A 144,179-nucleotide genomic window follows, 5' to 3' on the forward strand; every position below is an offset into this window, starting at 1 on the left:
CTGGTTCAGATCTGTAGTGGAAGGCGTCTTGACAAAAAAGAAAATAACCATAGTCCCACATTCAGTTCAACCCGGACACGGATCAGTGGACAAAACTGTTATGCGCTGTTGGTTTAGGTCGTTTCGGTTTCGCATAACCCTCCAACGTGCATTTATTATCTATTGATTGTTTTCTGAGCCACTGTATGTCATGGCATGTATGTCCTTAATTAATGATAAATGATGAAATGGTAGATAATAAGATGGTGTAAGATTTCCTTTAAAAAGAATGCCAAAGGCTTGTGTTGGAAAAATTAAAAATCAATACTTCGAACAAATTATGACGGTTCCGAGTGCCATCTCCAATGGCAAACAAACGAAAATAAAAGTCTAATATAAAAATGAAATTTAAACGAAGACCTTTTAGCCTCAGGGGAAATTAAATTTTCAAGTTAGTACCAACTTTAAACTCATTTCTGTTGTCTTTTAGGTCGAAGTTGAGACAACAATAACGATTGTAAGATTTCTGAAAGAAAATTTAATTTAAATATTTTCGAAATAAATAATCGCAGTCAAATAAATGACTACTGCAATGCCTGCACATTCGGTCACCCGTATTGTCTTCCTCGTTTAGTTAGTCACCCTTTGATTCGTTTGCACACACACACAACAAAACGCATTCTTATCACATTGATTTTTTGACCAGTCCATCAATTAAAAGCCAAAGACGTAGCGTATTCACATTTTCATAAATCACAACTGATTTACCATATTTAGTGACATCTTCGAATGGCTGGTAAATTCAGGTATGGCCAGACTTTAGAAGAAAGTTGGGCGAACCGTAGAACACAGACACAGAAATAAGGGATTTAAAATGTAGTCTTCAAAATATCTTTCTATTATCTATTGCTTCAAACCACTTGAATTAAATTTTCCAGCTATGGTTCTGGAGTATTTGGGCCAAAAGTTGTCAATAATGTCGTATCTGTATTGTTTCACCACTCATTTTCAGGCTTCTAGAATGACGTGGTGGTAAAAAATGGGTCCGCCACAATGAGTGACTCAGCGCTTCGGATGGCATTTTTCTCTCACTATCATAAACTGTAATGGTACCTTCTCGGTGAAGACAGATCTCTATGCTCATCGCTCACAGAGTAGTAAGACGGGGATTCTACCATTTACGAGGGTTCAATATAGGTTTAACCGTGGCCCACAATTTACTATTACGTTATGCAATGCCAATAAAAATGATTACAGGATAACATTAGTAGATCATTAAAGTAGATCTATATTGCAAAGGCCTAGCCATCGGTTACCGAACCTATCCTCAACGAGAACCCGAACGAGTCCCTATTCCTATACAAGGCCTAGCCCGGACGAATATCAATCCGTCTACCAAGACCTGGGCAGCTGCTCCCAAGTGTCTCCACAGTGAATTGCTAACGTTTCTACCACAGGTCCCCCAAATCCGCCTCCGAAGACCTGCACATCAACATCCCAACCACCTACATCGTATACCCCGATTTTTCACCGCTCGTCAACCCAATGAAGCTCCCGATTACCTTCAATCATCAACGTTCTAGAACGCCAACATCACCCGAACACAAACATCGTAATTCCTGATAACAGTCAAACCGACGACCACAAGTTCCCGATTACCTTCAAATTGCCAACATCCCGCAACACCCGTCGACAACCGAGGACCACAAGTTCAAATAGTCAACACCAGCGTCACCCGAACGAAACATATTAATTCCCGATCTTCATCACCAATCAACATCCGACAGTCAACCACTAGTACCCGATCAACTCCGAGTTGTCAGCTAATCACAATTCCCATCGAACAACCCGACATCATCGTTCCCGAGTCGTTGACCTTCTTGCCTACGAGGCGAGTAAACGTCGAATTCCCGATTATCAATTAAACAACGCTACTTTGAATTCCTGAAAATCTCCGAAGCCCATTCGACATCCTGTATTCCATATTTATCTTATCATATTTTAACCAGAGTAGATTGTAATTATACCATCCACCATAGTATGGAGGGTATATTAAGTTTGTCATTCCGTTTGTAACACCTCGAAATACATATTTTAGACCCCACAAAGTATATATATTCTTGATCAGCGATGTCCGTCCATCTATCCGTCTGTGGAAATCCCTCTAGCTTCCGAACGAAATGAAGTTGATCGACAAAATTTTACTCAAATGTATACTATGTCTGAAGGACTTTTGGTATTGAAAATGGGCCATGTATGTCCACTTTTTGGTATAGCCCCCATATAACGGTACCTCCCGATATTCGTTATTTTGATGGTTTTACCACCATTATTCACCGGAATTGTTCCAAATTTGGTGTTTGGTGTTCGCAATGGATTATACAACCTAAGACAGAAAATTGTCTGTCCACGTCTTCGTTTAGCGCACATATAACATAATACCAGATATTCGGTATTTTGATGATTTTAGCTACATTGTTCACCGATTTTTTTAAGTTTCGCATTTGAATATTGTAATGGATTATGACAAAATATATCTATGCAGGTCCATGTCGTCGTATAGATCCTAATATAAAAGCTACATTCGGTATCTTTAAGATTTTAACAGAATTTTTAACTGATTTTATTTATTTTTTTTTTTTTTGAGAATTGCTAAATTCGTCCCAAATGGTGGAGGGTATTCAAAGTTCGGCCCGGCCGAACTTACAGCTTTTTTACTTGTTCACTATTAAAACCAATAAAACACCCGACTTTGACCCCCAGGAAAGGGAGGAAAGTACTCTTATTATTTCACAAGGTTTAGTGGGTCCTTATGGAGAACCGGGGTACAGCTGTTGTTCACGAGACTGCTGCGGATTTATATACTCCAAAGACTCACACATTGATGAATTCCCTCTTATGCCTCACTATAATCATCAATTGGATTAAGAAAAACCATTATTTTAGCTAGGACATGTCACACGAAATATGTGGTAACTTGAAATCTACGAATGAGGAAAAACATCCTGCATTTGGTGCCCAAAATATAATAAGTAACTTCATGTCGCACGCCCTTGATTAAGGTAGAAAATGAAAAAATTAGTATAGAGAGGCGACTAATTTGTATTAATTTCCCTCCTTAATGATATTTCTAACCTTTAGGTTGGACATATCTGTTTTTAATGGGTAGTACCATTTTTCTTAGGCATTTCTGAGTCATCCCAAGACCAGAAAAAAAACAACCTTTACGACTGTTTTTTCGAATGACATTGTTCTCCACGATAAAAACGAACAACAAATGCAAAGAAAAACTAGCAACAACAAAGGGATGCAAGTTCATTTCATTTTTTGGCTGCCAAGAGGCCGCTGGCCCGTAGCTGAGGACCAACCAACATGGCTAAGACTTTGGTGTATGTGCCTGTGTGTGTGTGTGGTTTGCTGGTTCGCTTTGCTTTCGTTTGGGTGTGCAATGTTGTTGGTTGTTTTCTTGGTGTTATCAGTGCAGGTTTAACCGAAACTATAAACAACCGCGTGGAATGTCATGCATAATGTCCCCAAATTAGATAAAGATGGCGCCAGAGCAATCGTGCAATATGCTCACGTTTATATATCATTATGGTAAAACATACAGACAGACGCATGGCTACATTCGTACACACATGCAGGCTTATGCGTTTCAAATAAACTTACAATAGTTGGCCGTTGAAATAAACCAGACTCTTTAACACGGCGACACAAAATTAACTATTCAAAGACAGTAAAATTTCTGGAGTATATCTCGCCAATGAAACAGTGTTCAATTGCTAAATAAGAACGTATTTTATGATGGAAATTGGGATGCTGGTTATTTTTCACCAAAACATTAGCAATTAGAACCAAAATGACAATACACTAAATTTCTTTAAAAAATTGAGCCAAAACTTCAATGAATTTTTAATAACGTAAGTAGGGCATGGAAAACATATAAAAAGTTTGGTTTGCGCCTTACGTGCGTACCCATTCAAATCTCTTTTGGTTTCTGTCGATATAACTCCAAATAATATGGATTATCTATTTTTTATACCCTACACTACAAAGTGGTCAGGGTATTATGTCTTTGTGCATTTGTTTGTAACAGGCAAAGCAAACGAGATAGACCAATAGTTCCTTTTGATGATCTGCATAGAATCACATTCTGAGTCGATTTATGCATGACCGTCCATCTGTCTGTCTATCCATCCGTCCGTCTGTCCATGTATTTTTGTAAACAAAGTACAGGTCGCATTTATTGCCCGATTCAGATGAAATATTGCGCAAAAAACAAGGACGAAGCCTATTGAGATAATCGCTCAAAATTTAGGTATAGCTCCCATATATATTTTCGTCCAATTTGCCTTATATTGTGCACCAAACTTGTAATACCAGCCAAAATAGTATGGAATTTGCACATACGACCAGATTGGATCTAAAAATAAGTATGCCAAATTTGATCGAAATCGGCTCAGATATAGATATAGCTCCCATATATGCTGTTTATCCGATTTGTTATTTTTGTCCTCCGCAGCCGTAATATGCACCTTGTAACAACGGTATTTGGGGAAATATATCAAATATAACTCAGAAATGCCCTTGCTAAATTTTATCGAGATCGGTTAATATTTGGATATAGCTCCTATATATGTATATCTTCGTCCATTTGTCCTTTTATTGTGCACCAAACATGTAATATTGTCCCATAAGGAATGGAATTTGGTACCACATTGAGTCTAGAATACAGTATGTCAAATTCGGTGGAAATCGGTTTAGATATACCTATACCTCCCATACATATTGTTCATCCGATTTGTTGAATTTGCCCTGCATAGCCGTAATATGGACCCCGTAGTAACGATATTCGGGGAAATATATCAAATATCTATCCGATTTCAAGTTAATTGTGCACCAAATGGATAATACAAGCCCGAATTGAAAAGTCGCAAATGCTTCGACAAATTTAGTAAAAATCGATTCAGGGGAGGATATTCCTCCCATATATTAGTTCCTTTGGACTTTTAATTATTACTATAGTCATAATTGGTATGATTTAATTCTCACAAATTATTTGTTATGTGAAGATCTACTAAATGTGCAAAGTGGTGTAGAGAATCATAAAGTCGGCCCCGTCCGACTTTAAGACTCTCTTTACTGTTTTTTTTATTTTTATTAACGCCAATAAGTAATATATATTATGGGAAGAAATACTTTTTATACAAAGGATATAACGAACGTTGGATTATATTAGTTCATAGTACAATTAATACAAAGTAGGCTACCGACCAATTCTATATTCATACCATCCACTAAAAAAACTGCAACAAAGTCTAACACCATAATTTTTACATTTTTTTTAATTTTTCTTGAAGAAAGCAAAAAATGTCGGGAATAGCATCAAATTTTAGAATAAGTTTAGATTTGTTCGAATCGGTCAACTTTGGCACGAATTATTATGCTGCCCGAATGTTGCTCGGCGGTATTTTGGCCCATTCCCGGCAAAGCGCTTGGGGAAGGTGATCGACACTTTGGTATTTTTTAGTTCCAACCTTGCTTTCCAAATTACTCCAGGCACAATAGTCTGGATATGATTGGTATCCGGAGATTATGGTGGCCATTGTGCGCTGGAAATGAAGCGAGGAACCTCATTTTGCAACCATTTTGTGGCGCATGCTGAGTGAGATGGTCCTGTTGGAATGTCAAAGGTTTGCGGCCAAAATGTTTGCATGCCCAAGGCTTTAATGCACCCTCCAGAATATTTTCGAATGTTTTCTCATCGGAGAAAACCAAATTCAGCAGTTCATCACTTTCGGCCAAGCGAAGCAACTATTTAGTTCTTTTGAGTCTATTTTATTTCTGTTGCGATGTAGGTTCTTCCAATTTTTGGAATTTCAATGGCTTTGCCCTGAGCTCATTTTTCAATATTTCCCAATGGAATATTGCGGTATGTTCAGCTCACGAGCCATTTTTCGGCCACTGCGACGCGGGTTTCGATCAAATCGCTTCTTTACTTTTCGAACCTTCGCTGCTGATGTTGCTGTTTTCTTCTGTCCACTTCCTAAACGTTGGGCTACGCTACCAGTATCACGGTAACGAGCGATGGTACGAGGCACAAAAGATTTATTCACATTTAAATGCTGGAGTGTCCTAACGATAGCCACTTGTGGTTTTCCAGTCAAATATAAGGAAATCACACTATCGCTCTTGAATTCCATCACAAATAACTTTTTTCTGGAAAATTCTCACCAAAATGCTTTTGCACGCTCGTAAACAATATAATGTGCTGTCACTGGAATAATTTTAATAGCTGTCGGACGAGTGGCTTAGAAATGACAGCATTCTGAAATTGGTTGCAGTTTTTTCATCTCACCCTGTATAGGGTATATTAATTTGGTCACACAAAGTGGACAGCATAAAATTCTCTGACCGTCTGACAATCTCTCTGTTCATCAGTGCAAATCACTCTGGCTTCCGAACAAAATGATGTAGGTTTCTAAAATATATTGTTTGGGTCTGAAAATTTTTTGGTATTGAAAATTTAAGATAACGACCTGTAGATACCATCAACTGTTGCAAACAATTGTTTTCATAGATTCTATAGCCGTCATATACCTCACATATAGGTTCACGTTTTAGTATAGCCTACTTTATGGTATTTTGAAGATTTTAACAACCAATTTCACTGGTATATTTAAAATTGTTTTCTTTAACTCGTGACAGAGGCTACTAAAATATGCCTCGACCGAACCTATCCTCATAGTCACTTTTTCATTTTTATACCCTTAGCTATATGGCTACAAAGGGTATATATATCACTTATTAATTAAAACGTTCCTCATCAAAAAAAAAATGGGTTTAGACTCTAGTTCACTTCCGACAAAATCCGTTTCAGGTCGTTTGGAGCCGATCTAGGCGTTGTTGGATGGGCCATCTGTCCGTCACAAAGGGAGGTCCGAACTTGGTACATCGTAATATCATTGTTTGACTTAGATCGAGCTCGGAGATTGGCAGTATCGGTTCAGTCTTACTGATACCTCCCCTACAAATGTACATAGATTTTAGAAAATAATTTACCATATGGAAAAAGAATTGACCATCCAATTCTGTGCAAACTTTGGAAATCCTAATATTTGTATCAGTGTAAGATGCGAAAATTGTCTGTTAAATCCATTCTGAAACCTCCCAGACAACGGGTCAAAACTATGAAATGCGCATGCCATTTGGTGTGAAGATAGGATATTTTGGCCCATTTCTCCTGGTACCTCCCCAAAAAATGTAAGTAATAACACTCATAAAATGCGAATTGAGCACACGATTCCTTTTAAACTAATATTTTTACTAAAATAAGTTCTGGTGTGAATATGAGATATAATGAACCACTCCTTCTAGGAACAACACTCCAATAAAAGGTTAACATTTTGCCAAACACGCATCAGATTATTTTCCAATTGCATATATGCCAACCTTTTACTAACGCAAGATCTGGTGTAAATATGATAGATATCTGTCTACTCCTTCTGGTACCTCCACAAAAGTTATCACATATTTCATATAAAGTGAAGGAAGTAGTCGATATCAAAAATAAATAACTTATATATTCGAATTACTTAAAAGAACGGAAAACGTAGTGATAAAAATTCATGTTCGGAATTTTTTTGATCGCTCATAACGGGACCATCAAAGTGAGTGATTACAACAAAGCACCGACCAGAGGGAGTGGGCCAATATATCATATTATGGCACCTGATCTAAGCCTGTTCCTATGTGTAAAGTTTGAATCAAATCGTATACTCCCATTCGGATGTAACGAAAGTTAAAATTCCCGCATCTTATATAAGATTGATCCATATGTTGCTATGAGCGAAGTTTTAACCAAGTCGAATACTCCTTGCTCTTTCCTTGAGGTCAACGTTTAGTTATAGCCCCCATATACAGGGTGAGATGAAAAAACTGCAACCAACTTCAGACTGCTGTCGTTTCAAAGCCACTCGTCCGACAGCTGTTAAAATTATTCCAGTGACAGCTTATTATATTGTTTACAAGCGTACAAAAGCATTTTGTGAATGCAGTGAATAAATCTTTTGTGTCCCGTACCATCGCTCGTTATCGTGATACTGGTAGCGTAGCCCGACGTCATGGAAGTGGATGGAAAAAACCAGCAACATCAGCAGAAACGGTTCTAAAAGTAAATAAGCGACTTAATCGAAACCCGCGTCGCAGTGACCGAAAAATGGCTCGTGCTCTGAACATGTCGCAATATTCCATTCGGCAAATATTAAAAAATGAGCTGAGATGAAATGAACCATTGAAATTCCAAAAAGTACAAGAACTTACACCGCAACAGAAAGAAAATAGACTCAAAAGAGCTAAATAGTCGCTTCGCTTGGTCGGAAGTGGGGAACTGTCGAATTTTCTGATGAGAAAACATTCGTTGTCCAGCAGTTTGTAAACAAACAAAATGATCGTGTTTACTTGCCGAAGAGGACAGCTGAAAATGTGCACCTTCGGTTGGCAACCAGAACTCAAGCGCCGGCCATGGTGATGGTGTGGGCCGCCATAATAGCCGATGGTTGTTTTACGCTCATATTAATCGACCGTAGCATCAGATTATATGCCGAATATTATCGCCAAAATATTCTAGAGGGTGTATTAAAGCCTTGAGCACGCAAACCTTGGACATTCCAACAGGACTCAGCACCATCGCACTCAGCATGCGCCACCCAAGAATGGTTACAAAATGAGGTTTCTCGCTTCTTTTCCAGCCTACAATGGCCACCAAAATCTCCGGATACCAATCCTTTGGACTATTGTGTCTGGAGTATTTTGGAAAGCATATCGATCGCCTCAAGCAAACGCTTCGTCGGGAATGGGCCAAAATACCGCCGAGCAACATTCGGGCAGCGTGTAACGGTTTCATTGGCCGTTTGAAGGCCATAATTCGAGCCAAAGGTGACCAATTCGAATAAATCTAAACTTATTCTAAAATTTGATGATATTACCGACATTTTTGCTTTCTTTCAATAAAATTAAAAAAAATGCAAAAATTTTAGCGTTTGACTTTGTAGCAGTTTTTTTAGCTCACCCTGTATATGTGATGAAAATCGCAGACTTGTTTCGAATGTTATAAGATATGTTATTATTCTAAATTGTAACCCTTTGTGAGGAGGGCACCATCTTTATCCCAGATATTCTTTTTGTGGAAAAATTGGGATGTGTGAAATACATTTTTGCAGTTTTTGATCGGGTTGATTGTTTAAAATGTTGACATTTATGGGGGAGGTACTTGCTGGAGTGTTCCGATTTTGTCTATTTTCACACAAGACCTAGCACTGTCAAAGATATTGAGATTTTTAAGGTTTGAACAAAATGATGATTCTTTCTCGTCCTTGCGGTAAATTATTTTCTATGACAATTTTACACCACTTTGACTATTTTGTAGAGCTTCACATAACAAATAAAAGTTTTTATGGGGAATTTGTACCAACTATGATAACAGTTATAATTTAAAGTCCGAAGGAATTAATATATGTAAAGAATCGATTTCTACTAAATCTGCCGAGACATTTGTGCCTTTCCAATTCGGGCTTGTATTACCCATTTGGTGCACAATTAACTTGAAATCGGATAGATATATATGAGAGCTTTATCTAAATCTGAACCGATCTCGATAAGTTTCAGCAAAGGTATTTCTGATTTGTATTTGATATATTTCCCAAAATATCGTTGTTACACAGTGCATATTACGGCTGCGGATGACCAGTATATATGGGAGTTATAGGTATATCTGAACCGATCAAATTTAGCATCATTTGGTCGCATGTGAAAAATTCCATATTATTTGGGCTGATATTACACGTATAAAAAGCAAATCGGACGAAGATATATATGGGAGCTATATCTAAAGTTTATCTCCAATTTCCATAGAGTTCGAAGAGAAGGCGGAATTCACACCAAAATCTATTTTAAATTATGACTAAGACACCTAAACTTAAATACGTCTGAGTAATATTTTATCAACGTGTTTTATTTCGTTGGGAAGTTAGAGTGATTTAAACAGACGGACGGACAATAAATCCACATAAAATCTTATGCTGATCAAGAATGTGTATACTTTGTGGGGTCTAAAATGATTTTACAAACGAAATGATGATCTTAATATACCCTCCATATTATTACAGTTTTAAGAACTTTGGTATAAATCATTTTCATATGTATTCCCTCCGATGCTAAAAGTCCTTCAACCCTTTGAGGTTGTAGTGGTGAGTTAGACCTTTCATCTCCAAAAATAGTTTTTAGTCAGTAAAAAGTCCGTTCAACATGTTATTGGTACTTCGAAGGCTCTAGCCAGATTTTTGGACACAATGGGCAATAGAGTTTTATCCGAAATTATAAGGATTTTGCAACCAAGCTATTTGGCTATACTTTTTGTTTTTTTTTTTTTCTAGTTTTTACGTTTCATATGTCCTGGATCAAAACATTTGTAACAAAATAACAATCATTATTAAATAAAACAACGATTAAACATTTATGACTTAGACATGTAGTACAGAACATAAGCCATCATGATTATTAGATTTTCTATTCCATAATGCAAAACTATCACTTAATGAATTCTATTACCATAACTGCCAATAACTTAACTCAACAACAAACAGCTGCATTAGTTTAGTTATTGATTTGATGTTTTTGCATCTGTAAATTCTAGCATTCTATTAAACCCAATTTCAAAACTTTTTTATTCTATTCCTGCCAAAAGGATGTGAGCTCCATATTATCATAAACGTATGCAAGCCATTGGTTTTGGGGGTTTATTAGAAACTTTTTATCTTAAAATGTTCCTAATTTCTTGTGTGATAAACAAAAAAAAACACACATCCCTTCCTGTTCGTCCCTCTACCGTTGGCATACTCTACTGGCACCATCGTCATCCTCATTTAAATTCGTAACTACATTTTCGCTTGTATTCTTCTTTTTATTTTCTTGAATAGAATTCAGGTTTTAGGTTTTCATTGGCGAAGCTATCGCCAACGGTGTCATTACAATAAAAAACAAATTTGTAACTTTTCTAAGGACAGACTGATAATCGTAGCCATCTCGTCTTATGAAACCGAACCGTACCGAAACAGACAAACAAACAAACGAATAAATAAAAGCATGAAAGTACCACACCAAACGCTGAAAATGAATTGTCAAACCTATAACGTGTTCGGCTCCCTAAAAGTGGGCTATCCTAATCCTCCACATACCACAGACTCACACACATGGACGGTCAAACGGATCCATGGAAAGCTGTTATCGGTTACAGTGTTTTCTTGGCTGATAAGCACACATCATAAAGTGGAGGGCATCGAAATAGTCTCATCTGTTCATACCGATCGACCGACCTACCTTCCATCGGTAATGGTGGTGTTGGTGGCACTGGCATTTATTTCCGACCGCTGGTTGGTGCCATCTTTATCGTTATTACGATTATTTTCAGTTTTTATTACAAAATTTTTATAGACTTTTGTGTTGTTGTTATTCCATTCTCCACATTTTTTATTATTATTCTCAAAGAGTTCTTCGTCGTCTTCTCCGCCAGTCATTTCCATTTGCGATGGCTGAGCGAGCTGCTCTTCGAATTGACATTTCATATAAAAAATGTGTTTTCCTCCGCATATATGCCACAACAATAATCGTAAAAAAATATTAAACGTATCCTTTGAAATGACAAAAGTTGAGAAAGAAGCAAACCATATTTTCCCTACCAGCTACAGCAACAACAACTATGGCAGAACAAAAAACAAAACTTATTGAAAAGATGTGAAGCTGCTTTAACTCTTTGGCTTTTAAGATTTTATTCTAAATGGATATTATTTTGACTTTTAATCCTAAATGGAGAATTTATGAGTGGGGATGCATACATACATGTGTGGGTAACCGTTTGTGCATACAATACCATTTAAGGGATCTGTAGTGCCGAGAAAATGTGAAATATTTTCATTGCACAAAAATAATTTACCAGCAGTGGTGGCCAGCCTCACTTGCCTTGACATTAATGTCAAATGTAGTTCACCTTATATACTTAGTCCTGCAGAATGTAATAGGCTGTTAGTATCTTACTTTTACTCATTGTTACATGTATGCCAGATGGAATCATTGTAACTCTCCTCATAGTATCTTTGACACGTTACATGTTAGAATTAGTACTTTTCGTACTTTTTTATAGCCTTCACCATAATATGGAGTTTTTCATTCCGTTCGCAACACCTCCATATACAAATTTTAGACGCCACAAGTTTATATATACTTGGTCAGAATAAAATTTTATGTCAATCTGGTCATGCCCGTCCGTCCGTCTGCCTGCCTTTCCTTCTGTGGAAATCACTCCAGTTCCCGAACGAAATGAAGTAAGTTGATGAACTTTTAATCAGATGTATTTTCGGGCTGTAAACTTTTTATATTGAAAATGGAATATTGGTCCACGTTTTCATATAGACACCATATAACTGTACCGAAATTTTCTGTAAATTGACTGTTGTTGCCCAGGCTTGTACAAAACAGCCTTGCAGAGATCTGTTCATATAGATCCAATTTTTGGTATAGTTCCCATATAACTTTACCTCCCATTACTCGATGTTTTGATGATTTGTGACACACATTTCAGGTTTCAAATTTGGCATTTGAAGTTCACAATAGATACAACTTGCTATGACAGAATATTCGTACGCGAACGGCACGAAAAGCGCTGAACATGACACCCTTTGAATAAATGAATAATGTAAGAAATTCGTACTTATTGTAGGAAATTCGTACTTATTTGTACAAATTGGATTTAGGTGAAGCAATAGAACTGGTATCCTGAAGTTCGGAAATAAGATCACTGTCGGAGTATAGGATGGAAAATGGAGGAACTTTTGAAATTTGTATTTATCTGTACTAAATTTGGTACAAATTGGATGTGGGTGAACCTATTAAGTTGTGGTCTTGAAATTTGTAATTATTTTTGGAAATAAGTATTGCAAGATTGTCAGTCAGTTATTTCACCACTCTTTTGTGTGTGTGTTTGTTTGTGAGTGTATGTGTAAAAGAGTGGTGAAATAACTGACCGACAAAGAGATGGTTTTGGAGATGAGTACTACAAGTTCACGAAATGTGCTAAATAGTTCTATATTTGGTATTGGCTGAACAGATAGTTCCGTTAGTACCGTTTGTACTGAACAAAATGTGTATTTTAACTACCAAAAAGGAGGTGGACTTTTCGCTGACAAACTGGCGGATTCTTGCTAGGTTTTAATATAAATATGTTGAAAATTGCTTGGATACTAGTCAGAGTGAATTTTAATAATACGACTAAACCGAACCAAAACCACGGTTCGAGCCATCTGAGAAACTATTTCAAAAACCAAACCATTGTTGAAAAGTAGTGTGAGCCAGTGAACCGAACCAACAGAAATCGATAAGTGGTGTGCAGCCCTGGTTTTAGGTACACTTTTGGTACCAATGTTCATAAACCCTTTCGTCTTCAACCCCTTTTCACTAAAAGTTCAAAGGTGAGAACATACAGAACAAGTTTTTTGCTGACCATAGGCTGTGCTTTGTGAAGAAGAAGCCAGTCGATAATTTAAGCCAGTTAGAAAAGCCCTCTAAGTAGTTGCATGTTAATCTGAAAATATCTAAAATATAGCTTTACTGCTTCATATTTATTACTCTTAGTAAATCCTTCAATCCAACAAGTACAATTTCCGAAATCGAACATTGTAGAAGTACATTTAGATGAATTCACATATCAGTATCAGAATTCTAGCTCTATCGGAAAATATTAAGCTTTGCATAGTACTTTTTCAGGTTCAGGTTTCCAATAACTCCACTATAGCTTATGTCCCCGCCAATAGAGGAAATTTAAAGATTAACCACAAAAAACCATTTTTGTACTTTGAGTAAGAAATCTTGCTCGCATCAATGGTCAGCCTTATGAAAATATATAAAAAATTGAAATATACCAGTTTTTACCGTTCGTTCAATAACAATGTTGTATTGTTTTGTATGCTTTTGTGCCTTCCTTACGTACGAAATTCTTATAATATCTCCTGATTTCAACCAAGACTGACCTTCTTGCTAAATATTTGGTTTAATCGATTACTTAATAATATATCGAGCGAAGTGACACAATCCCGACTTACTTTGCACCTGTATACAAAGATTGACCACACATGTAAACACGTGTATTATCCCACCCCTGTACACCAATATTAAAGCTCATACTATGTTTGATTATGCAAAAAATTCAGTAAAAATGTCGCACCATTTTGGACCATTCATATAATTTGTAACTTTAAGGTAGAATTCTCCAAAAATTATTCTACACCTCCCCCAAGAATGACCCTCCTGCAAAATTTCAAAGCCCTAGCTATTATCGATCGCTTAGGAATACTCTGTACTCTATTGAACCTTTAAAGTACACATTTTCGAAAATTCCATATTAGTCCACAGCTTTAAAGTTGTAACTCTTGACGATCGTTTTATAACAAAGTTATACAATTTTTATTATACCCTCAGCCACGTGGCTAGTTACACCCTCAGCCATAAGCCTAGAAAGGGTATATATCATTTGCGCCGGCCAAAACGTGTCTCATCGAAATAACGGTTTTAGACCCTAGGTCCAAACCCGTTTCAAATTTTCAAAAAAAAAAAATATTTCCTCACAGAAATAGAAAGGATAACCCGATTTTGCTCCAACTTTGCAGGGTCAAAATTTTGAATATTTCAAACTCCTACAAAATGTGATATAAGAGTCCGATTTTCTTCAAATTACCCACAACATAATATTTTTATTAACCCTGGTGTGAAGATGGAATATATCGGCCCACTCCTCCTGGTACTTCCCCACGAAGGGTCAAAATTTTTAATATCCATGAAGCTCATAACTATCAACACAAGATCTGTTATAAAGATGGTAGAAATCGGACCATTCTTTCTGGTACCTATGCCACATAGGGTTCATGAGTTTGGAACACAAAACACTCAAAGCAAGCGAAATAAGCATCCAACTCTCTTCAAATTTCACATATACAAACATTTTTGCCAACACAAGATATGTTTGAAAATGATCTCTGCGAACCTCTTTTCGATACAATACTTTTGTCTGTCATAATTTACGAAACAAGTCTGCGATTCTTAACAACTTGCTGTATCTAAATATTTCTTTCAACCAGAAACCTGAGATAAATATAGAGTTTATTATTTTCCGATTTTCTTCTTTAAATTTTGCCCTTACTAATATTTTTATCTCTATTAGATGAAATATGAAAATGGAATACTTTGAGCGGCTATATGTGGTACCTCATACACAATCCAAGATTTTCTAAAAGTTATCATTATCTCATACAAACTGAAGGTAGTAAAAAACCTGGTACGTCGCAATATTTATATCATATTTATTTAGGTCCGATACAAAATTGAAAATATTGGTCCATTCCTTCGGAACCTACTCGAAAGAGGGTCAACAATTTTAATAATCATCACAAAAGTCAAAATATATTTCAATAATCGAGTATTGGCTGAGTGTATTCATCTGTTGGCAAAACCAACTGATACTTTTTAACTCGTTTGTTTTTTCATTGATTTCTAAATTATTGATAATGCATATATAGAGATTATCTATGTTGGAAAACTGATGTGTATGAGGCTAAAAAAAAAACTTTACAAAAACAAATGCTTAAAATGTACACATTTGCCAATGCTCACATCCTTTGCTGTAATATGGATGGCCTAATACTCGGCTATTTGGATTTTATCATAATTCACCATGTGTGCGATCAAAAGTCCACAGATTTTACACTGTCACATGCAATTGTAATTTATTCATAATCTCTTTACACAATCTAATGTACAATATGTTGCTATTGAGTCCTAATGTCACTTGCCGCTGTGTTTAGGACAGCATAAATCTAAACACGCTTACGCACACATACACACACACACACACTCCGTCAACACCCCCAAATTAATTTCATGCCATGGTTTTATCAATCATCCTCATCGTTGTCATAATCACCATCATCATCATCATGATGTTTATGGAAGTAATAAGCATCAGCAACAGAGCAGCCAACCAACCACATTGCTTCCATCCCACCCGGGAATGGAGTGACACAAAAGAGTGAGGTCTGAGTGCGAGTTGTAATGGCAATAAATATTCATTATGATCGTGTAAATGCAACATCATCGGTTGACCACGAACTAAAGCGGTCATAGCTGGCGCGCAGTGAATGTTGTCGCATCGGCGGATAACACCCCCGATATTGACTGATGCACATGTTACTGAATTTGCAATAGAAGAGGTCTGGACTGAGCGTAGGCGATTACATGGCTAGTAGCTGAGACAAGCATAATGGCAAATGAAACGCCTTATACATTTGTCTCAAACATCTTTGCCTTAACGTCATACGGCTGGTCGGATTAAAACCCTGAATACATATAACCCGGGATATATATTCGTGGCAAACTGTGACTGCTTGAATAAAATACTATACGAAATCTGTTTACCTTTAGTGTTCAGTGCTGCGGTAAAGGCTTTTTTTTTGGAAACTCAACATATGAAAAGTACTTAGTAAAGGGTGTTTTTCTAAGAGCTTGCTGATTTGAAATTTTAATAAAATACGTGGCAAATCATGAAATTACCAAAACATTTTTTGTTTGGCGGATAATTTTTAATTTAACGTTTAAAAACTAGGTAAAAAGTATCAGTCGGTTTTGCCGACAGATGTATACCCTCAGTCGATATTCGATTCTTTAAATATATCTTGACTTCTGTTATGATTATTCAAATTGTTGACCCTCTATGGAACAGGTTCCGAAGGAATGGTCTAATATTGTCAATTTCGTATAGGATCTAAATAAAAATGTGGTATAAATATTGCGACATGCCAGGTTTGGACTATATTGGTTACTTCATTCACTTTATGTGAGAAATTTAATAACTTTTAGAAAATGTAAAAAGAGGTACCGATATAGTTGACCGAAGAATTCCATTTTCATGTTGCATCTAATACAGATAAAAATATTGGTATAGGCAAAAATGCAAGAAAATCGAACATTTATACCCAATTTTATGGTTGAGAGAAATATTTTCTTAAGTTACAACAGATAAAAGTATTGAAAATTGTGACCCTTCGTGGATGAGGTGTCAGAGGTGGTTCCCAGATATATACATATCATCTTGTGTTAGCAAAAACAGATCTTGGATTAGCAAAAATATTTGTATGTGTGAAATTTGAAGAGAGTTGGATGCTTTTTTCGCTTTGTTTGAGCGTTTTGTTTTTCAAAATTTTGAACCCTATGTAGGGGAGGTACCAGAAAAATGGTCCGATTTCTACGATCTTTATAACAGATCTTGTGTTGATGGAAATATTGAGATGTACCAAGTCTGAATGGAATCGGATGTCAATTTTGCGTTTCCCTCAGAGGTACCAGCAGGAGAGGACCGATATATCCCATCTTCTCAACAGATCTTGTGTCAGTAAAAATAATGTAATGTGTGAAATGTAAAGAGAACCTGAAGCTTATTTCGGATTTTATAAACGTTTTGGTTATTCAAAAAATTGACCCTTTTGTGAGGTACCAGAGGGAGTGGACCGATATATCCCATCTTCACATGAGATCTCGTGTTAGAATAAATAATGGAATGGAATAATATGAAAAGAGAACCGGATGTTTATTTCGGATTTTATAATCGTTTTGGTTATTCAAAACTTTGACCCCTTGTGGAGGAGGTACAAGAAGGAGTGGACCGATATATCCCATCTTCATAACAGATCATGTGTTGATAGAAATATTGAGATGTACCAAGTCTGAATGAAATCGGATATTAAGTTCACGTTTTATGAGCTTCATGGAGATTGGAAATTTTGACCTTTTGTGATGTACCAGAGGGAGTGGACCGATATATCCCATCTTCACATAAGATCTCGTGTTAGAATAAATAATGGAATGGAATAATATGAAAAGAGAACCGGATGTTTGTTTCGGATTTTATAATCGTTTTGGTTATTCAAAACTTTAACCCCTTGTGGGGGAGGTACAGGAAGGAGTGGACCGATATATCCCATCTTCATAACAGATTTTGTGCACTTAGAAATGTTGAGATGTACCACGTCTGAATGGAAGTGTATGTTAATTTCGCGTTTAATTAGCTTCATGTATATACAAAATTTTGACCCTTTGTGGGGAGGTACCATAAGGAGTGGACCGATATATCCCATTTTTGCACCAGATCTTGGGTTAATGAAAATATTGTGATATGTGTAATTTGGAGACAATCGGACACTTACATCACATTTTATAATAGTTATAATTATTCAAAATATTGACCCTTTTGAGGGGGAGGTATTTCATGGAGTAGACCGATATTGTCCATTTTCGCACCAGACGTAGCACTGATGGAAATACTAAGACTTGCAAAGTTGGAGCATAATTGGATTATAGTTTCTATCTATTCTTTCGATTTCGACCTTGGGGAGGTACCAGATGAAGTGGACCGATATTGCCCATCTCAGAACTTGATCTATGTTTGATAATAATACTAGGTGGCGCAAAAGTAATACTCTATCGGAAAATGCTATAAATTTTACGAAGAGCCTTCATTCCACTGTATGAGTGCAGTTTTCGCTGGAGGAGTCATGGGACCTTTTTTCTACGAAGACGTCGCGGCCCAAACGGTTACTGTGAATGTTAAGCGGTACAAAGACATGATGTACAACTTCTTTTTGCCGCAACTTGATGAATTGGGATTGGAAAACATGTGGTTCCAACAGGATGGTGCAATGGCACATACTGCACTTCCACAATCGATATTCTGAAGAATGCATTTGCCGGGTGTAAAATCTCCCGTTTTGGCGATTTGCACTGACCAGCGATTTGCATTCACCGCTCCAGACTTTTTTTGTAGGGCTTTTTGGAGTCACGATTTTATACCAACAAGCCTCAGACTCGAGACTTCGAGATGAAGTAGCATCCTACATTGCTTAGCATAGCAAATTTGGCCATTCTGGCTCTTCCGATACAACCACAACCAATAATTTTGAATTTAGAACGTAGCATGATAATTTCTGTTTGAAAATTCAAGAAACATCCCCACTTATGTGTACTCATACACTCACACTACTCATCATGCCGAATATCTTAATTACAGCTCCGCCACTACGCTCTATTAGGTACAAAATTCTACAAAACCATTCGAAAATCTACAAAACCATATTGACCCTTATACCAAAATTCACAATTCCACCGCTATTCCTACACTCTTTACTAAATTTAGTAGCATTTTATACCTTTCGTACACGTTTTAGTACGCATTTTCAAACTCATCTCCTAGTTAAACACCGAACACTGACTGTGATGCCAATACAAAAGTGCACAATTCTAGCTGTTTCCCTATACTATAGACCAAATTTTGTATTATTTAGTACTTTTCGGATTTTTTTTTGGTATGTATTTTTTTAAATCCATCTCCATATATCAGAAGGACACTATAAAAAATGTGATCCCAATGCCAAATTTAAGATTTCAAACGCTATTCCTTCCCCTAATATCTAACTGAGTAGCATTTAGTATTTTTCGAACTTTTTTGTACGAATATTAAATACGGTCCCAAATCTCAAATTTTAGCTAATAACAAATTTAGTACCATTTAGTACTTTTCGTATACTTGTAGTTCGCATTTCCAAAAACCTGTTCTTTATATGAAGGCTACTCTCCAGCAGGGACCTTAATACCAACATTTTAAATTACCAGAACCATCCGTTTTCCCAAAACCGAATTGTACCAAATATAATACCATTTTGTACAGTTTTTACACATTTTCAAAACCATCCTATTTCCCAAAATTTAATTTTTATAACAAATGTCACGATTTTACCCCTAGCGTTCACATAATACCAAATTTAGTACCTTGTAGTACTTTTATTAATCTAATAGATCGAGTTTCTAAAGAAACGTGTACACATCTATCCTACACCGCATCAACGACCCTAATTCAAAATTTGAAAATTCCAGTACTATCCTCAATAAAATGCATTTAACTTGTAGTCCTTTCAGCACTTTTAGTATACTTGTAGTTAGAACAAAAACTCAGCCTAATCTAACCCCGACACTTCCACATTGACCCATATGCAAATTTCAAGATTATACTTTCAGCTCAAACCCGATCCATTTATAACTAGATCTACATTTTTTGTCGAATTCTAGAGTCAAAAGTCAAAATATCGCCGCAAGATAATAGCTAATAAAATCTGAGCTATTAAGATTTATGGTAAGGCAAATATTATAGGAGTGTTCTAATAATTTCATAGTTTAAGCTTGGCCAGTAACCATATTTTTTAACTCTATGCCCATTTTAGGTTATCATTCAATTGAACCACTTGAATAAAAGGGTATACATTTGAAGTTTTCTGTTTCCCAAAACTTAGTTTGGCATGACTAGGCATATTTCCGTCTAACTTATCTCCGTCATAAATTTCCATTACAACCCAATGTTTATGCCATCTTTTAAAATCAAATGTCTCCCAAATGATATCCCACAAATCATATTGGGAAAACCAATGATAATGATGATGATTTCCTTTCCTTTCTTTGTTTCTTCTTCGTCCACTCTCTCTCTCTCCCTTTCGTACATATCCTCTGTGACGAATTATGACTTAAATTCAATCACATCCTTAAGCTTCTTAACCGATATACTCTGACACGCATATATACTCCAAGTTGTTAGCCTCGTAACCTTTGCTTGGTAGTCGCTGCTCATTTAATAGCAACAGGACGTGTGGGACAACGACTGGATGCCTCTTAGCCAACACAACGCAACATAAGCCATTAATCAAACTATTAGCGCTTGGCAAGAAAGAAGCAAAGATGGGTGGATAGGATTTCTTACAATTTATATTTGTCAGCTTTGTCAGCATGACACACCCCCCCGAACAACCACATCCTCCTAATGCTAGATGTTGTTTTCTTTTTCTCTCTCCATTTGCCACTGTAACCATTGTCACCATTTAGAACTCCCCTCAGCCGAAGGGTCATAATAAAATGCATTTCAATTTTGTTGTTTTTATTGTCGAACAGTGTAATTATCATCATTGCTACTTTCGTTTTTTGCTTTGTTTCGCTACTCGGCCAAAGTGGTGTCTATGATTATATGGCTATGGTCGTGTTGATATGGAGGGTTATTTTATGATTGTTGTTATTTTTTCGGTTTTTTGTTTCTCTGAGTACGCATTTATTGAACTTTACGGCCCCTCTGGAATATATAAACATAATGTTTGCCGCTGCTGCTGCAAGTCTCGCATTTATGGGCCTAAAACCACTCACTCTTGCAGAGCTCATCCATAATGTACTTGTCCAAAAGACCGCTAAAATTGAATTCATGAACATATTTATGAGTTGACAAACGGCCTAGAGTACATCACGCACAGTGGGGTGAAAGTGACTAAATGGTAAGTAAAAAAATGGTTTTAATCTGAGCCAAGCTTCGGTAAAGTAAAAAAGTAAATATCAGCAAACTGATGACAGATTTCTCAATCCCTGGTATGCTCTTGACACAAATCTCCCTGCAATTTTCAAAAAAAAATTTTTTTATCATTGGTTGTAGCTACGATTCCGAACTTCAAAATACCAAATAAAGGGAGGTACCGTATGGGGGCTATACAAAGACGTGGACTTGCATAGACAAAATTCCGTCATAAGTTGTAGTACCCATTACGAACTTTAAATACGAAATTCCGGTGAATAATGTCTCTAAAATCACGGAAATACCGAATATCTGGGAGTACTGTAAAAAATATGGCTAAAACCAACAAAATATCGAATATTAGGAGGTACCGTTATATGGGGGCTATACGATATCGTGGACCGATATAGCCCATTTCAAACTTGATCTGCCTGCAGACAAAAGCTTCTATTCGTTTCGACTTTAGCGTGATTACAACAGACGGACGGACGGTCACAGATAAATCGTCTAAGAATTCTACGCTGATCAAGAATATATATACTTTGTTGGGTCTAAAATTATCATTTCGATCAGTTACAAACGGAATGACGAACTTAATATACCCTCCATACTATGTATGGTGGTGGGTGTAAAAAGGCAATTACCCTATTTAAAATATGTCCATACAAAAATAAAAACGAATAATTTGATATACATGGCTAATGTCATGAAAATACATATATGCCTGGGACCGTATTAATAAATTTGTTCCAGAGGAAATTATAACCTTTAGGAAGTTCAAATACCTAACCCTCAACTAATTCTATAAAAATGTAGATAAATTATATCATATCTCAATTCCAGATACCAACAGAAACCTCAATATCAAATTTCAGGATTTCAGCTCTATTTCTTCACCAAATACAAAATATAGTAAAATTTAGTACATTTCGTACAATTATAGTACACATTTCCAAAACCACCTCCATTTCGCCATTCCAGATATCAACAGAGACCTAAATATCAAATTGAGGATTCCACCCCTATTGCTTCACCCAATATTAAATTTAGTACAATTTAGTACAATTCATACAAATATAGTACCATTTAATTCTTTTCGTACAATTACAGCACACATTTCCGAAAAATGTCATGCCCAGGCTACACATGAACAGCGATCCCAATACCAATATCAGATTTCAAGCACTATCTGCATAAATGAATTATATGGATTTTAAAAAAGGCATCCTTATAAACCCCTACGCACCAAGACTGACACTCGTACAATATGTTAAGATTCTAGCTTCAACCTATATACCGACTATCGGATGGTACAGTTATATACATGTTAGGTACTTAATAGATCTTTGCAGGGAGGTTTTTGTGCGCCGCGAATACAAAGTAATTCATACCGATATATATAGATAATTCGGTTGAAAACTATGCTTAACACCCCAATTAATTCGGATTGTACCGTTTCTTGGAGGCTCTAGTCAGCCATTGTCCCATTTTCTATGGAGCTAAAAGTTACATTTCAACTACTTCATTTCGCTCGGCAGATAAATGGATTTTCATAAACGGACAGACATGGCAAAATCGACATAGAATTTTATGCTTATTTTGAGTAGTTATAAACGAAATGACAAATTAATTATATCCTCCATAATATGATGCCGGGTAGGAAAATATGCATAATAGAGAGAGATCCATATATATATATAGTGGATATACAATTTCCCAATTTTGACAGTTTTCGTTCAGAGTAGAACTCAATAGAAACTTGAAAAATAAAATTACTTACAATTCCGCTGAAATATGTGGCACAACCCTTTTAAATACTACATGTCGGGATATATACAACAACTTATTCGAAGTTGATTTGATGAATATCAGAAAGAACTAATTTCAGAGTATGGAGAAATAATTCTCATTCATTCTACATTGACTTGATTTTGCAATACCTTGGCTTGGAATATTCGTACCCTTCGCTAATACATTCAGTTTCCACTATTCCTCCCTTTTTGGTCCTGTTTGTGTTTGATGTGGTTTGGTTCACTTTTGTACTGCAATGTTATTTTAGGTCTGTGGTTCCATATCCTTACTTTATTGTAAAAATATTTAACAATTTTTCTAACCACCTGATTTATTTTCTATACCACGACACACTGTGCCAACTCAACCACTTGTCACTGTTGCTATTTTGCACAACCAACCACTTTTCAATGGCGCGCTGCTTTTTCTCTACTGTCGGATATGGTTGACTTTGTGTATTCAGATTTTTATAGCCTCTGTCACATAGCCGATAATCATGATAATGTCTCCTGTAATCAACTAATAAGGCTCATGTTATGTTTTTTTCTGTTCCAAAACAACAGGGATTGTCACTTCTGTTGCACACCACAGCGAACATCGCAGCATCCCTTATTCCATGGAAAACCATTCCGCCTGCCTCCCTCTCCCTCTTTATAAATTGCTGTAGCAGATTTGCACATATTTTTCCAATTTTGGTATGTTTCCTTTGGGGGGAAGGAACTTTTACTCGCTGGCGAACATTGTTATTCGGGTGTAATCTATTTTATGGCCCAGAAATTGAATTTAACGCGTAATATTTTGTGCATTTTTCGTTTCCAGCTTTTTCCCCCGCATTCCGTTCCATGTCGTTATGTGTTGGTTGGCCTTTTTGTTGGTTTTATGGCTAAATGCATTGCAGGAATCTGTTACGGCTCTGACTCAGACTCTCTGGAGTGTGGGTGAAATTATTTTAAATCTGACATCTAAACATTTTGGAAAAAGTGTGGTGGGGTGTGGGTTGGATTGGGGTGTTTTGAGTCCTCATCAGCGTAACACATAGAAATCGCCGAGCACAGCCTCATCGTGTCATTATGTTTATTACAGGTTCAATAATCCACTTTGCCTCGACTAAATTTACTTTGAAGATTTTTCCATTCGATATGGGCTCTGGTATTAGTGACTGGATATCTCTGGCGGGGCTAAGATTTCATTGATGTTATCGTTGTCCGTAACACATGGCACAAAATATCGTATTTTTCTGTAGAAGAACAAGCAAACAAAAAATTAAGTGAAAAGTGTACATTCGTATTAGAATCTAATAAAGGACAGTGGCAGTTGGTAAATGCAAGTGTGGTAAGGGGGTGTATCCTTTTCTTGTTTCTCTAAACATATAATAAATGTTAATAGATTTATGAGAGTTGTATTTAGCCAAGAGAATTATTGCAACAATATTAATGTTGGACATTGCAAATCTTCATAGCCGTATACATATTCTGAAAATTTCAAAATACCATATTTGGGAAACACAAAACCAATGAAGTAAGGTATACAAAATAATGTGGTTGGTATTAATCTCTTATTGCCAAAAGGTGTACAAAATCGAATTCATGTTAGTGATTGCTTATTCCATTCTTTGGTCATTCTAGAAATTTTAAAATAAGGTCAGCAATTTTAAAGTCTTTTCAACCGGAAAAGATAAATTTGGAATTTTCTGAATTGGATGAAGTCGACAAGCAAAATGTTCTTATGGTCCTCCATACTCTATACCTTCAAACAGCAACTGTCGATGAAACCCTGTGTGTGGCTGTGATTGTATAATGTGTGCCAATAGCCAAAAAAAAATAACGTTTCGGATTTAAAACATTTTTGGCTAACTAAATTTGACTAACTGAAGGCTAACTAAAATTTGACGTTGCGTACCATGAACTTTAACTTCCATCTATGGGAAAATGATTTATACGGCCGTATTGTTCAACGATTCCTTGTACATATCTTACGACCTACCGATAAATAATATTGAAAAATTTAATATTTTATAGATTTCCCCAATTGTGTGAATGTAATATTCTTGAAAATTTTGACTGCTTGTAAGAGAAGTGATTAGTTACGACGTGAATTCTAGTGTTGGTAAAAATATTCGGTTCAAAATTATACATTTTTATACCCTACACCACATAGTGGTAGGGTAGGGTGCATCCAATGGCCAATATCAGTCCAAATTATCTGAATTTTGACACATCCTACCGAATGATATTGGGTACCAGATAACAGATACAGCCCAGAAACACCTCTGTCAAAATTTATCGAGATTGGATCAGATTTGGATATGTACAGGGTAAAATAAAAAAAATGCAACAAAGTCAAACGCCATAATTTTTACATTTAACCAGTAAGGAAAGCTCAAAAGTCGGGCGGGGCCGACTATATGATACCCTACACCACTATGAATATTTAGTGGTGTAGGTTTATACAGGGCATTTCAGGTAAAAAGGTTTATACAGGGCATTTCAGAGCTCTATGAGATATTTGGTACAAAATCAAAATCTATCTAATTCTATCGTGCATTTTACGAACTATAGCTATCTCTGAACCGGGTTTCTCCAAATTTGACGTATTAGCTTCTAGACTGAATTCGGTCTTATGTACGAAAATTCAGGTGATTTGGACTGGCCATTTGTTGCACAATTAACACGAAATCGGATGAAGATATACATTGGAGGCATATCCAAATCGGAACAGATTTTAATAAAATTAAAATCAACTATTTTTGGGCTTAATCTGATATCTGGTACCAAATATATTTTTCCTGTGGAGTGCATATTACGAATGTGAGGGACTTAAAGTCCAAATCGGATGAAAGATATATATGGGAGCTATAGCTATATCTGAACCGATTTTTACTAAAATTGGTGTACTTGCTTCTAAGCTGGTTTCGGTCGGATTTACCAAAATTGATGCTATTGCGGCCATTTGGTGGTCAAACACCCGAAATCGGATGAAGATATATATGGGAGCCATATCCAAATCTGAACCGATTTCGATAAAATTACAAACAGCTATTTCTGGGCTGTATCTTATATCTGGTACCAAATATCATTCTTGTGGAGTGCATATTACGAATGTGAGAGGCTTAAACACCAAATCGGATAAAACATATATATGGGAGCTATAGCTGTTTCTGAACCGATTTTCTCCAAATTTGTTAGATTTGCTTTAAGGCTAATCTCGGTCACATGTGCCAAAATTCGGGCCATTTGGGCTGATATTGGCCATTTGGTGGTCAATTAACCCGAAATCGGATGAAGATATATATGGGAGCTATAGCTATATCTGAACCGATTTTTACTAAAATTGGTGTACTTGCTTATATGCTGGTTTCGGTTGAATTTGCCAAACACCCGAAATCGGATGAAGATATATATGGGAGCTATATCCAAATCTGAGCCGATTTTGATAAAATTTAAAACAGCTATTTCTGTGCTCCATCTAATACCTGGTACCAAATATCACGGTTGTGAAGTGCATGAAAGATATATATGGGAGCTATAGCTATATCTGAATCGATTTTCTCCAAATTTGATATACTTGCTTCTAGGCCGAACTCGGTTGGGTGTGCCAAAATTCAGGTAATTTGGACTAATAGTGGACATTTGGTGCACATTTAACCCGAAATCGGATGAAGATATATATGGGAGCTATATCTAAATTTGATCCGATTCTCACCAATTTCAATAGGGTTCGTCATTGGGCCAAACAAATATTGTTTGGAAAATTTCATCTCAATCGGATAATAAATGCGACCTGCATTTTGTTCACAAGAATACATGGACAGACGGACGGACGGACGGACAGACGGACTGACATGCATAAATCGACTCAGAAAGTGATTCTATGAAGGTTCTCAAAAGTAACTATGGGTCTATCTCGTTTCCTTCTCCATGTTACAAACAAATGCACAAAGACATAATACCCTTACCACTATGTGGTGTAGGGTATAAAAAAAAATAATATATGAAAACAAAAAAGGTCGGAAATAGCATCAAAATTGAGAATAAGCTTAGATTTGTTCAAATTGGTCACCTCTGGCATGAATTATGGCCTTCAAACGGCCAATGAAATGTTGGCACATGCTGCCCGAATGTTGCTCTGCGGTATTTTGGCCCATTCCCGGCGAAGCGCTTGCTTGAGGTAATCGATACTTTGGTATTTTTTGGTGCCAACCTTGCTTTCCAAAATACTCCAGACACAATAATCCAACGGATTGGTATCCGGAGATTTTGGTGGCCACTGTGCGCTGCTAATGAAGCTCATTTTTTAACCATTCTTGGATGGTGCTGTGTCCTGTTGGAATGTCCAAGGTCTGCGGCCAAAATGTTTGCCCAAGGCTTTAATACACCCTCCAGAATATTTTCGCGATAATATTCGGCATTTATTCTGATGCCACGGTCAACTAATACGAGCGGAGAGCGACCATCGGCTGTTATGGCAGCCCACACCATCACCATGGCCGACGCTTGAGTTCTGGTGGCCAACCAGATGTGCACATTTTCTGATGACCTCTTTGGCAAGTAAACACGATCATTTTGTTTGTACACTGGACAACGATTGTTTTCTCATCGGAGAAAAACAAATTCGGCAGTTCCCACTTTCGACCAAGCGAAACAACTCTTTAGTTCTTTTGAGTCTATTTTCTTTCTGTTGCGTTATGAATTCTTGCACTTTTTGAAATTTCAATGGCTTTACCCCGAGCTCATTTTTCAATCTTTGCCGTATGGCATATTGTGATATATTCAGCTCACGAGCCATTTTTCGACCACTGCGACGCGGGTTTCGATGAAGTCACTTCTTTACTGTTCGAACCATTTCTGCTGATCTTGCTGTTTTCTTCCGTCCACTTCCTTGACGTCGGGCTGACACAAGTAAGAGACACAAAAGATTTATTCACATTTAAATGCTGGAATGCTCTAACGATAGCCACTCGTGGTTTTCCAGCCAAATATAAAGAAATCACACTATCAAGCTTAAATTCCATCACGAATAACTTTTTTTCTGAAAAATTCTCACCAAAATGCTTTTGTACGCTTATACACAATATAATGGGCTACCACTGGAATAATTTTAACAGCAATCAGACGCGTTGCTTAGAAATGACAGCAGTCTGAAGTTGGTTGCAGTTTTTTTTATCTCACCCTGTATATAACTCCCATAAATATCTTCGACCGATTTCAAGTTTACTGTGCAGCAATATCAGCCCATATTGAGTAAACTTTGGCACTCCCGACCGAATTCAGTCTAAAAGCAAAATATTAAATATCGGGGGGGTTCAGTCTAAAAGCACTGAATGTGTTATATTGGTCTAATAACATATTTTTGGCACATCCGACCCTAATCAGCCTAGAAAAGATATAGCTTTGGCTCCCATATATATGTATGTTTTACCCGATTGGGTGTTAATGTGACAACATAAAACAATGATTTTTTGGTTATGGAAGCTCTACTAAACATGCATAGTGGTGAAGGGTGTCATATATTCGGTCCCGCCCGAATTTTAAACTTTCCTTACTGCTTTTCATATGGCACTTAACACATGTCAAATTTGGATATGTAAGTCGAGTTCTCCTCTTGTGATATATACATTTTTACATCCTACAATATATTATAAGTTTGATTGAGTCAAAAACACCTCGAAAAATTAGGCCTAGACCCACCATGTTATATATCGTTTTTCCTATCTCGCCGAGCTGAGTCAATGTAGCTATGTGTGTTTGTCCTTCTATGGATAGACAATGTAAATTTGTAATCACGCTGTAGATCGCAATTGTGAAGTTGGGCTTGGGGTCAGAATAGGAACCTATTATTGGAGAAGATGATCGCAAATGTCAAGGTAATGAAATGGAACAAAAACTGAACATTTTGTTAATTTTGCAGCCGCTCCATAGGTCACAAAATATAGGTCGATCGACGCTGAATATTCCGTAGAGTTATAGTTCAGGGCAGAGTAAAAGCGTAGACAGACAGTTAGATATCATTATTTCCACTTAGAATTTTACGCTGGTCATGAATACGGGTTCTACGACGCATATTTCAAGGTGTTACAAGCAGACTGACAAAAAATCCATGTTTTTGCCGAGCAATTTATTTTTAGGAAGCATGGCACGCCTTATTTTGACGTAATTGGTTGGATCCCTTTGTTTTAGTATCGATTTGGGTGAGGACAAAAATAAAAGATTTGGTCAGGAACTCAAAATTCTGAACAATCGTGCTACTTACTCATGGATCCCGCCCCTCCGAAATCTTAATTTTTTAGATACTTTGGCATATTTTATATGAAAATTCTATAATGTGTCGGTTAGGTCCATCGAAGTGTTTCATACCCTCCACTATACGTCGTATGGAGGGTATATTAAGTTCGTCATTCCATCTCTAACTCCGTCTGTTATTATCTAGAGTCAAAACGAATAAAGATAGCAAGCTAAAATTTTCCACTGAACAGTCTTTTCTGCAGGCAGGTCAAGTTCGAAGATGGGCTATATCGGTCCACAAAAGTGACAATTTCCCAGAAATAAAGTTAAAAGCGTTATAATGTGATTTCTTTATATTTGGCTGGAAAACAACAAGTGGCTATCGTTAGAGCACTGCAGCATTTAAATGTGAATAAATCTTTTGTGTCTCGTACCATCGCTCGTTACCGTAATACTAGTAGCCCGAAGTGGACGGAAGAAAACAGCAACATCAGCAGAAATGGTTCGAAAAGGAAAGAAGCGACTTGATCGAAACCTGCGTCGAAGTGGAAAAAATGGCTCGTGAGCTGAACACTTCGTAATATTCCATTCGGCAAATATTGAAAAATGAGCTCGGGGCAAGCCATTGAAATTCCAAAAAGTTCAAGAACTTACACCGCAAAAGAAAGAAAATAGACTCGAAAGTGGTGAACTGCCGAATTTGGTTTTCTCCGTTGTCCAGCAGTTTGTAAACAAACAAAATGATCGTGTTTACTTGCCAAAGAGGTCAGTTGAAAATGTGCACCTTCGGCTGGGCACCAGAACTCAAGCGCCGGCCATGGTGATGGTGCGGGCCGCCAAAACAATCGATGGTCGATCTCCGCTCGTATTAATAGATCGTGGCATCAGAATAAATGCTGAATATTATCGCGAAAATATTCTGAAGGGTATATTGAAGCCTTGGGCACTCACAAATTTTGGCCGCAGACCTTGGACATTCCAACAGGACTCAGCACCATCGCACTCACCCCGCGCAACCCAAGAATGGTTACAAAATGAGGTTCCTCGCTTCATTTCCAACGCACAATGGCCACCAAATCTCCGGATACAAATCCGTTGGAAAGCAAGGTTGGCACTAAAAAATACCGAAGTGTCGATCACCTCAAGCAAGCGCTTCGCCGGCAATGGGCCAAAATACCGCAGAGCAACATTAGGGCAGCGTGTGACATTGGCCGTTTGAAGGCATGTAAAAGTGCCCTTTAAATATGTTAGGAAATTTAAGCTTATTTTCTATGCAGACATTTATCTTCAACACTTCAAAATTTAACATTTATGGATTTATCAAAGGACCTACCACACACCTTCCCACAATCGTACACACACACACACCCACCCACACACTCGTAACGTAATAAATAAATGCATAAATACATAGGAAAAATATGGAAAACCAACATTTCAAGTCGCACATAAAATATGGAGATGAAAATACACGAATGGAAACTAGGAATAAATATGAGCTTAATACCTTCCTTCACCAGCATGGAGGACCACAAGCCGCTGGCAAACACCACCACCACTGCCATCACCTAGCATCTTGGCCACAACTACTACGGCTACTCCTCTAGGAACTGCTAGAGCAGTTGAAACTGAAATGAATACAAATGTCTGCCATTGCTATGTGCGATGAAAAGGCGAACTTGCACCCTAACATCCTCCACCCCACGTACCCATCATCTGTAGTCAAGAACCCACAGAGCTGTTTTCAGTTTTCTGTTTTTCTATCACATTTCGAATTCACTTGAGCATAATTTTTGCGGTCCCTTTTAAGTTTGCATATCAATTGAAAAGTTATGTGTGGCTTACACTCACACTCACACACACCGCCACTCAAATGGTGGGGTATGGGGGGCAACTGGATTTTTTTACCCTCATCACTGGCAACTCACAGAGCTGGAAAGAAAGTGGTTGGTATATTTGCATATACATACAGACATACGTAAATATCCTTATCCTATGTGGAAGGCTCGAGCGATGTGGGTGTACGAGTATGTGCCTGTGTATGTGTTTCATTCAATTCTCCCATTTTTCCTTTACTTTTTTACTATGTTAATGTATGCGTATGTTTGTGTGTGTGAGTTTATGCCTTGGCTATATTTGTGCAAAAGGCGAAGCCATTTGTCAGTGGCAAAGTGTGTTTTTATAACAGTAAAAAAATATAAATGAATATCAGCCCTGTGTGCGTGTGTGAGTGAGTGTGTATGTGTGCATATTTATGCCGGTGCACGCTTTTGTGGGTATGTATTTGCATGTGTGTGTGTGTTATGAGTAGGACTTTCACCTATACACACATTTACGAACCTGGCCTTTTACAATTTTTATGTAAATGTGCACATAAGAAGGTGCATGTGCGGCAGGGAAAACAAGACGAACAGAAAACAACGACAACAACAACAAAAAGCCCCATTCGCAACGACTCCACAATACAAAAGTTCGGGTTAAAAAACACAAAGCATTTTATATAACACAGTCAACAGCTATTATATACGAGGGGATTATGCAAAGTTGGGAATGTTACAGGTTGAGAAATCTTTTTGAAGATATGTCTTTAGAACAAAGATGGATTCCTTAGGGAAGCAGGTCTATGCTTGAAAAATTTATGCTTCGAGCTATCTCAAATCTCTCTAAAGTGAAGGGGTTAGATTAAATTGGGTTCGTGGAAATTTGAACTGAAGTATTACTAGCTATTTTCGTACTACTTTAATTCGAATTTCCACCAATCCAATTTTATCTAACCATGCGATGGGAACAGATGACGTTAGACTGTTGAAATTTTGAATGTCTTCTCTGGCAGTTTAGTTACTGTTAGTTTATAAAAAAAATTGCATTCTTATGCCCTCCCGATTTTGCCTTGTATTCAGCGGATTTATTTAAAAGTTGGCATTTGGTCTTAACCATTGCTACTACATCCTCTGGCAGAAAATTATCTATATGAGCCTACATTTTCATATAGCCCCATATAACTGTTCCTACAGATATATGGCCAGATATATATGCCAAATTTTTCGACGGAAATGTTTCAAATTTAGTGTTACGAGTTTGGAATGGACAGAAAATTACCTTTGAGGGCCCACATCTTTGTATATCCTCTATATAAATAGCGATCCTCCCGATTTTCGGTATTCCGATAGTTTTAGTAATTTTTCTAAATTGATATTATTTCAAAATTTATATTTGGAGTTTATACAAGGCAACAACAACACTAGTACATAACGTGTCCTTCAAATATTTAGGGTATTTGTATATGTCGCCCTCATACAATGGCACCTCCCGGTATTAAGCATTTTGTTGATTTTATTCATATTTTCAACGAAATTTTTCGAAATGTAGTTTCGTTCGAATATTGATCTTTGACACTTGTACACATATTTACCTTGGCTGGTCAGTTTTTTACCCTCCACCATAGTATGGAGGGTATATTAAGTTTGTCATTCCGTTTGTAACACCTCGAAATACACATTTTAAACCCCACAAAGTATATATATTCCTGATAAGCATAAAATTCGATCGATTTAGCGATGTCCGTCCGTCTATCTGTCTGTCCGTCTGTGGAAATCACTCTAGCTTCCGAACAAATTGAAGTAGATTGATAAAATTCTACTCAAATTTATGTTTTGTCTGCAGAACTTTTGGTATTGAAAATGGGTCATGTAGGTCCACGTTTTGGTATAGCCCCCATATAACGGTACCCCGATATTCGGTATTTTGATAATTTTAGCGACATCATTCGCCGGAATTGTTTCAAATTTGGTATTTGAAGTTCGTAATGGATACTACAGCCTAAGACAGAAAATTGTCTTTGCAGGTCCACGTCTTCGTAGAGCCCCCATATAACGGTACCTCCCGATATTCGGTACTTTAATGATTTTAGGGACATTTTCACCAGAATTGTCTCAAATTTGGTGTTTGAAGTTCGTAATGGATACTACAGCCTAAGGCAGAAAATTGTCTGTTCAGGTCCACGTCTTCGTATAGCCACTATATAACGGTACCTCCCTACATTCGGTATTTTGATGATTTTAGCGACATTATTTACCGGAATTGTTTCAAATATGGTATTTGAGATTCGTAATAGATATTTCAGCCTATGACAGAAAATTGTCTGTGCAGGTCCACGTCTTCGTATAGCCCCCATATAACGGTCCCTCCAAAAATTCGGTATTTTGATGATTTTAGCGTCACTATTCACCGGAAATGTTTCAAATTACGTATTTAGAGTTCCTAATGGGAACTACAGTCTGTGACAGAAAATTGTCTGTGCAGGTCCAGGTCTTCGTATAGGCCCCATATATCAGTACCTCCCTATATTCGGTATTGTTTGAGATGTAGTATTTGAAGTTCGTAATGGATGGTCCTGTGACAGAAAATTGTCTATGCTGGTTTAGGTCTTTGCACAGCTCCGATATAACGGTATCTCCCTATATACGATATTTTGATGATTTTAGCTAAATTATTCACCGTTTATTTCAAGTTTCGAATTTGAATATGGTAATGGCTTATGACAAACACTGCCTATGTAGGTCCACGTCCTATAGACGCCAATATAACAGCTATATTCGGTATTTTTAAAATTTTAACAAAATTTTTTAAGCATTTGATTTTTTTAAAAATTTCCAAATTCGTTCCAAATGGTGGAGGGTATTCAAAGTTCGGCTCGGGCGAACTTACTGCTTTTTAACATGTTAGAATTTGAATTTCCGAACACCTTGTTGTACATCTATCCTGCACTCCATCATTGACTGTTATCCCAAATTTCTAGCGTATTCCGTTTCGCCCAATACAAAGTATTAAATTGTTAGTCATTTTAATACATAATACCTTTTAGTATGAATTTCCAAAATCCAGCCACTATCACACCAAGACTGACCCTCGGACAAAATTTCAAATTCTAGCTTCAGCCGCTTCGTCTTGTATATGTATAGATCTATCTTCTGCGTGCCTTCACTAATAGTAAAAAATTAGATATAATTTTGAAAATTCATATGACGATGACAAATCATACCAAAACCTATCATATTGCCCTCGCATCATACTAGCATAAATACAACAACAACAAAAACAAGTAACACTTTGCATAAACAAAAAGAACCAAGAAACACCAACAATATGAAGAACAATAATAATAGCTGCAGAGCAATGGAAAAGAAAACCTTAAAAACAGGACAGACTTTTTTCTATTATGTATTTTGCATTTTATGCCTTTGTAACGGTACAACTCATACTCACACAAACGCCTGTTCAATATAGAAAAGCATATAACACTCACCCATACAAACACGACGCGAAGAAATAAAACAAGGGAGTGAGGGAGGGAACTTTATGCTGACAACAACAAAGGGTTGCCATGTAAAACATGGCGAACTAAAAAGGGTTTCAATTTGAAAAAAAAAGGATGTCATGTGGTTGATTTTAGTGGTCCCCAGGATCTTTCACAGCCTCACACCACCCACTCGCCAGCCAGGATGAATATAACAATACCAGTCGCCCCAGTCATCTATGTTATATTTCACGTTATGGTGGGTGTGTATTCACATGCTTACCTTCCACACACACACACACAACATACATGAGAATATATTTAATTTTGAAACTTGTATTCTATGATTAAAAAGAATAATACTGAATTCAAGAATTTATTACAAATATAATGTTGAATATTTTGGTAAAGTGTATTAGGAATCCAAAAACAGATTCCAAATAAATATCTTTATTGGTCTGTTAATATTGGGTACAAAATTTTTTAGGCACAAATCGAAATATAAAGGTAATGATTGTCAGAAAAACTTTAGTGTCGAAATTACATTTTCAAAAAGAGATCCAAACGAACAACAAAAAACCATGGTTAAACCATGGCAATTTTTCGAAACAAATACTTTTGACAAGATCTTATCTTCTATATCTATAAAAGAGGAAAATGTTTGTATGTTTGTTTGTTTGTTTGTTTGTTTGTTTGTAATTTATGGACTCGAAAACCGCTGAATAGATTTTCCTGAAAATTTCCATATATACTGCAACATCGCCTGAAAGTAACATAGGCTATATACATTTTTGAATTTCCACTTGGAACTGGAGATATAGCATCAGAATCGGAGGTACCTCCCAAAACTTTAGATTTTATATGCACATATCTATTGATTGGTTGAAGATACAGTCTCCAAATTTGGAATACGTAACGGAATTTGGAACAAAAATAAGTTTGCCAAACTATATTGTAATCGGTTCAGATTTGGATATAGCTCCCATATATATTTTCGACCGATTTCGTTCATTTGATGCCTCAAACACAATATGAATGTTCGATTCCAATGAAATTTGGAATGTGTGACGGGATTTAATCCGAAAATAAATTTGTCAAATTATATTGAAATCGGTTCAGATTTGGATTTAGCTCCCATATATATTTTCGGCCGATTTCAAGCATTTGATGCACCAAACACGCTATGTATCCCCAATTTCCATGAAATTTGAAAAGTGTGATAGACTTTATTTAAAAAATGGATTTTCCAAATTATATTGAAATCGGTTCAGATTTGGATATAGCTCCCATATACATTTTCGGCCGATTTCATGTATTTGGTGGACCAAACACTATATGTATTTCCAATTGTAATGAAATTTAAAATAAGTAACGGAATTGGGAACCAAAATGAATTTGTCAAATTAAATTGAAATCGGTTCAGATTTGGATATAGCTCCCATATATATTTTCGACCGATTTCATGTATTTGATGCACCAAACACGCTATGTATCTCTAATTTCAATGAAATTTGGAATGTGTAGCGGAAATTAAAACAAATATACAATTGTCAAATTAAATTTAAATCGGTTCAGATTTGGATATAGCTCTCATATATATTTTCGACCGATTTCATGTATTTTAGGCACCATACACGATATGTATGTTCGATTCCAAAGAAATTTGGAATATGTAACGGGATTTTTATTACAAAATAAATTAGTCAAATTATATTAAAATCGGATCAGATTTGGATAGAGCTCCCATATATATTTTCCGCCGATTTCACATATTTGATGCACAAAACACGATACGTATTTCCGATTCCAATGAAATTCGACATGAGTGGCTAAATTTGGTACAAAAATAAATTTGACAAATTATATTGAAATACGCTCTGATTTGATTATAGCTCCCATATATATACTCAGCCGATTTCACATATTTGATGCACCCAAAGCGAGAGAGACGAAATCTGGCACCAGAAAAAATTGCCAAATTATATTGAAATCAGTTGAGGTTTGGGTATAGCTAAAATATATATTTCGGTCGATTTCTTACATGTTATCCACAAAACATGATGTATATGACCGATACCAATGAAATTCAGAATGTGTGGCGGAATTTGGTTAGAATAATAATTGTGACAAATTAACTTGAAATTAGTTAAGATTTGAATATAGCTCCCATATATATATTCTCGGCCGATTTCATATATTTGACGCACCAATTTCAATAAAATATGAAAGGTGTGGCGGAATTTGATGAAAAAGTATTTTTTTTTAAATTATATTTAAATCGAATCAGATTGGGATATGATTTTAATAAGAACCATTGACCCACAACGCTTTAGGCTAACACTAAAAAACAACACAACAATTAATTTGAAATACGCTTATTACGGCGAAGTATGTTACTATCTCGAATTCACTAATTGCAATAGAAATGTCACTCAACTTCAAAAGATTGCAGTTTACTGCGCGCTGGATATTTGCTATGAAATAAATAACTGATTACTGCTTTTCTAATGGTTTTGTTTATTTACGCATTAAAGTAGTGCAATAATTTTTTTTTAAATTTTTTAAATTTGTTTTTTTTAACCATAACATAAATTAAATTTTGAATGCAAATAAAATCAAAAGGGGTAGCGAAGCGCACCGGGTTCAGCTAGTTTATTATAAAGTACTTACCGTACATATTTATATTTATTATAAAGTACTTACCGTACCATACCTTCACCCAATACCTTCACCTAGCTTAATTTTTTTTTACTTTTCGAACAAATACGCATATCCATAGCCAGCTCCTTCTCTCAACCACAGACACCAACAGAGACTTTAATATCAAATTTCGGGATTCCAGCTCTATACATTCACTCAGTGCCAAATTTGTTACCACTAAGTACTTTTCAAACAATTATATTACACATTTTTGAAACCATCTACATATCCCAACCTAAGATACCAACAGTGACCTCAATATCAAATTTCAGGCTTTCGCCTCTTTAATTTTCCCCACTACTATATTTATTAAAATTATAGTACAAATTTCCAAAAACGCCACCATGTGTGCAGGCTACACATGAACACTCTAAGCCAAACTGCTTCAAATTTAGTACTACCTAGTACCGTTCACACACTCAGTAAACATTCCCAAACCACCTTCAAATATCAAACTTACCTTCCAATCTTGGTTCTCTTATCCGTTCATATGATTCCAAACGGTACTATTTTAGTAACATTTTAGAACTTTTCACAACCTTAAATACAATTTTGAAAAATCCTTTGGTACATTCAACCTGCATTCTATCACTCTTTTTTCAAATTTAATTCTAGCTCATTACGTTTGCCCAATACAATGTATTCAATTTTTAATGCATTTTAGTACCTTTCGTACTCTTTAGTACGAAAACCAAGCCATATCTCACACCTCCGCAATAATATTGACCATAGTGCAAAATTTCAAGATTCCAGCTTCAGCCGTTTCGTGTGGGCGTGGATTCTGTATCAGTCAATCACTCAGTTATTACACGACTGCAACAAAGTCAAACACCATATTTTTAACATTTTTTTTAAAATTTTATTGAATGAAAGCAAAAAATTTCGGAAATAGCATCAAATTTTAGAATAAGTTTAGATTTGTTCGAATTGGTCACCTTTGGTACGAATTATGGCCTTAAAACGGTCAATGAAGCGCTTGTTTGAGGTGATCGACACTTTGGAATTTTTTAATCCCAATCTTGCTTTCGAAAATACTCCACAATAATCCAACGGATTGGTGTCCGGAGATTTTGGTGGCCATTGTGCTCTGGAAATGAAGCGAGGATCCTCATTTTGTAACCATTCTTGGGTGGCGCGAGCTGAATGCGATTGTGCTGAGTCCTGTTGGAATGTCCAAGGACTGCGGCCAAAATGTTTGCGTGCCCAAGGATTTAAACCTTCCAGAATATTTTCGCGATAATATTCGGCATTTATTCTGATGCCACGGTCTATTAATAGAGCGCAGAGCGACCATCGGCTGTTATGGCGGCCCACACCATCACCATGGCCGGCGCTAGAGTTCTTGTGGCTAACCGAAGGTGCAAATTTTTAGCTGACCTTTTTGGCAAGTAAACACGATCACTTTGTTTGTTTACAAACTGCTGGACAACGAATGTTTTCTCATCGAAGAAAACCAAATTCGGCAGTTCACCACTTTCGACCAAGCGAAGCAACACTTTAGCTCGTTTGAGTCTATTTTCTTTCTGTTGCGATGTAAGTTCTTGCACTTTTTGGAATTTCAATGGCTCATTTTTCAATATTTGCCGAATGGAATATTGCGATATGTTCAGCTCACGAGCCATTTTTCGGCCACTGCGACGCGGGTTTCGATCAAGTCGCTTCTTTACTTTTCGAACCATTTCTGCTGATGTTGCTGTTTTTTTCGGCTACTTCCTTAACGTTGGGCTACGCTACCAGTATCACGGTAACGAGCGACGGTACGAGGCACAAAAGATTTATTCACATTTAAATGTTGGAGTGCTCTAACGATAACCACTAGTGGTTTTCCAGCCAAATATAAAGAAATCACACTATCACGCCTGAATTCCATTACGAATAACTTTTTTCTGGAAAATGCCCAACAAACGGCTTTTGTACGCTTGTAAATAATATAATGAGCTGTCACTGGAATAATTTTAACAGCTGTCGGACGGGTGGCTTAGAAATGACAGCAGTCTGAAGTTGGTTGCAGTTTTTTCATCTCACCCTGTAACTCAGCTACATTTTATAAAGATCGGTTCAGATTTGTATAATGCTCCCATATATATTCATTCGATTTCAAGTTTATTGTGCCTAAATAAGCTTAAGTAGAATGAATTTTGATTAATACCGGTTCAGATTCATCGATTCCAGAGGAGCCTATACCTCACATATTAGTTTCTTTCGACTTTGATTTATTACAGCTTTAATGCGCATTCTAAAACGATCATAGATTGTATGATTTAAATATCATAAATTCCAATGAAAACGTTTATTTATAATAGATAGCTCTACTATCCATGGGCAGCCCTGTCCAACTTTTGGCAGTACTTTGCGGTTTTTTTATAGCTCTTAAAAATTACCCTTTAGTATTAGAAGGAATGGACTGATCCATTGCCCACCTTCGAACACAAGCTATGTTTGATTTCAGAGGAGCTGTAATAGTACTTATCATGGTAAAATGATATCAAGGTAGGGCTATAATACCATATGATTTTAATTTTTTATTTTCTTGGCTTAATATGTCATCTTTATGTGTTTATGTATGTTTTTTCTTTTCAATAACAAAAAAAATTGTTCAGAAAACATTCAAATTCAGGTGATTCCAAAATGTTTATTTCAACATATGCATCGACAAAATCTAGAGTTTTTTTAGCGAAATAATCCTATATCCGGTATCATATAATACATGATTTTGAAAAGAAGTGTTGACCTTTCATTCAGTTATCGCGGTTTTCAATTATTTATTCAAAATAAATGCAACAAGTTGTTTGATTTTTTTATTGTTTTGATACTAATTCTGACATTACAAGCCAAACAGGTAGACTCTATACTTGCAATTTTTTCAAAGTTGGCCTACCTTCTCTTTATTGTACCATGGTACTTATTTACTCTGATAAAGTTCTATTTTACTTTCCGGGTCGTTTTTACAAAATATATATGGACATTTGCAAGCTCAGCAGCTTTGGAATATATGTCAATATTCAAAGATATGTACAAAAATATTTTTTTCGTTATTATTATTTTGTTAATAGTCTTCTTGTCGTTACATTGTATAAATATCAAAATATGTAAGTGCTCCAATATACATACATATCTCCCAGTGTTGCGGGTAATCCTCTTGCAGACCAACCCTTTTCATTCGATTCGATGTTTTCAAATACTACCAGGTGAGTGTTGCCCACCCAACCTAACACCTCAAGGAATACCTTATCCATGTTCTTCTTTTCGTGTACAGCATGTCAAAATTGTCACCAGTTTGGTGGACATATGTTTCCAAATGTGTTTGTGATTAAAAAAAGGGGTACATCGATGCGGAGGGACACGCTCGGCTCGTATTATTATTGGCATGGCGACAGCGACAGCACCTGTGAACAAAGGTGCTTAAAAATGGATTAAAAACAATGTCGAGCCAACAAAAAGCTGGAATTGCTGCAGGCCAACAACAAACAAAGCCCCCACACAACAAAGGGGCACTACCGCCGTCATTGTATGCGTAAGTATGCGTGTTCACGTTCCGTTGTTGTTTATGTAACACTGGTGGTGTCCTTTCGCTGTGACTCGGTCGATATCCTCCTTTTCGGATTGTAACCCTTCGACAGGAACGTCATCATTAAATGCCATCGTCATTGTAGAGGACAACGGCGTCCAATATCAACGTCAGTACTTAGTGACAATCATGATGATTATCATCAAAAAGGATAGTTGGATGTATGGATGGAATGAGAACGGATCCAAAACAGCAACAACAACAACAGTATCAAATGTAAATGCGGCATATACAAATCATTATTGTGGTGTTTGGCGATATCCTTACATCTCTACCATGTCTGACATTGCATGACATGAAAGCATGTGCTTGTGGATGTGCCTGTACCTGTGTGTCTGCGTTTTGGGGAACTTTCAATGTATTCAAGTGTGTCAGTCGTACAACATTTCCAACCCCTCCTCCCACTAGGAGTCAACAACAAAAACAACAAAAGGCAAAGGTAAGCCAAGCACAACAATGACAACCGAAAATGCGGACTGTAATCATTCTGGCGTAGCTTTGCCAAAAGAGACCCATAGACACGCGGCCATTCACAGACACTTGTTCACCCACACGTACAGGCACACACACACACACACACACACATACACACACCAACTCGGCATACAATACACACATGTGCATTTATCATCATACAAATTCGGTCGCGCACAAGTTGACTTTTATAGAGTCGCAATCACAATAAAAAGGAGTCTATTATCCTTTTGCATTATCCCCGTACATATCTTGCAGTTGTTGTTGTTGCTGCTGTTGTTATTGTTGTCGTTAGTACAATTTGTTCTTGTTGTCGTTTTTCGTTTATTTGTGTGAGTTTGTTCATTATTGTTGTCATTGCCTTTGTTGCCATACGAAGTTACCACTGCCGTTTTTTTTTTTGTCTGCCCCGACTGTTTTTGTAGTTCTTGTGCCGTGTATTTGTCCTCTTTCGTTTCATTCCTTTCTTTCTTTTTTTATTTTGTCGGAAGGATCGATATCCATTAGGAAAATTAAAATTGTGGCAGAGGCAATGAACGTAAAACGGAAACGTCCGCCATTGTATTGCTCAGTCGCACGAATCCACATGTATTCACATACACACACACACACACTAATACATACCTACCTATCTACGTACACCCCCTTCTTTTTGCTGTTCTCGCCAATAGATGTGAGCAACAATAACAAATGCCGACGACTCGTCAATAAACGAATGAATAGCAAGTGGCAACACGGCAACAAAACAATTCATCCGAATAAAAAAGAACACAAAAAGGAGACGACGTCGACGACGCAACATTGAATGACATACAGACCCATACACGTTCATTCATGGCAAGCACATAGTTCATCATACATATCATATACACACGTAGGTATGTACGCGTGTTGTGCACGGTCACATGCAGGTAATGTTTACCTTTTATTTTGGACAATTGTTATTTGACTTTAATGCCACATTTTTTTCTTATTCGAGGAGGAGGAGAACTTTGAAAATATATAAAAAATTGCCAGTGTCGTGGGTGAGTGCCTACTGGGGGGGTCTCTGGAGGCCGGCCCGAAATTGCTACCATTTTGACATTTTTTATACTTCTTTTTACCACCTGTAGTGCGATTCTGAAAATAGTTGACGACAGAGTTACCGACAATTATCTATAAAACATTTTTTTTTAATTTCAGCAATTAACGACATTTTTCGATAAACAAAAATAAAGTAGTCACTAAAACCTACCGATAGAAGCAACGCAGTCAATTTAAATTAACCTTCTAAAATCAAATTTTGCGTTTGAACGCTACCATTTTTGTCGATAACTTCCGAAAAAGTTATAGAAGTGGACACCCCGAATTATTTCGAAAGCATTTCTGCGTAGATCCCTAGACGACATAATTATATAGGTGGGGACCACCAATTCCGGCACCCTTTAAGTAGCAACTGATCTTGCTTAAGAGACTAAAAACTACAGATATCCGTAGCGACAAATCTTAGGACCTAGTCTAACAATTGGTGTCCATAGTGTCGTGGAGATAGCAAAATATTCGATGTCCAATATAGCTTGCCTTCAAAATGTCGATATTATCGAGAAGTAGAACAACCAAATAAAAGATACAAGAATATATTGGTTATTTTCGCACCTAACCAAAACGTAATCTAACTATTTTTTTACCCTCCGCCATTCCATGGAGGATATATAACTTTGTCATTCGGTTTGTAACTCCTGGAAATACTTATGTTAGACCCAACAAAGTATATATATTCTTGATCAGCGTTAAATTCTAAGTCGATTTAGCGATGTCCATCGATTTATTATTACCAGGCTATCCTTTGAACGAATAGCCCACAAATAACTGTACCTCCCAATATTCGGTATGTTTAGGGATATTTTCACCGAAATTGTTTCAAATTTCGTATTTGAAGATCGGAATCGGTACTACAGTCTATGACAAAATGTTACTTATGCAGGACCACGTCTTCGTATAGCCCCATGTAACGAGGCTTGCGAGAGTTATTTAAATATTACCATGTGCAAATCCGTTTCCGGACATTTGGAGTCGATCTAGGGTATTCGTCCGTTCGACAGTCCGTCTGTCTGGCTGCTCCGATTTGGTCCAAACTTGGTACATCGTAATATTATGAAACTTAAATGTAGTTCGGAGACCACAAAAAGAATATAGTTGGCTTCATAAAAATAGGATCATCCAACTTTATTAATTGCATCAACTAAATTTATAATATTCTAATAATTGTATCAGTGCTTGGTCAGGTGCGAAAATTTACGATATCGGGCCACCTCATCAAGTTCCTCCCACACGTACCCCATCTTCTGGTACCTTCCCCACAAAGAGGTCAACAATTTGAATAATAATAAAAATGCTCATAACATGTGAAAAAAGCTTCTGATTATTTCTAAACATTACACATTCCAATATTTCTACTAATACAGAATTTGATGTTAAGATGGAAGATATCGGCCCAGCCCTTATAGTACCTGCCCTACAAAGGGTGACAATTTTCAATACTTATATCTCTCATAACTTTCGAAACAAGTCAGCGATTCTTTGAAACTTGGTATATCTAAATATTTCTCTCAGCCAGAGATCTAATGAGAATATGGAATTTATCGACAAGCTCCTTCTCGTACCTACCCCACAAAAGGTTAAAATTATTGGCATAAAATGGAAGAAAATTTAAGTTTTTAGAATAGAGAATATTTCGGTGCACCTGATACCTCATGAGCATTTCAACATTTTTCAAAACTTATAATGTTATACTCTATTTATATCAAACTTAGGAGGTATACGAAATGGACAATATTCGTCCACTCCTTCGAAACTGCCCCCTCTATCAAGGAAGTATGTTTGCAATTCGTGGCAGAAATTTTTACAGAAACCGCTTCGGAAAGGGAATCCCATTTAAAATGCAAATTGAGAGCAGGGGGAAATTTGTACATTTTCTCTACGTAAATTTACGGATTTATAAGTTTTCTGTTATATTTAAGTAGTAATTCTTCAAATCGGTTCTTTGCGAAAACTCAAAATTGTTTGCAGCTATTTGGAAGAAAAAAGTTGGAGCATAAGTGTCGATAGATTGCCTTTAAAGATAATGTATGAGACAGTTTTACTTTGGACGGCCTATAGCGTCATTGTAAAAATGTATCCTTTGGGAGTATTTCCGAATATGAGTACTTAGAAGGCTCTAGCTGTATTTTTAGCAGAACACATGCAATGTGCATTCTTTGAACATTATTATCCTCTTGGCACGTTATCCATAAATATAACATTTGCACAATTTACTTATTTTATTAGTAAATCTTCTGAAATTTTACGGCCTTCAACCATTATTCATGTTACTATCTGTATATAATTCAGCAATATCCACTACTTTATTTTAATAAAAAGTCTCAGATTTAATTCTGCCACCACTCTAACTTCCTTCATTTTTTTTTTTTTTCAAAATATCCCTACCCAATAAAACACATATGTTTGTAGGTTTAAATCTATGATGCACAAAATGAACATTGCCAGTCCATTTATTTTAAATTCATGTTTTGCTGTAGATCTTATTAAAATATTGTTAACTGAAATCATTTTGATTTTACATTGTTGTATACTCCACTCAAATCATCACTACCTCTCTACCTTTGCCACAGAACGTAAGTCTGTTAGGTTTTTTGTTTGTTGTTTTTGCCAGACAATTTCATCGTTCATTTTGGTTTTGTTGATTGTTTTTTGTGTTTGTTTTCTCTTTTAATCTTCTATTGTTTTTTTTTTTCTCGTGTTTGCCTTGCAGCGGCTTTATCTTGTTCATTTCGCCGTCATCAGTTCACCTTCATACAATATCATACAAGTTGAGACCATCATTTTTATATCACTCAGTCTTAACCCCTTCTCGCTTTCTCTATCCATCATCCTGTGAACAACAATCATTTGTTGTAGTCACTGTTTGACGGCAAACAAATTTAAATCATTCGCCGTATTCATACTCGGCACATTCATCACCGTAACTCGCTCGTTTGGTATCCGCTGTTTCATGATTTCGAAGTCGACGTCAAGCCACCATTAAAATGCCAATGTTTCTCGGTGTAATGTGTCAGCCATTTTGATGAAACTTCAAAACTTCCACCAATAGTTTCTAATCCATCAATTGGAAAATTTGCATTGTTCGGATGATGGCCAACTAAATCTGGGCAATTATCATTTGATGGCGATGCAGAAGCAAAAACTACGGGGATCATAGTATCATATGAGTGTGTGCATATATATGTCTTTAAATCTTGTTAAACATAAACGGCTTTTTATAGCATCAATATTTGTTATTCAATTAAATATAAATGCCGTTGAAAATAAAACAAATGACAAGATTAAAAACATCAGAGCCCTTACTTGGCACAAAGAGCAAACATTGGAAATAATATATATTTTTTATTAAATTACAATTTTTTTATTGGGAATATTTCCATTATAGTACAAAAATTATACTTCTTTGAACTATTTCATTCATGGTTTTATATAATTCAACTCGTGCTTTTGGTTCCAAGGATTCAAGTTCAAGTAAGATGAGGTATGGTAAAAGATTTAAAAGGACCACCTAAAATCCTACAGGTTACAAAATTGAACAAGCTTTTAAAAATTGAAAATATCTGAAATGAGTAAAGACTTATTTAAACATGTTAGAAATTATTAGTAGGTGTGTCGAGAGATACATAGTCTCTGTCTATGTTCCGCCCAAACCGGTATGGTATAATAAACAAAGTCCAGTTCATTTTCCAAATACGTGTTTTTGGCAGAATTTTTAGAAGGAGTCATTGACAAAAATCCGTGATTTTTTGGAAAGGAATTCGATAAAAACAATAAAAATACAAAAAAAATATTGCAAAAGCTGTTTTAAACACTAGCAAATACCCGCTACTTCATATGCGGAAAATGGATTTATATTAAGTGAATTTATGTATAATCCAAAAACAAAAATTTGTCTCACCCCGACTAGTACGAGCATTTAGTGCACACTAGTATGAATTTCCAAATCTGCCTACATACCCCAATCCTACACTCCATCAAATACATATTGTAGCAAATATAGTACTATTTAGTACATAACAATTCCTAAACTTCAACAGTGACACTAATTCCAAATTTCAGGATTCCAGACCTATGGGTTTCAATAAATCCAAATTGTACAAAATCACACCAAATTGTACAATCTACACACAAAATCTCCAAAACAACATCCACACTTCAATCATACAATTCCATAGATATGTTACAATTCCATAGATATGTTACAATTCCAACTTGTACACATTTTAGTACCATTTAGTACACATTTCCATAACAAACTGCATCATACAATCCAATAGAAATCGTATTTTCCAATATCAGGATTCCAGCCCTATCGGTTCACCCACATCCTGATTGTTCCAAATGTAGTGCTTTTTGGTACACATAAGTACGCATTTCCAAAGCTTCCTACATACCACATTCCTACACTCCCACAGTAATCCCAAATTCCAAAGTTCAGCATTCCAACCTAATCGGTCCGCTCAAGTACAAATTGTACCAACTCTAGTACCATATAGGACAGATAAGTAGGAATATCCACTTCCTACATAACCCAAGCCTACATTCCAACAGTAATCTTAATTTGAAATTTAATAATTTGAAAACTACCTATATATCTTAATCCTAAACTCCGACAGTAATATTATTTCCAATTTTGAGGATACCAGCTCCATTGGTTCACCCAAATCCAAATTGTACCAAAATTACAAATGTTCATATCTACCTCAGTCATACAGTCCAATAGAAATCTAATTTTCAAATTTCGGGATTACAACTCTACCGATTCACCCAAAATTTAAGTTGTTCCAAATTAAGTACCATTTAGTACGCACAAGTACGAATTTCCAAAACTACCTACATTCCTCAGTTCTAACATGCAATAGTAGTAGTATTTCTAAATTTCAGCTCTAGCGGTTTACGCCAATCGAAATTGTATAAAATTTAGTACCATTTAGTACTTTTCGGCACTCAAGTACAAATTTGGAAAACTTCCTCCATATCACAATCCAAAACTCGCCAGTAATGTTAATTTCAAATTTCAGGACTCCAGCTCCTTTAATTATCCCAAATTCAAATTGTACGAAATTTAGTACCATTTAGTACTTTTCGCGTACATGAGTACACATTTCCAAAACTACCTACTGACATCGATCTCTACTTCTCAACTTTGATTTCCATTCCAAATTTCAAGTTTTTAGTCCGAACCGTTCACATGATACTAAATGGTACCAATTGTAGTCTATTTTAGTACTTTTCGTACACATCTACACATCAGTTACCCTCATTCTAGCTAGACTGCTTCCACAAATGTAAACGTACTATATTTAGTAGCTTTTAATACTTTTCGTACCGTTCTAGTACGAATTTCCAAAAACCCAGCCTTATCTGACCAGTTCGGACCAAAAGTGACCCTCACCTTAAAAATCCACGTTTCCGCATGGATATTCCTTTTTTTACCTAAAATTTCTAAATCCGATATTTTTGCTTTTTGATTCCACAACTTTGATCTGCAAATCATGAAGAATTTTTTAGTTTTTTTTTTTTGGAACCCACGGTATAGAAATCACTTAAATCAGAAAATCCTTTAAAATATATACATTTTAAATCCGCGACTTTTTCCACGGAATAAGAATTAAAAAAAAAATCATGCGCTTTGGCCTGAAAATCCTTTAAAGTTTTTTCTAATCCACCATTTTGGGTCTGAAAATCCCCAAAATATATATTTTATATTAAGACTGCCTAGAAATCCTAAATGTTTTCTTTTTTTTTTTTTGAGAAATTCGCGATTGTAGAACAAATGTTCATATATTTAATTTTTAAAAAAAATAATAAAAAAATCCATGGTATTTTCCTGGAGCAAATATTAAAAAAAACCCTAGTGTTTGGTATGGAAATTCGGAAAATAGTTTCTAATCTACGATTATGGATTTGGAAAAAGACTTTTCAATTAGAAGTATTTCAAATCATATACATCATCCATAGCCATAAGACCAAGAGTACAAAAATCAGAAGCGTTCGCATGTCTTACCATTTTTGATTAATGAAGGAATTTCGATTTCGTTAAAAATTATTTATATTTTTTTAAATAGTCTACTTTATGACTTCATCAAAACTTCCTTCTATCAAGATTTATCCATCAAAAAATAAATTACAATTAAATTTAAACTATAAAAAAATCTGTAGATTCTATCCATAACTCAAAATTACTTTTGTTCTGAATTCGAAAATTATGTTATTGCCGCAGGAACACGCTTAGATCTCAAATTTTATGAATACCTGCACAATTAGTCGAATAACTAAAATTCGTATTATTTTGCTCAGCAAATAGCGAAACGAGTGAACGTCCAATACACCGACCGGTCAAACGACCGACATTAACAAACAAACACAACAACACCGTCAGGACTCAATTAACCCAATTAATGAATGGCTTTGAATGAAAAACGTAACGTGAAAAGAAAATAGTAACGGTGTCATTGGCATACTGGCTGGTAGTACACACACAAACGTACCTTCCATGCCAAGATAATAGACATGACGAAAGAGAAAAGAAACAGGATAATGACGACGATGATGACAACAAAAAGCGACTGTGAAACTGAAGTCAAAGAGAAAGCTAATTACATTTTGTTTTGAAGCGCATGAACAGCAGCTGATTTTTCAAATATTTAAAATGTTTAAGGAAATGGTTGTTTGGAATTTTGAATGGCACGAGTAAATTGTTCATCGTTATCAACAATCGAGTTTTTAAATAAAATCAAAATGTTAAAGGAAGGAGAAGCTTCTAAAATGTTTGTGAGGATTACGGAAACTTAATGTAAATAGATAATATTTGAGAAAAGAGCTGAAAGTGTAATGTTGAAATGACCTTGAACATTTTGAACTACTGACTAAAACGACATGATATTAATAAAAAAAATATTGCAGCACCAATCATTGACATAAAAATAAATAATTAAGCTGACCATGTGATACCCTACAACACTACAATATGTTGGAAGCCCTCTTATTTCCAAATTCATTGGAAGATTTCGTTTTTGAAATGAGGTCATAGAGATCTGCCCAAATGTTGCCCTTAGTGTTTTATCGGGGCCATTTGCCCAATATTTACGCCCTCCGTCGTGTTGTTAGGTATTCAAAACAATTTCACACAAAAGTTGTTGTCCATTTTACAGTTAAATCCAATAGTCATCCAAAATGCTAGACTTTTTCCCTGTCTTGAACTCTCTTCTCATGCAAAATTCTGTGTCGATTAATTTTCAATAGTGACCTGTAGAGCGAATGCAAAACCAGGGAAATTTTATTTTTTTCGTTCATTTGAACCCCTAAATGAACATCTTCACCATCATTCCGAAAAAAAATTCGTAAGGATAGAACGATAATTGCCACCTGTAGCGTTGCAGGTTGTAGAAAAACTTTAGAAAATGTAAATTCAATATTTTAAGTCAAATTAAAAAATCGCATGCAAAAAAATTTAAAAAATTTAACAAAAAATATTCACCTTTTTTATCCTTTTCCGGAAAGATACCATTCCGAATTTATGAGAATTGTGAAAATTAGCCCTGCGGTTCTTGACTTATAAGCGGAATAACTAAAATCGATTACTTTTACATAGATAGATTGTACCTATTTTGCTATATATCCCACATTTTTGGCTATCTATCATCACGGTAATGGTCAGAAGTGAACTTTTTATGTATTACTGATTTGGCCGGTATTAAAAATGTTCGCGGTTTAGTGTAAATTTTCGTATTTTTTTTTACATAAAAGATATGGTTTATTTTATCCGCTTAATATCGTTCGATGACCTCCAAATTGGTAGGCTTCTGCCCAGCCCTAAACTTTAACTCCATGCAAAATTCCTAAGAGCAACAGCAAAATCAGGGACATTTTCTGTTTTTGGTCCATTTCAACTCCTAAATATGTTGTTATCACCTCCAAAAACAATAGTTTTTTTTGGTTTTGCACAGTGTTATTCTTAAAAAGGTTATCTTTGCAACACCCAAAACTTCGAGATAATTTTAAATGGCCGATGTGCTAATAAGCCTGTATAAACAGTTTCCACCTGGTTACAAACAAAGACCGCCATATGTTCCAAATATGAAGCAAATTCTAAATATTCCTGATATTCGAATTTTCATTCAATGAGTATCCAAATTATAGTGTAACAGCCAATTCTGGTAAAAATTGGAGCTGAATAGTTCGACATACCAGATATCAAGTGGTAACGCCATTTATAAGCTGTACCAAATTAAAAATCCACACTTAATATTTCCAGTTAAATTTTTAAAGCTTATAACTTTACCCGAACTTACCAAAAACAGACTCATTCTCAATCTTTTCGAAGTCGCTTTTTATATCTTGCGTTAAACTGTTACAACGGCAATTAATATTTTATAAAGAAAAAATAACGTTATTTGTTAAAATGGGTTAAACTATTTAGAAATTATTAACAATATTTTACACATAATATTTCTGAAAAATATTTTTTAATCACGAAACATTAAAATTAATGTAACAAATAAATACTCTACTTCCAGTATCCGCAAGAATCTGCTAGTTTTGCAATTTTCTTCGATATCATAGAGGGGAAATTCGGTTATCGTAGTAAAAACTTTTACATTCTTGCAGTTCTGGAATAGACAAAGTTTGGTTTCTGGAAAAAAATCACAGCGAACGTGAGTATAAACTTAAAAAAAATAATTTAAAAAAAAGCTTCAGAATCCAGACTATGTGTTTTTGGCTATGTTATTATGAATTCCAAACAATTAAGATTGGCCTTATAATTTGCATATGACAGCAACAAAACGAATATATTAAAAGAGAAAAATAATGTTTATTTAAAAAGGTAACGCCGGAGCCGAATTCAGTTAAACATCTAATAATATATGTATATAATGTATTTTGTTAGAAATTGGATTAGGATTTCGATTAGATTTTATGGTGCTTTCGATCTCAGACATTCCTGTTTTAAAATACGTAAAAGTACGTCTAATTTAACAAAACTCCGGATGTACTCCGACATTCTATTTAATATAAAACACGCAGTAATTTACCGATATCTATACATTATATGGATCAAATTGCGTTAAAAAAAAGTCCACGTAAATGCGTTTTATTATACGAAATTTTGGAAGTTGTGTTTTTTGCAAAATGTTCTTAGTCAATTTGAACCTCCCAATGATCTTGTCTTAGACGCGTAAAAATCTAAAAGCTTTCGGGGTTCAACGGGAGTTACAAGACATTCGTTAATTATAAATAAAAAAACACCAAGTTGTCGACACCCATGAAATATTCAACACGACTTCTATACTCGTGTAACTAACTGAAGTCATAATACAACTTAAACAGGTCGGTGGATACAGCGGATTCTTTTGAAAAACAAAATTTTGGTAGTTGTCGACAAAATTTAAGCATTCATAACATACTGCTATTGTGGTACAATTGCATTAAGAACGATAAATATGATTGTTTTGAAACCTTAATAATATAAAACAGCTTGCAGGCAAAGATGAACATTCTTTCAGAAATAATCGATAATCTATCATTTTTAAGAAACAACTTTGACACATATTTATGGGAGAGACATCTCGAAAAGTCAAATTAGATATGTGAATCATTTCAGGAACAACGACCAGTGGGGGAGGTACGTGAAGGAGTGAGCCGATAAATTCCATATTTACATCAGATCTTTGGTTTAAAGAAATGTATAGATACACCAACTTTGAAAATAATAATAAACTTGTTTCTTAAGTCACGAAAGATGTAATTATTCAAAATATTGAACCTTTGTGAGAAAGGTATCACAAGGAGCAACCCGATGTATTCGATTCTCACACCAGAACTTCTCTTAGTATAAATATTGGGATGAGACAATCGGACAATCAGACTCTTATTTCATATTTTATAAGAGCTATAATTATTCCAAATGTTGTTATCTGGAGGAGGTACTTTACGCACCAGACCTAACACTGACAAAATTATTGGGATTTGCAGACAATATTTCTATTATAAATTATTTTCTATGAAAATGTTGAACTTTTTTTGGCGAAGTACCAGTAGAAATAGACCGATGTAGCCCATCATGGTAAATCATTTGTTTTGAGACTGGAGCTTTGCACACCACGTGAAGAAGTGATAAAAAATACATTTTTCTTCGGTTAGGTTGGAACAAAGGTCAGTTATGATACGGCAGTTATGTGTAAATCTTGAAAAAATCCCCGGACACACTCGCTGACCACTGCTTGTAACCAAGAAATTCAAATTTAATTCAAGACTGTATTTTTTTATTTTAATTTATAGCAAAAAAGCTATGATTTTAAGAATCTTTCTGTATTTCAAAAATATTGGAGAATATATGGTGACGTCATACATTTTTCGCATTCGTTAAATTAATGATATAAATGTAACCGAATAAGAGATACCTATTTCTCTTAGTAAATTTTAAAAAATAGAATCATATTTTAACTACGAATGTGCAAAGTCGCCTAACAGCTAGCAACACGTTATTATGAATTTTAGATTTAATTATTGAAGAATTAATTAAGACATTGCATTGATAATGACATACAGATATCTCACATTTTATGACATTCACATCTTAAAGGATGTCCGGTTGATTTTCTTGAACAGAAGTGTAAAAAATGTTAAACAAATCGATTATTTTTAAAGGCCGGCTCTTTTTAACATATCAAATTCAGTTGGTAAGGCACTTAGATACTCAGAAAAATAACATATTTGCTTCGCAACTCTTACCAAGTATTGGTGCTCAGTCCAATAAAAATGATAATTTTGTATATTTTTGGTGAATCCATAGACTATTTTACTTTTGTCAAGTTTGTTAATAAAAGTAAAAAAAAAAACATTTGTATCCATCACGTTTCAATTCAGTCAAAGAAAACTCACAAGAAACGAAGCATGTGGGAAATAAGTTGCTCCCCACTAAGTAGGTATAACAAATTCCACAACATAGCTACCCATAATTTTTCGAAGGTATATAGCTATAATCTATAAAAAGAATTTCTTTAAAATAATTCAAAAACTGTTATTTTTTTGCAAAGTTTTTGGTATAAAACCAAATCACATATTGGTATGTAATATTGATAACTTTCAGCACGAAAAATCTCTTCAAATATGTTTTTTAAATAAATAATAAAAATAATCTATATATATAAATGTAAGTTGTGTTAGTTACTACGCTTATAACTTAAGAACCGCTGGATTAATTTTAACGATTCACACAAATTCGGAGTTGTCTACTCTCCGAAAAGGATAATATCCAAAAAAATCGCGTAAAATGTGATATATTAACATTTTCATTTTGACTTTTCAAATGTACAATAGTAATGTTTTATTTTGCATGATTTTTTTCCATTTTGACTTACTTTTTTCTAATGTACATTTGTAGTGTTTTTTTTATATTTTATTTTTGAATTCGAATATTTATACCAATTTATTTAATTGACTTGATTTCTTGAGAACTGAAATTGATGGCGGGTTACATGGAAGTGTAGTAGCGAATTATGTGGTGGCGAAACGGAATAGATGATATCGAAATAATTTAACGCGGTCACACCAAAGTTAAAAGATAATTACTTTTTCTAAATCGCTGAAAAATCATGAAAAGAGATCTCATTGCAAAAATCAAAAAAAAAACATTTTCAATGGAATCGAAATTTAAAGTAATAGTACATTCTATTGACAAACTTTGTAAGGAAGGATCTTAAAACATTTGCTGTAAAAAATCAGCGAAAAAGTTGAAGACTTTTTCAATTTGTTATTCTTTTTTTTTTGTCAATTTTTTTTTTCAATTTGTATTATCATATTGAATTCAGTGGATTTTTTGTGAACAAAATAAAGAATAATTTTTCACTAAAAAAATTAAATAAGTGCGAAATAGGATGTTAACTGACATCTACCATTCAACTCCAGGGCCTACATCGTGGGTTAGCTGAAAGATGCGAACACATTTAAACAAATAAAAATGACCGAAAAAGCTTAATGGGGCTCATTTCAAAGCGTGACAATGATCCGTCCAATGAGAGCTCAAAATGCAAAATTCTTTGGGAGAATAATCAGTAAAATACCACCATTGAAATAAAAGGTGCAAAATAGTAGAGCGAATGGGACTTTTAGTAAGAAAAGGTTTTATATCCTTCCAGAAATTCTTCCCAAACATTCAAAATACCTAAAATCACTTTTGCAGGTCTTTATATCGATCATAACTCATGGATAAGGGAACAACCCGAATTCATATTTATATACCATCTATGATTTAAGTTATTTTTGGGGTCTTGGCCGGCCACTTTTTTCATTTTTTGGCCCTTATTTGACATTTTTGTTTCTAAGGGGGTAGATAACCTCTTCGCATAAAATTTGAAATTTTCAGAGTAGGGCCCATATTGGTATTGACCAAATTCATCAATTGATTTGGCTAAAAAATTTTATTTATGCCACCCTGGGGTAGGGAACCATCATACAGATAATTGCCACATAGGAATTTATTTAAGTAAAGTCCCCACATTGGAGTATCCCCAAGTCCACTTTCACATCTAATGTGTGGTCAGAAAAGAAAATTTTGTATTCTATTGAATTTTTAACCCCCAAGAGAATATTGGTTGGGAACGTAGATTTGGGATGTGCATCCATATGAAATAAATTGTGGAAACATGAAGAAATTACAAATATAAGAAAGTAGCACGGGACCGAATATTTGTTTAATCATCATTGAATTATCCTATGATGAAAATATGGCAACGCGGACCGGGCCAGCTAGTAATAAATAAAAATAAAAATAAACTATTGGTGACTTTAATCTCCTATTCTCTTTTAATTTAAATTAAAGAAATTTCAAACTTCTAAAGCTACTACTTGCAAGGGACTTGGGACAAGTTGGCAACAACAATTTTGTTAGGCCCTACAACAACACTTTTCTGATTGTTTGACTTGTTCACTGTTTGATCGGATGGATGGCTGACTTGGCTGACTGTTGCATGTTTTGCAGAAAGAGAACAACCCACAATTTAGTGGCAAAGAAAAGTAATAGAAAACAAAAAACGCCAGACACCAGTATTCGCTATGGGTGTACCCGTGTGTGTGTGAGCGCGTTTGTGTTTGAGAGTAATTATGTTTGCAGCACCCAAATCCAAACAAGTGCAACCATTTTGTATGACATCCATATTTTTTGCATTCCCCTCCTCTTTTTGTTTTGTTACTCTTCTTCTTGCTGTTGCAGAAAATGGCAAATTGTGTTGGTAGGTTTGTTGTTGTTGTTGCTGTCGCCACTCAGCTCCCAAGTTGAGACAAATAAAAGAAGGCAAGCAAGCGAACAAGCAAAAATTGCATTCAAGTGAGAAAGAAAGGTGGGGCGCTCAACTAACTGCCATGGTCCCTCTCAACAAAGCCATGCCAACATAGCCACATACATACGAACAACAATTAATGCCACAAGTTTTGCTTCTTTCTTCTTCTTTTTGGTATTATCGTTTCTTTTTTTTTTTTTGTGTGTTTTGCTCGCCAAGAGATTCAGGGAGAATCCTCAAGTTAGTTGCTCCATGTTATTCTCCATAGCCGATTGCGTGTACTTTTGTGTTTCCGCAAATCCATAAGCGTTTAAAATCGTATTGAGCCTCTGTCTGCCATGCAGTAGGTAGGTATAGCTGGAGATACCTACCGACATGAATTTTTCAACTGGCATCAACCAGCCAAAAGTATTTAAATTCCACTTAAATGAGCGCGACGTTATTTAGGCAAGCTGGCTAACGGTGGTATTCCAAAAGAAAACTAAACAGAGCAGCCATACACGAACAAACGATGCAGATTAATGGGAAAAATTCGAAAAATTGCTGAGGCAAACCAACAGCCAAACGCAGGCCAGCAACAGCAACAACATCCACCACGAATATTTGCGGGTAATTGGAAGGTGGGGCAATTTGTTGGAGAAACTTGAATAATGAGCGCATGCTCCGACGATTGGTCCACAAAGACGCCATTTACAAGAAACGAAGCAAAGCAAAAAAAAAAAACGAAAACACAAATAAAAACCTCTCTGACAAATGTCTTGTTCTCTGCTTGGCTGAGCATAAGTATGTGGGGAGAATTCTTGTTGCTCTGACTCTCTGTGACAAGTGCATGAAGAAAAAATACCAATTGAATACATTGAAGAGAAAGAGATGGCTACAGAGAGAAAAGAGATGCATTTATATGTTTTACATTTTCGAACAACTGCTAATGACCCAACTTCCCCTGTTTACATTCGAACAACAAGTAAAGCAAATCTTCTCTATGGTAACATTTGCAAGAGAGCAACAAGGAGAGAGATAGAAATTTTCGAAAAAAGGTGTTAACCCACCGCCAATAAGAAGAAAAGCAATATGATTGTGGGTTGTATCTCTCCCTTTCTCTCTTAGGGCTTTGTGATGCGTTTGCCTTTCCGTTTCAGTAAGGTAGAGAAGACCAGCAAAATGTACGCCGAAACCAACAACAACTCGCACGGCCCAACAAACACCACCAATGTGTGGATACACACCGCGTACAATGTAACTTGCCAGTCCGGTTTAGTTGTACGTGAGACTTTGCTGCGCGCTAACGTTGCTCTGTGCTGGGCTGCAGACCGCTAAAAAAATTCGTCTTATGAACTACAGACACACACAAACACATTCGCATAACTTTGAATACCCATATCGATCGATCCTGCTGTAGTTGTGAATACCGCAAAAGAAATTCCGTGAACGCGCGTTTCATCGACATCACCACCTCTACATAGGTACATTCTCATGTGGATTAAAGAAAGAAATCGCAAAAGAAAAATAAATAACCCAACGACCAAAATAAATTTTCAAATTTATCATTTTCAGTTTTTATTTTAATTTTTCAAACACAAGAAAAAAAAACGCGACGACGTTAGCCAGGTATGCGAAATTTGGCAAACAAAAGTGACAGATGTGTCTGTGGAAGAAAATCGTTGAAAAATTAATGCAATCCGCAACTTGACAAAGCAAGAAAAATAAAAATTAATTAAAAATAAACAACAGCATCAACAAAAAGTTGGAAACAGCAAACACAAAACGAAAAGCCCCCCTTTATTTCTCCCCCTCTCAAAACCATTGTCGTCAGTGCCTTAAAACAAACAAAAATCTTGTAAAGGATAACAAAACAAACAACCCAAAAGCAAATAAAAATACTTAGCTCAAACCCAAATGAATTGAAACCAAAACAAAAAAATAATCATAAAAATCGTAAAAACGGAAATTTCCATTGAAACTTTTCGGTTTTGTTTTTCTGTGAATCTTGGAAGAAAAAGTGAAATATTTGCGAAAGCCTCGAAGAAAATTCCCAAATTTTCATTTGTCAACAAACGCTTGTCTTAAACATAATATATGGTAATGGCAGAGATTGGTGGCCATTTGGCTCACCAGCTTCCCCTGCACAATCACAATCAAACTGGATTACAACCATCGTTGGTGATGAATCATCACCTGGATTTGGATTGTCATGGACATGATGTGATAAGTAAGTATTATAACAAAGAATTAAGTTTTGCTAGGAAAAATTGATTATCAATATTCAATACTTTAATGTGGCTGAAGGGTCTGATTTGCCGTCGGCAATTTTTGCAGTGCCTGAATATCGTATAGCAAATATTGCAAAACTGGTAGTTCTGTTACGAAATCATTACTCTCTCGTTGGAAGTAATATAAAGTAGAGCCAATGGGGAAATGCTATCAATTTTTTAACTCTGATAAACACTGAAAATTTTCTTAATGGAAACAGAGTTGGCGGACGATTGGGTAGAGAATAGAGGTTGTTGATATCCACTTCCTCAAAAAAAAAATTAATAATAATTTCAGGAAAATTTAAACTACGTGGGTAGTTTCAACAAAGATTTTTAAATGAAAAATGTAAAGAAATTGTCAAATTAAAAAAATTTTATGAGGAAAATGTTTTTCATTTTTTTCCTCTATGAAATCGGTGTAAATAAACAAACGTGAAGATCGTAGCCCTCTTAAGAGTATTTCACATTCTTCTAGATTCTAAATTTCGTTCTGATTCCTTATTATATATTTTATTGACCTTCCCCCTTATTCCATTCTATATACATTTCGAGTATAGAGTGGAATAAGTCGAAATATTATTTCGCTGCATAACATGAGGGCGCTTCTAGTCGTGGTACCCAAGCCAGCCCCTCAATTTACTTGTGACATGACTATTCTTGTGACATGACAAATCATAAGGGCGCTCCTTTTCATTGGACCCAAACTAGTCCCTCAATTCACTTGTGGTGTGACATTATTTCAATTCGTTGGGAGCCATTCTTTCAAAACAAAATATTATTTTACGGCATACCTGTCACAGGCCAGTGAAACCTAGTCATACGGATGATCCTAGCAATAGCACCCAAACAGGTCCCACAGTCTACTTATGCCATGACCCTAGCCTAGTTCATTGGGCACCATTCTGGCAAATCGAAACTTCCTCTACCTATCGCTAAATCATGAAAGTACTTTCTGATCTTGGGAATCTGTCCATTAGGATGGTAATAGCGATCCCTCAGATCTCTCATTCCTCTTGTGTCATAACCCAAGTCCAGTTCTTTGGGGGCCATTCTGACATACTCGTGATTAAATCATGAATATACTTTCTGTTCTCAATCAAAGCTCCCAAACACATGTGTCGTGACCCTAGTCTAGTTCGTTGGTCGAAATATTATTTTACGAAATATTTTGGCTCTTTATGACCACATAAATATCCAAAGGACTCAAAGAAGTTCCTCATTCCATTCATTTTATAACAGTAATCTAGTTTGTTGGGCGCCATGCTGTCAAATCAAAACATTTTTTCACGGCATACCTATGACTTGATTCACGACTTGTCAAATTTTGGGATTCTCCTAGCGAAAGCAGTCCAGCAGGTCTCAATATTCCCTTATGTCACGAATTTCTTCCAATTCAATGGCGCCATTCTTGCCACTAACAAGCATTTTGCTTTTTGAAAGATCAACAAGGTTTCCTTATCACATTGGACCAAAAGTTTAGCTACAACTTAAAATATAGCTACATTGCCTTGAACCTATCAGCGTCCCAAGTGCAGCTGGTCACTGCCTAGAGGACCCTGTTCCTACTTCTGATCTGATGATTTAACTTAACTCTCAACATTTTGGGGTCGGAATCTGGCAGTATCTGTCAATTTGTCATAATAAAAGTCATGTACTGAAAGTGGCTCTGGAGTTTGTGGCGAATTATTTTTTCCTATTTATAAGGAGGAAGAAGAATCAGCTGTGTAGCTCTTCAAACCTTAAGAAATATATGACTTCCATACTTGGCTCTCTTGTGATTTAAAAATGTAAAAAATAAAGATTAAATAGTTTTGTGAAACTCTGTGTTTTACTCTACAAATCTATGATTTCTTGTTTTGGAATATCACATGCGCAGGTGGCTCTCTGGGACCGGCTCCCTCCGGAATACTTTCGTATCTGACTTTTTTATATTTTTTTTATTCAGCACATGGGAAAGTTAAGAAATGTTTCTTAAACATTGAGAAGGACCTAGGACTGCTCCTTTGAACCGCGCTAGATCATCAAGCAGTCTTTTAAGTTATTGATGCATTTTCTTTTACTGAATATTTCCTTTTACATTTCCGTGATGCAATTTGTCGAACATGAAAATCTCACAGACCTGCCTTCATTCCAATATTCACCTACAAATGTACATATTTATGGCTTCTCTGTCATTTCGCTGACTTCTGCCAGAGATTTCATATTGAAATTTTTAATTTGACTTCCTATATGTGAAAATATGCATAAAATTAAATACACACACAAACCTGCTGAACACATATACATACATCTTTTTACAATTTTAAAATATTTCGGTTATAAATATTTTGGCATATAACAAAACGTCTAGAAAATATTTCAATTTATTTCTATGGATCGTTTGTTGTAGTTTTCATTTGAATAATGAAGTGAATTTATGAATATTCAATTTCAAAACAAACAAACAAAAAAGTGTTTGAACAATGAACATCTGGAGACAAGGAAACAATACTGGACTGGGAGTGCATTTGGTACAAGTGATTCCCACTATTCCTTGGACACAAATTTTCCATTGGCAATAAATTCTCAAAAAAAAACAAATTGTCATATAAATTTAATGGGTTATTTTTAATTCAACCTCCTTCTCCATACCCTTCAACTGCATTACTTCTTGGATTTCGAAAGAAATCGTAAATTCGCAAATTGTGGCTAAATAAAATTTTGCGAAGTCATATCATGATTTGCTTGGTTACCTTGCTCCATCCATCCATGCAACGACCAACCGATCGCCACAGATTAACCTGATTGTAAATATAAAAATAAATAAACATAAATAATAATAAAAAAATATTTACCGGTTAATTTTCGTAGTTAATTGCAGCAAATGTTTTAAATGTTCAATGATAAATTCGTTTATTTTACATCTAACGTGTGTGCGTGTGTGTGTTCGTCCATATGTGCGTGTGTGCGAGTGAGTGAGTGAGTTTGTCCACAATGATGATCGCACAATCTTGATGATCATTTAAATTACTCTTGATTTGGTGACATTAAAAAATTGATACCCGACCACGGGTTGTCGTCGGCGGTAATCATTTGGAAAGTGTGCTGCTGTTGTTCTGTTTTTGGCCAGACATTGTTGCTCGGTTTTGTTGGCAAAATTTGTTGGTTTTTTTCATTGCGTCAAAAGTTGAATGACATTTTTATGCGAGTCGAGCCAAACTAATTAGTTAATAATTACAAAATAAAAACAAAATGCAAAACAACAACAACAATAATTAGAAATGCTAAAGATCACCTCTGACGTACATCGTTTAATAACATGAATAAATAATGAGTTTTGCGTTTGATTCATGCCTTGAAATGAAATATTCTTTTTTTGGTTGCTGGAACCAGTTGCAAAAAGAAAGAAGAAACAAAAGATTTGCTAATTTTGCTGTCAAATTTGTTAAAAAAAACTTTAATTTTGGTGTCATTATGCAAATAATCAGTTTAAAAATAGTTATTGAAATTCGACTCTGATGCAATTTTGGTAAGAGAAACCGAATAAGAAAAATTGTGTTTTTTATATTTTCTTCACACGAAGAGAACTTAAAAATTGAAAATTTGTGGCCTAGAATACGAGTCGCCAAAAGAAGGAATGAACACAGCAAAAAACTTCCATTCTAAAAATACAAAATATGGCACAAAGTGGGTAGCCAGGGAGGGCCTGGGCTCCCACCCTGAACACCAATCTGACCAGAAGTGTATAAAAAAATTTGCCAAAATTTGTCTATAATTACTAATTGAGTTTCTTCTCAAAAATGCCGTAAAATCTTCTAAATATTCCGAGCATCTAAATGCTATATGCAATAAAATTGCAAAAGTTATATGTAGAAAATATCGCTTTACATATGACATTAATGTAATGTGCAATCAAATTTTCAAAATACTTAATTTGAAAATGTTTGGAAAAAAAAATAAAAATTAAACCTCCAAGTCGTTTAATTTTCAAAATGTACAAACCAATATCAAGTTTGAATATCTCTTCAAAAATGCTTATAAATCTATAGTTATCTGGAGGCTCTTTTTTGAATGAATGAAACTTTAATAGTCATATGTAAGATTTTTGAAGGAAAAAGCTCGAACCAAACTCAGAAAATTGAATTTAAAAAGATCCCAGTCTTCCGGAAAACCATCTCTCAAAATATTTTTTTTTTCTCTGAAAATAAAAAAAATAAACAAATATCTTCCTATTCAACCTCAACTTAATTAAAACTGGTTTTACACAAACAAAAAATTCGTGCAACTTAAAACTACATTTTTTTCAACAAATATTTTAAAAATTCAATTGGTCTAAAAATCTCTTAAATGTCCTGCCTTTTTAATAATTTTTATAACACAAATAACTATGGATTTGGAAGTACTCTAGATACAAACTATGTCGGTACTCAAAAATCTAAAAATTTCATCGAACTCTTGCAAGATGACCGAACCTCACTTTTTAGAGGTAGATATTTTGTCTTCCTCGAAAAATAATAGTCTGATCAGTTTAGCTGCATTAACTGAAAAAAAATTTAAACAGCTCTTTTAGCTGTTTTTAGCCGACTTCAGACCTAAAATAATATTAAACAACAATGTTTAAAAGTCTTATTTTAATTTTTCACAGAAATTGCCACACGTCTACTTCAAACCTCTTACAAAACGTATTGAAAATCAACTAACCTAGCTATAATAATGAACCGAAAAAATTATCACAACATGGTTCTAAAGTTATTTTGACCTGATGGAGTAATGGTAGAATTAAGAAGACAACCTCGTGCCATCTTTACAATATACTCGTAATATTACAATATATTCATAATCCATTAGATATACCCAAAAATCTATAGTTAGTTAAATTTGAAAATTGACAACTAAATATATTTTCTAAAAAAAGGCTACACATGTCTCTTAAAAGCCTATTTTTTCATGGAATTTGTTTAAACACTTAATATCTCCCAATATTATTTTTAACACAATTTTCACCTGGCAACAATGATTATTCGTTTTAAGCATTTCCAAAAATATTGAAATTATCACAAAAATCAGTCTATTCAAACCCTCCGTTTTTCTGAATAATTGATAATTACATGCGTTTGAAAATTATGTAAATATTTAATAAATAATTAAAATTCTATTTAAACAATTTATAACAAAATACAAAGACAACAAAAACTCGGTTTTACACCTCCATTGTAACATTTGGCAGAAACAACCACCGAACAGTGGCAAATGATTTGTAAAAAAAAAAACTAAACACAATGGAATATTTTTACAAATTAAATGCTAATTGAATTGTAAGAGGTGTGAGTGTCTGTGTCACCCCGTGCATATAATCGATCCAATGTTGGCATCAAAATATCTAATTAATAAATCGTTTGACTAATTTTATTGACTTACAATGTAAATTACCATTAAATATGCCCGGTTGTACGTGGAACTAGTTGGAAAAACGGAAAACAAAATTACATTGGAAATGCCTTAGATAGCATACCTTAGAGATATTAGTTACATACTTACAAGAAAAAATTATTGAACAAATAATATAAAAATATTGATGTTTCACAATGAATTATATATGTGTTTTAAGAAAAGGCATTAGGGGCCGAGAATACAAAATTACTTTATACTTGCCGACTTTAGGATTTGCCAAAAAAATGTCTTTTCGAACAACCCAAATTGTCTGACCATCTAAGGAATGACTGTTTTTTTTTTAAATTTCATGTGAAACACATTTGGAACGGTGTTTTTTCTTCGCTTTCAATTTCGTATCGTTATAAATAATAGCGATTAGAAAATAAAAACATTGCATACTTTGTAGCTCCTATAAATCTTAAAAACTAACTAGTGTCAAAACTAGTAACATGTAGAATATGGTCACTTTCCACCTTTACATACCTAGCCATTGAAAAAATATGTTGCAAAAATTTATTTTAATTAGTACAATTTGACTTTTTGTTGTCAAACTATTTGTTTAAATATCCCACCTGGCCGTCTGTCCCATTCATTCACCGACGTTGGTTAAATGATTTTTAATGATTATGAGGTTGAATTAGAAAATAAAAATCAATTGTTACTGTTTTGTTCTGCCACCACATATAATTATTATTAAATAGTCATCGTATCGCCCCCCCCCCCAAAAAAAAAAAACCACCACCATTCGTTTTTGTTGGATTTAAATAAAATTGGCATTTTATTAGCAATTTAAACATATATGCAATTTATTTTTAAATAATTAGCTTCAATATCACACAAAAATTGCTGCAATCACAATTTGTAAAGTTTTAGGTTTTTTTGTTCGACGCTTCATTACTAATTTTACATATCGAATAATGGGAATTAAATGGGTTCTTTTTGTTTCGAAATAAAATACATTTTTTACGGTCTACTAGCAATTTCTATTCGTTTCTATTAATAGCATTTAATTCCATACATTTGTCGGGTCATCAGTGGAAAATAGACGAAAAAGATAAACCCAAAAAGGTCAAGGTAAATTTTAATTTTTTTGGTTAAAGCGTCAAAATATACAACATTTAACGGTGCTTTTTTTTTTTCGAATTAATAACAATTAATAAATTATAGTTTTTACTTTAGGGAGAATTGAACAATGTATATAAATATATAGAAAAATCTTCATTGGTTGTTTGCTCTAAAATATTCTTGTGATTCCCAAATTCAAAACTTTAAAAGAACCCTTAAATCAATTTTCACACTACAATGTTTCAATGAAAAATACAAGATTGTGGATTTTTATTGAAGAAATTTATACCATGATGGATAGAGAGGCCTTTCATTTTATTACTCGGATAAGCTTCTCCTAAAAGTATGCATCAAAAACTTGTTTTGTGTGTAGAATGGTATGGGCTAAAGGCTAGTCTAAACATTATGTTGGACTCAGATGTAAAGTGGCTTTGAATACATCTATATTTAGAATTGCTATAGCATACTTTTAGGCATTCCACTATCTAATATATTTACAGTACAAATATAATAAGGCTTTACAGTTTTCGGGAGCGTTAAAAACATGTTAACAAAGACAATAATGATCTTCGTCGCTAAACACAATTTTTCGTAAATAAAAAAAGTGGATCTTCGGTCAACTTTCCAAGAACCCATTTTACCAAAAATCCTGTGTTGCTATAGGTCTCTCGACTTCAATCCTTGCACCAGCTGTATTCAATGATTTGCAAGCGTTGTTCGTTTATAAGACGATCCGTAGTCAAATTTTGGACCACACTGAAGATGCTTGACAGTGCAAGAAACATGAAACGTGAGCGTTGTCAAAAAAATTACATCTAAAAAAATCACCCTTTATTAAATCTGTGTTCATTTTCTAACCAAATAAAGTTATTATTTAATTATGCACATTTAAATATCCCTCAATGTATGTATCAACAATATTTAAGAATATGGAACAGGTGATGGCTTTTTCAATGTAAACAAAATTGTATTATATTGAATAAAACATTGCATATTTTTAGGAACATAGGTTTGGATTTAAATTTTAAATCAAGAGTAATACCTTCAAAACGTTAAATAATCATTGCCTACTTTTAGGCTAAAACCTACAAAATGCAAATTCGGGAGTTAGACTCAGCAAAATTTATGAAGAAATTACTTCGATATAAATCTCAAAAAATCACAATTAAAATCCAGACCTAAGTTCTTAAAAATAATTTAATATAATAATTTAAATTCTCAATATAATCAAAATTGTATTATATTGAGTAAACCAATGCCTGTTTTGAGGAACTTGATTTGGATTTAAATTTCACATTCAGAGCAAGACCTTCAAAACTATCAGTAATCGCTGCCGACATTTAGGCTAGAATCTTTCAAATGTTAACTCGGGTGTTAAACGCAACAAATTTGTGAAAGAAGTATTGATTTGAGATTTTTGAGTCTGTATCTACCATTTTTGAGTCTTTTGTTTGGGCTTGCGCCATTTTTTCGCGATTTTGGAATAACATAATTCTGTAATATTTTTAATACATTTTTGTCATGTCGCCGGCCATCCATTGCCTGATCGAAACATTAAATGACAATATGTATTTTGTTCAATTTCCATTGTTTTATGCCTTTGGTTTTTGTGTTTCAAACCCAAAATGCATAAATCTTTTAATGTCTTTTTTTGTTTGTTTAAATTCAAATAAATTCCACTTCTTCTATTCACTTTGCCATTGTTTGTTATAAATTTATACAAATCTGTTCAAACTACGCATTTTTATTTCATAAACTGAAAATATTTACATAATTTAATATAACTGCTTATAGCTGGATACAAACAAATATAAAATGCATAAATATACATGGCATTGTAGTGCGACTGCACCAACAACATGCAACAACATACATAAATATAATGATTTATAACGATTTAATTATTATTATCGAAAAGTGCATTAGCATTATTTATAAATGTATAAAACTTAATTAAAATTTATTTAAAAATTTTGCGAAAAGCAAAAAACTTTACTCCTTTAATCACATAAATATCTAATAACTAGTCTATGGTGGAAACCAACGTGCATTTAGGTATTTTAGTGCATTATCATTCTAATAATGGTAAATATTCGATGTTGATTTGGTTCTACGAACTTGCAAACAGGAAATTTCTATAGAGATGCGTAGGTAAATGTTCATTATGTATGTATGTAAGATGATGTGTGTCGTAAGAAGCAACATAAATTAAGTTAAGAACATTATAATTTAAAACTCACACACACACATGAGAATGCTACAGAAATTCACACTGCTAAAGCTTAAGCAAATGCAAATAATATAATATTCTTTTGTTTTGTTATTCCTTTGTTGTTGTGTTTGTTTCTTTATTTGTTTAAAAATGATGAATTATTAATTGGCTCATAAATTCTCTTAATAATGCGTTTTGTTCGCAGCCACCTTGAATGCAAAGAAGAAGAGGAAAAGAAATATAATTAATATACAATTGAAATGGTTTATTAGCCCAATACCACCAGAAGGCGTTGGAGGAGGTAATTTTTTTAAATTCAAATCAAAGTGTTCAAGAAGTTTTTTGTAATAACCCACTGTGTAACTAGACACCTGTTTAAATCTCATAGAGAAATGTTGAGTTGTAATATATCTTTTTTCAGACGACGCTATTTTCTTCCCTGAAATTACATTAAGTCCAGAAATTTTAATTTAATTTTTTTTTAATTGTAGCGCTATTAGTCCATTGAAACATATTCTGCAACATATCCGTGCAAATCTCAAACATTCCCTCAAACTCTCTCCCACTCTCTTCCATTTTTCTAAAACATTTTATTTATTTAATTAATTAAAAATAAATAAAAAATTATAGAAAACAAAACTACTTTTCAAGTTAATGAGTAACTTGTAATGCCAAATAAGCAAAACAATTCTAAACATAGCTCTCTCCAACTACAAATGCCAACAAATTTGCTCAAGTCAAACATTCAGTGACGCTTGAATCGCTTTGCCTTTTGTTTGTGCCCTTTGGTAATTTCGAAAAAAAAATGCTGAGCGAATAGAGAATTAGTGGACCAACTAAAAGTTAACTTTAGTTTTTCATGGACGGATGGAATTGTCCACGAATGAGCCATTTGAAGCCAAGCAATGTAACCCTGTATTGTACTTATGCAAGGCAAGTGTGTGCATGTATGTGTGTGTGAGTGAGTATTTGAGAGTTTGTATTCCAGCGTTTTGTTGCGAAAACAATGTACATGAAAAATACATTAAAAAATGTTTACTGACATACAAAACTTTACGTCTGTCTCTCTTCCTCTCTCTCTCTTCTCTCCTTTGCATTGTTTTTGTTTTCTTTTCATTGACTTGCTTACCGTCTCATTGTCGTCTTCTTCGTTGTGGCGTTAATTTTTTTTAGGGAAAAACAAATTTGAAAAACCAAAACTATTGCAAATAGAATAGCAAAACTTTAATAATAAACAATAATAGTTTTAAATAGTTTATTTAACTATTTCGTTTGGTTTATGTTTGGGGTATAATCACTGCAAAGTTTAGTACCTGAGAAAAGGCATATTTACCAGGAAAAACTTAAGGCAAATTCTATTGAATAAGTTTTCATTTTTCTCTTAAAGTCAAAAGTTTTCAAAACTCAATAAAAAGCCTCCTAAGTGGCCTTAGCCTATTTTTCCAGATTTTCCGCAATATCCTCTTTTTGAACTGTTTAAAAATATGTCGTGTAAGCATCATTCACAGTAAAAATGTTCAAAGCTAAAGTCTTAAAAAAAGTAAATTTTTCAAACTTTCTATTTAGCATTTTTATAGCATACTTTTGGGCGCTCGCTATACAGGGTGAGATAAAACAATCGCAACAAAATCAATACGTTTATTGAATGATAGCAAAAAATGTCGGAAATAGACCCAAATTTTAGAATAAGTTTAGATTTGTTCGAATTGGTCACCTATGGCACGAATTATTGCCTTCAAACGGCCAATGAAACCGTCACACGCTGTCCGAATGTTGCTTTCCAAAATACTCCTGACACAATAGTCCAACGGATTGGTATCCGGAGATTTTGGTGGCCATTGAGCGCTAAAAATGAAGCGAGGAACCTCATTTTGTAACCATTCTTGGGTGGCGCGTGCTAAGTGCGATGGTGCTGAGTCCTGTTGGAATGTCCAAGGTCTGCGGCCAAAATGTTTGCGTGCCCAAGACTTTAATACACCCTCCAGAATATTTTCGCGATAATAATCGGCATTTATTATTATGCCATGGTCGATTAATACGAGCGGAGAGAAACCATCGGCTGTTATGGCGGCCCACACCATCACCATGGCCGGCGCTTGAGTTCTGGTGGCCAACCGAAGGTGCACATTTTCAGCTGACTCCTTTAGCAAGTAAACACGATAATTTTGTTTGTTTACAAACTGCTGGAAAACGAATTTTCTTCTCGTCGGAGATAACCAAATTCGACAGTTCACCCCTTTCGGCCAAGCGAAGCAACTCTTTAGCTCTTTTGAGTCTATTTTCTTTCTGTTTCGGTGTAAGTTCTTGCACTTTTTGGAATTCCAATGGCTTTACCCCGAGCTCATTTTTCAATATTTGCCGAATGGAATATTGCGATAAGTTCAGCTCACGAGCCATTTTTCGGCAACTGCGACGCGGGTTTCGATCAAGTCTGTTGGAAGACTGGCTTAGAAATGACAGCAGTCTGAAGTTGGTTGCAGTTTTTTCATATCACCCTGTAATTTATATAACAAAAATGTATATAAGCAATACCCAAATGGGCTACCCTGTATATTCATAGTTACCAGAAATCAAAAAAAAACTTGACAGAGTTGTTATTTATAATTATTCAAATTCTAATCTCAAGATATGCAATTTGTAGTTGTTGCTTAACTACCATGCAGAAATGTTTATGTACTTGCCCCAAAACAAAATTACACTTCCACTTTCAAGAAAAATCTTAGAGAAAAACAACAAGAAAAAACAACTCCTGCCAACTGGATTAATGTTGCATGCACAACGCCTCGCTTCGAAGAACAAAGAACAGTAGCCGCTTGAAGCGATAAATGATTAGAAGATTTGGGGTATTTATTTTTCATAGCTCAGTGTACGTACATAAGTATGTGCCAGCCGCACAAATTTACTGTTATCAGTTTTTTTTTTGGCAACCAAATTGTTGCTGTTGTGGTGGCTTGGCAGCTGTTTAAATTGGCGCTGAATTTTGGAGTGGCAAATTAAAGTGTCAGCAGTTGCCACATGTTAGGCTACCGTTTTAATTTGGTTTTTTGGACTTGATATTCCTTCATTCCCATTAATTTATAAACACCATAATCATGAGCTCACAGACACACACACACTCATATGATAAATTAACCATGTGATATATCGTATGTTTAATATTAACTATCATCAACAAATCATGCAAGGTTGGGCCAGTCAGCCAACCAGCCAGCCATACAACAAGCACATAAGCCATGTGGAAAAAATATTTAATTTCTGTTACAGGAAAAAAAATGAAGAGGAAACAAAATAAATGAAAAAAAACAGCTTACCGCCGCCACTGCACACAGACATGAATAAATCAACGTTGGCGCTGATATTTCAAAAGCCGCAACCAAAATAATATAAACCACCGAACAGAGAGTACTTCAAACAAACTCAAATATACAGAAAAAAACCCTACACAGACACACAAAGTCATTAAAATGGGGAGAAAAAATGGCCACATTTGCTCACACACACACACACATGTATATAAATACAACAGGCATTAGCAAAAAAGGAGCAACCATATGCGGTGTGTGTTTTCACCGCTATGGAAAGGAAACATGCAAATGCATACACCGAGGAAAATTTATTAGAAAAAAAACAAACATTCGAATTATGAAAAGTTATTAAGATGTCTTGTATCACATGTGTGCTGCATACTTTTAGGGGCACAACAAACCAGCTAATTATCTAATTAAATTTTTAAATTCTTTAATGTGATTTGAATGCAAATGTGAAAATCACAAAAAATGTTTTTTTGTTATAAAAAAATGTGAAAAAATATTTACTTGCAGTCAAATTATTATTTTTTTTTAAATTATTATTTAAAAAAATTGCTAGTGAGTCGAACTTTTAAGGTTTCTGGTATTTAATCGCAATTACTTTGAAATAAATACTACCTTCCAAAGAACGGTTCAGTAAGCCATTATCAAAAGGCGGAACCCGTCGCATGGTGGTGTTGCATAATTTCACTACAAATTTTAGAGCTCGAAGAAGAAATAAACCAAAAATAATATTTTTTTAAAACTTAAAACAACTTATTGGGTCACGGTTAAAATATGAAGAGTTTTTAATGCAAAGATATGAGTTAGAAGTGCAATGTATATGCTGCAATTTTTTTTCGGTTGTGCATAATAGGCAATTTTCAGACAAAAGTCCTTTAAAAATCCTTCTTCTAGCATTTTCTCTGTGAACCGTCTTTTATATTGCTTTAAAGATACAAAATGGAAACATATGCCCATTTTTTTACTATCTAATGCATACTTTCAGGAGTTAACGAATATATGAACAAGCGTATCATAGAAGCCTTTTGTATCTACTACCCGTGCCTTATAGAAAAATATGTATATCATGCCATCGTTTTCTACTGAAACATTCGATTTTATATTTTAATATCTGATGCATACCTTTAGCGAATATATTAGCAATGGCATCATAGAAACATATTCTGTATGCAAGCAGTGCAAATAGAAAAATAGGAATTCCTTATATATAAATACCCTTCCTTGGTATTTTTGTCTTTATATCTTTTCCTCCTCATGTTTTCTCAGTGTAATTGCAGCTTGCAAGTTAATATATAATTTATATTCATAAAAAACACAGCTTTTTTTTTGCCTCCTTTTTGAGTTGCCTCCTGTTGACTCGTTGTTGTGGAGCGCCGCGATATTGCCATGCGACGTTATGCCACGCCCGCATATTGCGTGCATCCAAACACTTCACTTTTTTCATTTCGAAAACCGCCAATATTCACAACTACCGACAACCGAAGAAAATAATAACATTGTAACTGTAGCTGCTATTTTTCATATGTGTGTGAGAGAGAGCCCAAAGCGCTTATTAAATGCATGCTCCCAGCGGGATGCCTCGGAAGTACGCCATGGAGCCCCAAAGAACATTTGATTGCTTCGGTGTTGGCATGTGAGCGTGAGAAATTCCAAAAAGGGATTCCCATTGCCATTTATGATGGCCATTTTACTGGCACTCAGACATGCATGGACAGGTTAACGAGACCCGGCTTCAGAACGCACTTCGCCATTAAATTGTAGGCCATTCACAGGCAGATACGCCTATTTTTATTTGTGTGGTTTGTGCAAAGTCCCTTTGTGCAATACCGGTAAAACAAGTTGAAAGTTAAAGTTTGGTCCTTGTTAAACAAGAACGGGATTCATTGGAAAAATTGCACACTACTTCGGAGAGGGGGAACAATTTTTGGCGTTAGTCTTTTTTGGAGAACTGCATGTCACATGCAATCCGATTTTTTACCAACGAAAAACGAAAGAAATACTATAAAATAGCCAACCATAAACAATATTTTAAACGGCAGCCGGCAGTCTAGTTTTCCACACCAGCATTTCGCCGAGAATCCACAAATCTGTGGAAAAGTGAGACATGAAATGGAGTCGTTTGGTTTGGAATTTTTGGTCTGGTTTATGGCAATCGTAAATCATGCCTCAAGATATTTATGTCAGCACTCATGTATTCAATGTGAATACAACATGCGACTTTTTTCCAGTTCTCAATGTACGACACTCACATCATCGGCAAACAAGGTAGAGAGAAATCTTGCAAAAGCAAAATAACACAAACAACAACAAAAAACGAGTACATCATGTGTGCTGGCTGCTGTTTGCATAAAACATGCGGTTTGATTGCAACATTGCAACAATGCTGAGCTAAGTACTCTGAAGGCTGCTGTGATGAGGTAAAGCTGGGATACTCACACACATACTGATGCAGCCATCATGTGTGTGAGTGTTCTATCACACATCCACCCACCCACTTCGTCGGCAAGTCAAAACAACGCCCACATATTTTCTCAAACTTCTGACTCTTTCATTCTACTGTCATGGCAGTAAAAATACGATAGTGACGGCAACGGCTGTGGCTGCGGCATCGGCACCGTTACATGTTGCAACAAAATATTGCAAGTGTCGTTGTCGTGGTAGCAACTTTTACAAGACAAAGAAGCCAACCAATTGTTACATGTTTTAAGAGATATACTCTCTGGTGAATAAATCATTATTACTGCATTGCCAACACGTTTACATTCCATATTCACCCTACTCCCCTCTCATGCCTCTATGCATGTATGTGTTCAGATTTTCTTTTCGAACCACTTTGCTCGTTTTTCAAATACCTTTACCTTGTAACAAATTTCGATCTGAACTATTTACATCAGTTTTGTTGTCATGTCCTTTGAGAATATTTACGTCTGCCAGAAAGAAGACGACAAAATTGAAGATGCTACGACAAAACATTTCTCATTTTTAGATGGTAATTTGAATGTAAGCGGCTGTGTTTGTGTGTCATGGTTCAAACTTTTTGTGGTCATGTCAGGTAATTTAGTGTCAAAATTTAATTTATTTAACATTATGTCATATTGATGTTGCATTGTAATTTATATCAGATAACTATCAACTAATGTAGTCATCTGAAGCCACAAGAAGGAATAACTTACAACATGGCAACTGATGTTGTGCAACAAAATGTCAATGCAAATTGCAGTACGAAATTTAAATTATATCAGTTCCATACGTATCGTATTTCTTTTTTACATTAGGCAATAGATATTTGGTGGAAAATGGGTTACCATTAACGTTAACAATTTTTTTGGGGTTTGTTTTGGATAGAACTGGATTTTCCAATTACTTCTCTATAAACCATAAAATAATAGGCAAGGGCTTGGTAAAAAATTTGAAATATCCTCAAGTTTTAAATACCGAATATTAGTTGAAACCATATAAAACAGTCAAACAAATATTGAAAATCTTTTTTAGAGAGTGTTTAAAACCCAAGGAAATCCGGAACGCCAAATAAAATGTTCAATACCCATCATTCCAGAAATAATACAAACTTATTTGCTAGTTTTCAAATCTACATATACATAAGAGGGGCATTATTAAATTAATTCCGAATTTTTAGGATTTAATATTGAACAAAAATATTCTTGAATTTTATTTTTATCAATGACTCGAAAAAAAAAATAAAATCACCTCATTATCCCAAAATAAAACAACAAAAAAAAATCCCAGACAACAAAAATAGCTATCTACACGATAATTTCTCATAGAATGACTGACTGGCTGCCATCGAAATGTTTAGCCTTGGTCAAATGAAATTTATGTGGGTTCTTGGGTCACTCATTATTGTTTCATTCATTCCTTTCTATGTTTGGTCTTTGGGAATTGAAAAAAAAAAAAAACAGAATCCAAACCCATTGGGATTTTTTCTTTAAACAAAAGGTGCAAAATCAGATAAGCATCGGCAGCCAAAGAATTTATGGGGTGCGCTTGAATATCTTTATTGAAGAATTTGCTGAGCTATGCGAAACAGTCTAGGGGTACGATTTTTTTGGTTTGATGAGATTTTATGTTTGAGACCAGAAAACACCGGATGTGGCAAATAAAATCAACCAAATAGTTTTTGGACAGGTTAATAAATTTTCTGAGAGAGGGTATACTAAAAAACCCACAGGAAGCCAAAGGCAAAAATAAGTGCTTCAAAATAAAATTGATGCCAAAATCAAAGTGGCACTTAGACGCGCCTAAAACACAAAAGTCCTTTAAACTAACAACATTATTTAAATCAAGAGCTACCCAATATTTTGAAGTGCAAAGACATTTTTTCTAAAGAGACTTGACAATTGCATTGGAATGCCTTCTGTCTGCCACAAGTACTCCAATTGCCATTAACTTCAATTCGGTTATGCAACCGTCACTAATGGCACTCCAAGTAATCTCTGTGTGTTTGCCTCAATTGATCTTCATTTCCCAGCATGATCTGCTATGGGCTCCTGTAAACGCTCACAAAGATTATGATATCCCGTGGAGTTTTACAAAACTCGATACAAAACAACTGAGAAATCGCCCTTCTAGAGTTACACACAGCGGGAAGTTTCATTCATGAAGTCTGGCAGCTACCTAAACCCCTTAAAAAGTAAACAAACACCTACACGTGAACTGGCGGGTCGGACGGACAAAGAGTCTGACTGATGAGTGAATGGCTTTGAAATAATTTAGTTTAGCTCGAGCCGTATAATTACGGCTTAGCGTCACAACAAAACCAATTGAATGGCTACAGACAGTTGGCTGAGTGTATGTGTTTGCGTGTGTGTGTGTGTGTTTATTTGCTCTTAAAAGATTTACAGACAGCCATATTTAACTTTCCTTAATGTTTTTTTGCCTTGCAATTGTTGTCGTCGTCGCCGTCACCGTCTTCGTATTTAGGATACTTAATCCTAAATGACCTGCCAGTCAGCCAGCCAGCCATTGAACTTGATGACGACACCCGACACACATTCATACACACATTACTCTGTACTTTGGTCCTGTCTCGCCACCATAAAATTGTCATTGATTTGCTATGGATATCCCAGTATTTGTTTACTTATTGGCAAACAGAAACATATCCTTGTTCGATGTCTACTTCCTTTTGTTGTTGTTTTTTTGTGAGAAAGTGTTCATAGAACGGCCGAGCACTGAAAAGTGGGCGTATGAGTTTTTAATTACCTTGGTTTTCGGGTTTTTGTTAACTCCCTACCTGTCACGAGACTGAAAGGCAAATATTTTGTATTGTATTAAATTCCAATTAGTTGAGGAAGGACAACGGGTTTGTAAATATATTATAAATAATATTTAATTTGTTTATGGCTCAATTAGTCACTAATAAGTCAGTGTGAAAGGGGATAATACTAATTTTTGTATAATTGGAATATAATTAAAAATTGGTACCCAGTTAGAAATGTGTACCATTTTACGAACTCAATAATACTATGTGAATGAAAGGTAATGAAATTATTTTTTTAAACCCATGTTTCCGGAGAAAATCGAATGCAATTAAAATTGACAGTTGTTTCCACTTTGGTAGCTAACTCGGACGATTTTCTTTAAAAAAGTCTCTCATCGGATGTGATATGTCCGGCAAACTTTAAAGAGAAATTTCTCTCCAAAAAATCTCATTACCAAATAATGAGTAACTACATACAAACCAAATCATTTACCACTTTACATTATCAGGGATTAGCCATAGAATGCGTGAACCCCTCTAATGGACCACTAAACTCTTAAAGTTAGTAGAACAAATGTTAACTCGTTACTTTTCGTCTTACTGGTAATGCGAAAGACATACCATTTTCATTATGATGTCATAACTAAACTAACAAAAGCTTTGGATCTTTATAATCCGAATAACCCATGGAAATTTAATGTAAACAAACTATTTTCTAAATCACCAGTATTATCCACCAATCCACCATCCTATGGAGGGTATATTAGCTTTGTCATTCCGTTTGTAACTCCTGTGTTCTAGATTTGCGAATTCCGTCTATCTGCCTGTGTGTGTATGTTGTTTTGCTGCTATCTTTCAAAAGAAGTGAAATAGAAGGCTAAAAATTTGCTCACATGTGTATTTTGCAAATGTGCAATTTCGGTTCACGTCTTCGTATAGCCCCGATATTCCTGATATTCAGTATTTTGATGATTTTAACGATACAATTCACCGGAATTGTGTTGTATTTGAAGCATAACGGCTATATTCGGTATTTTTAAAATTTTAATAAAATTTTTAACCGATTTAATTTTTTAACCGATTTAAAATTTCGTTCCAAATTGTGGAGGGTATTCAAAGTGTTTCTTACTTGTTTTTTTTTTTCTAAAATAGCTTCAATTCCAAACTATTTTACAATGATCACATAGATCCTAATATTTATTTCTAGCGAGCTAGGATGATTTCAAAACCATGATTAACTCCATCCCCATCAACAAAAAGAAGAAGAAAACCTTATCAGCAAAACACAACCTTAAACCTAACCTTAAACCCAACCTTTATGATTTTTGGGGACACAATTGGGATGGCGGCGGCAATAAATCTAAAAAGGGACAATAAAACAAAACAACAACAAAAACACTGGAAATTAACAAAAAACTCGGGAAAATAATAGAAAATCACACTTATCTCTTCACAATGGATAGCGCCATTTCAAACCATAGACGACGGTGACTTAGAATTCAAATGACCTTTTCTTGATGCCTCTTGAAAAAAACGGAGCGAACTCAACACAAAACGGGCTTTGTGTGGAGTAGTCTACTTCTAAGCGGCTTTAGAGGTACTTCTCTTTCCTCTCATCTCCACTCTTTTTCTGTTTGTCTACATGTCTTATAAGACATTAAGCACTTTATGGGATCTAGGAGGGTTTCTGCTTGTCTTTTTTGAAATTGGTGTGTCATCGCGTTGCATGTATGTTTGCCTGTCGATCGGTTTGTCTGCCCTTTGCATGAGGCATTTAATTCAAGTGTTGAGATTTTTTATGACCCCAACTTGTTGTTGAGACTTAATATGTGTTGTGGTTTTCATTTGATGCACCGCCTCAAATGAGCATTACATGACATCTGAAAACCCCGACTTGATTGGCTGACCAGTGTGTGTAAATGTCATTTGAGACCACCTTGGCTATGATGATGTCGATGATGACTACTCTTTAGCAGCCTCAAAAGTCATCAACTCTGCCAAGATAGACTCATCATTCGCTTAAGATTTATTTAGGCTGCCGTTGCCGTCGGCCGGTTTTTAGCTTGAGACAAACACACACCACACCTGAGCTGTGATTTCATTGAAACATTTGCTTTGTTCCCTCGGAGTATTTTATTTGTTGGTTTTTCTTTTGAAAATAAATCCACTCGCCACTTACTGATTGTTGTCAACAAAAACATGCATCCATACATACGGCAGTTGCAATATTTGTTTTTGTTACCCCAACGAAAAAATAATAAAAACTAAATAAAAGTCTGGGACAAAAAAAAATTGCCATAAAAAGAATAATATTACGGACTCAGGGATAGGCAGCAATGGGTATTTGTGGGTTATTTAAGGTGTCATAAAAACCACAAAAAATTCCTAAAATTTTTAACAGTCATTTCGAAGCCATTCCAGGCCCCAGTAAAATGCTGGCCACCTACCTAATTAGCCATAATAAATCGCTTCGTTTTGACTATAACAATTTATTTTGTGCTTTGTATTTTTCGTTTTTGTTGGCTGGCTGGATGGTTGGTTTATTGTCTTAATCGTTCATTAAAACACCGTATTTTAAAGTTCTTAACAACAGTCCGTGTTGAGAGTGAGATGTGAATTAAATTTTGAAATGTCTTTTTTTATAGCAACAGTAACAATAACTACAACTGATTTGCTATCTGAGAGTAATGAAGAGAAATTAAAACTAAAAAAGTTGTAATTTTTTAAAGTTATTATATTTAATTTTTTTTTTCTAAAATTTAACAGTTGGAATTCTTGGGAAATTTAGGATTCTATAAAGGCCAACAATGGAGAGCAAAAAAATTAGTTCTATGGAATTTTCAGCATTTTCAATTTTTTTCCAATGTGAGCTCTGTTGCAGCACTGGAATGTATATTTTTTAATTTTTTTTTCCTAAATTCCGTTTCTGAAAGTAACAAGCTTGTAATATTTAACATTTAAGAGAAAAAATTCAAAAGCGATACTCTCTTTAGAAATATTTCCGGGACAAAATTAATTGGTTAAAAAGTAGTAATATTCCAGCTAACCAAGCTGTCCGAGTTTGATCCGCCTTAAAAACTTTAAAACGAATGAAACTTCAGTTTTCGAATTGTTATGCGGTCCGACAATAACGCGTTTATTTTATCCACATTGTATTGGCACAAAAATCTCTGAAAAATAGAGAAAATCAATCCATTTTCTCTCTCTCTCTCTCTCTCTCTCTCTTTACAAACAGAAGAGAAAAAAGTCCACAACAAGAAAAAAGTTCATCAGACAAATTTCACAGAATTCGAACATATTTCGGCCAGACGTGTCAGACTAAACTTCAGACTGTTAACAGACGTGTCGGCCGTCCGACATTTAATTTGCTGGGATGATTGTATATGTATGTTTGGTTGATTTTTGACGGATTATTATCAAATTAGAAATATATTTGCTCAAATTAGAAATCTCTCCTACAAATCCGAGACTTGCCACAAATAATTTTGCCTTATATAAATCCAGTTATCTCACAACGATTTTGACATTTCGCACTTCTTACTTTTATCGCCAAAAAGTACTTGAACACTGCCTATTCTCCATAAGGATTGTGTGACTAAGTTTTAGGATATTGTATCAGACGCGGACTTTAACCAGTGTTCTTATCGGTTAAAGCTCTCTTTTACAAGAATTACAGATCGATTTTTTTAATTTCTAAAATAATTTTTGCACTAATTTAGAGGATATTTGTGTTTGAAAAAAATAATTACCAAAAATTGTAGAAAAACTTTCACATCTCGTCTTAAAAATAAATTACATCGACACTTAAATTACGCGTTTTACGAAGATATGTCATTTAACTGACACATCATCATTGGAAATTGACAATCTAGATAACGTTTTTATTAAGACATGTTCGGTATAAAATATGGGATTATATGTATGTTTATATGAGATAAAAAGTCATTTTACTCTCTCTCTCTCTCTCTCAAGAGAAAATAGTGCACAAAAGAAAAAACTGAGAGAAACAGCTGATTGCTTGGATCAGCTGTTTTATGTTTAACTGCAATGTTTTTTTAATTTTTTCGCCATTTATTTATTTACAGCCTGTTCCACGATCTCGAAAGAAAATTTGTGCGAACGAAGGCTACTCACTCACTTTCGCATAAGAATGCGTTCCACTAACTTTCGTTCTTTCTTTCGCATAGCCTTACGTGATTCAGTGTTGCAAAATATTTTTTGGCAAAATTAATCGCGAAATAAGGCAAAAAAAAGCGCCAAATGTCTAATATAAACGCGAAAAAGCAGCAGTGGCTCTGTCTCAACTGACAGTTCAGTTGTAAACAAACAAATTGTAAATAAACAAACAAAATAAAATTTCTAGTGATTGTGTTCAGATTATTTGTGTTCTTAAAAAAGAAAAAAATGAATATTTCTGTAGCCCTATTTTTTATGGATGATGAGGAGGAGGTTCAAATTGTGCCACGGAGGCATTTAAGAGATGCTTCGAATTTATTTGAAGTACCTAACAACCAGTAAGTATGATTGTATTTTTACATTTTTAAAATAATAAAAAAATGATTTTTTCTAGGTTTGTGTCTTCCAATGGTCTTCATGGGATTGCCTGCTGCTTCCAAAAATTGGCACTCCTCTGGCGAACTTAGGATTCTCCCCCATATACTCAACTATTGCCCGCAGCTGTGTAGTTTTTTCGTGCTGGAATTGAGAAAATAAAAAAAATATATATTTGTTGTTCACAGATTAAATTGCATTTATTATTTTTACTTACATTTTTCTTTCCATTTTCAATCAAGAAATGTTTATGTTAAAACAATTTTCCTTAATTTTTATCATTCGACAGCAAACACACAAGTGACTGATTTTGACATTTGTGTTCGCATGCGTACGAAAGAAAAAAGATAGTGGAACGCAAAATTACACTGAAACGCTTACGTTTTCGTTCGCTTTGATTTTCGTGCAAATTTTCGTTCTGATGGATTTTAGTGGAACGGAAATCAGCTGTTTGTCGTGTAAAAGTTGTGCGAACGTGTTCTTTCGACATCGTGGAACAGGCTGTTATTTTTATATTTTGGAGGAACGAACTCAAAATTTAAGAATTAAAATCCCCTTCATCAATGTGGTGTTGCCGTACTTTTTAAATACTGTGAATCTAATGAAAGAGGGAAAGGTGTAAATTACTCTCAGAGAACGGTGCCGCTCTAAAGGCATTGGAAATGAATGAATAAGCAATTTAAAAATAAATGACAATCCTTCAAAATCCATATTTCAGCCACTCAGAAGTTGCCAGTGATGCTTCTATTTTTTACTCCGACAAATATTTTTAGTAAAAACACTTTTTAGTTAAGGAGAATGTCATTCGCCGCTATTTTGTTTTCTCTTAAACTTAAACTTGTTTTCTCTTAAACTTTCCTATAAGTTTTATTAGATTGTCAGGTACAGGACGATTTTCAGTAAAAACTTAAAGAAATACGGAGCTCACGTCAAACCCTCATTAGAGAGACCTATTTGATTACCTAATCACATGTTTAATCAAAAAGACACACATTTTTTTTCTTTATTGCAAAATAAAGATTGAACATAATACTATTTACATATTAACATACATACCTTCGAATAACTTTCCCGCTCTTTTTCACCTTTGACATCTTCTTTTGTTTTTTGTAACTTTTTTTGTTTTATCAATTATTTTTTTATATATGCATCCATCCATCCATCTATTCCACAAATCTATCTACAATACAGCAACAAAAAAGGCCTTGGGTAATAATGATTTTGGCCATCCAAAACAAACAACAACCACAGCAAAAAAAAAACGAGACAATAACAACTATTCAATGTGTCAAATTTACGTCATGTTTAGACCAATCATCTGTCTGTCATACATATAAAAATAAAATTCTTTTGTTGGCGTTGTTGTAATTTTTAAAAGTGAGGAGAAAAAACATCGCTGTCCATACACATTTGAAGAAACGTCAATAGTTTCCTATTGTTTAAATGTCAAAAAATACAAAAGAGATGTGAAATGATTGTCAGACAATTCTATTATGGGTCATGTGAACTAAAAAATTCGTTAAAATTGAATATTTTTTTGTCGGATGGAACACCTGACATTGCGGGGGCTCAATATGTTGAGACAAAATGTTCGTAGATACAAAAAAAAAGGTTGAAGATTTCAAATATTATTAAAGAGCTTGTTTTTACTTTCTCAGTTACTATGTTAATTTTTTTTGAGGGTAGTTGTTGAACTCTCTCCTGTGAAACTATTTTAGAAAGTTTAATTGGAACACTCAATAAAAAATTACTAGAAATCAGCTGATCTGCAAAAATCCGAAAAAAATCGAGGCAAGCCAAACTGAAAATGTAAAATGCGAGAAATTATTTTAAAACTACAAAATCACGTCACGCAAAATAAAGACAACGTAGAGTTTTTCCCTCAGTCATATGGAATGTTCTCATTCATTATTCAATCGGAAGATTCTCCAGAAAGACCAGCTTATGATATGGTTATGCTAAAATGCGTTATTGTGATCCCTACTGCCAAATGTTGAGAAAGTTTGGCCATTCAGGTTGCATTCAACAGCTGTTAAGGCTAAAACAAATCAAAGCTTAAATCGTGACTTCGGTGTGAGAATACAACTCTGTTGCCACTTGTAGTTGATAACAGAGTTGTATTCGCACGCTGATGTCACGTTTTGCGGTTTTATAAATTTCATCCTTTATCGTACAGGAAAGTTAGAATACTAACAGAATTATTGATCCGTACTCGTATCATCCCTCATAATATACATACTAACAATTCTTTCACATTTACGACCCACCACCCCCTTGCCAATTTGTGCCCGAACTTTATATTCAAATTCCTTATTTTAAACTAAAATCATGTTCGCGTTTAACAAATATGACAGTTTCACAAAAAAAAAAGATCATGTTCTAAAAATATCCAGACCCACCACAGTAACCAGACTTCCTCCCCCCTCTCCCATATCACCGAGTTAGCCCATGTAATTTATAATCAAACCGCCCCAACATTTTGACCGTATGCCAACATTGCAAAACAAACACACACACACACACTCACTCCTGCATCACAGCAACAAAACATGCTACACAGATAATATTTTGCATACCGGGCTTGGTAATCGCAAAATAATACAAATAAGAAAAAATAAACGTAAAACATGTTTGCCACGAATTGACCAAGCAAAGTTGGTTAAGAGCAGAACTAGAAACAACAAAACTTTAAGCCGCCATAACCATGGCCTGTGTCGCTGCATAGACTAAAGTCAACGACAAGTATTCCATAAGCTAGACAACTTGCTATAATTCCAACTTCGAAGCGAAGAAAAAAAAAAACACGAAAATAAGATCGCAGAACCTAGGAATAGCTTTTGTCTGTCTTGGCCAACACTTGGCTGACTTTAAGTTTTGTTTGCCCATTTTATTTATTTGTTTTTTTTTTTTTCTTGAGTTTATTTCATTTTCTGTGGGTAATTAATACCAGAGAGGACTTCAAAAGATTACCCCATAAGAAGAGTCAGAAAATTCCCCCACCTAAGACACACATATATTCCTTCATATGTACGTATATGTGTGTGCATGGCAAGAGAAGACCTCAAATGCATATCCATATATCGTATGTGGAGTATTTTACATTTGCCATAGCCGAAGAATGTAACTCATTATGTCACAAATTGAAATGTTGCAGTAAATAAATGGACGACAGCATGCCACAAAGCAACGACAGCAACACCCCAAAGCAACACTGCAGCAACAACAACAAAATGACCGGCGATTTCGAGTCGCAGAAAATGCAACTGCAAAGCCATGCCGGTTAACCGTGTCAGTAAATTGAAACGTTTTGTAGTAATTTGAAATTGTAGTTAATTCTATCTTCGCTACACGTGGCCCGAAGATTCTTCGGATTAAGATCTTGATTTAACTTATTTGAACATTGTGGAAAATTTATTGCCCAGAGTTGGTTAGCTAGCTGTAAGATTTGAAAGAAAAACATTAATCAGTGGCAAATTATTTGTTAGAGATATTTTGCAAAACAAAGAAAGAAATTCATTTGGATAAATAGTCATTTCATTTGTTTTTTTTTTTTTTTTTTTTCTTGGTTTTAGGATAAATTTATTATTTTTCCTCCATATATTTGATACTCTCACTAGGAAATATTGGCGGATACAATTATCAGTAATATTTAAATAAGTACTTTCCCCTATGAAACATAAGCTATATGCCAATTTGATGGGATAAGGTTGATTTGTATACATCTCATTTGGATAATTGCCATCTCAGTTTGGATAATACACATACCACAACTAATATATCAACAAATATTTAAACTTTTTCAACAAATTTCACTAATTTAAATATTTTTTCAAACAAAATTTTTAATTCCAAAAATGTTTTGGCAGCTCATTGTCAGATTTACTCATTTTAAATCGCAACTGAAATACACTCACAAACGGGGATGCTCGAAGAGTTCGAGATTTATTTGAAGTTTACTCTCCACTCTTTTCTTTTATGTGGGAGCGATCACGAGTTACTCCTGTTGAATAAAATAAGAGTGAGAGTCGAAATGCTCGAATTAGAGTAAGAGTTTACTGTGAGCGTGAAATCGAGGGGGGAAATTATACTATGTGTGTGTTAAGTAGCAAAAGTATTCTGATGTTGCTGTCGACTGGAGGAGATCGCGTACGAAAATGGCAAAAGCAAGGGGTCGGTGGATTTTGTGTGCAGAAGAAACAAATGTAACCACCCTATTTAGTAGTGGAATCTGCTCGATGTTACTCTCGCTCGAGCGAATTTTACTCCGACTGGAAGCAAGGAAACAAGCTCCTTTCTATTCGATAGACAGAAATATAGAGTATCTTTGTTTTACTCTGTATCTTTGTTTTACTCGTGAAAGTTTTGTCTTTCGAATTTGAGCGAATTTCACTCTCTTGGCACAGATAGTCTGCTTTAAATATCCTCTAAATTTGGATAGTCTGAATAAAATATCCACGTTGTGTGGATAGGCCGTATAAAATATAATAAAATTTTAACAAATTTTAAGATCTACATTATTTAGATAATTTGAAGAATAACCGAGTATAAAATGTAGTTCATAATCTGGATAAAATACCTATATTATTTTGGATAGTTTGTATTAAATAACCATGATCCCGATAAACACTCTAAAATATTACATTTATCTGGAATATCAACATTTTCCAGATAATGTGTTTCAAATATTATTATTTGAATGTCATTGATGAAGTGTTGCCGTTAACGTTGAATAATCCAGACCTCCGAAAAACTCTCTCGAATTCGTATAAAGAGTGAAACTCACTCGAATTCGAGCGAGTGTTTTCCTAGGAGCAGAAAAAATGAAGAGCAAACTCAATTCTTCGATGTTGCTCGAATATGAGTGAGTCTATTTTCCTCCAGTTTTGAGTGGGACCAAAATTCATTCAAAAGCGGATTCTACTCTTGCCGAGCAATCTTTTAGTTCTTGTCATACCGTTGTCGTAATTCTATGTATGTTTAGTTTCCTATACAAAATCACATCCCTCAGTCTTCTACAGTACGCAGCAACATCAAAACCTGTTTGCCTAAACAAAACAAACGGGCAACGAATATGCTCCTTAAAAAACTCCAACTCTTCAAGCAATCCTGCTCGCGAGCAAATTTCGCTCCCAAGTGAAAAGGAGCAAATCTGTGCTCTGGAACAATCTGGAAAAACATTGTTGTTATTTCTATAGCGTAGATAAAATAAAATATACTCTGGATTGAGTTTTGCCTTCTTAAGGCGAAGATCATATGTTTTATGATTTAAGTGTTTGTTTTCTCTTTCGAGACAAGCTTAATGATCAGAAATGATCGGATTAATTAAATACTTTAGTTTCACGTTATCCGCATATAGGAAATCTTATTTGTTGAATTTTGTTTTAATTTTGGTATAGACGAAAATTAACACATCTAGGGCAGGTAAAACCTAATTTAGATTTTAATTCAATTCGTTAAAATGTGCTCAATTGAGTTTGTTTTCTCAGCTAAAGCCAAAATGTAGGTAAACCAAATTAAAGCTTTGCGTAATTTATTATTAGTATGCAAAACGTCAATACCTGTATAACTTTTAAATATTTCGAATTTGGATTCACTTTTTTGTTAGAAATTTGATTTTAAGTACCCCCTTTAAAATTGTTATTATGAATTGTTTCGATCCACACCCTCCCCTCCATTTTTTACTGGCAACTTGTGTGGCTTTCTATAACTCACAATTTTCCACTTCAGTAAAAAAAACACACACACACAAAATATTGCAATAAAATCTCTCCTAAAAAGGACAAACCGAAGGAGATAAACCAACTCCTTTAGAACTCTTTTTAGAACTATAAAAGTCTTCTTAGCACACCATTTCTAAAGAGTTATCAATGATATAAACTTCAACATACTTAAGTTGCCATAAAACAAAGATTTTATTTCATTGCCATCCTTCTCCTTGTAATTTTTTTGTCATTCAATGGAGAAACGAAACAAAAACGAAATACAGAAAAAACCACTGCATAGCTCAAACCACACTTCAGGTTGGCGGTACTGAACTCTAAGAGAATCTTTGAGAATGGTGGTAGGAGAACCTCAAAATGTTCATGTTGCTTGTAGTCCACGCCAAATGTTTTTCTTTGGCGTTTTTTTGTGCATCCGATTGCAATGTGCTCTGCGGCGGCGGTGTTTCCCTCTTGAAATTCAAATTTTATGGAAGCTCATTAAATATAAATTTGTCGTTTATTATAAGCGTATGTTGGATGGTTGACTTGGTTCGGTTCGACTCCAAACGGCTAGGCTGTATTTACCAAGTGTGTGGGTCTAGGGTACGGCAAGTGCATCATCACCATCCTCAGTGTCAGATCAGCTTCAACGACACAGGTCTCCTTGTGTGTCTCTCTTTGCTGCGATCTCCTCCGTTTGGTATTGTTTTGGGCCAAACATTGACGCTCCAATAAAATAATATAAATTAATTAACCCAAACCGGCAAATTTTGAAACAAACTCAATGCACCCAAGTCTTTTTTGCCGGTTTGTCCGTTGCACACGACAAAGAGGACGAAGATGAGGTGTGCAATCGTAAAAAATTTGCATTTCTTTGTTATAATCCGGCTTTGCGTGTCAAGGACTAAATATGGGTATGAGAGGGGCCATCACCACCACTACACAAATAAAAACAAGGAAAGGGCATAAAGCTGGCTGGCTGGCCGGCTATTTGACTTTTATTTAACAGCGGCAATAGCTGCCGCCAACAAAGAAGAAGGAAGGAGAAGAAATTCATTAGTACAATAAACATTTTCATTGGCATCATTGGAGGGCAAAGCGTTGTGCGTGCGTGTAGGCAATCGTCCGCCGGACCATCCGACTACACGCAGCCCATCTTTAAGGCAAGAGAGAAGAATGTTAAATTTTTTCTCTTTTTGTAATGAGTAATAAGTCTATCTAATACGTCTGTGCGGCTGAAGGTGTCATGCATAAGGATATTCATTTTGTTGTTTTATGATGAAATTCTCGCAATGCGTTATAAAATTATATGAGTTTTTAATTGAAAAAAAGAGAATGAAGTGTTCTTCACTGCGTTCGAATGAATTGGAATTGGATTTTACAAAGGAATTTTATTGGTATGTTGACGGACAACCTATGAATATCCAAATTATTCTGTTATGGTCACCTTTTAGGAGCTAGGATGAGTCCATGATTAAAAACAAACTGATTTTCCAACCACTTTTATCCATGAAACGATAAGCACCACAACAATTGTTACATCGTTCTCCGCTAGATATTTTGAATAAAATATTATTGGAAATTTCGGAATATTAAAATGACCAATCTATTGTATTTGTCTTTTGATAATGCCATTAATTTATCCACATTTCAGTTTTTGTATAAAAAAAACTCCGATTTACTCGATTTTACTCGTGAGTAAAATGTGCTCACGAGTGGGAGTATACATATGCTCAAAGACGACGAGTTTAATCTCCACTCTTTTGTTTTATGTTGCGACGTTGCAAAATCTTCGAAATAGGGGAAGAGTTATATCGAGTATATTGAATAAGGGTGTTTTTTCCTGATTTGTGTATGGGTGTATTAGCAACCGCGATTTTAAACGTTCTCTTAACTAAAAGCCTAGAAAAGAAAAAAACATAATGTATTCCAAGAAAGCGGTAGATTTTGTGGTGGAAAAAATAAAATCCGTTACAAATTCTTTTAAAATCATAAAAATTCCGAATGTAGCCGTTGTATTATGGTTTATACCATTACAATATTCAAATACAAAACTTAAAAAAAAAATCGGGTGAATAATGCAGCTAAAATCATCAAAATACCGAATACACGAAGACCTGGACCTGCACAGGCTGTAGTACCTATTAGGAACTTCTAATACGGAATTTCTGCACCTGCATAGACAATTTTTTGTCACAGATTGTAGTTCCTCTTACGAACTCTAAATACGAATATCGGGGGATACCGTTGTATGTGGGCTATACGGTATCGTGGACCTATATGGACTTTTCTCTTCCAGAGTACTCAGAAGGAACTCCTTTTACGGATTTTCAGACAATTTCATTGAAAAATTTGCCCACAGTCATCAAAATACCGAATATTGTAAAATTTTAGCTTCCTTCCTTATTCGTTTTAACTCTAGTGTGATTACAACAGACGGACAGATGGAGAGACGGAAAGAGCTAAATAGTCCTAGAATTTTACGCTGATCAAGAATATATGTACTTTGTTAGGTCTAAAATTGTTATTTCGATGAGTTACAATCGGAATGACGAACTTAATATACCCTCCATATTATATATGGTGGAGGGTATAAAAAGAAAAACTAACGCAACCACACTCTATATGCTTTGTTGGTATATATTGGCAAAAATGCTCTCCAAGAAGTAAAACAATGGTATGACAAAACTAAAAGGATACTCTGAAGTATACTCGAAAACGAGCGGGTGTTATAAAAAATAGAGTATATACTATTTATTTTTTCTACTCCCAGAAAAAATCCCTCCGCTCTCTACTCGAATTCGAGCGATCATTTCCGGCTCTCTAATTTCTTCACAGATATCCAAAACGGTTCACCAAACAACTTTCACGATTAGGGATAAACAGCTTCCCTTATTCCCCCCCGTATTTAGATCAAGCAATCTCCAAAAAATCTCGATTAGAACAACTAATTGTGAACAAATGCTCTTTGCTGTAAACATGAACTTCACTCTCTGCTTTCCACCAGCGACGACCAGTCAACCTACATAGAAGAACGCAAAAGAACAGAAACCTTCAGTGATGTAACATTTAAATAGGTCTCAACATATGTATAGAGAAAAAAAGTTCGTCGCTTTTATGTTTTTTTGTAATGTTTTTGTTGTTGTCTTTTTTGTATTCTTCCCTTGCAACAGCAAATATCGCACCTTGTTTTCACAGGTCTGGGGATTTCTTTTTTCTCTCTTTTGTGGGGCACTGCAGAACGGCGGTGGCGGCAGCTTAGCCCAGCATCCCACAGACATAGTCAAGCAACGGCAGACAGCAAGACTCGCTCGCTTTCTTGTTTTCTTGCCATGGCAACCAACCAACCAGTGAGCCAGTTAGGCATTTCGGCAGTCCGGACATTAAAACTTTAAGCCTTCAAGAAAAATGATGCAAAAGTTTTGCAAAAACACAGTCGTCCCTGCAAGGCATACAATTTTCGGAATTGTAGTTATTTGCACACCAAAAAAAAAAAAAAAAAACAGAACAGAACAAAGTTGTATGCCATGGCATAGCCCAGTACGGCTTACAGGAGGGTCTTCACATCTGGTGGTGTTGATGTGGCGGACAACATCACCTTTTGCATCACACCAAGTTGTTGGCAGTGTTCAAGTTCTTTGGAGAGCAATAGAGAGGGCGGTGGCACAGGATAACGGCTATGGAATCCAAGGCAAACATTTTATGTCGGAATTTTTGTAAGAATTTTTTGTTGGTGTTGTTGTTATTGCTGCTCTTTCATACATAACAGATATTCTAACATGAAGCGGTTTTTATTGAACTTTACAGGAATATGGCAAAAATGTTTTTTTCTTCTCATTTCTTAAAACTACACTGGCAAAAATTATTGCGCAAAAATCGGCCTATCAAAATTCATGAATTATCCTCCCCCACCCCCAAGACGCAATATGAGTTTCTTTATTTATTTATAATACAAACATGTGAAATGAACCACAAAAACAAAACGCCAATAAAAAGTATTCGTTTTTCCTTTATTCCAAAATTTGTTTAACTACCACCTACAGTTTAACAAAACGTTTAAATATTTGCACAAAAAATAATCGGATCTTGTGCTTATTTTATGGTCGAACGGTCGGTCGGTCGATCAGGTGCAGGCAAACAGTAACGTGTACAACAACCACAACAATAACAAATTGTTTATATAATTATCTAAAAAGCTGTCAAATATCAGCATTTCAATATTGGGGTTTCGGTGTTTTTTTCCTTTTGACAACACACCGCCAACAACAGCAGCTATGTGGTATTGGATTTCTTTCGATCGAAAGTAGTTGACCACCAACATGAAATTATTTGTCTGAACATGGTTTTTGTGTGCGGTAACTGGCAGAAAATTGCTGGACAAATGATTGAAATTGGAAAGAAATTTGTTTTGAGTTGACGTTTGTCCAACCCACGCAATGAACTACATGACAAATAGTTGGCAACACTAGACAAAGGTGGCCGTATTTATGAAATGGCAAGTCACAGTGTTTATAAAAACCAAAACCCCGGGAACGATTTAAATTTGGATACACAATGAGCAAAAAGTTTGACAATATTTAACCTCGTATGACATCTCAGAACAGCATTTAGGGCTTATACAGATTCATTTTTTCGGTTGATGTCGATGTAAAAATTACAACACTCTTGCCACTTTTGGCAGGCAACATTGTTGTGTTTTCATGGCTTTGGTTTCAAATATTGGGGACAGAGTTGTCTTTTTCATGTCGACGTCAAACGAGACTTTGGATCTTTTTTGGCCTTTGGTGTTGTTGTCCCCTCCCTGCAGTTGATATTGTATCAATAATATTTGAATTTCTATTTTAAGGGCATACCATCTTTTATGGGGTTAAATTTGCTAATAAATGTTTTTTAGAAATAATTCGCTTTTCCTCATGTTGGGCGCCAATCACAAACACTTTTTACTTAAAAGAATGTGCGGCATTTTGCTTATTCCCGGCGAAGGGCTTGCTTGAGGTGATCGACACTTTGGTATTTTTTAGTGCCAACTTTGCTTTTCAAAATACTCCAGACACAATAGCCCAACGGATTGGTATCTGGAGATACCGAGGAACCTCATTTTGTAACCATTCTTGGTTGGCGCGTGCTGAGTGCGAAGGTGCTGAGTCCTGTTGGAATGTTCAAGGTCTGCGGCCAAAATGTTGGCGTGCCCAAGGCTTTAATACACCCTCCACAATATTTTCGCGATAATATTCGGCATTTTTTTCTGATACCACGGTCGATTAATACGAGCGCAGAGCGACCATCGGCTGTTATGGCGGCCCACACCATCACAATGGCCGGCGCTTGAGTTCTGGTGGCCAACCGAAGGTGCACATTTTCAGCTGACCTTTTTATATAATAAACACGATCATTTTGTTTGCTTACAAACTGCTGGACAGCGAATGTTTTCTCATCGGAGAAAACCAAATTCGACAGTTCACCACTTTCAGCCAAGCGAAGCAACTCTTTAGCCCTCTTGAATCTATTTTCTTTCTGTGACGGTGTAAGTTCTTGCACTTTTTGGAATTTCAATGGCTTTACCCCCAGCTCATTTTTCAATATTTGCCGAATGGAATATTGCTATATGTTCAGGTCACGAGCCATTTTTCGGCCACTGGTTTCTATCAAGTCGTTTTTTTACTTTTTAAACCATTTCTGCTAATATTGCTGTTTTCTTCCGTCCACTTCCTTGACGTCGGGCTGGTTGCTGAAGTGCTCTAACGATAGCCACTTGTGGTTTTCCAGCCAAATATAAATAAATCACGCTTGAATTCCATCACGAGTAACTTTTTTTCTGCAAAATTCTCACCAAAATGCTTTTGTACGCTTGTAAACAAAATAATGAGCTGTCACTGGAATAATTTTAACAGCTGTCGGACGAGAGACTTAAAATTAGATAACAGCAATCTGAAATTGGTTGCAGTTTTTTTCATCACACCCTGTACAACTATAATAGCAATTCAGCTTAACATTATTTTTAGATTTTCCTAACAAATCATCGATCCATGTTCATATGATCTTGCTCTACTGATAAGAAAGTGTTAAGTTTCGCCGAAACTTTTTAATGGAAATGTAAACCAAGTTTATTTTTATTATTTCAACAAGTTTCTTTGATCCGTTGATAAGAGAGCTTTAAAAACTTAAACATTTGTTGGGGAACACCTTTTCCTAACAGAAAAACAAACATGATCTGAGATCACTGATTAGTGCTTGTTTTGCTGGACTTTCTTGGCCATAAAATTCAAAATGTTTATATAAAAAAAAACATTGACCCAATGACACCCAAAACCGGTATTCTTGAAGTGTAATTAGTAAAATCACAAGCCACAGTTATTTGAACTCATAAAAATTATTTTAAATTATGGGATTAGTTTTTCAAAAAATTAACTCAAATACCGACTACTGTTGCATAACATTTACGAATCATAGAAAATCTTTTCCAGTTTTCGACAAGTTGTTCAATGTAAATTTTACAATCTAATTGGAATATCATTGCTTGTATGCATATATTTTTTTTTTTTTCATTAAAGTCCAATAAACCTCCCATAGAGTTTCCATGTATTTTGATAATTTTTTGTCGGGAGTGAGGGCTCCTTTATTGGTCGTCTTCAGTTTGGTTCAGTTTGTATAACGAGAAAAATAATTTACATACAATATGTATCCCTAGATGAATCTCATCAGCATCATCAGTAGTAGACTCTGGACCCTATCCATGCAACATTCTTGTCATCATCAGCACCAGCATCATCATCATGTGTGTGTGTTTTGTATGTATAGATGAATGCGAGTGAATATGTTTGTTTGCTGTTTATCAGGTCGGAAATCTATCAAAGGAAAAAATACAAAAATGTATAAAAATCGAAACATTGGAAAAGTGAATAAATTTCAATGAAACGACGTCAACGTCAACAACAACAACAACAATAATACAATCAAAAGCCGTAGTAGAAAAAATATATAAAATGAACTGAATGCAACGTTCGTATATTTGTTTGTGTGGACAGACAGATGTGGACCCTCTACAAATATGAAACAGAATGAAAAAATCAGCCATCCAACCAACGAACGAACACAGTCAGCACCCAAACCGCACAGACGAAATCTTACAACATGCTGCAGTTTTTGCCCAGTTTACCGGGCAAAACAACCGAAATTCACAAAAATATAAGAGATAAGATTTTAGCCCCAGAGCCAATGCTAACTGCTTCATCTCCTCCATCATATTTTGTTAGGTATTTTGCCGTACTTTGCCATGCTACTCATCTGGGTTGATGTACTACCAACCAACCAACCAATCGACCAACTGCAGTCCATAGCCAAATTCACAACGGCAACAAAAAAAATGCACATTGCCAAACTCATGGTAGCTTCCAAATTGTGCACGTCATTTAAGTTAGAATCACTACCGGTTATTAAGAGATAGCCATACCAAGCCACCAAGCAAAAACTGAAAAGATTTAAACCAACGAATGAACAACATCAACTGAAAACGATACAAGCTCAATTTTAATCTTTACACAGATACTTGTTATCTTTGTCTACGAAAAGTATGACGGATGCCGTTTAGTTTTTTTTTTCTTTTGGGTGCTGCATGGATGGTTGGTTCGGTGGATGGATGGATGGATTAGTCTGGCGAATTGTAATACCAGCAAAAACTAACGCCGAATATTTGTTAATATATGCTTAGATATTCATACATACGTACCCACATTAGGGGTATTCATGAGATGCCAGATAGCAATGAAATATTTTACAATTTTATGACAAATTGAGTATTTTTTGATAGACCCTGAGGAAGTCACGTTTTTTTGGATTTGATTAAATAAAAAACTAATGGAATGGGGTTTCGCAAAACCAGTACTTCATGGTTGTATTCGACTAGAAATAGATAGGTAATATAAAAAACACAAATTCTTAAATATACAAATTAAGCAAAAAAAAGGGGCTTCCAAAACAGATAAAATGCCAAGAATCCATAGCTTTATATACTTCAGAAAGTATTCTTTAAAGCAGATTTCCAACAATTCTTGAAACATATTTAGTCCTTCTCAAAATATTCCTAAAAAATATACACGATTATAGTTACGATTACACTTAAATCATTGCTTAAAAATTATGTTAAAAAATTCAGCACGGTGGCGCCCAACGTCACCAACTCAAGGCAGAAAAGAAAACATGCGTTTTTGGTTGAAAATACTATTTCTCGATTAGAATCCACCACTCAGTATTAGAAAGTATTTAGTTTTTACCGTATGGTGCAGAGGCTCAACCAGTCTTGGGGTTAGCTAATACTCGATACGCCTCCAACATTGACATTTCTTGGAGGAAGGATTTAGTTTTGTTGTCGAGCACATCTATTCTAAATTTTGGCTTATTCACGTCTTATAAGCCATTAGCAGACTAGCCTTTGACAGATCGTCTTGACATCCCAACAGGACAGAACTCTGCTCCCGTTGGAATATTATTTATCTCTTCAAACCAAATTTCTTGTTTTGTAGCTCAAAGACTTCTAGCATTTATTCTGTCACGAACTAACGCGACATTACTCAGAAATCCTCCAAGTGTAATTGCGAGGGGGAGTCAATTAATAAATTATCCCGCATTAATTTATGCAGTTTGTCAGGACAACTATTGGTATCGATCACTACATACCAGAGTTCATCCTTGTCTTGTTTCCAGTAAAGCTGCCAAATGTCTATCCAATACAGACCAGAATGTTTTTAAAGAGCACCAGGCGCTCACCTCTTTTGAACACACCTTAGTTGACGTCAGCTAAAGTTATTTTGGAACAGTCTAGTTTGCTCAAAGGATTATAGTTGGAAGTATTTTTCTCGAGAAGTGGGAATGTCTAAAAACTCCCATGGTTTCGATAATCTCTTATAATTACTAATTTTTAAAAAATAATTACTTTTAAATCTATATTCCCCCAATTACAATTATTGCTCTGATAAACCTGAAAAATCAAATTATTACCCATATCGAGGTAATCATGTGATTCCTAAAATACCCCTTAATATTATATCCATATGCCTTTGCATAGCTACGCCTTCCCATTCCTCCAATCCCCAAACATTCACGATTATTACTTTCATAATTTTTCCAAAGAATGCCATGTCATTCCCTACCCTACTAACTATCACATGTACCATGGGATTCCCTGGACTTGAGCATTCATATTTTGTTTCCAAGAAAATCGTACAATTTTCCCAGAATATGTACGAAAGCCAATAGCAGACCAATTTACCCGACAGAGATCAGATACCATGCATAACAATGATGATGACACCATTAATACCTTTGATTTGGTTTCTACCTGGGCTCCTCTTTTCAAAAACAAACCAAAAAAGGCAACGACAATGACGTTCCACCAAAGGTATTCCAAGCCGCCAACAATGTTCACAACAATTTGGGTCGCCAAATGGCTGAAGGGAATCGAATCGACGTATCCAAAACACATAAAAAATCCAAAGTAATGATGTCCGAACACGTGCCTAAATTTCATCCACTACCTCCCATGCACACACACACACTCATACACAAGCCAGCAACCAACATTGTTCGATCGCTTGGTTCGTTCGTTTGTATGTTTGACTCAGAGACTCATCAATTTTGTAGATAAAACTGGAGACACTTTTGTCTGTCAATCGAGAAGTTTATGTGCGCCACATTAAGCCCAGTTGAGGCAGTCAGTCTGTCATTCAGTCAGTCAGGGATTTGTGATATAGTTTCACACATAAGCAAAGTAGAAAAGGTAAAACTATTTTTCAGCTGTTTGGCAGATTAGAAGCCACAAAAAAAAGGATTTTGTATTTTGGGGTATTTTCAAGGGGATCTAAAAAGGGGATTGAGGTGAATCGATAGCATGAAACACAACAAAAGTAATGGAAGGAGATTGCCGATTGCCTTCTAACGGAAATACTTGACATTCCTTTTGATATGAACCAGAATCGAAATCAATAAAAACCCACACCTCTGCTGCTCTCTCTCCTTCTCACCTGTGGGAATCCTTAATAAAGTTCATTAATTAATTAACCTTTTGTGAATGTGAAAATTGGCCGGCCGGCCGTCAGTCTCTGGCCAAAAGGCCCAAACCACAACGACAAAAATCAATAACTACATTTGGCTGTCTCCCTCAGAACTCCAATGTCAATAGTCGCCGTCTTTGTTGTCACATTAGCCGATGAACGATGGAGTAACCATAAAGAAGCCGCTCTCAAGTGTTTATTGAGCACATTTGAATAAAACAAGCATCGGACCACTTGGCTGGCTGGCCATGGTCAAGAAGACACCGGATCATCACCACCAGCAGAAGATGTAGAAGTAGATGTGTGGCGGCAAAGTAAAGCAAAATGAAAACGAAAACAAACAACAACACGACAAGCAACGAAACGCTAAACGTAACTCTTGATGATAGTAGACTGTCAAAGCGTAATTTTGATGGTCGCTTTAATTTTTGATGCTACTGCACTCCGTTCAACACCAACGTTGCAATGTGGAGGGAGGGAGGTGGCGGCGGTGGTGCAGCAATTTATGTTGGCGGGCAAAATCTAAACAGCCGAAACGCCGTATAACAAATGGAGTTCTTCGGCAAAGATCTTGTATTTATTTTACCTTATTTTGCAAGGGAGAGCGGCGGCAGGGGGAATGGAGACTTACGACAAAGACCAAGTGGTATTTCGTTTGATGTGTACATAAGTCTGGCGGCAGCTCGGCTTCAGAGCAATGGAAGCCATCAGCATCAGCATCATCAATATCAACCACAACAAAGTTCGTCCCCGTGGACGGGTATCACCTGTATGTGGAGGTCTTTCCATCTTCTCTACCTGGAGAAGTTCTTACAAACAAATCGTTCGGTTTCTATAAACGAACACTTCCTTGCAGTTCGAATCCAAGAAGTTGTCATCACAACCCAGATGACAACATCGATAATGTTTTAGTTTTCTTGCACTCTCCCTCTCTCACTCTCTCTTTGGCTTTGTTTGTTTCTCCCCGCCGTTGCATTCAAATGAACAGAAATGACTCAAAAGTGTTTGAGTTTGTTGTTTGATAGGAACGACCAAACAATGATCATCAGACGACAAGTCCGTCACATGATCTTTGGCAATGAATGAAGGAATGGAGTTTTGTCTTGGTTTTAAGAAAATGCAATAAAGCTCTGGGCTTTTTTAGGTAAAGGTGCGGTCAGTTTTGCCCGAAGTTATTTATGGTCTAGATAAAAAAAATAAATAAACCTATAAAAAGGAGAATTTTTATAAACAATTTTTATAGATTTTTGGCGCCAGGAGCAACGACAAGTTTTGGGTGATAAACAATAACTTTCAGAGCATCATAAAAGGGATTAGTCATTTTGAAGGATTCCAGATTTTGTTTCTTTGATTGCACGCCAAGATTAAAGTATGCTTACAGGGTGAGATAAAAAACTTAAACAAAGTCAAACGCCATAATTTAATTTTATTAAATGAAAGCAAAAAATGTCGGAAATAGCATCAAATTTTATAATCAGTTTAGATTTGTTGGAATTGGTAACCTTTGGCACGAATTCTGGCCTTCAAACGGTCAATGAAACCGTCGCAGGCTGCCCGAAAGTTGCTCTGCGGTATTTTGGCCCATTCCCGGCGAAGCGCTTGCTTGAGGTGATCGACAACTTGGTATTTTTTAGTGCCAACTTTGCTTTCCAAAATACTCCAGACTTTGGTGGCCATTGTGCGCTGGGAATGAAGCGAGGAATCTCATTTTGTAACCATTCTTGGACTTTTGGTGGCACGTGCTGAGTGCGATGGTGCTGAGTAATGTTGGAATGTCCAAGGTCTGCGGCCAAAATGTTTGCGTGCCCAAGGCTTTAATACACCCTCAAGAATATTTTCGCGATAATATTCGACATCCGCTGTAATGGCGACCCACACCATCACCATGGCCGACGCTTGAGTTCTGGTGGCCAACCGAAGGTGCACATTTTCAGCTGACCTCTTTGGCAAGTAAACATGATCATTTTGTTTGTTACAAACTACTGGACAAACAAATTCGCCAGTTCACCACTTTCGGTCAAGCGAAGCAACTCTTTAGCTCTTTTGAGTATATTTTCTTTCTGTTGCGGTGAAAGTTCTTGCACGATTTGGAATTTCAATGACTTTACCCCGAACTAATTTTTCAATATTTGCCGAATAGAATATTGCGATATGTTCAGCTCACGAGCCATTTTTCGGCCACTGCGACACCGGTTTGATCAAGTCGCTTCATTACTTTTCGAACCATTTCTGCTGATGTTGCTGCTTTTTTCCGTCCACTTCCTTGACGTCGAGCTACGCTGCCAGTATCAATAATTTCACTTTCATCAGTCAATTTGTGTTGCAGTCCTTATTTCATATAGTTTTACTTTTTCCTATTAAGATGCGAAAATGTGTTTCTACCTTCGCCGTTCCCTTTCATGATCCTAGTTTCTTTTTTCCAAATGAATAATTTATGTCTCAAAACTTTCTCAAATGTATCCATTTAATATACACATATGTATATAGTATGTGTATGTGTAAAAGGTTATTTTGTTGTTAAACAAATGTCACTCTTCTCGACAAAAACAAAAAACTGTTACTCACACATGTTAAGAGAGACGACAATTTACATAATTTCCTTGATATGCGACATTATTTTTTCCCAAGTCATGTTTATTTGTTTGTTTTTGGCCATTTAAAGTATGTCAAAACATCCATCATTGTAAACGGCTGACTGACTGGCTGGCTGGCTATTCAGCTGGACAAGAGTCCAACGATGTTCATAGTCCAAATGTATACTTGCTTGTTGTGTCAAGTGAACTTCTCATTCTCTCTCACTCACTCGCTGTCTCTGATCTAGGAGTTAACAATTACATTGGGGCCAAAACGCATTGCCACAACCCTGGTGTTGATATCAATAAAACGCTACAAATGTACGACTACGACGAAAGGCAGCAGGTATAGACAGATACAAGTAAACTTTAGACAACAAGCTGGACAAAACAAACAACAACAAGACACACCAAACACTGAAGGACCAGGAAAATAAATGCGAAAAACAAGAAGAAACGCATGTAATTAGATAAAAACATTTAAGCTCCGAAAGATAGGATCAGGTTTTCCCCCTCCAGTGTTTGGTTATAGAAGGCATCATGCCTTGGCGTTGATAAAAGCCAGAACGACGGACAACTACGCCATGCCATAGGCCAGAAATAGGAAAAAAGCAAAAAAGAAGAAGAAATCATAAAGCAAAGCCTAAAGAACAAACCTGCAATGATAAGTTACCCAGTGGTCAAAAACAAGAAGGGAGGGGGAATAACATTGAATTTGTAAGCTAGTTAAGGAGGAAATGAATAACAAAATGTGATTATCAAACATTTTGAGGTGTTTTGTAATATTAAATTGTACACGGAATAGTGTATCGGAGTTAAATAGATTAACTTTGCTCATTAAAGGAAAAGAAAAGAAATCCTTAATATCTGGCTGGGATAATATTTCTACGAAAAAAGTAATAACTGATAGAGGGAGAATGAAGACAACTATTGTGATTGAAATCCCATCTTTCTGTAAATGACGTCATATGAAGATTCCACTAGCTTTTTAAGTTGAACCAATATGTTTACATCATTTTTATGTTGTAAATCCATTCCAATCGAAAAAAATACCTATTTACTTTACTCATGTATTTCACAACTGAAATGTCGCCATGTATCACATGGTATGTTCAACTTGTACGTATGGAAAATTTGACATTACATTTCGTCAGATTAAGCCTTTGACAGCTTATAAGAAAAGCACATGGTAGAAGAATACCGGTACATATGTCAAACATTTTTAAATGATTTTTCAAAAATAAGTAGGTTTTATAAGATTTCTTATCCGATACCAATCGGACGTTGTTGTAATATGCATTTTTTAACGATTTTTGCACATTTGAATAATCTTTCATTAAAAAATTTCAATTTCAAAATTTGTTTGACAGTTCATGCGACTACCTGTATTCTTCTACCATGGAAAAGCGGCTGAACCATGGCACAATAGCAACATTTAACACAGCTGATTATCCAAACGACTTCTCAAAATATTTATTCGGATTGGAACCGCAGTACGAAATAATAACAAACTGTGAAAATACAAGTTTTGACGTTATCATAGAATAGCTGTCAAAATACTTATTTTAATTTACAGTACGAAGGTCAAAAGTAAGCATAAAGCCTTATTTATACCAAACAAGTTTTAATAAACCTTCCTTAAATTAGTTTTAAGTCATGGCCCAAGTATAAGGTCCTCCTTCCAAGCCAGCTGACTACCACATGTTATGTCAAAATGCATTATTGTGATTGAAATCACAGAGCAAATGATAAACAAATAGCCAAAAATTGTAAACAAATTTTGACATTTCATCTGGTTTTTTAAATTGTAAGAAACACCTTGTTCTTGCGCCATGCTTTAAGTAAACAAATTAGGTCATTTAAACTGATTTTTTAAATTTTGTGGGTTCTGAATTTCTAATTTTTACATTAATCAGCTGCTTCAGTTTTAAATATGTTTCGGTTTTGAACAGGTTCCCCTCTTTAAATATCCTTCATATTCAAGCCAAATACTTTTAATGGAATACCCAAATTCATCCCTTATTCAATATCTAGTCCTCGGTGTTTAAATCTCCATTACGTTTATGATGAAAACACCATTTTTGAGTGGGTGTGGGCAAGAAGTGCCATGATGATATGGAAACCCAAAACAAGTGCATGACTGTGATACAGACCAACAAACGGAACTTTACATTGCGCAGGATCTGGTTTTGTTTGCAGTGGCGGCTATCAACATTATGACCGACCAAGGTTGGCTGGCTAAACACCAGCTCATACCGAACAGGACCGACCATTTAGAAAATGTCTAATATTAAAGTGCCAGAAGTAAAGAGGATAAAAACAAAACTTCATCCAAGTTTTCCAAAAAAAAAAAACGCAGAAGAAGAAGAATAAGATTGAAATTAAAGGTCTATCTACGTTTGTCCCCACAAAAAGGTATAAATGATACAAAATGGAGATTGTGGCCCGATGTTTCAATGTGTATGTGTGTGTGGGTCTTTGTGTGGATACACATTGTGTTCACCAAAGGAGTCCCAAAACAAATCGGACAAACACACGCACACACATAAAGTACAGCCTCCCCAAAGTATTTAAGATTGCGTGCGCGCGTAAATAACAAAAGGAACAGAGACGACCGACTGACAAACAAGCCGACCGACAAGAAACCAATGAAAAAATCAAACCTGCAAGAACTTCATTATGGACAAAGCAAAGCAAAACGTAAACAAAAAAGTTACTTAACTTCTGTATCCATAGATGGCTGGCTGGCTGGCTGGATGTATCCAATATCTGCCATCAAACCAACCAACCAACCGGCCATCCCATCCCATTCTTTGTGTTCCATTCCCCCTGGCACAAGACAAACACACGCAGTGAGTATCATACACACCTATTGTTTAATGGAAGGTTGTTGTTGCTGCTGCTATCCATCTGGGTTTCTGTGTGTGTGTGTGCATATTTGCTGCTTGATCCGCCACTTCTATACTCTTTCGTATCTTATTAAACGTAGCCATCATGTTCTTGTGTTTTTAGCAACAGCAATGGTGGCCCCACCACCATACAAAACCCCCATATCGAGGAAGAAGAGGAAAGAAGCAACAACAACAGCAACTGCAGAAAAACCAGCAGGCTTAAAGCTTTAACAGTTTTAATAGCCACGACTACCAACAACAATACCAAAACAAAAAAAAAGCACAGCAGCAAGTCAGCAACAACATCATAATCATCAGCCAGTTGTATATAACAGAGATAATATACATGCATACTCATACTATATGTATGTGTGTATGTAAATACAGAGTTATATGAACGTTTGTATATAGATTTACTGCAAACGTACAGTGCTTGAAAAAAGTCTGTTGCATTTGATTTGAAATTGGGATTACGACATGAGTATTATTTTCGAGGGAATATTTTATGTAGGACCTAATAATCAGGTCATTCTCATACAAAATCTTATCATATGTATACTGAATGGTTAACCTGGATAAAGATTTGTATGTAAACATACTTTAAGTCAGAATGAAAAACTACCATTGAGATTGAAAAACCCTCATAAACCCTCAAAATGTTTATTTACGTTTTCACACGTTTAATTCACATTGACATGTATTTTGACAATGCTGGTGAAATCAGCTGGTCTATTCGGATGACCCATGGCAGAAGAATACAGGCAGATGCATCATCGCTTGGGAACATTGATATGTCAAAATTTGTTCAATGTTTTTTTAAACATATATAGATTTTTATATGTTTTCTTATACGAAATAGGTTGTTCTGATATGCATTTTCAACAATTTTTACAAATTTCAATTATTTTTCATTCAAAATGTTCAATTTCAAAATTGGTTGACAGTTCATTGACCCAGCAGCTGTGTCGATGCGACTTTCTGTATTCTTCTACCATGCGGATGACCTAATGGATAAGCCATGTTTTAAAGTTACCTCCCTTCTGTTGATATTCTTGGTGACATTTTCTTCGATGTTTGTTTTTTTTCGGAAAGTGGATTTCGGGTCTCTACTTCTTCTCCACAAGCATTTATTGTGATTGGAACCAAAGTACGAAATATTCACCAGATTTGTAAAATCAGACGATGATCCCATGGTAGAAGAATATAGGTAGATGCATCAACGCTTGGGAACATTGATATGTCAAAACTTTTAAAGTGTTTTGTCAAAAATAAGTAGATTTTTATGTTTTCTTATACGAAGCAAATCGAAAATTGTAACGACATGCATTTTTCAACAGTTTTTACAAATTTTAATAATATTTCATTCAAGATTTTCAATTCCAAAATCGGTTTGACAGTTCATTGTTCCAGCATCTGTGTCGATCCGACTACCTGTATTCTTCTACCATTTATGATCCCCCCGCATTGCCAATGTATACAAATGTGAATTAAACGTATGAAAACATAAACAAATATTTTGACAATGCGAGTGGTATTGTCCAGTGGTATTGATCTAATCATGGTAACATTGAGAAGCATATCCATCTCTTCATTTTCTGTAATTTACCTTGTCAAATTGCACTGAAAAGAAAACGGGTTCCCACCTCTGATGTGTTGAAAATATAAATTTTGACAATGGCATGTTGTCAAATAAATGACTTTTATGAAAACACGTTCGGTGTAACAAAGGATACACTCAACCTAGATTTTGGCAAATAAAAGTTTGTTGTATGATGTGAAAATCTATTGGAAAATCATTTCTAAGTTCTTTGGTTAGCCCACCATGCTTGTTTTCGACTAAAACCCGCTCTTATTCAGATCTAGTTACATTTTCGTCTTCTATTTTTAAGTTGGCTGATTTTCCAAAGTGCAAGATAAAATACTTGCCTCAATTTCTAAAGTGAAATGTGCTAGAGCAGTTTGGCTTGTTTGTTCGGGATACCGTAGTATTTTGTTGTTGCAAAATGGTCAGGCTTTATCCCTTTATTTTTGTTTTTATAAAAACAACGTTTGTTTATTAGTGAAATGTGCTCCATCTTTTTGCCTTTAGTGTAAGTTTTTAATATACAAACCAGATTCTTTTGATTTTTGCAGAGAATAAGGGAAAGAAAAGAGAGGGGGGGGGCAAAGAAACGTATAATCTTGTCTGCTCCGCCTTTATAAATAATGCATGATATCTACAACAACAAAAAACGTTGATACCACCAAAATGAAAGACAAAAGTGTGGCTAAGGGTATGAATGAATATGGTTACGAGGTTTATGCTGCCAATACAAAAAAAAAACCTTCACATATACATGTACACTTTTCTTTGGTTTTACTGGCATTTTCCCTTGTGCGTTTCTCTTACGAAGTAAAACCAAAAAGGAAAAAATATGATATTTTTTCGTTGCACAAAAAAACAAATCCCAAGTTGCAAGAGAAAATTCGGCAAAACGTTTTTTAAACATCACTAAATACGTCAACCAAACTTTTTCTTCAGGTACTGGCTACTTTTTCTTGGGGGGTGAAAATTGAGATTGTACAAAAGTTTTTTTGTTTGTATCCAATATTTCCAGTCGCTTTTCGTTTTGGCCTTCGACAACTCCCATCACCCCATTTTTGGATGCTTAAATATTCAAGCATGTACTTGAATCATAACGAGACAAACAAACTGCAAAACTTTTTCCACTTTGTTCTGAAGAAAAGTTGTTCTTGAACAAAAACATGAATATATCTTTTTCTCCGTCACAATTGTTGTTGCTTCAATTGTACAAAGAATAACAAAAATAATTTATTTATTTCACAGTACGAAATATAAACAAATAGTTTCGTCTCACTTTGAAATCAGACTAAAATCGATTTAAAGTTTCCTCTATACTCTCAAAATGCATAGTCAACATTTAAGAGGTATTAAAGACATTGTAATTACAAATATTGCATTTATATTCTTCTACCATGGACAGTTCATTGTCCCAGCAGCTGTGTCGATGCGACTATCTATATTCTTCAACCATTATAACCTCACTACAACATCAAATGTGATATGTGGCCAGATCTCTTTAATGCCGGTGTGTTTGTTGACAAATTGGACGACAATTTAGAACTCTTTAATGAGAGATAATGGTTTTCTCTCTAAGATTTTTCCATAGAAACATGGCTTCTAAAATTAAAAAATGTCTAATACACTGTTTTACAAATTCTTCAATTTTACTACAAATATAATTAATATCCTTCGCCAACACTAAAACAACAACTAATCTTCTCTTTAATTTTTCTTTCTTCCTTTACAGAAAAACAACGACTATCGTTATGTGTGGGTTGTGGTGGGCAAATTCATGATCAATATATCCTGCGTGTGGCTCCCGATTTAGAATGGCATGCAGCGTGCCTAAAATGCCAAGAATGTCGGCAATTCCTTGACGAAAGTTGTACGTGTTTTGTGCGTGATGGCAAGACCTATTGCAAACGCGATTATGTACGGTAAGTTTACACAATACGGGGCAAAATATTTAAATACTGATACAAGAGTAGAATTACTATCGAGTTTTCTCATAGACAGTATTTGTTATGTTGGAGAACACAAATGATAATTATATTTCATCTTAAGATATTATTTTTGATTTAAAAGTATGTTTACACACGAAATATTTATCCGTTTTAACCCTGAGAATTGACAAATCACAATAAATTTGTCTATGAGAAACATACCATAAATTCATTGTGATTGGTTAATTATGTCGATTACACCGGTTAAATATTTTTTATATATAAACGCACTATGATTATACCATGGCAGAATAATACAAATAGATGCATCAGCACTTCTGAACATTGTCATTCTGAACTTCTGAACATTGTCATCATAAATATGTTTTTTACTATTCTCTTATATTATGTTGTTCAGAGGCTGTTTTGATATGTTATTTTCAGCAAATTTAATTGAATAGTGTTCAATTAAAATTTTGAATTTAAAAAAGATGTTTGACAGTTGAGTCTACCAACAGATGTGTTGATGCAACTTCTGTATTTTTGCCATAAGATATATCATGGTAGAAGAATACAGGTAGACAGACGGATCGACAACCAACTGTCAAGCCTATTTTGAAATGGAAAATTTTAAATAAAAAATTATTGAAATTTGTAAAAATTGCTGAAAAATGTATATCATAACAACCTCCGATTTGTGTTGTATAAGAAAAATAAATAAAAGTCTACTTATATTTGACAAAACATTTAAAAATTTTTGACATATAGATGTTCCAAAGCGCTGATGCATCTACTCGTAGTCTTCAATCGAAATCATTATCAAAGTTAGATATGAAAAAAATGTTGACGTCTATTCCTGTTAAATGTCAAAAACATCGAACAGCTGTTTCATTCACAGTGTTCCTAGTGATGAAAACCTTGTTACCAAAAAATGGGGAAAAGACGAACATAATTAGCATAGTACAGGCTATTTGTTTTCCCTCTCCCTCAACCATTTACTTGCTGCCCAAAACTTTGCAAAAAATAGCTGTATCATCATCAATCATTTAATCAGCCGGTCATGAGATCTCGGCACATACATATATGCATATATCACACACATATTATATACGTGTTTACCCAAATACAATTTTATGTTTGTGCAACAAATTAGTTTATTTGTAGCAACTACTTAAATAGGCAAAGCTTAACGGCAATAACGAAACGAAATTTGACATACATATATTTGCTAGGTATAAACATACATAATTTGTGTTATTATGCACGTTTACATTGCGCGTTTTTTGATTAAATAATGCAATAATTTGATAATTAACATTATGCGAAATGTGAACATGTGAATTCTATTAGATATTTTGTGAAAATTAGTAGAGGATAGAATGAGAACAGATTTACACAGAACAGCAGCCAAATAATATTTTGCAGTTGAAATAATTTCCAAATGAAACACAATTAGTTTAGCTCATTAAAGTTGTCATTATATAACTAATAGATTTATAACCATTTTATTTCATTGCAAATAGTTGTTTAGAAGCATTTCTCTCTAACATGTCAAAATCAGCTGTTTGCCACTGTGTTGCTGCTGTTCGTTATTTGTGTTGTTTTTATGACATTTAAATGTTCACTGTTTGCTCGACATTGTGTCGTTGGGTTTGTAGACTTGTGACTTTTTTGTTTAGTACAACTCATAAAATAAATCAAACAAAACAATGCGTATTTATGTAAATGTTTAAACAATTTATTAACAATTCAAGCGTTAAAGTAATAAATTAGCACTTTACCTGTTTGATTGATGGTTCAACAAAGACACAAAGTAACCAAAATATAATAAAGCACAAACAAAAAAAAACTGATAAAATTTTTGATTAACAAACTCTCAAAGAGGAGATAAATAATTTATGCAAAAATAAAATAAAAAAAATGGAAAAACAAATAGGCTTCTCTATTTTTTACATGATAATTTGAAATGCACATGAAATTGAACTTGAAAATATTTAAAGTACATATTTAAATGAATAAATCTAAGCAATTTGCATATATTTTATGTAATTTTTTGTTTTGTTTTTATTGTTTACAGATTATTCGGCACCAAATGTGATAAATGTGGCAATTCCTTTAGTAAAAGCGATTTTGTGATGCGGGCCAAAACGAAAATCTTCCACATAGAATGTTTTCGTTGTTCAGCCTGTGCGAGACAATTACTGCCAGGTAAATGTTTATTGGATTACAATCCAATTAGTAATATCATAATAATTTGTTGTGTTTTTTATTATTATTCATAGGTGATGAATTTGCGTTAAGAGATGGTGGCATTTTATATTGTAAAGATGACCATGATGTACTGGAAAAATCCTCCCAAAGCAGTTTGACCTCATCGTCATTGGAAAGCAACAATAACAATAGCTGTAGTAATAATAACAATCATTCAAGTCTTAGCAATAATAATAATCATTCCAGCGAATTGGGTTCAATGTCAGGTGAGTGTTTTTAATGTAAAACTGAAAAATAAATTTTGAAACTTAATTTCTTAAATTTCATGCTAATTCCAACAAAGTAAAATGTTATGAAGATATATAATTATCCTATGCTAAAAATGTGCACAAAGTAGCTAGTTTACATTATAGTCTTATAATGTATTCATGACGATTGTTTACATATAAATTACGATAAAATTACAAAATGTCCAAAGAATGTATTATAATTATTGTAATAACTCTAAACCATCATAATTTTTATTGCCATTCTCGTAATTCGTAATGCATTTTGGCGGATTAGTGACGTTACAATAGTTGTCTTTTCTTGTTAACTGTTACATGTAAACGCATTTTAATAAAGCACGTCATTTAGATAGTCTTCCATGGCGCCATATCATGGTAGGAGAATAAAGGTAGTCGCATCGACACAGCTGCTGGGACAATGAACTGTCAAACTAATTTTGAAATTGAAAATGGTGAATGAAAAATTATTGAAATTTATATCAATTGTTGAAAAATTCATAGGATAACAAGAAAACATTTAAAAATATACTTATATTTGATAAAACATTTTTAAAATTTTGACATATCAATGTTCCCAAGCATTGATGCATCTACCTATATTATTCTACCATGGCGCCATACTAAAGATATTCCTGCAAATTTTAAAAACCAGATTAAATCTCAAAATGTTTTATACTTTGTTGGCTTTTTATTCTATGGTTTCAATCATTGTCGCAGCAGCTGTATTGATGCGACTTCTTCTTCTTCCACCATGGTTTACAAAGAGATTTAACCCAAACTTTAATGAGGTCGTGCCACATGTCAAATTGCACAATTATTGATTCCAAAAATACCACAAATTATGAACACAAATGTTTGCGGTAAATGTTTGATTCCTTTTCTATTTTTGTTAATTTTTTTTTTCAAAAAGTAAATGCGAAAAATTCTTAGAACTAATAGTGTTAAACTACAGAGAGAACAAGCCGCAGTTTTGTCTGGTCTATGGAGAAGACAATATATCGATAAGCAAACAGCATTCGATAATAGTACAAAGTTGTTGGTGTTGCTATGAAGCGACATATTGCTGCACGTGTCACATCATATCAACGACATAATCTAGTTGTTTGACTAGAACAAAGACAAAAAAACGACAACAACAAATGTAACTAAAAATATCACCTCAAACATCGTACAGAAAAATGGCACTGAAGGCGTTGGACTAAAACAAAGGCCAGACCGAATGGCGGGCGATACAACTAGGCACCATTTTTTTTTTGTTTGCTGGAAGTTTTGCACAACTGTCATCAATTTTATGTGGACATATGTGAATTTTCCTCAAATATTTACATTGTTTTTGTACATATTAGGCAACTCTCTATCTATGTTGTCAATTACAACCAAACAGGGAAAACGCGAGAGGGGGTGTGAGTTTGTTTGTAAATATTCATTTCTATGTAATGCAATCAATGTTCAAAGTGCTGCGCTGCGACACTAAAACGAACTCCAATCGACATGATGGTACGCAGTCGTAGAAGATCTTCAAAAAAAAGAAGACAACAAATGACAAATAAGTGCAAAGTAAATGTTTAATTGTTGCATTCAAGCGTTTAGCGCTTTGTGTAAAAAACATTGGCTCAACAACTTCTTAGAAAAGTTCGTTGCGTATAACTCCGCAACAAGCCGTGATCAACGTCACACTTAAGATAACATACATCGATGCCGCCCTCCAATGATCGACGCATGTTTACATTCGTTGATAATCGATCATCAATTTGATCAAGCTAGCTAACTACATTTGGGTAAACACTTTTCGTTTGAAATATATTGCATATTTTTAGGCTGATGCACTGAGAGAATATGAGAATATTTTAAAGGGATTTAAGATCGTTCAAAAATCCTTACTTATACTTCATCTGTTTCAGAACCTGCCAGAATCTACTAGTTTGAAATTTTGTTCAGTATCATAACGGAAAATCGGTTATTGTAGTTAAAGCTTTCACCTTCTTGCAATTCTGGAACAGAGCAACTAATGCGATCTTTTTTTAACAAATTTGGTACTTTTCAAAATTGTCTCCAATATAAAAAATTATAGCATTAAATGGTCTTTAAGAAATGTTAGGCTATAAGACAAGCAATCTATGAAGTGTGTAAATATGTGGCTCCAGACAAATTGTCTTATGTAAATGCCAGTAACATACATTTAAATATCCTATAAATGACAGGATAACCTATCTGTATCTAAACAGCAACTTTAATGCTTTTATGATATCGCAAAAATTTCAGAAATAGTAGATTCTTGCAAGTTCTGGAACAGAGCATATACAAACATATTTTTTTATCCGTGTACTATAAGAAATAAAAAATATCGTAATTTCTTGACACGTGTTTATGTTTATTAAGTGATTTTGAATCATAAAATTTACTTGCCCACCTATCAACATTTCCCGAGGTTAAATATTATATCAATGTAAAGCCTCAACCGTTTACACATAATTTTCTTGGCAAATGTTTAAATTGCAAAATGCTAATTTCAAAGCTATCAAACCATACGACATGTACATAATTTTACTTAGAGTATTCAAGGAACAATGTTTCTTTTTATGTCACTTTGATCTTTTCTATCAGTCGAAAACTTCAATCACACCGCAAATTAGATAACAGCATGTAATTACGTTGTGATACAAGTTTTAATTATCAGTTATCGATATTTATCTTTTATTATGATTGGTAACAGCAAGAAGAGAGAACATGAAGATTTATATCTCTCACTTTTATAGAGAGATTCATTTTAGGCAAATTTGATAAAAAAAAAGAGAAATACATTATGCAATCCTATTGAAACGAAATTATCATTTCAGGGTTTAAAATTATTGGTTAGCACCGTTTGCATTTTTTTCGATATCATGAAGGAAAAATCGGTTATCGTAGTAAAATACAGGAACAGTACAGAGTGTGGAACAGTACTTTTATACCAAACCATTCTCTTATCCGAAATAGCAAAACTCATATTGTACGTAATGATTGTTTTTTGGAAAGGTTTTAGTGCCAAATATTCAACAGCATTGCTTTTTCTTCAGAGTTACTTTGACATTTCGCTCTTTTACTAGCTCCAACCCTTAAAAGTGAATAAACAAAGCCAACCTTAGTCGATAATTTAAAATAAGGTCGCAGAGAGATAAGGAACATAACTGGTCTGTTACAAAGCTGCAAGACTGTAAAAGTTTTTACTACGATAACCGATTTCCCCTTTACGAAATGGAAAAAATGCAAAACTACAGTGGTTTCTATTTATCTGCATCAACATTAGCTGCGCATTGGCCTTTGCAGACCAAAAAACTTTTTTTATGCCATTTTTTTTCTAAATCCCTTTATTTGAATTGTATTTAAGTGCCCAATCGATAGCTGCACATTGGACATTCCTGCCTCGAAAATTTGGTAATTTTTTTAATTTGGTTACAAAAGTTGTATTTATCTGCACAAGAAAATTTTTTGCAAACTCAAAGAAGACACTAAAAACTACCACTTCGTTTTTGTTTTTGTATTCGCAAAAACAATAACAACACAAGAAAAGAGCATGCATTAAAACATATTCTCGCTTCCTCTCCCACACTAAAAGATGGTTATGCTGGATAAAACACCACTGATGCTTTGTCTATCCATTGCTTAACTACTTTTGATGAGCTAAAAGAGAACACTCTTTTGTTTGAAGTTTCGATTACGCTAATGGTGAGCATTGCTTGCCTAGACAATTCATGAGAATTATGAATTATTTATTTTATGTTAAATTGTTGTGTTTAATATAATTAAACCACTTAATAAATGTATTATAAACTTTAAAAGATTCCCCATTGATTTTGGCTGGCTATTACACGTACGTAAGTAAAATAAAGATTGCTGCTTTGTTGTGCACGAATAGAAAATTAAAGATACCTGCACTTTTTTGCACGTAAGTAAAATTAAAGATACCTGCTTCATTGTGCAGATAAATGCAATGAAGCTACCTGCATTTTGGGCATTGCTGCACAAGATGTTGTGCAATTTTTGATTGTGCAGGTAAGCAAAAAATACTGTAGCAGAAAGTTAACCGAAAAGAAAATGTATATTTTATGGGAAAAACTCCCCCCTTCCAAGCCAGCTGACTACCTAATGTAATGTCAAAATGCATTATTGCGACTTGAATTCACAGTAAGGAAATTGAAAAAAATCCGTTTGCTTGAAGAAACTAGACGGAATAAAAGTTAAAAGATAAATGTTTAATGTTTTATAAATGTAAGACTTTCTAGACTATGGAAATTTTGCATCGTCTGGACAACACATTTTTCACATAATACATGTACCATGACGTGTTTAGCGTGTTTACATGTAAAATCTTTAAACATGTTCACCTTGTGATTGGTCAATTATCAGAATTAACAACGTTAAAGATTTGCATGTAAACGTACTTTTAGGTGGCCTTATAAATGGACCTTGCTATAACCACCAGATTATTAAACATAATGTTTACATTTAACAATGTGTCTAAAAATGCAACCCTAAACCGATTTCATTCTTACAGTGTATAGTTCTCAATTTTCACTCCGTCAAATAAAGTTTTTTTATATGAGCGTGACTTCAACTCTGTGACATCTGCCTAATTCAGTTATTACCCATAAATTTAGTCATTTGACGTTATTATATCCTTCACACATACAAATACTGAAGTCTTGGACAGCACGGCAACTCAGAGACCTCACTCAAACAAAACATGAATGAAAATTTTGACAAAGATTTGACATAAAAGACAATGTTTATACGATCAGTTATTGTCATATTATTGTGACATAGAAAGAAAAAAGAACGTATAGAATACAAAGGGAAAAAAGAGACATCTTTAATAATCACACATATAGACACGAAATTCATCCCCAGCAGAATGGGGGAAGAAGTTAATTATATTGTTTTTCATAATCTCCTGAGCATATGTTTCGGGAACAATACTTCAGTTTTTTTGCTTCTTCAAAACAAAATGACCTCTGACACGAGCCTTGTCTTCCATTGATTTCATTTTCGTTTCCCCTAGCCAAGAATTCCTGAATTTATCCCAATTCGAGTAAAACAAAAAAAAACAACTAGCATACAACTTGTTTCAAAACAATTGATCTTTTGCGATCACATTTCCAATGTCAGACAAAGGGAATTTGCTTTGATGTTCTTTTCTTGTTGGCTGACTGGCTGGCTGCCGGTGCCTGGCTGAGAAACATTTGTAAGGAATTTTTTTGTACTTGGCGTCTCTGTATTGGAAAAAGCAATCAATTTATCAACATGTGTTGATATAACCAACAGAATTTCGTATTATTTCTTTGCGGCAGCAAAAAAAGGTCGGACTATTTGTAAAGTTTCCACATTTTTGGCAAATACAATGCGCAAAAAATTATAATTTTAGATATTGATTGATTTACTCTTGAATTTTGAATAGCCTTTGGCTGTTGCTGTTGTTGCTCGTGTTGGAATTGCAATGAAAAATATTCGATTAAAAGCCACAGCATGATTAAAATGTAGACTTTTTCGGTTTTTGATTCTTTGTAGACTCTGGCAGTGAATCTGGCTCACACAAAAGTATTAGGGATAAAAGGCCTTCGGGACCATCGGATGGAAAACCAACGAGAGTAAGAACGGTGCTCAATGAAAAACAATTACATACATTAAGGTGAGTTAACTGAAACAAAATCCACATCGCGCACAGAAAGTTTAATAAAAATAATTTTGAATTTTTGGGAGAAAGGGAGAGAGAGGGAAATAATAACTAAAATTTCCCTCGTTCATCTTTCTGATCAACTAACATTTTTATGAAATGTTCTGTGCCTGGAATCTAATTTCCGATTTCAATTTTTTATGGTTTTTATAATGTATTCCTCGTCTTTTGTTACAGAACCTGCTATAATGCTAATCCGCGACCTGATGCGCTCATGAAAGAGCAACTGGTAGAAATGACAGGATTATCACCCCGCGTTATACGTGTGTGGTTTCAAAATAAACGTTGTAAAGACAAAAAGAAAACCATACAAATGAAATTGCAAATGCAACAAGAAAAGGTAAGTGTTAATGCCTCATGAAATTTTTTATATCAAGCTTTATAACAACAATTTTTTTAAATTAAGTTAATGTAATCAGATTTTTATCCATGATACCAATTTTTTATGGTTACCTCATTTCAAGTAATAATGCCCATCTCTGCATTTCCTGTAATTTACCTTGTCAAATTAAACTGAATAGAAAACTGGTTCCATCTCTGATTTTTGTATAGAATGAATTTATACAAGGCCTATAGAAGGTTAGCCAAGAAGACTATTTTTGACTACAATTCATGGCAGAAGAATACAGGTAGATTTATCAACGCTTGGGAGCATTGATATGTCAAAAAAATTGAAATGTTTTTTTTTTTAAATATAAGTAGATTTTTATATGTTTTCTTATTCTAAGACAAAACGAGGCTATTATAATTCGCGTTTTTTCAAAAATTTTTGCAAATTTAAATAATTTTTCATTCAACATTTTCAATTCCAAAATTGTCAAAAATTGGTTTGACAGTTCATTATCCCAGCAGCTATGTCGACGCGTCTACCTATATTCTTCTACCATGCTACAATTTGACATTAAGGCGTGGGTACATAAACAGCTTAGTCTCATGACTTAATGTCAAATTGTAAGAAAAAAACGGCGGCAGGATTCGAGTGCGGCTCTGACATCAATTTTTGATATGTCACAAAGTATGCCATGCTATATAAAAAATACAGGTAGATACATCAACCATTGGGGACATTGATATGTCAAAAAATTTATTTTTTTTTTTCAAAAATAAGTAGATTTGTATATATTTTCTAATACGACGCCAATCGATTTTTTTATCATATGAATTTCTCAATAATTTTAACGAATTTGAATTGTCTTTCATTCAAAATATTCAATTTCAAAAATTGTTTGACAGTTCATTGTCCCAGCAGCTGTGTCGATGCGATTACCTGCATTCTTCTACCATGCCTTGCTGCTTATGTACCCAAGCCTTTGAGCTTAATCGTTTTTGCACAATCGCGATTTTACTCTCTTTCAAATTTAAATTACAATTATGTCTTGTGACAGAAAACTTAGTTGCCAGATGGACTTAGGTTATATAGGCCATGGATTTATGAATAACCATCATGACAATGAAATGTTGTCTAACATATGATTTCACGAGGTTATCCTAATTAATTTTACCATTGTTCTGTTCCAGAACCTGCAAAAATCTTCTAGTTTCGCATTTTTCCATTCGAAATCATGAAGGGAAAATCGGTTATCGTAGTAAAAAAAATTTTACATTCTTGCAGACCACTTGTCTAACGTTTATCTTAACTTCAATTTTTTAATTCTTCACCTTTTATTATGTATTTCCAAAATCTAATATATAAATTTCTTCTTTTTTCTTATAGGAGGGTCGTAAACTCGGCTATGGAGCAATGCAGGGTATACCCATGATTGCCAGTTCACCCGTGAGACACGATTCGCCACTAAATCTGCAGGGTATCGATGTACAGACATATCAGCCACCATGGAAAGCCTTGTCTGATTTCGCACTACACGCTGATTTGGATAGTAATGGTGCCATAAATACCCATACACCAGCATTTCAACAACTAGTCAATCAGGTAAGTTCGCTTAAAATTCAAAAATGCCTAAATTTTTTTTAAAGGAAATCTAGAGGGGTTTGGAGTTATATAATAAATTTTAAGAGGCAGTCTTATTGGGTACAGAGGGTTTGTTTCCTGTCTCTTTTAATTTTTTGGCAGAAATATTTTCACGCGAAGCACTCACTTTTTAAATTAAATTTGACTTTTAAAACTTCTTAGTGTTAAGCTGACGTTTTCACAAGACAAATTGTCTTGTATCAGAGTTGTATTTTACTACCACATACACGCACTCCATTATTACCGTCATTGCCTAGCCACTTTTATAGCAAATGATAACAATTTTTAAGATTATGAACAAATGCAAAAAACAATAAATATTGCTGAATATAATAATGAAAAAGGGGGCGAAAATAAACAAGAACCTACTATTTTTGCAATTTTTACGATATCATAAAGGGAAAATCGGTTATCGTAGTGAATATTTTCAAATTCTTGCAGCTCTAATCAATCTTTTCATGGAGCATTTTCCAATTGTTGGGAAGCCTACGTCACAAAGATAAATTTTGATGTTTTATTAACTCAATTGTTCTGTCTTTTGCAAGCCCAAATTTACTAATAAATACCACTTTCAATGCCAAAACAGAATCAATGCTTTGTCGGAGAAGCTGCCTTTTGTAATGCAACAACGACCACATGACGTTGTTTTCCAGTTCCTTGGCCTTTGGTGTGTTTTGTTACACTAAAATTTGGGACAATTGTTGCAAATTGTTACTGGAAGTCGTCTTTTACACAAAAGTTCTGCAGGAGAGCGATTTGAGAGAGACATTTTGACAATTCTTTCACTGAGAATTTGCAAATTCTTGCCGGACAATTTTGTTCTTGCAATCGCTTGTATCTCTTCTTCTTCTCCTTCCGGTGATTTATATTTGAGGAGGCAGCTTTGTTTTGAAAATCGCAAGCCTAATTGTTTTGTTTTTTCTTTTTGTGGCGCACAAATTGTTTTGTTAGACAAATCAGCTGATTGCTTGCAAGTTTTTGCAGGGATTCCGTCTGTTTACTTATCACAGTTTTCTTGCAAATGAGAGAATAAAACTACTTGACTCTCTCAGAAAGAAGTTGCTGTATAATTCTTGCAGGAACACACCTATTACTTTATTTTATTTAATTTTTTTTTGTCAGCACGATACGCAAAGCCCGCGGTAATCGTTGATTCTGTGTTGGTTTCAAGTTCATTAACCTTGAACTTCTGAGGTGACATATTTTATAACGTGGTGGTAAATTTTACCCCTCTAAATATTACAGAAAAAAACTTTGTTAAAAATTTAATTTGATAATAATTTGTTTTTTAAAATTAATTTTAATTTTAAATTACAATAAGTAAAAAAAAAACATTTTTTATGTAAACAAAATTTTTATTCATTGTAATAGAATAGAGAATTTCAAGAAAATGTGAAGGGAGGGTAAAATTTACCACCACCTCAGAAGTTAAAGGTTAATCCTCAAATAAATACTACTCCAATTCCATTTATCAAATTGATTTCTAATATCTATCTCTTCTCTCCTCTCTTTTACAGATGCATGGTTATGATCTGAATGGTATGCCACCATTGCAGCCCCATCAACAAGGACCACATCCGCAAATACCGGGTCAACAAATGAACGGACCACCCGGTGGCAGTATGGACTCAGGAATTACCTCACATCATCATCCGGACAGTACAGATTCCTATGTCACCTATTTGGAGAGCGATGACAGTATGCCCGGCAGTCCGTAGATAAACGAGTGCAATCGAATCTAATTTGCTTCTTTTGTTGCTTCACAAACAGAAAAACTAACACTGACGCCATCTTCAACAACATCATCATCCTGTTCCTCAGCATCCTATTCTGTTGCTGGCAGTGCAGGTATCTCAGCATCAACACCACAACAATATAACAACAACAATTCTAGTACAGCCGGACCCACATCGGCATCATCGCCGACATCGTCTAGTGTTTTCGCCAACAATGGAGGACATATGCCATCGGCAACAGAGCAATTGATGCAGATGCTTCAAAAAGTCACAGGATCCCCCACATCAACATCTGCAGGGTCGTCATCATCATCAACATCTGTGTCTCGTTCAATGGGAGTTTTATGAAATCTGCGATCTTTAGAATGGTGATGGTTTAGACCACCTATAATGGAATGTTAAACCGTAAAAAAACACGGGTTTGTGCAATTTATGAGTTCCATTACCACAAAGCTCCAACAAAAGAGCTTAAAGCAATGTATTACACAAAAAGTTATTAGGGATTCTTTAATCTAGCTAACACTTGGGCAGAAATGTTTTACGACATATTAAATATGAGATACGATTATAATGCAATCCTTTCCGAAAGATTCAAAAAATATATGTCCAAAACTAAAATTATGCTGCTTTTTACATTTTTAAAATGTTTGATTAAATAAGTTGGAAAATCATAGCTAGTGGTTGAAACTCCTTTATTCTGTCAAAATGACCATGGCCTTTAAAGAATTAATTCATAGTCACGCTGTATTTTGACAGACCGAATGAAATCAGCTGGGCTTTTTTAATGATCCATTTAATACAAGATACAATTGTAGCACACAATGGTAAAAGCGAAAAGTATTGCCATGTAAACGTAGCCTAAAGCGAGATAACAAAAGCTAGCGCCATCTAGATGTAACATTTCTGCCTTTGAGTTAGAACGCAACATCATTGTTTATTTCAAAATAAATTGAAGCAAATATTAACTATTGAACGATGAATAAATAAATCATCCACACAGCTCGTCTTAAATAAAAGTATTCAATAATTTCTTAAATTAAATTTTCAAAAAGAAAACAAATACAAAAACAACAAAATGCTCACTCACTTTAAAAGTTACTTCGTTTTAAAAAGCTAAGGGATGTACTTTTGTTTTGTAAATTAATTCACATTTGTTATTGTAACAACTATTGCAACAAATTATTGGTAATGTAAATATTAAAAAATGAAGATTTTGTTTTTCTTTCTATTTCAATGTTTTGTTGACTTTTTGTTCTCTTTTCCATTTGTATTTCTTATTTGTTTTTTCAAGTTTCAAATTGAACCCCCCTCAACAAGCGAAACCTGTCGCTGACTTTTTGGGGTTTCATTCATAATCATCATCAAACAAAACTCTGCAAGTAAAATATTAATTGTAAAATAGTATTATATTATTATAAATAAATAAATAAATCTCGTTTTCCCCTCCTTCATCTCAATCTCTCTCCCTCTCTATACTTTTTAGTTATTCAAATTTATGTTTTCTCTCGATTTATTTTAGGTGTAATCAATACCAACACATTTATAAAGTAAACAACACACACACACATATAGTATATAGTGAATATTTAATAAATAGTCTTCTAAGTAAACATGTATTAACACAAAATGTTTATATATATATACATACGTACTTATAGAGTTATGTAAAAAAATCACAACAAAAATAAGAAAAAATAATTGTATTTTTAACTTTAATTTTAGTATTCATAGAAAATGTTTGAAAATTAAAGCAAAAATAAACAAAAAATTATAATAACAGGATGAAAAGCGTTTTTCATTTTTCCTCACAAGGTATTAAAATTGCCGGAATTTAATGCTTAGTCAGAATTTATACAACTAGATTTACCATACAAAAATAAATCTCACGGCAGGATTTATTTTTTATCCTGTGCGGGGTTCCTCTGGGTTTTTATTTTGGCTCTGCGGTACTGCCCAGGGTCGCAAATCTTTCTGCAATGATGTTCTTTTTGCATACAAGAATAGCAAAAAAATTATTTCTCATGATACTCAAAAACATAAAATTATAATTATAAAGATGGTCAAAAAATATTGCCTTTAAATTTTATATCAGGTAATAGTAACAGATTGACGACGACATGTAAAAAATGGATTTGGAACATTACAGAAATACATTATTCCGAAATAATGGCGGAAACCTGCAAATCAGTATGTTAGTTATGGATTCAAAAACTATTCCAGATCATTTACGTGTACATTGGATCGATAAAAATCAGCTAAATCCCCATAAAACAAGTTAAAAAGTATCAGTCAGTTTTGCCGATTATTTAAGTATATTTTGATTTCTGTTATGATTATTCAAATGTTTAACCCTCTATGGAGTATGTTCCGAAGGAATGGGTCAATATTGTCCATTTCGTATCGGACGATTTCGATCATCGATAGCGATGAATGATTGCTATTATCATTGTCAATACAACAGTCGACGTGAAGTCGTTGTTAGAGAATATCGCCGTAAAAAATCGTGACGACATTGTAGTTTTTAGTCGACGTTGATATTTTAACCATTTTGTATTTGACATGAAGAAAATAACAACAGCAACACAATTTGGAAACATTGAAGTCATTTCCGACACTGATCTACTAAGATCCTAGCGCTAAAAACCTTAATGCTGCGGCCAATTGAAATAACTTAATTCAGTAAAAACTCTTCGATTTGTTCAAACTTTTTCCAGAAGTAGGTATTTTTACTCTGATTCCGGGAAACTATTACTATGATTCTCCAGATTTTTGACTCGAAAGTCCGGGTTCAAGACCACCTACCCGATGTAGGCAATATCGTTTGAAAGCTTATAAAAATACCTATCCAACAAGTGGTGGCAGCTGTTAAATTTAGAAAACTTAAGCCTAGTACTATAGCAAAGTCGTGTTAGGTCTCTGTTCCTCAATGAAATAATATCTGATTCTGAACCAGTTTGAATATAATTTGACAAAATTTATTTTTAGACCAAATTCCGTCACACATTCCAAACTCCATTGAAATTTGACATACATAGCGTGTTTGGAGCATCAAAAAAACATTTATATGGGGGTTATATCCAAATCTGAACTGATTTTAATATCTTTTGGCAAATTGTTTTTTGTACCCAATTCCGTTACATATTCCTAATTTCGTTGAAATTGGAGATAACGTGTTTGGTGCATTAAATACATGAAATCGGCCGAAAATATATGTGGGAGCTATATCCAAATCTGAACCGATTTCAATATAATTTGGCAAATTTATTTTTGTAGCGGATTCTGTTAAAAATTCCAAATTTCATTGAAATTGGAGATACATAGCGTGTTTGGTCCATCAAATATACGAAATCGGCCGAAAATATATATGGTAGTTATATCCAAATCTGACCCGATTTCATTTTTATTTGGAAAATTCATTTTTGCACAAAATTCCGTCTCATATTCCAAATTTAAATACTGTATCTACAACTATCAATAAATATGTTCATAAAAAACTAGATTTTTTGGAGGTACCTCCAGTTTCAAATGGAATATCGAAAATTTATGTAGCCTATGTTACTTTCAGGCGATGCTGTAGTATATGTGGAAATTTCCAAGAAAATCTGTTCAGCAATTTTTGAGTCTATAAATTACAAACAAACAATCAAACGTACAAACATTTTCCTCTTTTACAGATATAGAAGATACCTATATCATGAGCTGTTATTCTATGTGGATAGACACGAATCATTTACTCAGAATAGATTTTGTCTAGGTCTTTGGTTTTTACTATTTTAGGTCTTTGAAAAAAGGTGTGTTAGCTTGGTTTAGTTCGACTTTGTCCCGACAGTCCTTTGTTCTTTTCCGAAGAACCCACCCGATGACTTAAGGGCTGAGTACATAAAAAGCTGAAGTCATGCCTAGGCATATTAATATCAAATTATAATGGAAAACGGCGGCAGGATTTTAGTGCGGCTCTGTAATCCCTTTGTGAAATGTCACAAAATATGCCTAGCCATGACTTCAAGCTTCTTATGTACTTAGCCCTTAAGAGTTTTTTTCGACATTTACGCTAGTTTTTTGTTTTATTTCATTTTCCATTTCCGATATTTCGCAATTGTATAAATTGCACCATCGAAAGAAATTCTTATTATTATACATATTGGAAAATAGGACGAACCTTGGCTCAACTTCAAAGAAACTAGAAAAATGCAACTCTGTCCTATAGTCTTATAGTGTCAAAAAGACTTTTAAATATCCAACAGTTGATTTTGTTTATTTTTAAAACAAAACAAGAATTGAAATATGGGGTTATTCCACAAGAAAATAGTTGGACAATACAGTTTAATCCCAATATTGTACAATGTGTTGCCCATTAACATTGAACATTGCATCCATGGCTCAATAAGAAAGGTTGCTCAACTTCAAAGAAACTAGAAAAATGCAACTCTGTGATGAAGTCTTATAGTGTCAAATAGACTTTAAAATATGCAATAGTAGGCTTTGTTTATTTTTATTTTTTTAACAGAATTTTTATATTGGGAAAAAAAACCCGCGAAACAAGAATGGAAGTTCGGGGTTGTTCCACGAGATAGTAGGACAATACAGTTTTATCACAAAATTGTACAATTTGTTACACATTTACATCGAAATTTTGCATTGACTTTGCAACCAAATTTGAAATAATTTCAAATTATTGTTTTTTTTTTATTCAAAACAATACACACACATACACAAAATGTGTATATGTTTTGACAGGATAAGGGCACCGAAAGAAAAAAATGTATTTAGGGGGTAGCTTTGTTCTACCTTCTGTAATTGTGCCATGTTTGCATCCGAATTTGAAATAATTTAAAATTATTGTAATTTTTATTCAAAACATTACACACACATACATAAAATGTTTTGACAGAATAAGCCCAACATACCAAAAATAGAATACAGCTTGAGAACAATATTATAAAAATATAATTTTTCAACAATGCTTGAGAAACACTTATGTTCCACAAACATTTCTCAAATCTGTCCCTTGTTGACAAATTAGTTTTGATTTTTTGTGAAAATTGTCAGCAAGAAATTATTTTTTTTTTTGGCAAAAAACAAAATCATGCGAATTTAGGACCCATTTCTGGACCGAACCCTTAAGGTATGGATGAATAATAAATCCGGGAATCTTTCACATAAATTATTCCAATCCCATTTCAGATTGGAAGCTTCAAAAAAGTTGAAGGAATTCAATATATGTGTAGTCTTAGTGGAAGAGATGCAGAAGTTCAAATAAGGGAGAAGAAAGCGTCAGGGTATCAAGGCCACATGAAGGAGTGGCTACTGGGATGTCCATCAAGAAAAAAAATGTGAAAAATGGTTAAAAATTTAAAAAAATAATATTATATACTATTACAAAAATAAGCTTATTTTAATATTATTTTTGTAAGCTTATTCTACAATTTCAAGTATAAGCTTATAAATAAGGGTTCCGTTTCGATTATTCTATACTTGTTACACAAACATTTTTCAATGTATTCTCAAGATTTTCTCAAGCTTAAGGCTTATGTTCATAAGCTTATTGTAATATTATTCTCAAGCCATTTTGGTAAGTTGGGAGGGCACCAAAACAAATCAAATTGTATGTAAGGGGTAGCTTCCCAGCAAACATTTTTTCCGATTTCTTCCGAATTCGGAAAAAAACTTTGCTCAAATTTCCGACTCTGGTGTCGAATTCGGAACGAACTCGGAAAAATTGTGTGAAATTGCCCAAGATTCTGAAAGATTTTTCGGAAAGAACGTAAGAGTTTCGGGGCGAATTCGTATAGAATATCGTGCCACGAAAACGTTGTAATGACCTCGTCAGTTTGTAAAATAAGTTTTAAATTTGCATATATAAAAGTCTTTACATTCTCATGGGGTTGACTTTTAAACGGCGTGGCTAAACAATTCAAGATATAAATAAAAGTAGAAATTGTAAAAAGGTGCTTTCTTACCATAAGGTTCTGAAGGTCCAAATCTTCCTATAATTTTTTTATCGATTTTTAAAACTTCTTGAGTGGAACGAAGCTTTTCCAGCGAATATATGTTATTTTTGATTTCAACCTCCTTCAGAATCTTATCAATGCTTCGTTTTAATTCAATAAATTCAGTTGTAAAATAAGAAAACATTTCTTTAATGACTCGCAATTTGTCTTCCATTTCATTCTTATATTCTTCTAATAATGTGTTTAGTTTAGTATTTTGTTCGATTAGCGTCTAATTTTGTTGAATTATCAATGATAGTGACCCAAAATTGGTAGTATTAGAAGCTTCCATTCTATAACATTTCACTTTAACACACTGCACACGTGCTCCGTTCAAATTCTGACAACAAACTGGTCCTAATCAAAAAACCAAAGCAAAAATGGTATACACAAAATTCTTCAAATAATTTCAACCGAGCAGTTGCAGAGTACTCGGAAAATGTTTGAAAGGAATGGTAAAAAAAATCTCAACAGAAAACAGTTAACTCTCTGCTGATTTCAGAATTTTTGTTTTTTTTTTAATGAAAAAAAAAAGAAACGATTATGTGCAGATTACTCGGAAACTTTTCTGGAGAAACATTAGAATATCTCGCCAAAAAAGAGTTGACTCTCTGTATACGCTGTTTTTTTCTCTTTTGCTTTGTTTTGTTTAAACAAAACAAAAGAAACGAGTATGTGCAGATTACTCGGATACGTTTCTGAAGAAACGGCAGAAAATCTCGACAAAAAAACGGACATCAGAGCCCTCGGAAAATAAATTGTTGGCTGGGTTTGTTCTACCTTCTGTAATTGTGCCATAGGTCGATCAAACTCACACTTATAAGCTTATGTGTCGATGTACGCAAACCTACGTCAAATATATGAATGTTCAATTAATTATCTCGGCAAACCAATCAATACAAACATTAAATGGAACGTAAATTCAATATTTTATTGTTAATATTTACGACTTTTGTTACGATAAGTTCTCCACTGTGATTAATTTGATGTAATGAAAAATATACCAAAGCGCCATCTTAAAGTCACTGAGTAAGTAATTAGACACTACTGTGCGCCATCTAGTGATGTCGTTCTCTGTATCAGTTTTAAAGTATTCTATTACAATTTTAGTATATCGTTTTACTAGATGGCGCTGTTAAAAATTTGCAACTCCAGTATTTATATTTTTGTTTAACAGATGTCCCTCAGCAAGATTAGTATGGTGATTTCACCAAAGATTTTAATAACGGAATTGTTTAATTTTTCCAACAATCATCGGTGCTGTATCCACAATTCACAAATATTCAACTACCCACTATGGTAATTTTCTTTGCACGTCCGTATAATCCAAATACGCCATGTCCATATCTTAAAATCTACCAACTGAAAATGTTATATAAATTGATAATTTTCAATTTTCTCCCAATTGTTATATTTTCCAATTACAAGCATTTACTTTTTTGTTTCAGCATACAAAAAATTATTCAATTGTCAATGTTCAAATTGTTCAACTTTGACGTTTCATACGGTATAGGTTATCGTATTAAAAACTTTTACATTCTTGCAGAATGTAAAATTTTTTACTATGATAACCGATTTTCCCTTTATGATATCGAACAAAAATGCAAAACTAGTAGATTCTTGCAGATTCTGGAACAGAGCAAAAGTGGGTAAAGCCGAAATTAAATGAAAAATAACATATTTAATCAAAATTTAAAAATTTTCACAAAAAATCGGAAATGAAGAGTATGATGTTGAGCAGTGCATGTACATGCAAACGAAGGTATATTTTAGGTAGGTACGCTTCTTGTCTGCTAGTTGGAATTCCCGCAGAAAACTGGAATCAAAAAGAAATCTAAGGCATGTTTACGTTAGAGCTTTTTCTGGGTTAACCTTCGTTATGAAGACATATTTGAGGTATATACCCCAGTCAGCATTTTTTGAAATTTTTAATCATATTCAAGTCTTTTTTGATCCGGTTGCGCGGTATACAGTGTAATTGACAATTTTAACCAACTGAGGTTTCAAAATCCTTTACCAAGTAAACGTTCTATAATTTATGAATTAGTGTATCAACAAAATTATTTTGACAATTGTCACTCCAGTTGATCTTTTGAAAACAGAAAAATATATATTTAAAATATCATCCTTTGCAGGAAAAAATGGAAAAAATTTTCAAATAATTACATCTTAACTCTATGAAAATAGATAGATTTCTTAAAACGTTTTACAATTGTATAAGAAATTATTTTTAGAAAAACATTTTTAAAAATTTGACATATTATTGTTCCTAAGCATTGATGCATCTACCTATATTCTTCTATCATGTGTATTCGGATTAAAGGTGTAAGTACATAAGAAGCTTGAAGTCATGGCTAGGCATATTTTGTGACATTTCATAAAGGGATTACAGATCCGCACTATAATCCTGCCGTCGTTTTCCATTATAATTTGACATTAATATGCCTAGCCATAACTTCAAGCTTTTTATGTACTTGCACCTTAAATGCTGTACCCAAGGTGTATCTATAAGGTGTATGCATCAGCTACAACAACTAACACATTACAAGAACAACATTGTTTTTATAGAAACTAAATTGTCATATTGACAATTAGTTTCAAAATTAAAAACGAAAAGAAATAAATAACAAAACGAAAGTTTTGGTTAAGAATTTGGAACAAATAATGGCCAGTAATGGCACAACAAAACTTAAAAAACGTATATAGGAGTAACAGAATGTCTCATGGTAAAAGAATACAGATAGTCGTATCGACACAGCTGCTGGGACAATAAACTGTCAAACCGATTTTGATATTGAAATTCGTGAATGAAAAATTATTGAAGTTTGTAAAAAGTGTTGAAAAATACATATTATATCAACCTCCGATTTGTGTCATATAAGAAAACATATAAAAATCTACTTATTTTTGACAAAACATTTTGACTTATCAATGTTCCCAAGCGTTGATGCATCTACCTATATTCTTCTACCATGGAATGTCTAAGTAATTTGGACGCTGGACATACGAAAGTCTTTATGGAATACAAGCGGTCGTTTTCGGTCGGACTAGATTTCGTATTTTTAATATCCTAATACTAATGATCACACAAAAGGTATGCACAACATATGACGCGGCCAAGATATTATATTTCTAACACAAAAGCTAGCTGTCCCAGCTATTGTCAATGAAATCCCGTAAAACAACCCTGCCGAGAGAAAATATTTGAAAGTTAGTTTTAAATATTGCCTTATACAATCGCGAAATAGATATAAAATCAAAGGACCTGTCATAACATTACTCTGGAATAACTAACCAGTGGGCTGCATTCACGTAAACCAACCAAATAAAGTTATCCGATTAAAACTACGATCTAGGCCAATAGGCGTATTAACCAAATGAAGTGATGTAGGTGGATAGTTCATTTGAGATCCATCTTAAGAGACATTACCTAAATTGTACACTTTGTTTGAAGAACTATCTGTATTTTAAAATCAAATAAAATTGCAATATAACTGATTGTGTATCCATTTCTTTATTTTTTATTTCTTCGTTATTTAGAATCTCAACTTCTTCAAAATTCGAACAATCCATGCCAAAGGACTCTATTTCGGTTATAAATGAGCTAGGTTAATAAGTAATATAAATAACATCTTTATGGTTACATATCATACACATACCACTCTTCAATTTACAATTTAACCGAACTGAAATAAGGACATGGCTGAGCATTAGGTTATAAGAATTTTCTATGAATTCCTTTTATTATACCCGATTTAATAGACAATTCAATCCCGAATATTTGACTCTTGTCCTTTATATTCGTAATTGGGACAGCAAAAAGTTTCCATTTCCACAAACTTCTTTCTTTTTGCATATAGTACATTTTCGCATTTTGATTAGTTGCATATGAATGCAAGTTATTGAGGTGATTTTAAAAAACAAAATATAATATTTAATGGGAAACAAGTAAAAAAAACATTAAGTTCGGTCGGGCCAAACTTTAAATACCATCCACCTTAGGGTAAAGGAACCAAATCGTGGACCTACACATGTAATGTTTCGCCAACGGAGCTAGAACCCATTATGACCTACAAATACAAATTTTAAGAGAAATTCGTGAAAAAAAATGTGTCAAAAATCATCAAAATAACGAATATTGGGAGGTACCGTTATATGGGGACAATACCAAAACGTGGACCTATACATACAATGTTTCGCCACACGAACAAGGACCCATTATGATCCACAAATACCAATTTTTAGACAAATCAGAGAAAAAATGTGGCAAAAATCATCAACATACCGAATATCGGGAGGTACCTTTATATGGGGGCTATACCAAATCGTGGACCTATATTCTTGTCAATCGAGAAAAAATTTCACTTGTTGCCAGTAAAAAAAAAATTTGGTGTATGGCTGTAGGACAGACTTATTCAAAATTGCGAACATTATGGCTTTCCCACTCCTTTACTCCGCCATACATAAGACAACTTTTGGCTAAATCTTACTTGATACCAGGGTTAATAAACGGATGTGAGCTCTTTGCTTTTTGTGATGCACACAGTCGAAATAAGTTAAATGTGGCTTATAATAGCATTATTCGTTATGTCCTTCATTAAAACCAGATCACTATTATTCCTTCATAAAATAATATTCAAACAGACACCGAAGTACCTATTTGAGAGGATCAGATTTGCAAGATCGAATAGAGGAAAAAAGTTAACACCTCTCAAACGGCGGTGTCTTGTTTTGGAGTGGCAATTTTTTATTGGCTCAATACGCCTATGGAATACTCTTCCATCTGAAATTCAAGGTATCAGCAATGTATCTATATTTAAAATAAAACTAATGAATTATTTTCATAATTTGGAGGCAGTTATCGGAGTGTAAGCATTTTAATCTTTTGTCATTGTTTTTATGTTATTATTGCAATTACTACTTCTAATTCACATTCAAAAATTTCAATTAATATTTATATAAGTTTAATTTTTTAATTATCGTGTCTCATTTACATAAAATCTTTTATTTTTTTCTACGTTCAAGCGGATATTTGTTTGTAATTATAATTCCTTCACTATAATTTATAAGATGTTAATCTTGTTGTGTAGGAACGAACATAACAATAAATAAATAAATAAATATCTATACATGCAATGTTTTGCCACACGTACAGGGACCCGTTATGATCTACAAATACCAATTTTCAGACAAATCCGTGAAAAAAATGTGGCATAAACCATTAAAATACCGAATATCGGGAGGTACTGTTATATGGGGACTATACCAGAACGTGGACCGATATATCTCATTTTCAATACCAACCATCCCAGACACAATACAAATTGCTCTGCTAAATTTTGGCGCTCTACGTCAAATAATGTGGGCTGTATCGTGATTTCAACAGACAGACAGACAGAGGGACATCGTTAAATCGACTTAGAATTTTATGCTGATTGTGAATATATATACTTTATGGGTTCTACGACGAATTTTTAAGGATGTTACAAACGGAATGACAAAGTTAATATACCCTCCTTTCCAAGGTATTGGGTATAAAAATAACGTTCAAAGCAAGGCAATGTAAGTACTTATATTTGACAGTTTTATTCACAAACAAAAAAAATAAAAATCATATGATTGTCAATTACACCTTATTAACAGCCTGTTTTTGTAACATTATTTTTTCCTTTCGTTTGGAATTTTATCAAAAGAAAATATATTTTGGGTTTTTGTAGTGCATGTTTTTTCTGTGAATAACAAACACAATAAATCTTTTTTCCCTTTGTATTTTTGGTTTTTGTAACGAAAAAAATACAAACGGAAATGTAAGAAAAAAACGATAGCAGGAGACCCATCGTTTTCAACAGAAATTGACTGTTTGTTACAGAATCTCGACAAAATTATGTGTTTATGACGGGGAACTTATATATGAACAATTTTTCATATCAACTTTTTGTTAGCGGATCTTTTTAACCTTTTTTACAAAAAAAGGCTGTTAATACACCTTGGCTGTACTCAATTTTAAGAGCGAACCAGTTGTTCGATACTAATGTAAACATGCTATATAACAATTTGTCATGTGTGGGCAGCCCTAGTAATGTGTAATCGATAACAGTTATCGATTTGGTGATATCGTTCAGTTTGTCATCTCAAACTAAATGACAGGGGAATGCGTGAATTAATAGTTGTTATTTAATAAATTCTTTGTCGGGTTTTCAATTAAAATTATCCAAAAATGTCTATTGCAAAGAGGGTTCAGGTATGAACTTCATTATTGATTACAAATCTGTATGAGAGACAAATAATGCAACTTGTTTTGTTTCAGCAATGGGCAACTTTTGCTCGTCAATGGCACATCTACGATTGCACTTGGCAAAATCCTTTTGATTCTGCAAAAATCATTTCCCGGCATTTAAAAGGAATGCAGAAACCTATTTATCATCCAATGAGTAAGTAAACTGTTGTTGATCAATACTTTGGAAAACTAGGTCAAATGAAAGTATATACGTACTCCAAAACAAATCCTAACTGGCCACTGGGCGAATTTTTGATACATATCTCTGTTACTTCGTGAAGTTAAGGTTATATTGTCTTAATGAAATCCCGCACAATTGTATAGTATAGGAATGCATGACTTGTGTACAGTTTAGGGCCGCCTCGCGGATCGGTCTGAAAATTATGCCATACGTACCTTTTTGTTGTCTTGAGTACAACGAAGTCCATACTTTCCGAGTTATTGGCCTCTAAGTTTCCTAAGGGTGTATTTCTAGTGTTTGTAAGACCAACCAAGGCAAGATGGACAGCCCAAGTCGAAGACCGTCCACTTAAAAATTTTGAAATTCAGACAACTATGGATTATCCTCGAACTCAAGACCATAAGGATATATGTGGTAAAAATTTTAAAATTATGGGATAGGATAGCCCTAGCTGTATACATTACCAAGTAGTTATAGTGGAGGTGCTTTTGAAATGGGCAAACCCTTAGCATTAACTTGATCATTTTCGTTCTTTTATTATAAACATGGAAGTTTCTGAAATAAGCGATTTCTTTCCGGTTGTAATCACTTCTACGGTGTGTTGCATCAAAAATTTGGAAAATATGCTTTGTGTTTTTCTTTCGGCCCTTATTTCACAATGTATTCCTATGTAATTATATGTGTTTCTTTAAATATATGCCCCTATGTTAGAAAAATATTAAAATCAGTCAAAAATATCTTTCTTCGCAATGAGTGGTAAATACCCTTTAATTATTTATAATCGAATTGCTTTATTTTAATGTCCCTTTTCAGATGATTGCGGAGACCATGTTGTCGTTATAAATACGAAAGAAATAGCTCTCCCCGGTGACGAATGGGTAAAACGTGTATATTTCCATCACACAGGATATCCTGGTGGTGCTTCTTGGACCCTTGCTTGGCAATTGCACGAAAAAGATCCCACAATGGTCATGTATAAGGCTGTATATAATTCAATGAAGGGAAATTTGCAAAGAAGACATACAATGCAGCGCCTTCATTTGTTCGCAGATGATAAAGTTCCAGAGGAAATACTAGCAAATGTATCAAATCAAATAAGAACACCGCGCCAAGTACCACAACGTTTGGATATGATCGACAAGGAAACATTGGAAAACTTCCCATCGATTATGGACTATCCAAAGGATTACATTTTGCGATAATTTTGTTTTTGTTTAAGAATAGTTTGTTACTCTGTGAAAAATATAATTTGAAATAGAGAAAGACTTGTTTTCTAATGCTATGTTTACGTTAGAACTTTTTGCAGGGTTAACCTACTTCAAGAGGATTTATTTGAAGTATATGTAATGGATATGACAATTTTAATCAAAATCCAGTGGGTTAACCCATTTATATGTAAACGTACTGTTACTTTTAATGCTACTAAAGCTTTGGCATAAATTGCTACTGAATCGTATTCATGATTCATTCCGACTTGGCAAATCCGAACAGTCCAGTGCCAGCCACACACGATACAACTTGGGTAGTCAAGTTGCATGCTCAGGCCCATGGCAGAAGAATACAGGCATCAACGCTTTGGAGCATTCATATGTCCAAAAAATTAAATGTTTTTCAAAAATAAGTAGATTTTTAAATGTTTTCTTATACGACGCCTTTCGGAGGTTATTATAATTCGCTTTTTTCAACAATTTTTACAAATTTAAATAATATTTCATTCAACATTTTTAATTCCAAAATTGGTTTCACAGTTCATTGTCCCAGCAGCTGTGTCGATGCATCTACCTATATTCTTCTACCATGCTCAGACCACAAACGATACAAAATTGTGTACAACCTCTTTATGCAACTTCACTTTCTGAAGAGTTCATTTGAATTAAGATGACACCGGAAAGAATTTCATGCTATATAATTGACTCAATAGCTTTTGTTTATTATTAATTTTTTAAAATCCCATTTTATAATATTCATTAAAATCACGCATTTGGTCGAATTTCGTCTTGTTTGGATGTGCACAACAATATGTGTGTCTGGTTACCCTAAAATTTGTAACAATTCTTACAAATTGTTACTGGAAGTCTGTTAACCCGAAAGTTTTGCAAAAAAGAGCGGTTGGAGAGAAAAAATTTGAAAGTTCTTTCAGTGAGAATTTGCAAATTCTTGCTGGACAGATTTCTTCTTTCAACTCTTATTCTTCTCATCCATCGACATTCAATCAGATGTTTTCTATTGTTTATTTATTTCTTTTTGTGCTTGTAATTGGAAAATATTTTTTTGAAATTAGCAAGACTAATTGTTTTTGGAGAACAACTTTACAAAATGTTAAGTTAAGTTATGTTATATTTTATTGACTCTTTTTTACTTTACTTTACAAAATGCGAGGGCGCAATACGATGTTAAATGCTTTCTACTCCAGACCTACATCGTGCTTCAGCTGGAAGATGCGAAAACATTTAAACAAACAAAAATGACCGAAAAAGCGTTATGGGGTTCATTTCAAAAAGTGGACCTGCTTCTTCCATATGACAATAAATTGTCAAATGAGAACACAAAATGCAAAATACATTGGGACTGCAATCTGTCAAATACCGACTATAAAGGACGCAAAATAGAAATTCTTCCTAAACATTCAAGATACCTTTAATCGCTTTGGCAGGTCAAGATATGGGTCATAACCCCCGATTACGGAACAACCCGATTTCAAGTATATTCTACATTTTAACCATAAGAAAAAAAATCTTTGCAAAAAATGATCACGTTTTGGTATCACCATCATATGATTTAAGGTATTTTCGGGGTATTCGCCACTTTTTTCGTTATTTGGTCTTTATTTGGCATATTTGTTTCTAAGGGGGAAGAAAACCTCTTCTTATAAAATTTTTATTTTTCGGAAGCTACCTGGGGTAAAAAAACCTGGGGTAGAAAACCATCTTACAGATAATTATCCATATAGGCATTTATTTAAGTATAGTCCCCTCATTAATATACCCCCAAGTCCACTTTCCCAACCAATGTGTGGTCAGAAAAGAAAATTTGGTATTCTATTGAATTTGTAACCCCCAAGAGAATATTGGTTGGAACGTAGATTTGGGATGTACGTCTATATGAAATAAACCCCGAAATGTCAATCTGGGACTCATTCAGTCGGAAATTGCGGCAGAAACATGAAAAAATACGAAATTATAAAGTAACTTTATTGGATCTCCACCGCACAATTTAAATGATGCCCATCTTACGGTAATCGGAGCAAAGGAGTAATTTTTTGACTATTCTGACAATATTCTGCCTTCAAGTATAAGGTGGACAAAACTAAATACCACGCAGTACGGGATTTTAAGCGTTGGAAACACAAATTTCAAATTATAGCTCATTTCAATGCTTTTTACAATACCAAAATTTGAGCTGAATTTTCACATGGGGCTATTATAGATGTTCTTTATCATATAGGTATTTAACACTCAAATTAAAACCTATAGCTGAAAAATAAGATCAGGCTATTCAAAATATCTGAAACCGACGGTAATTATAATTTTTGCCATGAATATTAATTTATATTTAGTCATGGAGACATTACTTATAATCAAAATTGTGTCGCCTACATAAGACAGATCTGTGATTTATTATGCTTTAATGACTAAAAGTACGGGCCAGCAACGCGGACCGGGCCAGCTAGTATGTAATAAAAAAATAAAAAAAATATGTAAATAAAAAATATTTCCAACGTTTGTTGGAACATCCGAATCACAATCCGAACACATCGAATCTATCTTTCTTTTATTGCTCATATTTTTATTTAATTACTAATTTCAATTTTATTTATAAACTGTGAAATTGGTGGTGCTTCCTCTCTTTTAATTCTTTTAATGGGCGACAAATTAGTTTGTTTTGACAAATCAGCTGATTAGTTGCAAGCTTGTGCAGGAATACCGTCTATTTTCTTTTCGGGGTTTCCTTGCAAAAAAATAAAAAAATAAAACTATCTTACTCTCTCAGAAAGATGCTGCTGAAAATTAATGTAGGAAAAGTAACCAGACACACCTAATGTTGTTGTCTCTTCGAAAATAAACACAAAATGAAATTGTATACGACATGCCCACAAACGTTACTATCGGTTGGCACAACATGCCAAATATCAAAAAAATTTGATTTTTTGTGCAACCGAGACACAACTTCGTACAACCGGCCCACAAACGATACAATCTTGTCAACAACAATACAATCTCCAAGTTGTACAACCACTTATATCGTGTGTGGCCTGCATCAGAACATTGAGTACCAAAAGTCGATTATTCGACTTACCTATCCCTAATTTGCAAAAAAGTTTGTTGGCCTACAAAAGCCGGACGGAAAGTGATATTCCAGTTTTGCAATTTTGCTCACCCACGCTACGTAAAGGTACTCAATCATTGCATTTTGGAATTTTTCGGGTTAGACAATTTCGCAAATATAACGTTTGTGTTATATTGATTAAAATCATTATTTAACATCCACTTGTTGCTCCCCCTGTATTGCTTGTTAACACTTGGAGATATCGCAAACACCACCCGATAAGATTAAAAAATCCCTAACCGAGATAATCTAAAAATTGTCTCACCGCAACCAAATATAATTTTAGTAAAGCATTGTTGGAATTTTCGTTACAGTTCACAAACGTTCGTTGACCACTCAACAACTTTCCTCATCCGATCTACTTCAAACCGTTCCAGTTTATTGTGTATCTAATCGTAATATGGGTCGCCTAGGTAAAGTGGATCCCAGTTCTTACTCTCAACCGGAATTGATTACAACCAAACACAGCAGTTTGGAATGGAAGGTAGATTTCGACAACACCAAATTGAAGGGATCTGTCACCCACAAGTTCAATGTTTTGGAAAATAATTTGGAATCAATTGTGAGTAAAATAAAGTACAAGTGCTATTGAACCAAAGAAACTGATATAATTAATGCTTTATAGATTTTAGATGTTCGCGATGTGAAAATCTTAAATGCAGAAATAATTTCATCTGGTTCCACAACACCTTTGAATCATTTTATCAGTGACCCAGTTGATGATATTGGCGCTAAGTTAACATTGGAACTTCCCCAAGGCACCGCTAAAGGAGAGTGAGTACAAAACATTTAATTTGTGATTTATTCGCTGCCAGTTATCAACGTAGTTTCTTTGCTAATCAGGTTAAGACTCCAACCCATGTAGAAATATGTATTTTATGTATAATTTATAACCGTTTTCCCCAAGTAGTCGTAAATTTCATATTAATGCGGTTTTATAAGTGTTTTGATTGGAAGGTATTGGCTGGTAACAAATAGTTTAGTCTAACGATAATTTTATTGTCTCTAACATTGAATTCAAGAGTTTTCTAGTAATGGAAAGCGATGAAATACTAAAGTTGTTAGATTTCCCCTAGTGTTACCAATATAAGGGGAAGTTCTCGCATACAGCATTGAACAAATTTTCATCGAAATGAATTTGTGTAGGCACATGTTAGAAAATTTGTTCTGCTCTATCACAGTTCTTAAGTTTGTTTGTGCTTATGGATGTGTCCCTGTGGCTATTTTGTGGAACTTCTAATGAAGACACATACATTTGCCATCTTTAAGTAATCAAAACCAAATATAGAGTTTTTCATTTGGTATAACTAAGGAATAAATTACAAGACAAAATAAGTCGTATACGTTGTTCTTAAGGCAATTTGTTTGTCACAGATACTTCCAGCTAATGACCTGAATATAAACTTCTTTTTGAACTATGTGGGGTTTTGCGAAGATTGTTGAAATTTGTGTACAAGATTCCCAGATAAATACTTTAACCAGCCAATAAATTTTATTTTTCCTAAGAAAAGCACAGAGTGTAAGATATTGAGAGCGGGATGAAGCTTCATCTGCAGATGTTATTTGGTTTTTGGATGCGCGGTCTCTGGTCCATTTTGTTAATTTTAAGAAGAAAAATCAGTAGTGATATGATATCCACTCGAAAAAAAAAAACAGTCGGGAAATAGGAACTTCTCAGTGATAAATTGTGTATCGCTGTGAATTTGACATTAATACTTACTTGTAATATGTAAATCCAGACTGCATGTACAGTGGACATAATCCACTTTTCCGTTTGGCATTTCAATAGAGTTAGGCTCAATCGAGGTATTTTTGTTTTAATTTATACCATATAAATACCTAATCTGCATGCAGAATAAGATACCAAATTTATACATAACCAATTATTTATTTATATTTTTTTATACATTTTTAGACTTACTGTTCGCATTGACTATGAAACTTCGCAAAAAGCTAGCGGTCTACAATGGCTGACACCCGAACAAACTTTGGGCAAGAAACATCCGTACATGTTTTCACAATGTCAAGCTATTCATGCACGTTCCATTATACCGTGTCAAGACACACCGGCTGTGAAATTTACTTATACTGCGACTGTGGAACATCCAAAAGATCTTAAGGCCTTAATGAGTGCCCTAATCGAAAAGCAGGAAGAAGGTCGCACAACATTCAAACAAGACGTTCCCATTCCAGCCTACCTCTTGGCCATTGCTATTGGTGATTTGGTTTCCAGACCTTTGGGTCCCAATTCTAATGTTTGGGCTGAGGAGGGCATTATTGAGGAATGTGCTGCCGAATTTTCAGAGACATCATTAATGTTGAAAACTGCTGCAGATATCTGTGGTCCATACGTTTGGAAACAATATGATCTGTTGGTTATGCCACCTTCATTTCCATTTGGTGGTATGGAAAATCCATGTTTGACTTTTGTCACACCTACCCTGCTGGCTGGAGACAAATCGCTGGCCGATGTTGTTGCTCATGAAATAGCTCACAGCTGGACCGGTAATCTGGTGACAAACAAAAACTTTGAACATTTCTGGTTGAATGAAGGATTTACCGTTTTTGTTGAAACAAAGATTGTCGGCCGCATGAAGGGTGATAAGGAGCGCGACTTCCATATGTTGAGAAATTTAACGGACTTACAGGAATGTGTATGTTGAAAATGTAATTCGCCTGTTGAAAGCATAATTTTAACCTTTTTCGTTTTTTTAGCTACGCACTCAATTAAAGGATACCCCAGAGTTGACTAAATTGGTCGTTGATTTATCCAATTGTGGACCTGATGACGCTTTCTCAAGTGTACCCTACATGAAGGGATCTACATTCTTGCGCTATATTGAGGATTTGATGGGTGGTCCAGAAGTTTTCGAACCATTCCTACGCTCCTATCTACAAAAGTATTCATATCAATCTGTTGTAACAGACGATTTTAAAATGCCCTCTACGATTATTTTGTTTGCACCGATAAAAATGGTAAACTCAACGAAATTGATTGGGAATTGTGGTTGTCTTCAGAGGGCATGCCTCCAATTATTCCACAGTAAGTTTTTAAAAATAATAAAAAAAATTGTATTCGAAATATTTGTATTTTTAGATTTGATCAAACTCTTGCCAATGTCTCAAAACAATTGGCTTTGTTGTGGAGTACCAAGACCACTGAAGAATTGGCCAGCAATGCCGAAGTTAAGCAGAAAATCTCCACCCATCAATTAATCGATTTCTTGGGCAAATTAATTGAATGCAAGGATATCAAAGATTTAACTGAGCAAAAAATAGAACTTTTGGAAGCTACTTATAATTTGAAAAACACTAAAAATGCCGAAGTTCTTTTCCGTGTCATGCGTTTGTGCATTATGGCCAGACTCATGAATCGTATGGGTCAAATTATTGACTTTGCTAATTCTAACTTCCGCATGAAATTCTGCCGTCCAATTTATCGTGATTTGGCTCAATGGCCTGAAGCTAAACCGATTGCAGTGAAGAACTTCGAAAGTGTTAAGGATCAAATGATGGCGGTCTGTTCGCACACAATTGAAAAGGATTTGGGTTTGAAATAATTATCACACACAACGTGTTATGGCATTTATTTATTTAAAGTATAGCTTCTCTGTAATTATGAAAGTGAAATATAAAGAGAAGTTTTGTTAAATGGTAGATGTGTTTGGTTTCACACATAGGAAAATATATATAATATATATCTACCTTCCTCGCTGAGCTGAGTCGATCTATCTATGTATGTCCGTCCGTCTGTCCATGTTAATTTGTAATCACTCTACAGGTCCCAATTAAGGCCAGATATTCGCGAAATTTGTAAATTAGTGGGTAAATCAGACCATAATATTTGTGTTAAATAAAAGTCAAATTTTCCATTAAACCGCGAATATTTTTGATCCCGGCGAAATCACAAATAGATGAACAGGTCAATTCTGACCTTTACGTAGATGGCGATCGTATATATAGCGAAATATATACAATGTATATATATAAAGGAAGGGGATGTTAGCTAGAATGCTTATACCTCAAGAATGGCTGGACCGATTTTGACAAATTTTGTCAATTCAGAATGCCCTCTTGGCATAAAAGTATAAAATCTAAAAAAAAACGCATAAAAAGATGCCAATAATGATATTAATATAGATTTTTGCTGTATCATTTTTTTATTTTTTTCACATTTTTTAGGTCTTGCGATTTTTTCAATTTGACTTATAATATTGAAGTAAACATTTTGTAATATTTTTTTTAACTTACAATACAGGTTGGATTTATTATATACAGATTGCAATTATCGTCCGATCCTCACGAAAATTTTCACAAGGGTAGGGTTAGGCTCAAAAGGGCTAGGCCTATTGTTTTCGAAGATGTACGCAATATATTTAGGGGTTGAAATGAACCAACAACTAACAATGTTCCTGATTTCGCAGCCGTTATAAAGGTCACAAATAGAAACCAAAGGACTCGAAATCTCGCATGAAGTTAGAGTTTAGGACAGGGGGTAGAATGGACCACTACTTTTGTGTGAAAAATATCAACATTACTTACAGGCGATATCCGAAATACACAAAAGGCGAACTTCTGATTTTTTATGTTGATTTCGTTGACGAATATAGCCAAATATTGTAGACAAGCAAATCATATTGATGAGTTTAAATTTGGAGATACAGATGGGCCTCTTGCTTTTGGAGATGATCGCAAAATATTTACCGGTCCAAAGAACCAAAAACAGAAAAATTTTTCCTGATCACACTATTGAAGCCAATCGACATGCCTAAGAGAAAATTCTTGCATTTGAATTATATTTAGCTGTAAAACCACAACAACTAACAGCACGACTGAGTGCGTAAATATTGGGCAAATATCTCTGGTCAAAATGCTAAGGGTAATATATGGATAGTGTTCCGTGACATAATTTCAAAATCGAAATCTTCTAAAATGGATTTGGACATAAAGGGGCTTCTAACATATTGTAGAGTTGTAGGGTATCACATGGTCGCCGCCGCATGACTGTAGCTTTTTCTTACTTGTTTTATATTTGATTTGGAAATATATTTAATATTTTGAATATTTGAGATTTGACCGCCTCTATATTTTTTTTTAAAAATAAGAATAAAATAGAAATAATAAATTAATAGGATTAGTTGGGTAGATCGCTCTACTGGCAATTTTCTAGCAATTACTATATCCACAGGTTTATGTACAATAATACCCACAGCCTTATGGATATAGAGGGTATATATTATCTGATATGAAAAAACGTTCGACTATGTGCCCACGATAACTCTCGAAGCGGTATCCGATTTCGTTCAAATTTGGAACATTGCAATATTTCTGTCAGACTCAGATCGAGTTCGGAGATGGGGGAAGCCCTCCTTTTAGCACTTTCCCCATAAAAGCACATAACTTTCAATGAAAGTAATTTTCGTTGTAAAAAGCAATAGATGCTGCTTTCAATTTCATTAATTTCTTTACTACTAGCGGCAGTTTAAACCTACTTTTAAGTTTTTCCTTTGTTGGGTTTTCTTGGTTTCGCTTCGGTTCTTCTAAAAAAAAGTACAAACCTTTAATAAATGAAACATCACGCAAATAATCAGTTTCTTGTTTTTTTCTTTTGTATTTGTTCATTTATATAATTGTCATTTTTTTCTTTATTAAAAATAAGCAAAACTACGTTTATAACAAGATGATTTTCATTCTCATGCTTAATTAATAATTTTGTTTATTTGTTCTTTTTCTTTTATGTGTAATAATCTCTTGTCAAAAAAAATATGTACTTTTATTTTGGTTTTTAAATAATTTTTCGATTAAATGGTTTTCGTGTTAGATTCAGTTTGTTTTATATATATGTATGTTTGCATGTATATTAAATTGTTGTGTGTTGTTTGATGTTTGATTTTTTATTATGTTATGCGTGCCATGGGTCTCTTGGCATCGAATCCTTATCATTAATACAGGGTCGTGTTAACATTAACAAAATCGAAGCAAGACACCTTAACAATGACATTGGCAATACGACACTAACCCTGGCATTGCAATTTGTTGTTGTTCTCCTTACTCGGAAATCAGACACAGAAAAATGCATGAAAGATAAACTGAGTTGATGTAAGATTTAGAGGGCGAAGTATTCTGTTCACCCTCCTCCCCCAGAACTTCAGTTTTTATTTCATAGAACTTTCTGTGTAATTTTTAATTATTCAATCAATGTATGTTGTATATTAAGGATTTCATATGGGCAGTATGTACCGTTTTTTCTCTCCTCTTCATTTCCAGTTGATGTAGATTAGGGATTTTTCGTTTTTATTGTTTTTTTTTGTTTGTTTGAAATGTATTTTATTTCTGGACAATTTTTTAAGTTTTTTGTTTTATTGTTAAACTAGAAATGTGGCGCGCTTTATTGGCTACGAGATACATGCAATATTTTCCAAATAGTAAATGGAAAATGCAGCAAATGTATATTTAAATGTATATGTGTGTGTGTAAATTGTTAATAATGTATAGTTTTGTAAATGAAAAAACGAATATAAAAAGTAGATTTGTTCACAATGTTTTTAATATTCAAAATATTGCTTTGCCCGAATTAAAAAAAATGTAATGAAATTGCATCTATTGCACTGGCCGTTTATCAGTAATTGAATTGTAGGTTGTTGTTTCTTTAAGAAGAGCCAAACTTTGGTAATTTCTTTGGAAAATTTACCAAACGTGATCATCTTTGAAGAAACACTAAAGAATGCCTTCCATTGGAAAACCAATTATAATACGCTTTATCAATCCTTTGTTTAAATTTGTGAATATGTAGACATACAACACGTTAAAGTCTGTAGTGAAAATATTAAATTGATCTTGTTGCACCTTTCAGACACTTTTTTATTCAAATAAAATGAAATGAATAAATGTTGAATAATGAAAATAAAACTAATATAATCGCAATAATTGTAATTGTTGCAAAATAGACAGACTTAATCCATTATTGTTGTTTTTATAAAAACAATGTTTGTTTATTAGTGGAGAAAGATGCTAATATTTACCAGGGAGTAAGGCAGGGAATACCTAGGTTTTGGAAAGAGCCACCAATCATCTTCAGTTCCCTTGTTTTTTGTCTGGGATATTCTGCCCAGGAGTTATTTTAAAACTAACTCCTATGACAAAAAAACTTTTTTTACCCAAGTGACAAGATCCTGAGCTCAATAGAAGAGGAACCAAAGAATCAAATTAAACTAAAATTATTTTGGAAAATGTTGTTGTAGGCTTTATTCCTTTATTGTTGTTTTTATAAAAACAACGTTTGTTTATTAGTGGAGAACGATGGTAATGTTTCTAAATCTTACAACCGCACTTATAAACATTTTCGTTTTACATGAACGAAATAGCGTAACCATGTAAGTTGGTTATGTTACAACATATGTTTGTTGTTGCAAAATGGTCAGGCTTAATCCCATTATTGTTGTTTTTATAAAAGCTTAAGCTTATAAAACTAAACTGCTTTAAAGTTTGTCCAATCTTCTCAAATTTTATATGAAATAAAAACAATATCAAATTTTGTTTCATGCCTCGAAAATCCATTACAAATATATTCTCAAAAACTTGATTTTCCTAGAAACTAATTTCAATAAATTCCGTTTAGCAACAGTGCAATATTTAAATTAAAAAAATGTGTATTTTGAATTTATTTTTGTATATATATCAAATTGATATATGAATACATATGTAATTATTGTTTTTTGTTGATCTTAGTTCTGTAGATTCGTTTTTTTTTTAATTATTAACTTAAATTGTACAGAGATATTTTTGTTTTTGGTTTTGTTGTTATGGCTTAGGATTTGGACCAAAAATATACATACATAAATACGTATTTGTTTGTGATCGTTTTTCTTGGTTGGTTTGCTTCTTCTCTTTGGTTTTTTCTAATGTGTTTCAGTACTGTTCTTTTGCTTAGTTGCTGTTTAGTGTTGTTTATTTCTATCGAGTCCTAGATTTGTAGTATTTGTTTTATATATTTTGTTTTCGTTTCATTATCGCTTTGTTGTTATTTTTGTTTTGTTCTATATGGCCATTTATTTTCTTGATTATACTTCATTTTTTTTTTTAATTCACTTTTGTTTTAAATTCTTAATAATTTCAGTTTGCTTTCATTTCGTTACGTTTCATCTAAATTTATTATGATGTGATTTTCATCTTGATTCGGTTTTCTTTTTTGTTCTATTATTAATATTACACAATTACAAATTTAACATTATTATGTTTAGTTTTCATGTTCTCTCTCTTTTTTTTCTCGGTCTTCTTTTAGTTACCAATTACAATTTGAAAATTTCAGGTGAAATTTTGTTACTATTTTTTTTTTGTTCATTTGTTTCTTTTTTTTGTTTTCGGGGAGTTTTTAGGTTCTGCGCTTGCGCATTTTCTTTCGTTTTGTGTATCAGTTTGTTCTTCCTTAGCTTAACTTGTTTAACTACTTTCATTGCAATTTATTGTTAATTGTTAAATAATGTGTTGGGAATAATCCAATTGATTTTCTCTCGTCACTTAAAAAATTCTAATTTAATTTTGAGGTTAAAATTAAAAAAAATAACATGGTTTTAATTGGTTTTGGGGTTTTTACGTTTATCTCTTTTTTGTTTTGTTTTAATGCAAATTGTGTTTTTTCGGTTTTTCTAAAAAAAATATATATGTATAATAATCTTATAATGAGAAATAAAAACTATCACGCACTAGAATTATCATTGGATCGGGATGTGGATGGACCGGCCCCAATATCATCGCCTAAGACGAATGTGGGACTCTGGCGGGACGTAGACGCAACAGGTGATAGTGGTAACCCTCACGATAACGCTGATTCGGTTTACGGGTTGGTTGTGTGTGACCCAGTGTTGGTCTTTGATTATTTATTTCATTGGGTCTTTTGGCTGCAAAATAGAAAACAAGCACATATTGAATAGGAGGATTGTTGTAGCTCCCTGAACCAATTCCAACTTACCAGGTATATAAGGCTTTTGATTATTATAGGACGTTGGTGATGATATTGTACGATTGTGTTGATTGTGATGATTCGTTTCACTGTGCGCTGTTACGCTATTATTACAATTATTGTGATTTTGAGATTGTTGCTGTTGTTGCAGTTGCAGCTGTAATTGATGACGATTCGGCACATCCGTACTATCGATTGGACTCATCGGTGTCATTTCACGATCCTCGATATACATATCACTACCATCGTCGGGCACATGACGATATTGTGTCCATGGCCAGGAAGCAATACCAGACAATAATAATGACTCAATGGCACAGATATATCCCAATATCTACAAAATGACGAATCACATAATCAAAATATATACAATTTAAAGCGGGAGATGTTAGGGATTCGCATACTTACCGCTGAGGCAAAAGAGTATCTTTTGTGTATTTCGATACCAGGGTGTACTCGCCGGCAAAGAGCACCATGTGCATTATTAATGTCGAGCTCAAAATTAATATTAACCAATACTCAGGTACATCCATGTATTCTAAATGAGGATAAATAAGATCCGCATATTTGATTATTGAAATTAATGTACATTGAACATTGTTGTATCTAATCTTATATTTGACGTGAAATACTCAAAATTAAAAAAAACAAATCTGAAAATAATTTTAAAGGTGTGGGTACATAAGCAACTCGAAGTCTCGCACGGCATATTTGGTGACATATCATATAGAGATGCCAGAGGCGCACTCATATCATTGCCGTCTTTTATACCCTCTACCATACTATGGAGGGTATATTAACTTTGTCATTCCGTTTGTAACTCCTCGAAATACTCATGGCAGACCCAACAAAGTATATTATTTTTGATCAGCGTAAATTCTAAGTCGATTTTGCGATGTCCGTCCGTCTGTCTGTCCGTTTGTCTGTTGTAATCACGCTATCTTTCGAATGAATTGATGATAGATGGCTAATTTGCACACATGTTTAGTTTTCCTGTAGGCAGGTTAAATTCGTGAATGGGCCATGTAGGTCCACGTTTTCATTATAGCCCCATATAACGGTACCTCCCGATATTCGGTATTTTGATGATTTTAGCGACATTATTCACCGGAATTGTTTCAAATTTGGTATTTGAAGTTCGAATATGATACTACACCCTAAGACAGAAAATTGTCTGTGCAAGTCCACGTCTTCGTATAGCCTCCATATACGGTACTCTCGATATTCGGTATTTTTGTGATTTTAGCGACATTATTCACCGGACTTGTTTCAAATTTGGTATTTGAAGTTCGACTTGGATACTACACCCTAAGACAGAAAATTGTATATGGTGGTCCAGGTCTTCGTATAGGCCCATATATCTACATCCCTATATTCGGTATTTTAGGTACAATACCCACCGAAATTGTTTGAGATGTGTATTTGAAGTTCGTAATGTATGCTACAGCCTGTGACAGAAATTGTCTATGCAGTTCCAGGTCTTCGCACAGCTCCGATATGACGGTACCTAACTATATACGATATTTTTGATGATTTTAGCTACATTATTCACCGTTTATTTCAAGTTTCGAATTTAAATGGTAATGGCTTATGACAAAACAATGCCTATGTAGGCCCACGTCGTATACACCCAATATAACGGCTATATTTGGTATTTTTAAAAATTTTACAGAATGTTTTAATGATTTTATTTTCTGAATATTTCCAAATTCGTTCCAATGGTGGAGGGTATTTAAAGTTCGGCCCGGCCGAACTTACTACTTTTTAACTTGATTTCCTATGATTTGACATTATATGACCAGCTGGTGCAAGCAAGCTTATGTACAAAATATGCCATGCGAAGACTTCAAGCTGTTTACAGCTTTGGATTAATATCTTAGCCTCACACAAACTTAATTCAAACTTGTCTGTTGAGAGAATAAAACAAATCTC

General features: G+C 34.5%; 2 protein-coding genes, 4 long non-coding RNA genes and 1 pseudogene across 7 annotated transcripts; 4 read left to right on the forward strand and 3 right to left on the reverse strand.

Moving 5' to 3' along the window:
• Positions 1 to 40,520: 40,520 nt before the first annotated feature.
• Positions 40,521 to 45,374, forward strand: LOC109614064 (uncharacterized). Of its 2 annotated transcripts, XR_002195350.2 has the most exons (4): positions 40,521 to 40,644; positions 40,713 to 40,970; positions 41,077 to 41,463; positions 45,289 to 45,374. It is a non-coding gene; the product is annotated as an uncharacterized LOC109614064 (long non-coding RNA). The 2 variants fall into 2 exon arrangements; XR_002195349.2 differs by having other exon boundaries at positions 40,713 to 41,463.
• Positions 45,375 to 57,068: 11,694 nt separating this feature from the next.
• Positions 57,069 to 118,302, forward strand: LOC131805959 (insulin gene enhancer protein isl-1-like). The gene is made up of 9 exons (XM_059129771.1): positions 57,069 to 58,067; positions 104,406 to 104,595; positions 106,679 to 106,809; positions 106,884 to 107,078; positions 112,644 to 112,764; positions 112,987 to 113,149; positions 114,524 to 114,739; positions 116,296 to 116,476; positions 116,549 to 118,302. The coding sequence occupies exons 1-9, from the start codon at positions 57,935 to 57,937 to the stop codon at positions 116,860 to 116,862; spliced, it is 1,644 nt and encodes a 547-aa protein (XP_058985754.1). The 5' UTR covers positions 57,069 to 57,934; the 3' UTR covers positions 116,863 to 118,302.
• On the forward strand, positions 79,410 to 80,053 carry LOC131805961 (uncharacterized). Its single transcript, XR_009343914.1, has 2 exons — positions 79,410 to 79,845; positions 79,902 to 80,053. It is a non-coding gene; the product is annotated as an uncharacterized LOC131805961 (long non-coding RNA).
• On the reverse strand, positions 79,782 to 80,393 carry LOC131805960 (uncharacterized). Its single transcript, XR_009343913.1, has 2 exons — positions 80,100 to 80,393; positions 79,782 to 80,026 (listed from the first exon to the last, which is right to left on the reverse strand). It is a non-coding gene; the product is annotated as an uncharacterized LOC131805960 (long non-coding RNA).
• A 10,307-nt stretch (positions 118,303 to 128,609) lies between the features above and the next one.
• Positions 128,610 to 136,940, forward strand: LOC131800585 (leukotriene A-4 hydrolase-like). Its single transcript, XM_059129760.1, is given in 8 exon segments — positions 128,610 to 128,745; positions 128,812 to 128,935; positions 133,603 to 133,850; positions 133,914 to 134,062; positions 135,204 to 135,942; positions 136,004 to 136,220; positions 136,223 to 136,331; positions 136,386 to 136,940. Coding segments are annotated over 8 exon segments (2,073 nt in total). The 5' UTR covers positions 128,610 to 128,721; the 3' UTR covers positions 136,849 to 136,940.
• LOC109614066 (uncharacterized) lies at positions 129,474 to 129,817 on the reverse strand. Its single transcript, XR_002195351.1, has 2 exons — positions 129,727 to 129,817; positions 129,474 to 129,664 (listed from the first exon to the last, which is right to left on the reverse strand). It is a non-coding gene; the product is annotated as an uncharacterized LOC109614066 (long non-coding RNA).
• A 4,729-nt stretch (positions 136,941 to 141,669) lies between the features above and the next one.
• Positions 141,670 to 142,729, reverse strand: LOC131805954 (myb-like protein M; annotated as a pseudogene).
• Positions 142,730 to 144,179: the final 1,450 nt, after the last annotated feature.

The sequence above is a fragment of the Musca domestica genome, unplaced genomic scaffold, assembly GCF_030504385.1.
Source record: "Musca domestica strain aabys unplaced genomic scaffold, Musca_domestica.polishedcontigs.V.1.1 68, whole genome shotgun sequence".
Classification (NCBI taxonomy): Eukaryota; Metazoa; Arthropoda; class Insecta; order Diptera; family Muscidae; genus Musca; species Musca domestica.

Bases quoted from the DNA above. Each gene is read 5' to 3' on its own strand.
- LOC131805959 (XM_059129771.1), top strand. From the start codon at position 57,935: ATGGTAATGGCAGAGATTGGTGGCCATTTGGCTCACCAGCTTCCCCTG. The intron at 58,068-104,405 runs GTAAGTATTATA...CTTCCTTTACAG, and splicing joins TCATGGACATGATGTGATAA to AAAAACAACGACTATCGTTA. The intron at 112,765-112,986 runs GTGAGTTAACTG...CTTTTGTTACAG, and splicing joins AAACAATTACATACATTAAG to AACCTGCTATAATGCTAATC.